Source organism: Ovis aries, chromosome 1 (genome assembly GCF_016772045.2).
Source record: "Ovis aries strain OAR_USU_Benz2616 breed Rambouillet chromosome 1, ARS-UI_Ramb_v3.0, whole genome shotgun sequence".
Classification (NCBI taxonomy): domain Eukaryota; kingdom Metazoa; phylum Chordata; class Mammalia; order Artiodactyla; family Bovidae; genus Ovis; species Ovis aries.
Window position 1 is genome coordinate 215,495,320 of NC_056054.1, and position 144,179 is coordinate 215,639,498.

At 40.3% G+C, this 144,179-nt stretch overlaps 1 protein-coding gene, 1 long non-coding RNA gene and 1 other non-coding gene across 5 annotated transcripts; all 3 read left to right on the plus strand.

Annotated features, from left to right (window-relative positions):
* The first annotated feature begins 5,905 nt into the window (after positions 1-5,905).
* NCEH1 (neutral cholesterol ester hydrolase 1) lies at positions 5,906-75,156 on the plus strand. 3 transcript variants are annotated; one of them, XM_042234357.2, is made up of 5 exons: positions 5,906-5,950; positions 48,818-49,046; positions 51,281-51,350; positions 69,123-69,294; positions 71,219-75,156. In XM_042234357.2, exons 3-5 carry the CDS (start codon positions 51,313-51,315, stop codon positions 71,834-71,836), a joined length of 828 nt encoding a protein of 275 aa, XP_042090291.1. In that variant the 5' UTR covers positions 5,906-5,950; positions 48,818-49,046; positions 51,281-51,312; the 3' UTR covers positions 71,837-75,156. The 3 variants fall into 3 exon arrangements, with proteins under 3 accessions (XP_042090291.1, XP_004003196.1, XP_042090293.1); XM_004003147.6 differs by lacking the exon at positions 5,906-5,950 and adding an exon at positions 6,037-6,254; XM_042234359.2 differs by lacking the exon at positions 5,906-5,950 and adding an exon at positions 20,786-24,464.
* Positions 8,425-8,497, plus strand: TRNAC-ACA (transfer RNA cysteine (anticodon ACA)). Its single transcript has one exon. It is a non-coding gene; the product is annotated as a tRNA-Cys (tRNA).
* A 26,601-nt stretch (positions 75,157-101,757) lies between the features above and the next one.
* LOC121818533 (uncharacterized) lies at positions 101,758-106,509 on the plus strand. Its single transcript, XR_006058502.2, has 4 exons — positions 101,758-102,025; positions 104,165-104,235; positions 105,978-106,088; positions 106,364-106,509. It is a non-coding gene; the product is annotated as an uncharacterized LOC121818533 (long non-coding RNA).
* Positions 106,510-144,179: the final 37,670 nt, after the last annotated feature.

A 144,179-nucleotide genomic window follows, 5' to 3' on the forward strand; every position in this document is an offset into this window, starting at 1 on the left:
ATAAAGTGTAAAAGACAATTCTTAAATAAATACACAATATTAAAAAAGATAAACTGTAACATCAAAAACATAAAAGGGGAGTAAAGGATAGAGTTTTGTATGCAATCAAAGTTAAGCTGTTACCAGCACAAGATAGACTGTAACATTTATATTTTATGTAAGCTTCATGGTAACCATGCAGCAGAAACCTAAAGTGGATTCACAAAAGACAAGAAGAAGACAATCAAAGCATTCCAATACAGTAAACCATTCATTTACAAAGGAAGGCAGCAAGAGCAGAAGAAAGGAACATAGCAACTACAAAACAACCAGGAAACAGTTGATAAGATGGCATATATAAGTTCTTGCATATTAATAATCTCTTTTTCACACTGTCAGCCTTTCAGATCTAAATATTATTACTATTTTATTGTCATTATTATACTTATTTGGGGCTGTGCTGTGCTGTATGTGGGATCTTATCGAACCCCGGCTGGACTGCCAGGGAAGTCCCTCAGATATAAATATTAGACTTTACCAGCTATAAACATCTATTGAACTTCAGCTATGTGCTTAGAACTGAGAAGACACCTGGACATAGGGCTTAGAGCAAGCACTGGAGTAGCTAATAACTTTAATTTGTGGTTCAGATTTTTTAAGAGAATACTTTCTCGAAATATGCTAGTGACCTAACAAAAGTAAATGCCAATAAAACTAACCAATGGTTTATTTTTCTAAGGTAAGTATTTAAAAACTAAGAGGCAGTAGAGAAACCTAACTGAATATATAACTCACTTGATCTATTTTTAACATATTTAGTTGCTAAAATTAAAATGTCATCTTGACTATTTTCCCCAAGAACTTAGCCCAGTAGACATTTTTGCAAGTGAAGAAAAGAGTGGAAGTGTTAGTCACTCAGTTGTGTCCAACTCTTTCAGACCCCATAGACTGTAGCCTGCCAGACTCCTCTGTCCATGGGACTTTCTGGGCAAGAATACTGGAGTGGGTTGCCATTTCCATCTCCATATTCTTTATTTATTTAAATTTATTTATGGCTGAACTGGGACTTCCTTGTGTCACATGGGTTTTCTCTAGTTGTAGTGAGTGGGCTTCTCCTTGCTGTGGCTTCTCTCGTTGTGGAGCACGGGCTCTAGGCCAGCAGGCTCAGTATTTGTGGCACATGGGCTTAGCTGCCCTACAGCATGTAAGATCTTAGTTCCTGAACCAGAGATTGAACGCATGTCCTCTGCATTGGCAGGCTTATTCTTAAGCATTGGACCACCAGGCAGTCCCTAAATCACTTATTCTTGAGAAGTATACACTGATTATCCTGCCATTGATTTACATCAATGCAACTAAGTCAGTGAAATGAATTCTGATTGTAAATCACTGACTCTGGTTCTACCAGTAGTTCAGTTAAGAACAGATTTGTTTACACCATTCACAAATCAACAGAAATTAGTCCTGGAAAGTGTCATGCTCTTCCACCAAACCTTTGACACAATATGATTGCATATGCCTCTCTGCCCTTGTCTGTACTTCTATGCAGACATTCTTTCTGCACCTCTACTATAAAACTTAGCAAGTTTTCTTCCATTCATTTTCCTGTTTATTACTTTTAATTATTTATTATTATATTATTTTTATTTATTATTTTAACTTTACTTATTTAAATTTTGGCTGTGATGGGTCTTCACTGCTGCTCACAGGCTTTCTGTAGTTGCAGTGCTCAGGCTTCTCATTGCGGTGGGTCCTCCTGTTGTAGACCATGGGCTCCAGGGCACGCGAGCTCAGTAGTTGCATCACCTCCACTAGCTTTGTTCGTAGTGATGCTTCCTAAGGCCCACTGGACTTCACATTCCAAGATGTCTGGCTCTAGGTGAGTGATCACACCATCGTGATTGTCTGGGTCATGAAGAGCTTTTTTGTACAGTTCTCGTGTGTATTCTTGCCACCTCTTCTTAATATCTTCTGCTTCTGTTAAGTCCATACTATTTCTGTCCTTTATTGAGTCCATCTTTGCATGAAATGCAAAGGTACCTAACCTTTAAATGAGTAATAACTTTGGGCTTCCCAGGTGGTGCTAGTGGTAAGAATCTGCCTGCCAATGCAGGAGACAAAAAAGATGCGGGATATATCTCTGGGTGGGGAAGATACCCTGGAGGAGGTAATGGCAACTCATTCCAGTATTCTTGCCTGGAAAATTCCATAGACAGAGGAGCCTGGTGGGCTACAGTCCTTGGTGTCTCAGAGTCAGAGTAAGACACGACGGAGCATGCACACACACCTTTGGCCAAAGATATCAGCTTGTGTCTTACTGCAGAGTATCTTTCTCCTTTGGTAGTACCTGAGCTAATGCTGACCACATGCTGGTTTAAAAAAAATGGTCCTTCTCATGTTTTCTACCGACCTGATTTACCTTCAGATTTTAAAATTTCTGTATTGTTTTAGAAGGTAGGTGTGTGTGTGTGCGTGCGTGCATGCACGTGTGTGGATGCACAGGCGTGTGCACACAATAGATTCTTTGAGCAGTGCCATGGTCATTTTTCTGCAAAGTAAACAGCCACTGATACCGGCCATGATCCCTCCCACATATACTCTTCTCCAATCAGCCTGAAATGTGAACAGTACAGTTGAGTTAGGAGATTTTTAAATCACCCTTCACAATCTATGAGTATATCATATCTCTCCCATCTCTAACATGTGTTCTCAATCTGCCCCTTTCTTCTGTCCCACCACAGTGGCCCCTCCAAGTCACCATCCTCTCTGATCTGGATAACTATTCTCGACACCGCAGCTGGAGTAGTTCTTCTCAAATACAGATCCGATTCTGTTGCTCCCCTGCTGCAAGGTCTCCAGTGGTTCTCCACGGCACCTCAATATCATGTCCTACACAGTCCTAGATAACCCACCCTTCTGCACCCGTGCTACCTCTTTACTGGGCCTGCTCCACCACACCCTTTGCAGAAAAAGCTGTCTCGCCATCTGTCTGTTCCTTGACCTGGTGACATTTCAAGGCCACTGCTCTTGTTCCCTACCCTCTAGATTCCTGCATGGCTAACTCTTTATAGGCACTCAGGTCTCAGTTCAAATGACATTTCCTTAGAGAGGGCTTCCCTGATGGCTCAGCAGTAAAGAATCCTCCTGCAATGCAGGAGACCCAGGAGATGTGGGGCTGGAAGATCCCCTGGAGGAGGGCATGGCAACTCACTCCAGTATTCTTGCCTGGAGAATCCCATGGGCAGAGGAGCCTGGTGGGCTACAGTCCAAAGAGTTACAGAGTCAGACACGACTGAAGCGACTTAAAGTACTGAAGCAACTTAAGAACTGAAGTGACTTAAAGAAGCACGCACAATCCTTAAGTCCCCTTCATCAGCCAGTTTAAAGCAGCAACCAGCCACAAGGTGTCACACCACACTGTTCTGTTTTCTTCCCAGTCCTAACCTCTTGGCAGCAGAGTTGAGTGGTAAAGCGCATGAGCACAAGGGCCAGACTCAATGGGCTCAACTCCCCAGTACACCTCTACCACTTGGGTGACTTGGGGACAAGCACTTCATCTTTCAGTGCCTCTGTTTTCGGAATAATAAAAATACATACTTCATGAGAACTGTTGTAAAGACTAAATGAGTTTATACATTCAGAATGTTAACCACAGAACCTGGTTTGTAGTTATATTGTTTATCTGTTGTTTGCCTTTCCTTTCTGTACCTTCCTTACTCTCATTTCACAACCACCATCACCACCAAACACGTAAAAATCAGAAAAAGCCGAGATCTTACTGCCTTGCCCCCAACTCCTTTATTTCCTAGTGTGGACCACTATTTGCTCACTCATATTTGTTGAATGAATGAAGTATTAGAAACAAATGATAAAGGTGTTTAAATTTATCTCAGATTGATTTCATTTTTTTAAGGAATCTCAGATCTACAGAAGAAGCACAGAAGATTATTAAGACAGTGGTTTCTTTTTTTTTTTTCTTCTTCTTCTTAGTTTCTATCTCTTAGTGCACTGTTGAAGAGAAGTTACATAGCATTGGGAGGCAGGAGAAATAAATTTTTTTAAAAAAATGTTTCTGTTTTTATATTCTCAGTTCCAACCAACAGTATTTTAAAAATTTATTACCTCATTTATTTTTGGCTGCATTTGGGTCTTCATTGCATGCATGGGCTTTCTCTAGTTGCAGTGCTCAGGCTTCTCATTGTGGTGACTTCTGGCTTCCCTGGCAGCTCACACAGTAAAGAACCTGCCTTCAGTGCTCTTGTTGCAGACCACAGATTCTACGGCTCTAGTTGCCCTTCAGTATGTGGACTCTTCCTGAGTCAGGGTCAAACCCATGTCCCCTGCACAAGAATCCTGGCAGGAGGATTCTTAACCACTGAACCACTAGGGAAGTCCAGAAAAAATAAATATTGGTCCTATCACTTACAAACTAGAAGAGGCTTCTTGAGGCTGTTCTGGGTCTCAGAAGGCTCATCTGTATATCAAGCTTATTACTACTGGCTGAAGATAGAACAATGGGTCAGGTGTGGGTGGTTTGTTGTTATTTGTTTAGTCATCAGCTCTAAGATCTATGATTTTATGAATACAGTCAAAATTCAGGAGAAAAATATTAAAGTCTATAAGGTAAAACTGAATTATTTTACAGATTATCTGAAAGAAAATTAATGTCATCCTTAATGTTAACATTAATTAAAATGTTAATCAATGCAGTTGTCAACTCTATTGATAGCTCTGGGATTATCTGTAATCACCCACAGAGACTAGCTTCTAACTTTATGTACATACACACACCCACAAATTAATATATCTCTTTCTGTTCAGAGTTATATGTTTAACGAGTAATTACAAAAAGATATAAAATGATTATCTCAAACTTGAATGCTTGAAACATCATTGAACTGTACCTTTCACATAAGTATTTTCTTCCAAACTTTGAATAGGAGGCCAACTTTCTCCCAATAATCTCATTTTCAGCCCCCAATTTATGATTATTTTATTACTTTGGATTAGGTTAAATTTAAATTACTATATTAAGTTGCAAAATTATATGTGCCAGGGGTTTTAAGGCCTTGATCAATAGCTTTGGAGTTATTCTCTAACCACCTCCTTAAAACAGTTCTTCCCAATTTTTCCTTCTGAATCTCTGGTTGTAATTCTGCTGAAGTTCTCTCTGTCTCTCTCTCATTCTATATCCACTCCCCTCCCCCTATCTTTAATAGGAAATCTGGATTCAAATATTTTTTCTGTTACCACTGACCCACAGAAAGAAATTTTTCACAGTTTTTCCCATTTATTTATATTAGTATAGACTCCTAGATATTTATTTTATTTAATGGTTTATAATCCATTATTATTATTTATTTTGATGCTAAAATTATCCCCGTTTTTGACATTGGAAGACCCTTAAAGCTGCCAACTGTGTCCTTTTGACCAAGTTCTCATCATTTTTTAGCACTTCCTCATCTTCTAGATCAGGTCCATCCTGTGCTTTACCTGCCTCAGCCCTACAATCAGTCTTTTCTCCAAGGAGCCATGGCAGAGTCATGGTTCTTTTGACTGGAGAATGAGATCTGGAAACCAAGATTTGTGTGCTTGATGTATTATACTACTGGCTGATCGTTTGCTTGAGCTATAAGAATTTGTTATCTTCTCTCACTACATATCAGATAGGCTTTACGTTCCGTTGCAAATCTGGCTGTAGAAGTCAGTGAATTTTTACTACCGTTTTATTATCTTTCTCACATCTGACTCCATTTTGAGTCAGATGTGCTTTAGACAGAGGGAAACTTAGTGCACTTAAACTATTCGGGGACTGTTTCCGTTTGGAAACCTGCAGAAGGGAAGCCCTTGGTCACTGGTGTGCAATACACACCTGTGTCCTCCGGAGTCCGCTGTTCTTCGCCCAGCACAGCCCCACAGCTTTCTCAAACCTGGAGTGTCTGCAACACTCTGCAAGGACACAGTGGAGGGGGTAAGTCAGCGCTCCGACTTCCTCCCGACGCCGCCTCTGATTGGCTCTGGGCACACAAGAAACGGGTGAATGAGCGGCTGGCCCTCGCAGAAACTTGCTTGAGGTCTTTGGGTGGTATTGCCCTTTCCTCCTCGTCCGTCCGGCAGGCCAGCCGAGCCGGAGGAGGATGAGGTCGTCCTGTGTCCTGCTTACCGCCCTAGTGGCACTGGCTGCCTATTACATCTACATCCCTCTGCCCAGCTCCGTCTCCGATCCCTGGAAGCTGATGCTGCTGGACGCCACTTTCCGGAGCGCACAGCAAGTGGTGAGACGCAGCCCAGGGCTGATTCTCTGTCCCTTCTCTTAAGCAATATTTTAGGGGGATAGAGAATTTCCGGCCTTTGTCCCGTGAGATGCGTATTTTTGTGGCGCAATAAAGCTATTGCTTTTTAAAGTGTTTCAGGCTGACATTTTCAGGATGTCGCATTCGCTTCTTGGCTAGCAGCGGGTTGGGTCTGTGTCTTCGTCTGTGTTGATACCGGAGAAGGTGAAGTTCTTGAGCAGAATTTGACGACTGTTTACATCCTTCGTCTTTCCTAAATGTCACCTTCTATCTTGGTTTGCAACGTCAAAAATCAAGGTTCCAGCGTTTTATAACCCACCCCTCCCCCCATTTTGTTCTCTCATAGAGGGCGGCAGAGAGCGAGTTAAGTGTTGTAGCAAGGCTCTGGTTCCTGGGAATGCAGCCACGTTAAGAGCAGACTTGGCATGGTGATCTCGCACTGTGTCCGACAGTGGAGCCCTCCATTGCCGCGGGCAGCAGCCTGGGCTCCCACAGTACTTAGGGAATGGCACAGATCTGCACGTCATGGCCGGCCCGCCTCAGCTCAGCCCAACAAAGGAGGCGGAGAGGCCTGGCTGGCTGCGGGCGAGGCTGTGGAGGTAGTGACAGCAGGTGTGTGCATGATGCCCTTGTTTTGCGCCCTGCGGCGTTCCGTTTATGTCCTTAACTGTAGAAGAGCTAACCTTTGCCTGAGTCAGGATATCCAGGCTTAGCCTGGCAGGGTGACAGTTCTCTTTACTGTACCTTGAGTGTATATTTTTTTTTAAACCCCGTAGACAGAAAAATGTAACTTTCTGGTTTATTCTATGTAAGAGGCATTATTTTTAGTGCCAGACCATCTAAACTCTAGACTACAATCAGCTGTCAAGTCTGATTGTGCAAGACTAAACAGGGTTTTCTGAGCATCCTGCTCTATCTAAACTCCTACCCTCCTCCCAAACCGAGACTCCTCCCCTCCTCCAACCTCCGGCTTTAACCTCAGGTTATTTTTGTAAATTCCTTTAAAGAATGACAACTAAGGAGAGAGAGAAAAAACAAACAAACAAATAGGATTTTCCTAGAGGATTGATATTCCTTTTCCCTGTGCATTCCAGCTGTGTGTAGGATTACCTAGTCTCTGAGGCATTGTCCTATCACAAATCCCTTAACTAGGGTATTATAGCACATTTATAGGAAGATTTTGCTATTCTTGAATCCAGCCACGTTTCCACCCTCAAGTCCCCCATTTTCTCTTAGGAAGAGTCTATGAGGCAATAGCCTCTTCCTTCCCTCCTGCTTACTACAATGTTGACAAGACGGAAGAATGACCATCCCCTTCTCTAGCATGGGCTCCAAGAAAGGCAGTCTTGTGCAGGATGCTCTGCAATCACTCTCTTCCTCCAGAAATTTTGTTGCTGGGGAGTAGCACCCTTTAAAGATTCTGGGATACAATGATATTTACCTGGGTGGCTTAAATGGCCTTCTACAGTAAAAAGAATAATGCCTAATGATAAGAAAAACAGAAAGAAAGAAAAAATAAGTCAAACTACTGTGTTGGCCACAGAGATTATTCTTGCCTTTCTGATCCAAGGAAATCTTCCCTATCATAACTAATTTGAAAAAAAGCCATGATTGGAAAAATGTCTTTCTTCCCCAACACAGCAACCAGTCCAGTAAGGCCTTTAGACCTTACGGTCATCTGCAGAGTGTGCCCTTAGCTGGTGTTTGGGAATGATAATGTTTATAGTGCCAGGTCACAGAGACAGATAAGGTAGCAGAGTATCCTCACTGGGCACTGGTTGGAGTTGGGTTAGCACACAAGTGGCTCTTATCATTTGTCTTCAGAACTGTAAAACATCAGAAAGATCATTCAGCCCACAAGAAAGCATATTCTACCCAGGAAAGCAGTTTACCAGTGTCACTTCAAATTGTCCTGGGGAAAAGGCAATGTGCTTGACACTTGGTAGTAAACAGAGCATGACTGTTAGTCATGCCTCCCTGAATCCCTCCTCAGCCAGGCCACTTGCTGGCTGCAAGGCCAGCCCATTAATCAACCTTCTCTGACCCTCAGCTTTCCTTGTATAATAGGGCTGATAGCTATTGATGCTTTGTAAGAGTGCTGTAATGTATTTTAATGGCTGGAATTGGTTGTAGTTATTCTTCTAAGTGAACTTCCCTGGTGGCTCAGATGGTAAAAGCGTCTGCCTACAATGCGGGAGACCCGGGTTCAATCCCCGGGTTGGGAAGATCCCCTGGAGAAGGGAATGGCAACCCACTCCAATATTCTTCTAAGTATTGTCCCAAAGGGCCACTGTGGGTTGTGGGGAAAATCTGTAGTACTGCTCAACTTTGTTGAAACAATAAATGTTGAAACCTGGACTGCTACCACTAAATTGCCTGGCATAAAGTTTGTTGTCCACATCATTTTAGTTTGAATTGATTGGCTCCATTAGAAAAGCTACTTCAGTGGTAAGGCTTGGTCAATTTCCTAATACAGCAGGCACCTGCCTAATATCAAGAAATGTGAAGGCTTGGGACTTCCCTAGCGGTCCAGTGGTTAAGACTCTGCGCCTTTCACTGAAGGGGGCATGGGTTTGATCCCTGGTTGGGGAACTAAGATGCCATGTGATGTGGCCAAAAAGAAAAAAAAGTGAATGCTGCTTTTATTCTGTTGTCATTGGCAAATGCTTCACCACTCCCTGTCCCTTCTCATCTCCTTTATCTTCTGCAGATGAGTCAGAGTATGGAGATTATGTTCATTGTGCTTTTCTTCCTTGGGGTCCTTCAATATTACCTAAGAAGAAGCTATTTAGGATCTTTCTCAAGTCATTTCAAACACAGATGCTACATTAGAGTCAGCTAGGAAGGCTTCAAAAATCCTAATGCCCGATTCACAATGTATACCAAATTTGTGCAGAATCTCTGGGAGAGGAGTCCCAGGAAGCAGTATTTTAAACAGTTCCCAAGGTGATTTCAGTGTGCAACAAAAACTGAGAACCACTACTCTGTAAGTTAAATACACTGCTGATGTAGATTATATTTTTCTTAAACTGTTCAAGTTATATTGCATACATGTTGCTGGAAAGGACCCCTTTACATTAGCATGTTTATCAGATTAGTAATCTGATACTTTGGCTCTAAGGTGATAAAATAGCTAGGCATCTTTCAGTGTGATAGCAAAGCCATCATAAGACTTGAACAGTGGAAAAACACAGACAAAAATAGTCTGGGAAGGGCAATGGAGAGAGATGTAGATGAAGATTAGGGGAACAAAAGGAAGGAGTTTGGTGGACATTCTGAAGACATTTAAAAATGCTGTGCAAGCAAAAATTTTTATAAAATGGAAATCCTGGTACAGGTAGAGATACTGAGAAGTATACACTGCTGGGGAAAATGTAAATTTCAACAACTTTTTTGATAGCAGTTTGGCAGTGTCCATGGGAAGCTGTGGAAGTATTTATTCTTTGACCCAACAATCCCTCTGGATGAATTCACGTAATTATGCATATAGTCAAAGCTATAGCTATCAAGATAGAAATATTTCATAGGTACAATAATCTTTTTAAACTAGTCCAAAATCACTGCCATTTAAGAAATATGAGAGAACATTCAGCAACCTTTCTTTTCTTTTTTTTATTTTCAGTGTTATTTAAAAAAATTTAAGAACTATAAGAGACTATGTAAATACGGTAAACCCATATTTTGGAAACTATGCAGTCAAACAATTAAGTTGTAAAAATAAAGTTTAATTATGTACAAGTGATTTATACTGGGCTTTAAGTGAGAAAATGCTACAAAAAGCATATATGCCATTATACCATTTGAAATATCTGTACATCAAAACAGATAGCTTTATAAATCTATATATAGATTTATAGAAAAAGCAGGACATAATTTAAAATATACTGAATTTATTTCTGGTCCATAAGATTCTATCTTCAGGTTTCCCATCTGTATAGTCTAGTTTTTCTGCAATGATCATGAAATAAGAAATTAATTAAAAACTTTTTTTGTAGTAGATTTTCTACTTCTAAAGTGGAATTGAAATGCACATACTTATCAATGTGATTAGTATTTCAGTAATTGTTCTATGAAGAAAATAATTTTATTTTCTTTTCTATTTTGGCTGTGCCATGTGGCTTGTGGGATCTGACCAAAGATGAAACTCCAGCCATGGCACTGAGGTACTGAAAGCTCTGAGCCCTAACCACTGGACCACTAGAGAATTCCCTAAAATAGATTTCTTTAAAAAAGGCATCTTGGATCCTTTGACCGCTATCATGATAGCAGGTTTCATGTACAGTCACTTAAATGTAACACAGATTGAAAGCTTAGTGTGTGAGTCTGACCCACAGAAATTGCAGCTTAGTATGATGAAGAAGCTATGCTCATGTATAGCTATTAAAAAGGCAAGAGCTGACAAGTATCACAGAAGAGGTACAGTTACAGGAGCTCATAGGAGGGAGTGGTTTTGTACAGTTTAGAGGGGGTGGTAAAGATGATGACTGAAGATAATAAAGGGCCAGAGTGTGACTTCTTACCTCAATCACCTCTTAACTTTCTAGTTCTTATCCTAGGTATCCTTTCAGTGACATAATGTAAAAGAAAGATTATTGAAGCTGATATTTCTGCTGAATGCTTCCCCTGTTTCTTATAAATGACAGTGATTTTGGACTAGTTGAGCAAGATTTTTCATCCTGTAAAATGTCCTCGAACTTGTTGAAATCGAATGTGACCACACCTGAATTCTCTGTGCATGATGTGTCTTTGGGCTGTGTGGGTATGCTTTGAATGACAGCTCAGCTGGATGCCATGCAGAACTCCAGCTTGGTGACCTTCTTCATAAGCATTCATGAACTGGAATGTTTACTCCTAAATTTAACTTTAAAACATTAGTATATAATAAGCTTTGCTTATTGCCTTCTAGACTTGCCTTGACACATATTTCTTCATGTAAATTAGAGATTTCACTCACTAAGCACAGTAATTTTTAGCTGACTTAGTGAAATTTTCTTTAAACACACCTGGCAGCAGAATGGCTTTAAGAATAGTTTGATTAGTATTAGTTCTGACAAGTGAGGAAAATGAGTTGGTCTCGGTAGAAAGAACCTCCTGGTGGATCCAATCAAATATTAAAGTCAGGTTGATTCAAATACAAGTGTGTAAGATAATGCCTAATTTGTAGTTCTCCTTTTAATTCTTTATACTTTTAACTTTTTATTTTGTATTGAGGTTTAGCCAGTTTCCTTTTTACTTTTCCTAAAGCTCTACAAATATGGCTCTGAGCACAGAAATGCCAACCTTATTACTTTATTTTAGTGTGATATCCTATTGCTAACATGTGGCTTGAGCTTGATATGAAAATATTTCTGAGGTGTGAAAGTGTAATAATCATTCTTAACTGTCCTATTAATGCACAATTACTTCTTTTAAATTAGTGAGCATATGTTTACTTTTACTGACAAATGAAACTATACGGTAACTGTCTACCATTTATTTTCTCCTTCATTTATGTTTATAAAGGAAGACGTGTAATTAAATTTCATGGTGACAGGCCTAACTATCTTCCCTACCTAGTCTAAGATGTGTCATAGTATGAAATTTTAACAGTCTTTTAGTGTTTCCAAAATAAAATAGATATCCTAGCCTAATATCCTATCCTTAATAAAGTTAAAATTCCGAAGTCATCATTAATTCAATGAACAACAATGCTAGGAGTTGATGAAACAATAAAACACATGTCTAATCTTTACGAGTTTACAGTCCAGTGAAGGGAGTTCTACTGACAGTTACAGAATGTGGCTTGAATGATAGAAGAATTATGATAGAGGCATTTATGGATTGCTGCCTTAAAAAGGACATCTAATGTTAACCTGTGGAGAAGGAAATGGCAACCCACTCCAGTATTCTTGCCTGGGAAATCCCATGGACAGAGGAGCCTGTCGGGCTACAGTCCATGGGGTCTGAAAGAGTCGGACATGACCGAGCAACTAAACAACAACTACAGTGTTGACCTTAGCATCAGGAGCAGATGTTTCCCTTTCACACTGATATCAGCTCTGAATTATCAAGGCTGAGTGAGCATTTACAGTAAAGACAGAAAGTCGCTCCGTCATGTCCAACTCTTTGCAACCTCATGGACTGTAGCCTGCCAGGCTCCTCTGATCATGGGATTTTCCAGGCAAGAATACTGGAGTGGGTTGTCATTTCCTTCTCCAGGGTATCTTCCTGACCCAGGGATCAAACCTGGGTCTCCCATACTGCAGGCAGACTCTTTACCATCTGAGCCACCAGGAAAGCTCATTTACAGTAAAAAATAACATCTATTAAGCATGTCCTGAGCATTTACTCTGTGCCAGATACTGTGCTGTGTGCTTTACATACAGTTCATTTAGTTTGTGCTATAATTCTATGAGATAGGTGTTCTTATTTTCCTTATTTTATAAAGGAGGAAACTGAACTATAAAGAAAAGTAACTTGCTTTTGATAACAAAGCTTGTAAGAGGTGGAGCCTGTGTTACTGTGAGTTTAAGAGCTCAACCGTTATGCTAGGTTGACTTTCCATAAGAGCCAGCCGAGTGAAAGAGGTGAGGAAGAGAAGAAGGAGAGAAAGGAGGGGCAAAACGGCATCCCAGACAAAGGGAATGTTCCAGTGGGAGAAGATGGTACAAGCTAAGGCCCTAAAAGTAATTCCGAGTGGCTGGAGTGTAAAGCTCAGAAGCCAGAGAGGTGAGGTAGAAAGGAAGCTCAGGCCAGGTAATGAAGTGTTCTATGGGCCAGGAAAGGAGCTGCTGAAAGGATTTTAGCAGGGAAATCACATGGTCAGATCTATATTTGGGAACAGTTTTCTCAGTGGCAGTATAGAGACTAGAGTTTAAGAAAATAAATGAGGGAAAAGACCACTTGAGAAGCAATTATCCAGATGAGAGGGGAGAGCATGAACTAATAAAATGGGATGGGTTTGGAGTGAGGCTGGCCAGAGTTGCTGACTGCAAGAGTGAAGAAGAGAAAGGAGTCAAAGATGACTTCTGGGACAGGCTCTTCAGTAACTGGGTGAATGGTGATGATGCACCTGATTAGGAAAAGGAGCAGGTCTGAGGGTGAAGGTCACAGAGTTTGGTACCTTGCTTTGAAGTCCATGGGACCAATTTAAGGGTAGCTGTTCATAAATAGTTTGCATATATAAGACCAGAATTTGGGGGAGAGAGAGAGAGCTGAGCTTAAGATATGGGCTTGGCAGAGGTCAGTGAATGGGTAATGGTGGGAGCAGTGGGAATGAATGTGTTTAGAGTGAGAGGAGGACTGGGGGATCCTACCAAGAAAACCCCAGGAGCTCACCAGTGAGAGGAAGAGAAGGCCAGCCCTAAGAGAATGAGACCCTGAAGAACATAATTCTTTGGTTATACCTTACATTTTTATAGCACTGCAGGTTTTACAGAGGGTTTCACTTACATGATCTCATTTTATTTTTACAATAAATGACCACCTGATGTTAGTTATTTCCATTTGTCGAGTGAGGAAACAGTTTCTGAAAGGGTCAATGATACTCCCAAGTTCACATGAGTAATAGTGGCAAAACAGGACTGGAATGAAAATCACTAGACTCTTAATTTCGTGTTTTCACTGCTGGGCCAAGTGACCTGAAAACAAAGTCCTGCGTGATGGACTTGCCCGTTTTTGTCTCTGGTGCTGTCTCCCTGACGGGTACTCATAGCTGCAGGTATGCGTGTGGGTATGCGCATGATAACTTTATTACAGGTACATTGTATCCTGACTTTTTTTGATCTCCTGCTATTAAATAAATCTACACTGGTGTTTTCCAGTCTTTTCTCCTGTAAGAGATTTGATGACCTTTGTAAAACACGCCAGGGGAACATAGAGGAAATACTAGGGGAATCTGTAAGGACTTGAATGACAGAATTCACAGGATTCATAAAGAAAATTATACAAAGGGTTCTCAAAGAGAATGCCAACTCTGATAGATTTTGAATAGTTATAAAAAATGCTTTTAAGTTTCTACCTCTATAAAACACCTAACTTTCAGTGTCTTATAGCTCATCTGCAACCCGTTAACAGCCTATCTGTTGGCTGCTAATGGTACAGCATGCAAACTGTAAGGAAGCTCTTTCCTATAGTTTGTATTCTCAGTCACTCAGTCATTCTTTGCTATTACATGGACTGTAGCCTGCCAGGCTCCTCTGTCCATTGAATTTTCCAGGCAAGAATTCTGGAGTGGGTTGCCATGCTCTCCTCCAGGGGATCTTCCCAACCCCAGGGATTGAACTCACATCTTTTGTGTTTCCTGCATTGGCAGGCAGATTCTTTACCATTGCACCACCTGGGAAGCCCTATAGTTTGTAACTATTTAAATACATGTATATTGCTACTAAACACAGAGAGATTGTCCCCATGTTCCGTGTACCTAGGGTAGCCTCAAAATTTATTATTCAAACCATGCCATGTCCGAGAGTAATAGGGGTTGCTATTAATAATCATGGCAGGACAACCATTTGAAACCAGAACTATTCCCAGACGAATTTGGACGTATGCTCAGCCTGCATTTATGTGACATGCATTCATCAGCATAATCAACTCAAAGTTGTGGAATGATTGCTGTGCTCCCTGCTTTGCTCAGATTTTACTGTTAATCCTCCAGGGAACCAGCTTCCACCCCTCACACCGGTGGAATTCCTGTTCTCTAGGATAGTGGCAGAATGAAAGCACTGAGTTCTTTGGCACTTAGGGCCTGCTCCAAACTGGTACCACTCTGCTGAATCTAGCCTCACAGTGTCCCCATGACCATCGTGACACCTCTCCTCCTGTCGTCACCTCTGCCTCACATGCCCTCCCACCCTCTTTCTTTAGCCAACATCCCACACATCTTTCAACACCCACTCAAAGCTAATTTCTTTTGGAAACTTCCCTTCTTTCCCCAGTCAACCTTCATCTCTCTCTCCTTCATACTCTGCTAGCATTTTGTTTTTCTTTTATGGCCCTTGTATGTTTCCTAATGTTGATATTTCTTCCCCACCAAATCATAAGCTTCCTCACCTATCATAGACATAATTTTTCTCTTACTATTTTAGTATTTTTGGTTTTTGGGTTTTTGAGTGGGGAGAGGGCTTTGAAGATAATGCATGTTAGAGGAAGTAAGAATTCATAGTTCTGCTTTCTTTCAGTCCTCCCTGTTTCTTCATTTGCCCCAAACACCAAAACTGGTGCTTTCTTGTGCTTCTGACTCTGAACTTATCCAAAAATGGCTTTTTGTTGTCCTTTGCAAATTTTTTTCTGTTTGTTTTTTGCAAGCCTTGCTGTTTTCTGGGTTTTTTATTTCCTCAGAATGTTTTCGTAGATCTATGGCTGTTTTTGAATTTGTAATGAATCATGTGTTTCTAGCTAAATGTTAGTTATCCTACAGGCCACCTCCTTAAAAGATAACTAGCAAATTCCCACATCCATTTGTTATCATTCTCTTTTTCTCTTTTCTCCAGAATGGATAATTGATGAATGCCCCATGAGAAATTAATTTGGCTGACACTCTTCTGTGCCACCTGTCCTATAATATTGTCCCTGCCCTGGGACACAAATTACCTTTTTCTTGACCATTCTGAAGTCTACTTTCCTAAAACACAAGATGTTTATTTCACTGTTGCTACTTTATGCATCAGTTCTAAAATAGAGTCACTCTATCCCAAGGTTTCAGTCACTTCCATTTCATGGCCGTTGGAGAGAAGCAAGTCCAGAGGAGCCATAATCCCTGCTTCCTTGATTTTCTTCGCAAGACAAATCAATTTTGCTTTTAAAAGATGATTGACTTTTAATAGAATAAGATTACTGGTAGGTGTCTGCATAATAATAGATACATTTATTGAATAATAAACACAGTCACTTTGTGAAATAGTAGTTAATGTCCGCAGTTAAGGGAGATAGAAACTCAGTGAGGTTGAGTGGTTCACAGACATGGGACTGACTGGGAGTCTGGCTGTGAACCTGGTCTGCTGATTTCCATAACCCTTTCTGCTGTCTTCCACAGCTTCCCGTTAGATTGTTCAGTCTCCCTTCTTCCCCTTCTTATTCAAATCTTTTGTGTAAATCCACATTGAAAAAGCATCTCATGGGCAAGGAGCCTGCTATCTACTGTTTACAAATTTTAGTCCTAGAGGGTTTTAGTATATGTTACCCATTGAAAAGTGTTCCATGGTAAGTAAGACTAGGAAATGCCGAGTTAAACAGAGTTAATCAGGATTTCTTTTTTAACAGTGAAACATTTCAGAATCCCTATCATGTATTTTGAATACTGACATGTATTTTGAATTTTAAAGAAAGAATATTTAATTGAGTCCCATATTTAATTGACTTATCAATCCTTATTTGAACTTCATGGTACTGGTGGTATATTTACAGAATTTGGGGTTCCATTTTCATAGTGTTCTAGAGCATGGATTTGGAGGTCAGGGAGACTTATGCTCAAATCCCAACTTGAGCTATACTAGCTGTGTGACTATGACCTTGTATTTAACCTATGAGTGTTTCCTAATCTAGTAACTGGTCATGATACTTAGCTCCTGAAGTTATTTTGAAGGTTGGAAATGATAATGTATACAAAGCTTTATTGTTTGTCATCATCCCACAGTAGTTAATATGTAAAACACTTGGAATAATAACCTGTCACAAAATAAATATGTTTGGTCCTAATCTGATTTTTGGCAGTCGTCTGCAGTATACTCCAATAGTAGTGTGCAGTTTTTTATTTTTTAATTTTCACCTTTATTCTTGTCAGTCTGCTTCTGCTCTTAAATTCGTGGATTTCTATACAACTGTAGATCATTTTTACCTGGCCTGCTGTTGGCTCCTGCTGCTGAGCTTAAATCATAACTTTACCATTTACTAGTCATGAGACTAACTGGGCAAGTTCCTAAAACTCTTAAGTAACTTAAAACTTAAAAGGTTTAGTTTCCTTATCTATAAAAGTGGAATAATGACAGTGCTTCCCTCAAGGCTTGTTGTTTTTATTGTTCAGTTGCTAAGTTGTGTCCAATTCTTTGCAACCCCATCAACTGCAGCATGCCAGGCTTCTCAGTCCTTCACTCTCTCCCAGAGTTTGCTCAAACTATGTCCATTGAGTTGGTGATGCCATCCAATCATTTCATCCTCTTTTTCTCCTTGTGCCCTCAGTCTTTTGTAGCATCAGGGTCTTTTCCAATGAGTCAGCTCTTTGCATCAGGTAGCCAAAGTATTAGAGCTTCAGCTTCAGCATCAGTCCTTCCAATGAATATTCAAGGTTGATATCCTTTAGGATTGACTGGTTTGATCTCCTTGCTGTCCAAGGGACTCTCAGAAGTCTTCTCCATACCACCATTCAAAAGCATCAATTCTTCAGTGCTCACTCTTCTTAATGGACCAACTCTCACATCCATTCATGACTACTGTAAAAACCATAGCTTTGACTATATGGACCTTTGTCAGTAAAGTGATGTCTCTGCTTCTTAATATGCTGTCTAGGTTTGTCATAGCTTTGCTTCTAAGGAGCAAGCGTCTTTTAATTTTGTGGCTGCAATCACCATCTGCAGTGATTTTGGAGCCCAAGAAAATAAAATCTGCCACTGTTTTCACTTTTTCCCCATCTATTTGGCATGAAGTAATGGGACTGGACGCCATGATCTTGGTTTTTTGAATGTTGAGTTTTAAGCTAGGTTTTTGACTCTTCTCTTTCACTGCCATCAAGAGGATCTTTAGTTCTTCTTTGTTTTCTGCCATTAGAGTGATATCATCTGCATATCTGAGGATGTTGATATTTCTCCCGGCAATCTTGATTCCAGCTTGTGATTTATCTAGCCCAGCATTTCACATGATGTACTCTGCATATAAGTTAAATAAGCAGGATGACAATATTCAGCCTTGACATACTTCTTTCCCAATTTTGAACCAGTTCGTTGTTCCATGTCCGGTTCTAACTGTTGCTTCTTGACCTGCATACAGGTTTCTCAGGAGGCAAGTGCTGGGAGCCAGTGTGAGGAATCTCGCTCATGGCAAAGGTCATGAGGAAGGAAGCCAGACATACACAAAGGCGTGATCTGGCTTCAGGGGTTCCCCCAGGGTTTTCTTGAATATCTACCCCGCAAAACCAGAGTCTGCCTGCCTTATTGTACTGTGCTTTCCACTCTTCTAACATAACAGGGGGCCATCCCCAATCACCTTCCTCTAAAAGGAATTAACTTAGGGCTCCAGTTAACTGTCTCCTGCATATGAAAAGAATGTCTTGGCTTAAACCCCTCTGATAGCTTTCTAACTTACCTGACTGGTCTGTCCGGACTTTTACAACTTGTGATTGATTATGGCCCCCCAACCGCGAGAGGCACGAAGCTGAAAGCATCTTAAAGATACAACACCTTTTTTAAAGAGCTAAAAATTATATTGGTGACAGGTTTCACTGTTGAGTCAATGACTGCTGCCAGGCCTCCATATTCTTTATCTTCTAGACACCTGAAGGATATTAATCAATGTAATTGGGATATAGAAAAAGGAATATAGTAGTTTTGATGTTAGCAACACTAGACTTTTGAGTTAATTACTTTTCTCTTTGTTATAAATCACTGTACTTCTTTCATTGTTATAAATTGTTGTGTTCTTGCTATGTAAGAATGTAACTTTATTTAGTGCTTTCTGAGAGTGGCACCAGACTTTGAGAAGAACAACACAAATAAGTTCTCTGGTTGACAGACCCTTATCAGAAAAGGGCCGTAAAATGTTAATTGGCCTTCTGGCCAGAAGATGATGTAAATCACCTAAGACTTGTGTATACAACTAGGTATTCAGAGAGAAAGCCTGGTCTCGATAAGAGTCAGGGCTGCTGACGCTGCATAATTTTGTTTTATCCATTGATCTCTATGTACAATCAAAAGTATAAAAGGCCTTTCCGGACCATAGAGGATGGGCAAGTCACTGGAAAGACTGGTTTCCCCCGTGTCTCTCTCTCTTTCTCCCTCTCCCTCCCTCTCCTTTTCAGGCTGAATTCCCATCTGGGGCATGGAGGCTCACCATGTATACTTACTTGCCCTGGCTTCTAAGACCCATGAGAGAGGGAGCCCAAGGCGGGGCACCCTCCTCTATTCAAAAGGGTGCTGGTGGCCTAATGTAGATGGTGCAAACCTCTTGTCCTGAGGTTTTATTAGTTCTCCATGTAAACCAAGTTATTCAGCCTCTTTTCTCCACTAGATTTTCCTACTATACTATTTTTTCCTAATCTCTCTTATATTTCTAATTAAATAATTCTTTCTAAGATGCCACGCCATCTCCCCTTCGAATTACCCTGGATCCACCAGGGCTGGACCCCGGCAGGCAAGTAAGGTGGTCTGATATTCTCTTTAAGAATTTTCCACAGTTTGTTGTGATCCACACTCTCAAAGGCTTTAGTGTAGTCAATGAAGCAGAAGTAGATGCTTTTTGAAATTCCTCTGCTTTTTCTATGATAAATGTGATTGTGTATGTAACATTCTTAGCATAGCAATTGGTATATAGCAAGAAGGAAAAACCTGTTCCTGTAGTTAAAATTTTGGCATCTATGGGCTTAGTTTGCTGATGTTCTACCTAGATATGTGAGTCATCATCATAGAGGTAACATATACCATCTAACAATTTCACATATATATTAACTCAATCTTTATAACAACCCTGTGATTAAGTACTATTATTCCTATATTAAAAATGTAAAGATTGAGGCACAGAGAGGTTAAGTAACTTGCCCAGATTACACTCCTAGAGCCAGAACGCTAATTTAAGCAGTCTGGCTTTGAAGTTAGTACTCTAAAAACTGAAGAAATTGCAGTCTTTTAGACCATTACTGTCTTATGTCAAAGATCTTTATCAGACTCTGCCAAGATATTCGTTCGTTTTAGCATAATATGTGTCACCTGAAAAGAGTTCCTTAGACTTTAAGAATCTAAGGTACAGTTGGTGACATGACATTTTGTTACATAAATGAAAGTCCTTTACTTGAATTCTGCCCTGTTGGTGAGCCATCTGCCACTTGTGAAGATAGTAAAGAAGCACTTGCAAGCAGGGTTGATACTTTCCTAAACAAAGGGCTTTGAATTTGCTCAAATGATTGCTATCTTTTGGGCTCAGAAATCTGACCTATAAAGTTGGAAAATATAACTTTGACCTTTAAAGTTACTAAAGGCAGTTTGACCACCATAATAAAAGAAATTCACCATGGCCTCTATCATTGGTTTAATTGAGTAATCAGTAAATGTCAGTCTCTGTGGTTATAGCAATTCACAAAACAAACAGCACTTAGCCTTCCTAGAGTTAAAACCCTAAGCCAAAAATATGTGGCAAGTAATATAAAGGAATGGAGAAGGAAATGGCAACCAACTCCAATATACTTGCCTGGGAAATCTCATGGACAGAAGAAACAGTCCATTGGGTTGCAAAAGAGTCAAACATCACTTAGCGACTAAAACAACACCAATATAAAGGAAATATAGGAAATATGGAGAAACTTGTTGGCAGGTCAATGTAATTGAAATTCCCTAAAGACCTGGAATCCCCTAAGGAAACAGGGTTGAATAAGAGAGTGGCTTTAGAGTTGGCAAGAAGAGGTAGAGCCAACAAAGGAGACAGAGCAGTCGTGGAACAAAGGAAAGCTAGGGAAACAGAGTGTCAAAGAAACCAAAACCCACAAAGGCTCCACCAGGAGGGGGTGGTCAACTGTGTCAGAGTTTTCTGAGAAATGAGAAATCTGAGGATGGAATCAAGCCCTTTCCTTAGGCATCCTGGTGGACCTTTTAGTGGATCAGCTACAAAACGTACTTTCAGTTAACAGTGGCTTTTACATTCAGCGTCTCAACCTTTTGCCTCTTTGTTGGAATGACTTCAAGGATGTTTGCCAAAAATAATGTTTTGACTTTGGCTGTGTTATTACTGAGCTATCACTTATGACAGAAGATAGCCAAAAACTCCTTCATAGCTTGTAATTAAAAGAACCTGACATGGAGTTTACCAATGTATATTACTGAGGTGCTAAACAGGTTTATATATAGATATATAAAAATTATCAATATATAACTACTAGTATTACATTAAAGAAGTAAATGTATATTTGAAAATAAAAAATATATTTATAAAACTAAGAAACAAGAGGAAATAAAAAGTCAAGAAGCTCTTCTTCCTCAAATGACTATCTTTAAATTTGGGTTGGTTGATTCAACTATGTGGAAACATATTTTAAAATCTGAACTCTTCTAAGTAGCTTTTCCTGTCTGCTTCCCAATGAGGGTCACACCAGATGAATATTAAACTTGCTCCCTACAGATTGATGCCTATTAATTCTGTAATTAGCAGTGTACAATTTAAATGCCTGTACTGTATGTTCATCAAGGAGAGTGGGCCAGAATTTTACCAGACACAGAGTGTGCCGGATTCAGGGCTTAGTGGCCATAGAAGCGCCTACTGACCAAAACCAATACCTTCTGTCTGATTGCCTCACATAGCCAATCCAAATGGCACCATCTTGCAACTTAAATGAAGATGTATCTTGGATAAAAAGAACATTGTTATTGGTCATGTCTACAGAAGGAACCTGTTTAGAAATGATTTTCAATTACTCTAAAACAGTAACATGATTTCCTGGCTCCCTAAAAGCATGTTTTGGGGAAAACCTTAGAATTTGATTAAAAAGTTGGATTTTCATTTGATTGTTGTCAGTGATTAAATATCCTCTGCCATTATCTTCCCCATCCCCATTTTTTGTTTTTGTTTAATTTTATTTCCATTTTCAGATTTCGGAGAACCTGAAACAGTCCTGGGTAGCATGTTTTAAGTTCCGTATACTTGTGATCCTTAAAGGTGTCTCATTAAAGATTGGTTCCTGTGGTTTTTAGTGCATGTGGGAGAGCTAGGTTTCCTTAAGGTCTTTTGTAACCACTGAAATGATGCTTAATGTATAGTGTTATGCTCTGTTACACTTCTTTCTCTCTCTGTTTATGGAGGAAAATGGTGCATTGTGCTTTCTCTAAAGTGCCATATGCTTTCACCTCCTGATCACCCAGGAGGTGTCACACATTGTAGAGACCTTGAAGTGCTCACATTTCTAGTTTGGAAAAACCAAGGAAACACTTCCAACAAGGCCTACTAAGTGCTATGGTTCGTAGTGGGTGCTGTGGGAGCCCAGCAGAGAAGCCTCTGTGTGTGTGCCAGGGGGGAACTCAGGCAGAGGATCCCAGAGAGAGTGCAAGATCAGCTGAGTCTGGAAGGATGAAAAGAAGTGCTTCACACAGATGTGGAAAGAAGGGCATTCCAGGAAAAGAAAACAGCAGGTGCAAATCCCTGAGATGGGACAGCATGGACACATACCCAGGAGTTCTTTCTTTTGTATTTCAGAGAGCTATGAAACATGTAAAGGAGATCTTTGCATAACTAGGACATAGTTGGAACTAGTCTCAGTCTTGTGTCATTAAGATATATTTCACTGTTTTAATTATGGTAACTTTAAGTAAGCCAATATGATAATGAAAACATAAAACCAGTATATGATTTTTCAGGAATATGTACTACTTGGTGAAATAAGCTTTAAACTACTTATTAAAAATATTCTGTGTTACAGACTAGTAGAATAACATTTAAATTCTAGTGGCCAAATACATAATTTGATTGAAAAACAGTTTGTCTTTCTACTGTTTGGTTTTAGACGCTTTTTGCCTTAGACCAACTTAAAGAAATTTTTGTTTTTCTTGTTGTGTTCCTAAAGTGCTGCTTCAGAAAGTATTTCTTTGCTTAAAGTTTGAAAGAAACACTGCAGTTGTTGGCAGTTGTTGGTGCCTTATGAGACGAGAACTTCTTGTACGTTCATCAAACAGGTTAGGTGTCTGTGATTAGAAACCTCTTGTTTTAACCACCCAGTCTAATTTCTATCTCACCCCTATTTTCCTCTCTTATTCTACCCTGATTTTTCCCTCCATAGAACATATTGCTATTGGCAATTGTTTCTTTTATTCCTTCTAAGTAGTTTCTCTCTCTAAGTAATGGTCTCCCCTGCTAGGTTGGAAGCTCTGTGAGGGGAGGAAGGAAGTCTGTGGGCTTCCCTGCTGTGTACCCAGCTCCTAAAAGTACCTGGCAGAAAATAAACACTCTCATAATTGCTAAGTGAATTGATGATGAGTAATTCAAAGCCCCTGGACAGCTTCCACAATAAAGAGTATTGGTGATAAAAACCAGACAGGAAATTTTCCTCGTACATCCTACTTCTCAAATAAGGCATCATCATCAATAGGACCAACCAGCAAAATGTGCTTGCTTTGGCCCAGGATTCCTATTTCCTGTCTGTGAAGAGCCCAAATAGAAAATGATAAGGAGTAAAGTTTCTGAGAAAGCAGGAATTTGAAGCAACAGTGAAAGAAAGTATAGTCAGCAATATAAGCCATTCATTCAGCAGTTATGTTGTTCAGTTACTAAGTGGTGTCTGACTTTTTATGACCCCGAACTGCAGCATGCCAGGCTTCCCTGTCCTTCACTATCTCCCAGAGTTTGCTCAAATTTATATCCATTGAATAGGTGATGCTATCTAGCCATCTTATCCTCTATCACCCTCTTTCCCTTTGCCTTCAGTCTTTCCCGGTTTCAGGGTCTTTGCATCAGGTGGTCAAACAACTGGAGATTCAGCATGAGTCCTTCCCATGAATATGCAGGGTTGATTTCATTTAGAATTGACTGGTTTGATCTCCTTGCAGTCCAGGGGACTCTCAAGAGTCTTCTGGATGCCATGATCTTAGTTTTTTCAATGTTGAGTTTAAAGTAGTTTTCTCACTCTCCTCTTTCACTCTCATTAAGAGGCTCTTTAGTTACTCTTCACTTTCTGCCGTTAGAGTGGTATCGTCAGCAACTATACTGAGCACTAATCATGTACCAGGCATAATAATAGACCAAGGGGGACAAAGATGGAGACCTTGAAACTCATAATGACAATACAGCAAGTGTCAAAAATAGAAACTTGAACCAGGTCCTAGAGAGCATTGAGGCAGGAGCAACTGTCTGAGAAGTGAGCTGGACAAGGTGTCACAGAGGAGGGGACATTTGAGACGGTCACTGAAGGAGGAACTGGAATTTGGTAAAGCAGGAGAAATTCCGTTAGAAGATGGAGCCCTGCAGTTCAGCTTTCTGTACCTTTGAGGAAAGTAAATACTACGTGGGCAAGACAGGCAAGTTTTACAGGCAGAGGTGTGTACTGGTCAGTGGTGTGTAGGAATATGAGTAGGTAAAAGGTTGTTTGAGCAGTAGGTAGATGTCAGAGGGTAGAGAATGTAATCTCTGACTATCACAGCCACCGAAATTTTTTTCTCCCTAAAAGTATATTTCCTTTAGTAAATAGGAAGACTGAATTATTTTATATAGCATGAGGTACATAATTATGCTATAAAAATTTAGAAAATAGAAAAATTTACGTACAGTCTCACTGTAACACCATAAAGAAACTTTCATTAAAAAAAATACTTGACAAGTAAAATATCTTTGCAAAACTCATACAGCTGGTAAGCGGCTAAGAAGGAATTTAGACTTGTTTGTTTTTATTTCAGTCCTTTGGTCTTTGCAATCTGCTATGCTGCCCTTCAAAGGGAAATATAGGAGCTTGTTAACAAAGTTCCTGTTCCTCCAGGTATCTTCCTCTAAGCTTAAATCTAATGATGATACCTTGCTTGTACTCAGAACTTGTCTAAAATATTTTTTAAGAAATTTCATTTCAAGTCATTTCATAAGGTGCTTGTGAACGTCCATCTCATTACTTTATAGTCTCATCTTGTTTATGAGTGAAATGTGATCCTCAGCTTCATCACACATCTTGTTATCTAGAGGAACTTTGGCTTTACCAGGAATAAAATCCAACTTCAAGGAAAGAGAATTTGCCCCTGTTAAGGGTATAAAGGAGTGAACCAAAGTCTTGTAAAAGTACTTTCACAAGAAAGTAGTTGTAAAAAGTATTTTTGGTCAGTTAGATTACATATGTGAACTCCTTACTTCTTTGCAAGGGTTAGATTTATATGCTATGAAAGCTGCTTTGGTTTTCAGTTTGTGTGAGGACTGTCAGCTTCCACTCCTGTTGGAATTACGGGATCTGCATGTCCAGAGCACCTGTGGGTTATCACCAAATGCTTAACACATCTGTCAACTTCAATAATCCTATCTGACTGAGTGTTCTAAACCTTTTTGATATTTGTTGACAAAGCTTCCTAAATCATTCTAATGAAGAAGATTTCTAGCTAACTTTGGGATGCTTCAGAGGGTCCATGAAACATCCCAAAGAGAGATATTACACTAATTAGATTCATTTTGTATACAGAATTATATGGAGAGTATTGTCAAGTAATAAGTTTCGGGTTATATTGCATGGTGGACTTCCCTTGTGGCTCAGCTGGTAAAGAATCTGCTTGCAGTGTGGGAGACCTGGGTTCGATCTCTGGGTTGGAATGATCCCTGGAGAAGGGAAAGGCTACCGACTCCAGTATTCTGGCCTGGAGAACTCCATGGACTGTATAGTCCATGGGTTTGCAAAGAGTCGGACATGACTGAGTGACTTTCACTTTCACAACTTCAAGGAGAAGGGCCAGTGACCCTTAGCACAGTACTGGGCACCGATCATTGTAACACCCAGTTATGAACAGCTGGATGTCACTTCCTGGCATCCTTGGGATGGGAGGGCCAAGAAGGAGGTAGCATTAAGGCAGTTTGGACCTCCTTTCATTCTCATATGTCATATATTAGAGTCTCTTAAACATAGTTTCCTTTTATCCTCTTACTCTAACCCAATTAATTGTCTCAGAAAAATTAGTCTTTATCCCTCTTTTTTTTTTGTGATCCCTCAAGAATGACCATAATTACTGCTAACAAGACTGTAGTCAAGGACAAGGAAATCTGTATGGTTTTAAGTGAAAAAGATTTTTTTAATTTGAAGGATAGTTGATTTACAGTGTTGTGTTAGTTTCAAGTGTACAGCAAAGTGATTCAGTTATGCATATTTTTTCAGATTATTTTTGATTACAAGTTATTACAAAAAATTAAATAGAGTTCCCTGTGTTATATAATAGACCCTTGTTGCTAACCTATTTTTTGTATAGTAATTTGTGTCTGTTAATCCCATATTCCTATTTTTGTCCTTCCCCAACTCCCTTTCTCCTTTGGTAACCATAAATTTGTTTGCTGTGTCTGTGAGTCTGTTTCTGTTTTGTGTATACATTTATTTGTATTGTTTTTTAGATTCAATATAAGTGATATCATATATTTGTCTTTGTCTGACTTACTTAGTGTGATATTTTTTAGGTCCATCCATATTGCCAGAGATGGCAATATTTCTTTATTTTTATTGTTGAGTAATATTCCACTGTATATATGTACCACATCTTCTTTAAGGGAAAATAATTTTTAAAAAGAGACAGAAGCATCAGCCTGTACAGTCCTTGGGAGGGTCCATAGCTCTCATTCAGTTCAGTTCAGTTCAGTCACTCAGTCACGTCCGACTCTTTGCGACCCCATGAATCCCAGCACGCCAGGCCTCCCTGTCCATCACCAACTCCCGGAGTTCACTCAGATTCATGTCCATGGGGTCAGTGATGCCATCCAGCCATCTCATCCTTGGTCGTCCCCTTCTCCTCCTGCCCCTAATCCCTCCCAGCACCAAAGTCTTTTTCAATGAGTCAACTCTTTGCATGAGGTGGCCAAAGTACTGGAGTTTCACCTTTAGCATCATTCCTTCCAAAGAAATCCCAGGGCTGATCTCCTTCAGAATGGACTGGTTGGATCTCCTTGCAGTCCAAGGGACTCTCAAGAGTCTTCTCCAACACCACAGTTCAAAAGCATCAATTCTTCAGCATTCAGCCTTCTTCACAGTCCAACTCTCACATCCATACATGACTACTGGGAAAACCCTAGCCTTGACTAGATGGACCTTAGTCAGCAAAGTAATGTCTCTGCTTTTGAATATGCGATCTAGGTTGCTCATAACTTTTCTTCCAAGGAGTAAGCGTCATTTAATTTCATGGCTGCAGTCACCATCTGTGGTGATTTTGGAGCCCCAAAAAATAAAGTCTGACACTCTTTCACTGTTTCCCCATCTATTTCCCACGAAGTCATGGGACTGGATGCCATGATCTTCGTTTTCTGAATGTTGAGCTTTAAGCCAACTTTTTCACTCTCCTTTTTCACTTTCATCAAGAGGCTTTTGAGTTCCTCTTCACTTTCTGCCATAAGGGTGGTGTCATCTGCATATCTGAGGTTATTGATATGCTCCATAATTCCCATGTCCATTGTCACTACTTTCTAGTTAAACTACTATGTGTCACTGCAATTTAAAATGTGAAATAAAACCAAAAAAAGTCGAAGATATCTATTTTTATGCCTTAATTTTGTTATTATTGTCCAAGTTTTGGAATAGGACATTGTCAATTATGCACATTGTCTATGAAAAAAAACATTGTCTATGTTTCTGACTTTGAAACAGCAAGCTTGAGAACTACAGATTGACATGCAGATATGTTATTTTTGGCCCATACTGCTTATTAAACATTTAAAATTTCATTGCCAACACCTAAAATTAAAAATATCTCACACAATAATCTGGACTTCCTACTTTCTTGAAAACTCAGATCATCTGATAACACTGGGCCAGAATTGCCACATCATACAGTCACCTGGGAAGGCCCACAGCTTCTTCCTTATTCAGGGCATTTTTTTTTTTCCAGTTTACCACAAAACTCCCCACTCCCTGATGTATTACATCTGTTTTACTTATTTGTGTGCACTATCTTGACCCCTGAAGACATGAGTTCATGACCTATTTTCTACAGTTAACACTCATTTAATGTTTCATGTAGTTAACAAACATTTTTCATTTTGCACAAGTGTTCCAAAAGGTTCCCATGCTTGAATGGTTCAGAATCGATGTCTTGGGGGAACAAGACATAATTTACACAGCCAGTAAAATCATACAGATGCATAAACCTAGAGGTGTCAGGAGGCAATAAGTATACATGGGTAATTTTCAAATGGGCAGTGGAGTTAACAAGGGCTGTAAGCTCAGAGAAGGACTGGATCAACCTTGAGAGGGTTAAGATCAAAGATGTGTCTTGAAGAATGGGTCAGAATAACATTGCAGGCAGCCGAGTGGAAGGGGAAAGAGGAAGAAAAGAATATAAAATATGAACAACAGCAAGTTGGTAAGAATGAACAGTTAGTAGTATGAACTGTAAGTAGGCCTGAGAGTTTGGTTGGATAAAGGAGCTGTTTAGCAGACTTTGGGCTGCCCCTCATGAGTGAATACTATCTGACATCCATTCTTTAATTCTTCCCATCATTGTCTATTGTTCTGGAAATGCCCATACCAAAAGTAGCAAGCAGCTTGTGCAAACACTTGGCCCATCTCTCTTTATGCAAAGCACATTTTCTACTTTTTAAAACTCCTTCTTTGTGTTATTGCTTCTTAGCTCTCCTTCCCTCAAGAAAAAATGGACAGGAGACCTTGATTTTTAGCCTAGTAAGGTCTCTAGAATCAACTAGGAAAACTTGGAGAAAATGAAAAGGAAGTGTGGATAGGAAGGGAGGGTAGTTTGGCAAGCACCAGCAAGTTTTAGGAGAGACCCAGGTTTACCTAACTCTTTCACCTAGAGACTAAAGCCCCTATCTGGAGAGTCACCCTCAAATCGCCTCAAATCATCAAATGCAGGACATTATGTTCTGCACTTGTTCCTCTAATTCCCTGTAACCTCTGGGAAGGATCCTTAGGTTGGCTTTGCAGTGTTCCTGTGTTCCAGTGTTCAGTGTTGCATAAAGTTGTATAACTGAGGAAACCCAGCACAGTCCTATATTGAATGGATGTAGGGATTAAAATGAAATAATATGGGACTTTGCTGTTGGTCCAGTGGTTAAGACTCCACATTCCCAGTGCGGAGGGCCTGGGTTAGATATCAGTTCAGCTTTGATTGTAAAACAAAGGGGTTGAACTAGGCAATTCTTCCCAAATCAGTTTTTAAGGAAATTTAATAGATATGAAAAAATGAAGGTGGCGCTAGTGGTAAGGAATCCACCTGCGCATGCAGGAGACGCAAGAGGTGGGTTCAATCGCTGGATTGCGAAGATGCTTTGGAGTAAGAAACGGCACCCCACTCTAGTATTCTTGCCTGGAGAATTCCATGGACAGAGGATCCTGGCAGGCCACAGTCCATGGGGTTGCAAAAAGTTGGACACGACTGAGCACAGCATGCAACACAGCACAGCAATGTCATAACAAGTTCACACTGTATTTTAATGAAAAACCTGAGGCTTTCTTAAGTCCAGCCATGTTTCTAAATGCTTCAGTTCGGTTTTGTTTTTTCCTTTGGTTTTCTTTCTCTTCAACCTCTGTCCCTTCTTACTTCTCTGAGTCATCAGACACTTCGGAGTGGAGATCCTGGACTCACTGTGTTTGTCTTCCTCGTCCTCCTCCCACCTCTTTGTCCCTGAGTCCTTAGCCTCTAAGGTCCATGCCTGTCCCTCCATTTCACCGGTATTCTCATGGATCTTGACAAGTAAGAATTTACGGACGTCATTATGCTTGTTGCCAGAGATTGAAATTCTTTCAAATTTAGCTTCTATCTGATCTTGTTGCTTCTGCAGCTTTTGAAGGGAATGACTTGGCTTTTCACAGAGTGAGTCAAGCTCTCACTGAAGTCATTTTTAGGCTTTGGTATATTATCTTCCAGGGCCTGAGGCTCCTCTACCAAGTGACCAGCACAGCCTCATCTTCCATGATGCACTGGGCATCACGTCACTACCTCCTTCACCATCTGGCCCAGCTCCGAGGGCCCCTTGTTCCCTGAATCTGTGATGTTAGAGAAGTGGCCAAGGGGAGGGTGGCTCCTGTGGGGGCCCAGCTGCAGGGAAAGAATCTGGTCCAAGCCTGGGAGGGGCTGGAGGACTGGAAGAAGGCAAGCTTGTGACCGGATCTCCTGCACAAAGGAGGCAGGGAAATAGAAGTCTCTCCTGTTCAGCAACTTTGAAGCAGCCCTCAGGCCTGCTCTGCATCCATTCATCTCTGCTCACCAGCTGCTCGAATATGCAGACGTCTTCAAATGGGTTTCTACTCTCAAAAAGTTGATGGGGGAGCAGGATATAAATCAAACCTCACACTGAGAGAGGAGAGGTGCAGAAATGGAGATCCATCTTGACACACAGTGTGACACACAGAGTGCAAAGAAATCAGTTCTGTGCCAAGGGCGGAAGGGGAGCGGACTTCAGAGAGGAAGTGTCTTGAAGGATAGGAAGGGTTCAGGGGAAGGGATCATTCAAGCCTGAGGGAGGCCAGTGTGGGCCAGATGTTCTGCTATGGCTTGTCATTTGCAAGCAGCTCTGTCCCAGGACTTTCACACATTGCAAAGAAAATCAGTCACAACAAAAACGGCCTGATGAGAGACTGTTGCACACTTTGAATGTAGTATGCGTGCATGTTAAATCACTTCAGTTATGTCTGACTCTGCAGCCTTATGGACTGCAGCCTGCTGGGCTCTTCTGTCCATGGGATTCTCCAGGCGAGAATACTGGAGTGGGTTGCCATTTTCTTCTCCAGGGGGTCTTCCCAACCCAGGGATCAAACCCACATCTCTTAAGTCTCCTGCATTGGCAGGCGGGTTCTTACCACTAGCACCACCTGGGAAGCCCTCAAATACATAGTGTCAGTTCAGTTCAGTCACTCAGTCGTGTCCGACTCTTTGTGACCCCATGAATTGCAGCACGCCGGGCCGCCCTGTCCATCACCAACTCCTGGAGTTTACCCAAACTCATGTCCATTGAGTCAGTGATGCCACCTAGCCATCTCATCCTTGGTCGTCCCCTTCTCCTCCTGCCCCCAATCCCTCCCAGCATCAGGGTCTTTTCCAGTGAGTCAACTCTTCACATGAGGTGGCCAAAATATTGGAGTTTCATCAGTCCTACCAATGAACATCCAGGATTGATCTCCTTTAGGATGGACTGGTTGGATCTCCTTGCAGTCCAAGGGACTCTCACGTCTTCTCCAACACCACAATTCAAAAGCATCAATTCTTCAGTGCTGTTTTCTTCACAGTCCAACTCTCACATTCATACATGACCACTGGAAAAAACATAGCCTTGACTAGACAGACCTTTGCTGGCAAAGCAATGTCTCTGCTTTTGAATATGCTATCTAGGTTGGTCATAACTTTTCTTCCAAGGAGTAAGCATCTTTTAATTTCATGGCTCCAGTCACCATCTGCAGTGATTTTGGAGCCCCCAAAAATAAAGTCTGCCACTGTTTCCGCATCTATTTCCCATGAAGTGATGGGACCAGATGTCATGATCTTAGTTTTCTGAATGTTTGAGCTTTAAGCCAACTTCTTCACTCTCCTCTTTCACTTTCATCAAGAGGCTTTTTAGTTCCTCTTCACTTTCTGCCATAAGGGTGGTGTCATCTGCATATCTGAGGTTATTGATATTTCTCCTGGCAATCTTGATTCCAACTTGTGCTTCTCCCAGTCCAGCGTTTCTCATGATGTACTCTGCATATAAGTTAAATAAGCAGGGTGACAATATACAGCCTTGATGTACTCCTTTTCCTATTTGGAACCAATCTCTTGTTCCATGTCCAGTTCTAACTGTTGCTTCCTGACCTGCATACAGGTTTCTCAAGAGGCAGGTCAGGTGGTCTGGTATTTCCATCTCTTTCAGAATTTTCCACAGTTTGTTGTGATCCACACAGTCAAAGGCTTTGGCATAGTCAGTAAAGCAGAAATAGATGTTTTTATGGAACTCTCTTGCTTTTTCCATGATCCAATGGATGTTGGCAATTTGATCTCTGGTTCCTCTGCCTTTTCTAAAACCAGCTTGAACATCTGGAAGTTCACGGTTCACGTATTGCTGAAGCCTGGCTTGGAGAATTTTGAGCATTACTTTACTAGCATGTGAGATGAGTGCAATTGTTTGGTAGTCTGAGCATTCTTTGGCATTGCCTTTCTTTGGGATTGGAATGAAACTGACGTTTTCCAGTCCTGTGGCCACTGCTGAGTTTTCCAACTTTGCTGGCATATTGAGTGCAGCACTTTCACAGCATCGTCTTTCAGGATTTGAAATAGCTCCAGTGGAATTCCATCACCTCCACTAACTTTGTTCGTAGTGATGCTTTCTAAGGCCCACTTGACTTCACATTCCAGGATGTCTGGCTCTATAGGCAATTCTAATGTGCAGAAGAACTACTTGGAGACGTTCCTGGGTTCTCCTCCCAGAGGTAGGCCACAAGAATTTGTGCTCAGATGCTGCCAGTCTAGGGAACACCTTTTGTATAATCTCGGACTAGACAGCTTGCCTGATTCTGTAATGAGGGTAATAGAGATAAGGGACAAAAGAACTAGTTCTCAATGTCCTTCTCTTAAAAATAAGTGTACTCAAAAAAAGTTTTTTCATTATAGTATAGTTGATTTACAATGTTGTGTTAGTTATAGGTGTAAAGCAAAATCAATCAGTTATATATATACTTTTGTATTATTGTTAAAGCTATTGAAGTGTGAGCTGATTAAAATGTCATTTATTCTCAAAGCATTCCAAAGCAGCTGATAGGGAGGACCATCAGCTTTCCAGCTGAGAAAAACTTCTTTAAATTATTTGTTTTTACAAAAAGAATTCTCTTTTTGACGCAAAATATAGAAGGACATACTATAAAATATAAATTAAATATATTGTGACCTTGCTACCTCTAAGGAACAAAGTTGCCTTAAGACATTCTATTGATTATTAAACTTTTTTATGTATTCCAGCTTTGCCCCACTCTATTATAAGTAATAGATACCAGTGTATTTATAGTAAATAATGTAAGGGATCTTCTTTTAGAATTAGCCATCAAAGAATAAGTATAAATTGCTATATTGTATAAGAGTTCTCTGCTCTAGACAGCCATTCCTTCAAATGCAGTTCACAAAGAACCACATTTCCTTGGGGAAAACATAATTTAAACCATAGAGAAGTAACACTCCTTTTCAAGGAAATTGCAGTGCCATCCAAGATATTGGTAGAACTACAGAGCTCCCTAAATATCACTGTTGGACTCAAAGATTTTGTTATGTTCATTAACAAGATATGTAAATTTAAAATGCAGTGTGTTAAATGAGACTATATAGCAAACAGGATATGTCTTATAACTTCTAATGTTTTTATATTATAGTTTGGATTTTGGATCTTTTTTTTTTTTAAGTGTATTTTTAAACCAAACAATTTACTAACCTATTGGTGTGCCAAACTCCTTTTGTCTCTTTATTTGGGCTCTATATCTTTTGTTGGAACCAGACTTTCACTTCCCTAAGATTGAAATGGGGGTGGAGGAGGAGGCTCAAGCAAGAGAGGAGGAATAGATGTTCTTTAAAAATATCATAAAGAGAGATTCAAAGTCATATCATAGATATGGACCATTTTCCTTACGATGGGATATGTAACTTATAAATTCGTGTTAGGACAAAAGTACAGTCAGTCCTTAGTTTCTGCTGTTCCTCACCTGGATCAGTTTTCTATGCTTGAAGCTCTGGTTGTGGAGGGCCTACTGCACTATGCATATAATGGGCTTGAACACCCACAGTTTTTGGTATGTGCTGGGGGTGGTGGTGCTGGAATCAATCCCCTGTGGGTACTGAGGACCACTGTATAGTTATCTCATCTGTTGTACAGATATTTTGACTTAGACTTAATAGGTTATACATTAACCACATTAGATTGTTGCAGCTATGAATCATGAATAAATGTTTGTGAGGAGTAAATTGTTTCAATTTCCTGAATCTGTTAAATTGAGAAGCCTCTCCTGGGGTAAAAGTAAAACCTCCATCAGTAGGGAACCCAGATTCTTTCACAACAGCCCTGCCTTCTGCTGTCCTTCCTGAGCCTGGTGGCTCAGCCTGTCTCCTAATGCCTCAGGCCAACAAGTGACTGAGCTGTATTAACTTGAAACTGCTGGCTGTAGAAATTCCAATTGCTTGTAAAGCCATTGGCTTTTGCACCGATGCCAGTTTTCTTAGGCACTGTTTACCTAGGCAAATTGGTCCTGCTACCCAGCCCAGCAGATCTGCAGGCAAAGAGAACTTGTAGCTGATAGGGTGGGATACATTTCATGACCTTTTTGCACTCTCCAGCCTGATTTTAGGCCTTTTTTATTTGTTTAGGTGTTCAAAACCTGTGTGATGGGAGAAACTCAGCTTTAAACAGTGGTTTAGTTGTTGATTTTCTTCTGAGCTCTAAGTAATAACATTCAGAGGGATAGGGCTGTCAGTTGGGCTTTGGGGTTCTAGTACTTTGTCACTTGGAGTTTTATGATCTTGGGCAAGGCATTTAATGTTTCTAAGCCTGAAACAAACAAAAAAAATAATATCTGCTCTTCTTGTTTCACAGGTTCTTGTGAAATTCAGACAACTGAAAGTTCAAATGATTATAAACTGTAAAGCAATATACAGAATAATTAGTATAAATATTTTACTTTATTGTGTATTTTGTATTTTATATAGTGTCTATTAAATTATTATAATCACATGCTCAATATACACAAAGAGATCTTAGCTTCATCTGAATCTGGCTCTTTTGACGTGTAGTAAATATCTATAAAAATCATTTGCCTTTTATCTTTTAGGTTTATATGCCATTTAATAAACAGTTTTTCAAAGAAATATCAAATTTTCTTCTCTGCACTTTACATAAAGCAAAAAATTAACTCAACTCCTGCAGTATCCTGTGTAACACACTTGTGAAGTCAGGCAGAGGGCATGAGTGGGCAAGCTCTGTACTGCCTATAGCAGAAGGAAGTTTAGGAGGTTTTGTTGAGAAGTTTAATTCTTTTGTGCTGCCTTGAGTCAGCTGCTATTTGGAACACTCAGATGAAAACAGATACTACTTGTCCTGGTAATAAGGGAGGCTTTTTGCAGCTTGTGTAGCCTCGTGAAGGACATTTGTTTATGACCATGGACATGGGACACTGGAAAAAAAATTTGATCTCCAAGTCTCAGATCTTGTTTCAAGTTGCTAAAAATCTTGAGAAAGAAACGTGCTGGTAAGGAAGAGCTCAGAAAAAAGGGGCAGATGGAGAGGCCTTCTCAGCCCAGAGGGTTCATGGCTAGAGCTGCTGATCTTGGGAGAGTCACATATCCATTCCAGGCCTCAGTTTCCCTTTGTGTAATATGGGAAACTAAAGGGTCATTCCAGATGTAAAAATCTCTCAGTTTAATGAAGTAGGTTTGAGAATCAATTGACTAGTGAGTGACAGTAGAGGATGATGGCTGAGGTTTCCAGAGCCAGAGTAGGTTCCAGTCCAGGCCACCACTTCAGGCCTATGTGACACTTTTCATGGACCATCTTGGCCTGAGACTTCACATGAAGAAAAACGATTTGTTGTTGTTTAGTTGCTAAGTCGTGTCGGACTCTTTGTGACTTCATTTGCCTGTGTGCAAATGTCAATATGTATGAGCTATTATCCCCCTCAAATTAAGAGGACTTTTGGAGCTATGCAAGTACTTTGGCAATACCGAAATTGTCTTCTGTGCAATAGTGAAAAATAAACAAAAAAGTTTAGGGACTGGAAAGAGACCATCTTCTCCTTTTTGTGCTTTCCCAGCTTGAACTGCAGTGAGAGAACAAACTGAAGGCTTTAGGGAGGAGCGTTTAGGATGTCAGATCCCTCTAAGAGTTCTTGGCCTTTCTTCTAGGCTACCTAGTGAGTGGTGATGAGGTTTTCATCAGGTTTGTTTTGTAGCTCTATAAGAAAATCTTAGATGAAGGAATGAATAAGTACAAAATGGAATAGAGCAATCTCATCAGAGAACTCTACTGTTATTAATATATAATTATAGTTGTGCTTCACAGGTTGGCTTAATAATTCCCTCCAGTGCTTTGCTAGAACTCTTTTGGTCCATGCCTATTCTCAGAGTGTGGTCCAGAAGGGTTAGTTTATAAATACTAACTAAAGGAAAATGGTTTTTCCAGTAGTCATGTATGGATGTGAGAGTTGGACTGTGAAGAAGGCTGAATGCCGAAGAATTGATGCTTTTGAACAGTAGTGTTGGAGAAGACTCTTGAGAGTCCCTTGGACTGCAAGGAGATCCAACCAGTCCATTCTGAAGGAGATCAGCCCTGGGATTTCTTTGGAAGGAATGATGCTAAAGGTGAAACTCCAGTACTTTGGCCACCTCATGCTAAGAGCTGACTCATTGGAAAAGACTTTGGTGCTGGGAGGGATTAGGGGCAGGAGGAGAAGGGAACAACAGAGGATGAGATGGCTGGATGGCATCACTGACCCCATGGACATGAATCTGAGTGAACTCCAGGAGTTGGTGATGGACAGGGAGGCCTGGTGTGCTTCGATTCATGGGGTCACAAAGAGTTGGACACGGTTGAGTGACTGAACTGAACTGAAAAGGAAAAAAGGGAGAAAAGACAACTATAGGAAGGTTCCTTACCCAGATGAAAGTGAAAGTCGCTCAGTCATGTCCAACTCTTTGAGATCCCATAGACTGTACATTCCATGGAATGCTCTAGGTCAGAATACTGGAGTGGGTAGCCTATGCCTTCTCCAGGGTATCTTCCTGACCCAGGAACCGAGGTCTCCTGAATTACAGGTGGATTCTTTACCAACTGAGCTATCAGGGAAGCCCTCCTTAACCAGATGCTGCTGCTGCTGCTAAGTCGCTTCAGTCGTGTCCAACTCTGTGCAACCCCATAGACGGTAGCCCACCAGGCTCCCCTACCCCTGGGATTCTCCAGGCAAGAACACTGGAGTGGGTTGCCATTTCCTTCTCCAAAGCATGAAAATGAAAGGTGAAAGTGAAGTTGCTCAGTCATGTCCGAATCTTAGCGACCCCATAGACTGCAGCCTACCAGGCTCCTCCATCCATGGGATTTTCCAGGCAAGAGTACTAGATGCCTACTAAAGGCCTGAGCAAGAATCCTGCCAATGCTGGTTTCCAGAGAGAAGGGACAACAAGAGATAATGTGAGTTTACTCATCACGTGCACTCTTTTAATACCTTTTTTTTTTTTTTTTTTCTGAGAAACTTGGGCCCAGACAACTTGGGAAGTTTGCCTAGGTCATGTAGCTAATAAATGATTGAGCCAGGACTTGGCCTTGGGCTCTGTCCAAGTTGTGTGTTCTTGTCTCACTATCATATTTCCTTAAGCCTTTCTGTTCTTGCTCAGAGAATCTCAAGGCAGGATAATGTGAAGTGATTCTTCACAAACTTTTCTTCTGAGGAAACCTTGAGGATGAAGTTTATGTCACTTAAAGGGCTCTTCTACCCTAAAGTCCTTATATAGCTCTCAGTTTAGGAATGTGCAGCTGGTGATTCGAGCTTTCCAGGTGGCGCTAGTGGTAAGGAACTTTCCTGCCAATGCCAGAGACATAGGAGACTTGGATTGGATCCCTGGGTTGGGAAGAACCCCTGGAGGAGGGCATGGCAACCCTGTCCAGTTTTTTTGCCTGGAGAATCCCATGGACAGAGGAGCCTCACAGGCTCCTGGCAGGATCCTACAGTCCATAGGATCACAAAGAGTTGGACTGCTACTGCTAAGTTGCTTCAGTCGTGTCTGACTCTGTGCAACCCCATAGATAGAAGCCCACCAGGCTCCCCCATCCCTGGGATTCTCCAGGAAAGAACACTGGAGTGGGTTGCCATTTCCTTCTCCAATGCATGAAAGTGAAAAGTGAAAGGGAAGTCGCTCAGTCGTGTCCGACTCTTAGCCAGTCGTGTCTGACTCTTAGCGACCCCGTGGACTACAGCCTACCAGGCTCCTCCGACAACTGAAGCGACTTAGCACACTCCCAGCTGGTGATTCAGCCTGGCTTCGAGTTAATGTGAAATTTACTTTGTGAATTACCAGAGCTAACCTAAGGTAGTGAGATTTCCCTATAGGACAAACTGAAGTGCTGTGAAGGCCTGATGTAAGCAAATAAAAAGAGGTAATATTATGAGCACTTATGTACTAAGTTCAATGTCAGATATCTTATGATCACTCCAATTTTACAGGTAAAGAAACTGAGACAAAGAGAATTTTGTAACTTGCCCAGAATTACCCAACTAGCAAGTATTAGAGCCAGGATGGAACCTTGGCTGACTGACTTTACCATCCACACTCCCAAATACTATGCTATGCTCTGGACGACTGGGGATGAGGAAGGGTCAAGCAGAGGCAGTGGAGTGCTCTCTGGGGTTGGGGGTGGGGTGAAAACACTGATTTGGAGCTTTTACTGATTTCCATAATATAAATACCCCCACCATGGCTGCTTTCAAGCTACTGAATTGATGTCAAGTGACTTGTACATTTACACTGGTCTTTTGTGACATGGCAAGAGCTGGCTCCAGCAGAAAATTGAAGGGTATTGCCAAAGAGAATAGCTAGGTACAGAAAAAAAGTAAGTTATGCGAATTATGCCCAAAAAGTACAAAGTGTGGGGCAGTAAGAAAAGGAGATGGAATGAAGAGAGGGACAAGATTGGAATGTCAAGTTTGGCTTTTTGTTTTTGTTTTCCCAGTGAGAAACTAGAAGTCAGTGGAAGTTTTTAAGCAGCCAGGTGTTGTGATCAGTCTTTTTGGATGAGAACTCTGGTTATAGAGAATAAAAGTGCTTCTAGATTCAAGTTAGTTGGCATATAGTGAAAACAATGAGCATCTAATCAAGGCAGCAGTGGGCGTCGGGGTGGAGGCTGTGGGTAGAACTAGATTCAGTAAATGCTGGCAGGTGGAATTGACATGAATTGATTGCTTGGATATCATATGCGAGAAGGAAGGAGCTGAAGAAAATACCAAGATTTCTAGCTTGGAAGCTAGATTTATGGTCAGATCATTAATGGAGAATTTAATGGAGTGAGTTGTTGAGTCAGGACTGGAGAAAAAAAGTATAGAACATATTCATTTTGAAGAGTTTATAGGCTATAATCCTGGAGATGGTTGGAAATGTGGACCTGGAGCTTAAGAAAGATAGACCATGGGTAGGAGATGTGGAAGTCATCAGCACATGGATAGAGATCATAGCCATTTAATTTATTAAGCTGCTAGTTAGCACTTCCTATTTTCCGGACATTTTGGCGCAGTAGTGAGTTGCCTTGCTCAGGGAAAGCAGGAATTATGTAGATGAATAAAATATGTAATCTTGGGGAAAGCCATCATTTACAGGGCCAGTGGACAGGAAAGGAAGAAAAAAATCAATAAAATATCCAAAAGAGGAAAAGGAGGAATTAATTATTAATGTAGCAAGAAACCAGTGAGACATAGAAGGAAGAAAGCTTCAAGAAAGAACACGTTGTTAAATACCTGCAGAAGCCAAATATGTCATCGGTGTGGGCAGCAGGGTCACGATATCATTGGTGAACCTATTGGGTTCTATCCCTGGTTCAGGAAGATCCCCTGGAGGCGGAAATGGCAACCCGCTCTAATATTTTTGCCTGGAAAATCCCAAAGACAGAGGAGCCTGGCAGGCTATTGTCCCTGGGGTTCCAAAGAGTCAGACACAACTGAACAACTGTGCATGCACGCACCATATGGCCTAGAGCCTCCCAACAGAGCCCGTCCTTTCATCAGAGTTGGATTGGATTAGAGATCTCCAACCCTCAGTAAATAAAAGGATGTTTTTACCCTTGTAATCTAGGCGGCAGTAGGAAAGAGGACTTCAATATATTTTCCTTACTGGAGGAGGAGGATGCTGAACATTTGTAAAGCAAAGTAAAGGTGGTGGGCAGAAGGCGCCAGTGTAGAACACGTGCTCCACAACCACAAACATCTGTGTGCCTTTCCCCACCCTTCTCTCCTTATCCAGACTACTGATCATTCACTCAGTTCAGTTAAGTTCAGTCACTCAGTCGTGTCCCACTCTTTGCGACCCCATGAATCACAGCATACCAGGCCTCCCTGTCCACCAACTCCTGGAGTTTACCCAAACTCATGTCCATCAAGTTGGTGATGCCATCCAGCCATCTCATCCTCTGTCATCCCCTTCTCCTCCTGCCCCCAATCCCTCCCAGCATCAGAGTCTTTTCCAATGAGTCAACTCTTCAAATGAGGTGGCCAAAGTACTGGAGTTTCAGCTTCAGCATCATTCCCTCCAAAGAAATCCCAGGGCTGATCTCCTTCAGAATGGACTGGTTGGATCTCCTTGCAGTCCAAGGGACTCTCAAGAGTCTTCTCCAACACCACAGTTCAAAAGCATCAATTCTTCAGTGCTCAGCTTTCTTCACAGTCCAACTCTCACATCCATACGTGACCACTGGAAAAACCATAGCCTTGACTAGATGGATCTTTGTTGGCAAAGTAATGTCTCTATTAAACTCTGTTTAATCAGCTGATACTGCCTCCAGGCAACCAGATGAGACAGATTCTCTTTTCTCAAAGGCTAGTTATGTCGCAGAGTTGGACACCACTGAGCAACTGAACTGAACTGAACTGAACTGAGTTATACATACCTGTGTCTTTTAAGTCATGTATCTCTACTTTTTAAGTTTCTGCATCATATCATAAGCTGATAATGGTGCTGTAATTCTTAGTATCACTTAGCCTGGACTGACACTTTTGCTGCTTGGTTTGAACAGTCATGATCATGGGAATTCTCTGCAGGTTGGAACAGAAGGCATGAGAAGATCTTGAAATACCCAGGAGGTTGGCAATCATTAGATCTCTTAAGGGAGCAGTAGTCAGAGGGCAGAGCTGGCAGTGATGAGACTACTGAAATAATTGGATTATGCCTCCACAGTGTGCCCAAAACTTCTCCTGGCTAGGAGAAAGAATATTTTCCTCCTTGGTCTATTTCCTTGTCACTGTGTTTTATTTCTTTGCTAGATCTCTTGAGTCTTCCTATTGTCTGCGTTATTAACAGATACCTCTGAGCTCTTCCTCCAGGCCTTGCCTCCCTGAATCTCTGACCCTGTCTTTTATACCTGTCTACCTAGATGTTCCATTGACTTTAAATGGAATAATTTTAAAATGGAATTTTCTTGCCTTTCCTGATTGCTCTTCTGCCTGTATTCTGTGTTTCTCGTACCCTAAGTGAAGACTTCCAGGGTCTTTCAGTCCTTTGCCTGTGTCCTACCAGCCTGCTTCCTGATACCATATCTTACTCTGTGTGCAGTTACCGAGGTGCATCAACTCTGCCTCAGTGATACCTCTTGAATATATTCCCTCCCCTATATTCTCCTGGGGCAGACCTTCATTTTCTTCCTGTAGACAGTTGCCAAATGCTACAGCTATGGTCCTCTAGTCTCTCACCAATCTACTGTGTACACCTCAGCTGCATCATTTTGCCCAAAATATAGTCTCATTAAAAAGAGTGTCCAAAATCTTTGCTGTTTAACCATTAACAGCTAAGAGCATTTCATCTGCCACCATCTTTCCAGCTGCACCTTTAGTCAGACTGCATCATCTTCTACATCAGAAGTTGCAGCTGGTGGTTTAGTCCAGATTTGGCCTGCAGGCAAGTTTTATTTGGTCTGCAACTTAAAAAAAAAAATGATCTGAATCAATGATTTAAAATCAGAGGATTTCCCTTAAAAGCTAAAGGCAGAGAAAGTTTAGTTAACTTTGAAAGCTTAAAGACAGATGGAAATTTGCAGCAGTCAGTCAAGATTTGAATTCTTAACTGCTCAAGTTCTGAGTCCATCTTTCACCTATCTTTGTATTGCTGTCACATATAGCAGAATCTTTACATATACTCTGTGCGTGCATGCTCAGTCCTCAGTAGTGTCCAACTCTTTGCGACCTCATGGACTGTAGCCCACCAGTCTCCTTGGTCCATGGAATTTTCCAGGCAAGAATACTGGAGTGGGTTGCCATTTTTTTACTCCAGGGAATCTTTCTGACCCAAGGAAGCAGATTGGCAAGCAGATTCTTTATCACTGCACCACCTGGGAAGTCCTTACACATACTAGTCAGGGCCTCATTAATACTTGTTGAATTATTGTTACCTGACTTTTGATAGTTTCTTGATACAAACATTGAAGTTGTTTGTAGAAAAAAAGTACTGCATTAGTGAGTCACAGGTGATCTGTACAGTGTTAAAAAGTGAATGTCATGTAATTTGCACACCAACAGAAATAAATAAATATGCATTTTAATGTATACTCAAACTTTACAATGTTTAAAAAATGTGACCAGACTATGGCTGATTCTTGTTGATGTATGACAGAAAACCACAAAATTCTGTAAAGCAATTATCCTTCAATCAAAAAATTAAAAAAAAAAATACGACCAGGACTTCCCTGGTGGTCCAGTGGTTAAGAATCCACCTTCAGTGCAGGGGATATGGGTTCTATCCTTGATGGGGTAACTAAGCTCCCACATACCGTGAGACAACTAAACCCATGCACCATAACTGCTGAGCCTGTGGGCCACAACTAGAGAGAAGCCCAGGTGTCCCAGTGAAGAACCCATGTGCCACAACTGAGGATCCCCAAGTGCTGCATCTGACCTGAAGCAGTCAAAAATAAATAAATTTTCTTTTAAATGTAACTTTATGGTCATGCAGATATTTTGTTCTATGAAATTGTTGTCCTATAACAGGCAGGAAAAAGGCAGAATCTGGAGAGGAGAATTAGAAAACTGCCTGACAGGATGAAATGGCCATCACTGGAAAAGGTGGAGAACCACTTGTATGGAATACAAACTTTTGAATGTGAGAAATGAAGCAGGTAGTGAGTTGTAATAGATGCTCCAAGTATCTAATGTGGTTGGTTTATGTTGAAATTTTATTACACACTGAGTTATTGATGTGTGTGGAGTATACTAGGACTTTTCCCCACCTCTCCCTCCCACTTTGACATGAGCATACAAGTGAACTTTTTAGAGATAACAATTTTACATCTTTTTAACCTGTAATAATTTCAGAACTTGGTAATCATTGTGGTCCTAATAACAAATTACGTAATGGGGAAAAAAACGATCATCTCAGTTTCCCTGGAAACATGGGGCTGTCTATCCCTGGGCTCACATTTCATCATGCAGGATTTTCCAGATCAGTGATGTGACAGTAACAATAGAAGGCTTAGTATAAACCAGGTACTATTCTAGTACCTGTTTTCACTTTTGTAAGCATCACAACAATCTTTTTAACCAATTAGCATTATTATTTCTGTTTTATATATGAGAAATTGAAGCACAGAGATTAGTAACTTGCTGGCAGTTGGGGAAGCTGGGCTTTTAACCCAAGCATCACTGTGGAGTCTATGCTACTGACTTTGGTGTTTGACATGACTCTTGTTGTTATTGTTCAGTCTCTAAGTCATGTCTGACTCTGCGACTCCATGGACTGCAACATTCCAGGCTTCCCTGTCCTTTACTATCTCCTGAAGTTTTTTCAAATTCATGTCCATTGAGTGATGCCATCCAACCATTTCACCTTCTGCTGCCTTCTTCTTTTGCCCTCAGTCTCTCCCAGTATCAGGGTCTTTTCTAGTGAGTTGACTGTTTGCATTAGGTGGCCAAAGTATTGGAGCTTCAGCATCAGTCCTTCCAATGAATATTCAGGGTTGATTTCCTTTAGGATTGACTGGTTGGTTTTCCTTGCAGTCCAAGGATCTCAACAGTCTTCTCCAACACCACAATTCAAAAGCATCATTCAGCCTTCTTTATGGTCCAGCTTTCACATCTGTACTTGACTATTGCAAAAGCCAGAGCTCAGACTATATGGACCTTTGTCAGCAAAGTGATGTCTTTGCTTTTTAATATACTGTCTAAGTTTGTCATAGTTTTTCTTCCAAGGAGCAAGCGTCTGTTAATTTCATGGCTGAAGTCACTGTCAGCAGTGATTTTGGACCCCAAGAAAGTAAAACCTGACATTGACATGTCTCTTACATTGAGCCTCAATTGCCATGCTCTGCATACCTCCACTTCCCTTGATTACATTTTCTTCCCATAGGCATTTGTCCAACACTTTGGCATCTTGGTTTCCTATCCTTTTCCATGCTATTCACACTTCATCTTCTGTGTGTGTGTACACTCAATCATGACTGACTCTTTGCTCCCTACGGACTGGGGCCTGCCAGGCTCCTCTGTCCATGGGATTGTCTCAGGCAAGAATGCTTTAGTGGGTTGCCATTTCATTCTCCAGGGGATCTTCCCAACCCAAGGATTAAACCCAAATCTCCTGCATTGGAAGGTGGATTCTTTACCACTGAGCCACCTGGGAAGCCCCTTCATCTTCTGTTAAGGCACAATTCAAAATAGATGCCTTACTGAATTTCATCTCACCAAGAAGAGGCACAAGTAATTCCTTCCTTCTCTGGGCTTGTGCAACCCTTTATCTAGGTTTCTCTTACTAAACTTGTATTACTTAACTAACTAACATCAGCTATTCATTTAGAGTTCTTGGTTCTCTTCTATTTCTCTAAGCTCCAGAAGATTGTCTTTTTCTCCCCCTTAAGTTTCCCTGTCCATTGAATATATTTTCTTATTCAAATGATTAATGAATTAACAGAGAACAATCCCATTCATAATCACAAAAATGAACAGAGTATAATTTAAGCAGAGCATAGTTTTTGCTTGACTTCCTTTCATTTTTGCTTGTCCTCTGACCTTTGGTCATCAGACCCAGGTGGGGAACCAGTGGCCAACCTATTTTGTATATCTGGTTCACTACTAAGGTGTAATGAGTATCCTCAGGCAGAATTCCCTTCTAGATCCTGGAATAGTTAATGGGGCAAGTTTTAAGACCTCTAACATTGCCTTAGGGTACTTAAGCTAGCCGAGACTAGGTCAATTCACAACCCATGAAACTCATAACACTTGGAAAGCTTCTTTGTGCTACTGGCTTCTTTCTGGCTACTTCTAAAAAGGTTTCAGGAAACAACAGCTTGAGAATGTCTCTTGGGTGGATCTGAATCTCATTTCATGAACTCAAGAATGCAAGAAGTATAACTTGATCTATATTTCAAGCCTTTATTCTTTAGGTAGAACTTAATTCCAATGAATTTAGGTATTCCTCCATCATTGTTTTCTTTCAGGTTTTGGGGTGTTTTATACGTTGAGACATAATACTTTGGGTGGTGGGGGGAAGCATCTGGGTACACATCCTCAGCCCCCATTCCTGTTCCACCTGGTCCTTGGTGTTTGGTTCCTACAAGTTGCCCTGGGATATCCTTTGTTCTTGCCTATGAGAGCCTTTTAGATCTATTAGTGCTCTCTTCTATTCCTGTTGGACCCTTGAGAATGTGTCATGGGCCATGGATAATGGAGTTGTCTCAGAAACGTCTGCAAGACATTCATGCAACCTTGCTATTTTTGTGGCTTTTGGGCACATGGAATTCTTCTGCTGCTCCTGCACCAGCTGAAGCCCAAGGAGCTCTCTGAGCTCATTTGAGGCACCACCTTCCTAGACATATCCTGAAGTCAGTCTTCCCAAGAGTCTTGTCTTTTTCCAGGGTTCTGTTTTGGGCATGAGACATATGTCTATTGCTCTCAGATTCCATAGATATATCCGAGGGTTGCTGTGTCCCAAGATTCTTTTTTCATTGAATCTCAGATATCAATCCTTACATTCCTCATTTCATCTCCAATACTTTCTCCTTCTATCTCCCACCACCTAGTTTGGAGATTCACTCTCTATTCAGGCAACTTCTTATTCACCATGCAATCTTCTAAATCAGTGTCTGTTTTTTGTTTTAATTTTCCAAAGGATGTAGGATTTTGAAAATTAAAAGCAGGAAAACACTCCTGTTTCTTTGCTATTTGTTCTCATATCCCTTCCTTGAGGTAACAACTACAGAAAGGCTTGGCTACTGATTTTATTTGCTGGTCAATAGGGATAGGAGCAGAGAAGGCAATGGCACCCCACTCCAGTGCTCTTGCCTGGAAAATCCCATGGATGGAGGAGCCTGGTGGGCTGCGGTCCATGGGGTCGCGAAGAGTCGGACACGACTGAGCGAATTCGCTTTCACTTTTCACTTTCATGCATTGGAGAAGGAAATGGCAACCCACTCCAGTGTTCTTGCCTGGAGAATCCCAGGGACCGGGGAGCCTGGTGGGCTGCCGTCTATGGGGTCGCACAGAGTCGGACACAACTGAAGCGACTTAGCGGCAGCGAAGCAGCAGCAACAGCAGCAGCAGCAGCAGGGATAGGAGGGGAGTAGTGAGAAGAGCTAAGGAAAGCAATAGATATTAGAGGGAAAAGTTGGATACCATTCACAGTTTTAGCATGCCACACAATATCACATACACATGTGAATGTCATCCTATCCTGGATAGTTTTCAGAGCAGCTTCCTGGGCTCACACTGTTCTCAACAAGCATCTCTAGGGTAATTCTGTATGTCCTGCAGCCCTCTCATAGTTCCTGGAATCCAGCTTCTATACTGGTTAATCTCTAAGCTTCTTTTCTCTCTTTCCTCAGAAGGAGGAAAATAATAGAACTGTAGCCAGAATTCAACAACTCACACTGTAGGCACTCAGGCAGTAATAACTATTATTAATAATAGTAATAATAAATTGGTTAATGACAGATTACTGTTTGCTTATCTCTATTTTCAAATTTTGAAACAAACTCACTATTATCTGTAGGATAATGATTTTTCATTCTGAAATTTATCAGTGAATTCCAAATATTAGCACAGTTTTTACACCCATCTAGCCTTTCTTACATGTATCTACTTACCTTTTTCTCCTTCATAAGCAAACTGTCGCTTCTCCAGTGAGCATTTTTGTCCCTTGTCAATGTTGTAAACAATGCAGATAGTTGTTCAGAAACCCCGTTCAAGTCCGTGATCGTAAGCTAATACAGCAGAAGTGCTTTAGGAAAGGTATGGGCAGATTGAGGAAAGTCTGCATGCAATCAGAGCGTGCAATGCAGAAGGGAAACCAGGGGTAGATGCTATGTAAACTGAATAATCTACTGTAATCTGTTTTGTAAAGACAGTTCACTTGTTTTACAGCTTTCCTTTAACTGAAGAAACTCATATACTTTGCTTTAAATATTTAATAAAGTCTTCATTCAGCTAAAAGCAAAAAATGTAGTCCATAAAATAACTGAGTCAAGCCTGCCATTTCTTTCTTCATATTTTATTATTTCATGCCTATTGAGCTACTTTGGCTGTGAGAAATAGAATTGATCTTGTGGGTTCTCTGTTAATTCACAAGGGTTTGTCGTGTTAAGTCTAGAAATCTTAGTGAATACAGAGATTCTCAACTAGGCCCCAGTGAATCTCTGTATTCCCCCATTAGACTGATGTGTTACTACAAAACTCAAATGATGACTGCTGCTGCTGCTGCTGGGGCTAAGTCGCTTCAGTTGTGTCCGATTCTGTGCGACACCGTACCTCTTCCTAATTTGCCAAAGACTTTAAACCTTTAATCTTATGACTAGACACCTCTGTATATGTGTGTGTGCACAAACACATTTGTTTGTTTCATATCAAAAACAGTAAAAGTTATTTTAGCTTTTTCAATAAATTGGTCAATTGATACACACTGAAATTGAGTTATTTTATTAATATTCATTTGCTTTGCTATTGCATATATTGGCAGCTAATAGATATTAATGGAATTGCTGGAAAAACTGTTCATTGTTAGATAAACTGTTTCTGGTTCTTGCTTTTCATGAACACTGGCTAATTGTTCTATAATGCAGTCTTTCCAGCTCTTTTCATGGCAGGGCATATGTGTACAGTAATAATATTTTATATGAGACAGTGGGGTAAACAGCTCAGGAGCTTGGCTGCTCAGGGACAGAGAGGATCAGTGTCATAGCACATCTGTGTCCTCTTCAAGACATAACAGTGTGCTCCATGCATGTGCTGGGAAGCTGTATTATGGTGTATTGCAGACTACATATAGTTCTTAATTCTACTCATGACATTGTCTTCTTGATCTTATGATGGCATTAAATATTTCACTAATCATCAGTGTTCTGTTTAATATTCTACAGAAGCACACTGTTAAATCTTCAGCTGCTCCCCTTCAAGGTTTGAGAGCCACTAGGAGATACAGTTGAGATCTTCCCTGGTAGCTCAGACGGTAAAGCGTCTTCCTACAATGCGGGAGACCTAGGTTCAATCCCTGGGCCAGGAAGATCCCCTGGAGAAGGAAATGGCAAACCACTCCAGTACTTTTGCCTGGGAAATCCCATGGACAGAGGAGCCTGGTAGGCTATAGTTCATGGGGTCGCGAAGAGTCTTTTATGTGTATTCAAATAAAGTACTCTTCCTTCACTCCTAGTATGTTATTAGAAATGTGATGTGCTAATTTAGGGTGAGGAAAGGGACTAAAAACTGGAATTCACAGTTCCCAGGTTTGAGTTGAAGAACTTCCAGTTAACCAGCAAGATGGGCACATTCAGCTAATTCCTAAGCCTGCTTGATAAAACAAGACTAGTGACACATTTCCTGCTCAGAGATTATCTGAAGATCAAAGAAGATCTCATATAAGAAAACACTCTGGAAGCTCAAGGAATGAAAGATAGATACATTGTGTTATCTTATTGAAAGTGGCCAGTGAGTCCTCAAGGGTAGTGGCAATTGCATGTAAGAATTCAAATGCTGAGGGTTGGTGAGTGTGGCTCAGGTGACGACAAAGCTGACGCACACTCTCCTTCATCTTCCCCTCATCCTCCAGAGCAACCTGATACACTACCTGGGCCTCAGCCATCATCTGCTTGCGCTGAACTTCATCATCGTTTCTTTTGGCAAGAAAAGTGCATGGTCGTCTGCTCGGGTGAAGGTGACCGACACTGACTTTGATGGTGTGGAAGTCAGAGTGTTTGAAGGCCCTCCAAAGCCAGAAGAGCCTCTGAAACGCAGCGTTGTTTACATCCATGGAGGAGGCTGGGCCTTGGCAAGCGCAAGTATGTCCTCACCTTTAGGTTGTTTGGGGTTGTGGCCAGCCCTGGCAGAGATATATGACTGGGTTGACTTTCTTACTGGGTGAGGAGAAAGGGACCACTGGACATGGTCCCTTGGCAGTCCCAGTTACCCTACCATCCCAGCAAAGTTATTCATAGCACCCCTTCCTCCCCACTTGTCATTCTTGAAAGGATCCTGGTTTGGATGATTAATTATATAGCTACCCTACACCAAGAGTTTTGCCTGTTTGTTAATTCAGGCAGACTGTTTTGAAAATATTTCCTGTAATCTAAATAATACACTAACTTATTGTGAAGTAGTGAAGTTGCTTTCTATACCCAAACAAGGTAAAGTTGGGCCAGAATATGAGGCAGGTATCTGTAGCTCTAGACTAACTTGTGTTTTGAAGACATCTTTCTATGAAATAGAACAAGGATTTCTGTGTATACGGGTTAATTCATTAACATTTCATCTGCTTATGAAGCCAAAGATGAAAATATAAAATGTATGCCCCAATTAAAGGGAAATGACCTTGAAAATTTCAAGAACATTCTTTTTAGCATTGGATAACTTTCATGAGCAGAATACACATTAAAAATGGCAGGCAGCCAAGTGGAGCAGCCAGTGAAAAGCATACTAAGGAGGAGGGATAAGGGCCTTACCTTTGCTCATAATTATTATGGAGCTACTTTCTTATCTTCAGCCCAGAGATTATTTTCATCCATTAAGTTTAAAGGCAATGGGACTTCCTTGGGACTTCGTGGGACTTCCTTGGTGGTCCAGTAGCTAAGACTCCACACTCCACACTGCCAATACAGGGCGCCTAGCTTCAGGGAACTACATTCCACATGCTGCAACATGCCACAGTTAAAATCCAGTGCAGCCAAATAAATAAATGTTGTTTAGAGTCACTCAGTCATGTCCAACTCTTTGCAACCCCATGAGGTGTGGCCCACCAGGCTTCTGTGTCCATGGAATTCCAGGCCAGAATACTGGAGTGGGTTGTCTTCCCGATCCAAGGATTGAGCCTGGGTCGCCTCCTATGCAGGCAGATTCTTTACTGGCTGAGCCACCAAGGAAATGAAATAAATAAATAACAGTAAAAAAAAAAAAAAAAAAAAAGGCAAAGGCCAAAAAGTGTAAGTTTCTCTAGTAATCTCATTTCACTTAACTCCATATTCATCATTTATTCTTTTGTTCATTGATTTGTTCATATTTCCAACAGATGATTACTGAATATGTAGGTCTGCCCAGAGCTGAGAGGTTTCCTGGGGTATAGGACTTTGGGTATTAAAACCTCAAACAGTTGTGTGCAAAGCTGGACCTTTGGTCACTCTAATGTGTGCTAGATGATGGGAATACAAAAATGAGTAAAACAGAGTCTCTGCCCTAGAAAGGATAGCATCTGTAGCGTTGGATGCTTGCCAGGAGAGATAGTACACCAGAGGCCAGGATGTGGAAGTGCCAGGAATGGTATGGATTATGAGTCAGCCTAGCCTTTTCCACACAATTTTGACTCATCAGTGCCATCAGAGAAAAAAGGCTTAGTCTGGAGGAGATATCAAGTGTTTATGTAGTTATTGAACTTCTGGTTCTAATACTGCCTTGGAAAGTCTATAAATAAGGTATTTTGTGGCTTTCTGTTGAAACAATCTAGCACTTAATGTAAGACTATCCAAAGAACAGCTAAGGGATTAAAGTGTTACATATCAAAATATGTAAAAACCTTTAGATTCTCTTTCTAAGAAGTGCTAAGACTTCCTAAAACTCTATTTGTTATATGTTGGTTTAAATGGAATACCATAGTCTTCAAATTGGTGACTTTTCTGAATCACAGCAAATGAGGGTATTAAAAGAAAAATTTGGGGGTTCTAAGGAGGAACTGCTTATTCACTATGATTTTGGGAAAGGCATACCTCTTTGAAGAATTACAAAATCAGAATGAATCTAATGTACTTTATATAGACAATTATGAAATAAATTTTTAGTTAACAACACATTCGAAGGTAATCTTCTATGGATTTCCTGTTATTTATAGCAATTGCGTTTTATCAGAAACCAGGTTAATTCTTCTGTATTTGTACTTGTAACTCTGTTAATGAGATGTATGTTCATATTTACTTTTTATTGTTCTTACTATTAATAACTTAAGTCTGAGTTAGTTAGCAGAATTTAAGAATGGTCAGTATTAAATAGACTGCATTATAGTGAGTGATTGCTCTCTTGTCTCTTTTAGAAATCAGGTATTATGATGAACTGTGCACAGCCATGGCTGAGGAATTGAATGCTGTCATTGTGTCCATTGAGTAAGTAATTAATAATTGTCATAGAAGAAAATTTAACAAATGATCCTTAGTAACTATCTAGTTACTTTATAAGTGATAAAATGTAAAATTAAAGTCCACAGAGGTAAACTGATCTTCCCGAGGTTAAAAAAAATGATTTCTGATGTAACTTAGAATTTCTTCAACTAGCTTTATAATGCCTCAAATTATCTTTTTTTGCCTTAGTTTTAGAATCTTCTGGAAAAGGAATTAACTGAGATTTTGAGAGAAATATGCAATCAGTTATCTATGCAATCAGTTTGATTACCACCTTTTATATCTAAAAACCAATAAGTGCTTTAAGAGAATCTGTCCTACATCCAAGAGTTGGAAAAGGTATTCTCCTGGAGTCAGGTTCTATAAATCAGACCTTGTAAACAGTGATGTGTTCACTATTCTTAGTATAGCCTATTATTATCGTTGTTAGAATTAATATCAGTGTTTTGAGTTGCTTCTAACAATTCTATATTAGCTGTTTTTCTGGGAAACTAAGAAGAATGTGCCCAAAGAAAAGCAATGCCAAAGAATGATCAAACTACCCCACAACTGGACTCACCTCACGTGCTAGCAAAGTAATGCTGAAACTTCTCCAACAGTACTTCTCAACAGTACATGAACCGTGAACTTCCAGATGTTCAAGCTGGATTTAGAAAAGGCAGAGAAACCCGAGATCAAATTGCCAACATCCACTGGATCATCGAAAAGGGAAGTGAGTTCCAGAAAAATATCTACTTCTGCTTTACTGACGATGCCAAAGCCTTTGACTGTGTGGATCACAACAAACTGTGGAAAATTCTGAAAGAGGTGGGAATACCAGACCACCTGACCTGCCTCTTGAGAAATCTGTATGCAGGTCAGGAGGCAGCAGTTAGAACTGGACATGGAACAACAGCTTGGTTCCAAATTGGGAAAGGAGCATGTCAAGGCTGTATATTGTCACCCTGCTTATTTAACTTATATGCAGAGTACATCATGAGAAATGCTGGACTGAAGCATAAGCTGGAATCAAGACTGTTGGGAGAAATATCAGTAACCTCAGATATGACACCACCCGTATGGCAGAAAGTGAAGAAGAACTAAAGAGCCTCTTGATGAAAGTGAAAAACGAGAGTGAAAAAGTTGGCTTAAAGCTCAACATTCAGAAAATGAAGATCATGGCATCTGGCCCCCGTCACTTCATGGGATATAGATGGGGAAAGAGTGGAAACAAATCACTGCAGATGGTGACTGCAGCCATGAAATTAAAAGACTCTTGTTCCTTGGAAGAAAAGCCATGATCAACCTAGACAGCATATTAAAAAGCAGAGACATTACTTTGCTAAAAACGTTGGTCTAGTCAAAGCTTTGGTTTTTCCAGTAGTCATGTATGGATGTGAGAGTTGGACTGTAAAGATTGCGGCGTGCTGAAGAATTGATGCTTTTGAACTGTGGTGTTGGAGAAGACTCTTGAGAGTCCCTTGGACTGCAAGGAGATCCAACTAGTCCATCCTAAAGGCAATCAGTCCTGAATATTCATTGGAAGGACTGATGCTGAAGCTGAAACTCCAGTACTTTGGCCACTTGATGGGAAGAACTTATTCATTGGAAAAGACCCTCATGCTGGGAAAGATTGAAGGCAGGAGGAGAAGGGGATGACAGAGGATGAGATGACTGGATGACATCACCGACCCAATGGACATGAGTTTGAGTATACTTCGGGAGTTGGTGATGGACAGGGAAGCCTAGTGTGCTGCATTTCATGGGGTCACAAAAAGTTGGACACAACTGAGTGACTGAACTGAACTGAACTGAAGAATGTGAAAAATAGTTTTAACAACTGCAATGATTGTAGTCACACAAAAAATCATGGTGTTCCATGGCAGGCATGGTGCAGGTGCTATGTGTACACTGTTTCTCCTCCTTCAGATCTTTGTCCAAATATTATCCTTTCAACAAGGCCTTCCTTCATACCCCTAAAATTTCAGGCCACTTTTCTTCTGTTTTATTTTTCTCCAAAATTATCAATTATAATTCTCCAAATTTTCAAAACTATCTCCAATTATCAGTGGACTGACAGATCATATATATAACTTATTATGTGTATATTGTATCAGGTAGAAATAGAAGATTTAAATTTTGTGAAGGCAGAGATTTTAGGGATGGTTGTCTGTTTTGCTCATAGCTGATCATTAGTGTCTGGAATTGTCCCTGGCAGATAGAAGACATTTGTGATACTATGAATTGTAAGAAATATATGTTTGGTCATACAGATGACCAAATATATATTTTTCATATTTACTTGTTCTTCATCCAAAGTTCCTGGCTCACAGTTCCCCAGATCCTTGAAATTTCCTGTATTCAGAGTATAAAGATGTTTTTGTTTTGTGAATGAGATGACCCTTGGAAGCACCTAAGGATGGGGATACTGGTTGCCAGGGGAACCAACCATGTGATTAGAGGGCTGGAACTTTCCTATACCCTGGTCTCTGAGGAGGGGAGAGGGGCTGGAGGCTGAATTAATTGCCAGTGGTCAGTGATTTTATCAGTCATACCTATGTAATGAATCTTCCATGAAAACCCAAAGGACAGGGTTCAGAAAGCTTCCACTTGGTGAACATATGTAAATGGGAGAGTGGTACACCTTTGAGAGGACATGGAAGTTCTGAACCCTTCCCATGTACCTTGCCCTTCATATCTCTTCCATCTGGCTGTTCCTGAGTTGTATCCTTTTATAATAAATCAGTAACCTGGAGAGCAAAACGTTTCTCTGAGTTTTGTGAGCTGCTCTAGCAAATTAATTGAGCCTAAAGAGGAAGTTGTGGAACCCTCTGATTTATAGCCAGGTGGAAAGAAGTATAAGTAATAACTTGGACTTGGGATTGGCAGCCTGAGTTGGAGGGGATTGTTGGAACCTCCCATCTATAACTTGCTGAGAAACATAGGTGATTACTTGGGCTTGTGTCCAGTGTCTGAAGTAGGGCGGGTATCTACAGTTTTGTAAGTGGTGGTTTAGTCACTAAGTTGTGTCCAACTCTTTGTGACCCCATGGACTGTAGCTCACCAGCCTTTCCTGTCCATAACATTTTCCAGGAAATAATACTGGAGTAGGTTGCCATTTCCTTCTCCAGGGGATCTTCCCAACCTGACCCAGGCATTGAACCCAGGTCTGCATTTCACGTGGTCTCCTGCATTGCAGGCAGATTCTTTACTGACTGAACCACAGAGAACAAATGTTGATCCTTTAATCTGTGGAATCTGATGCTATCTCCAGGTAGATACTCACAGAATTGAGTTGAACTGAAAGACACCCAACTGATGTCTGGTGCATTGCTTGATGGAGGTATGGGACAAGCCCCTCCCCTACCCCAGCACCCCCCCCCCCCCAACAACAAACAAACACACATTGAAAATTAGTCACAAAACACCAGAAAAACACTTAACACCTATTTATAGAATGAATGAATAAAGAATTTTGCTTAGCTCTCGTAAAAGTCATCCAAAATAAGTATTTTGATAATTTTCCTCATAGATGAGGAATTTGAGGTCCATAAAGTTAAGTAATCTGCATGAAGTCACATAGGTGGAGTGAAGAATTGAATAAGTCAGGTGGAATCACACCCCAGGTTCCTGTGTTTCTTTGAGCCAGAATCAAACTAACATTAAAGGACTTCTGGTTCAAGATGGTGGAGTAGATGGACGTGTGCTCATCTCCTCATGTGAAAGCACCAAAATCGCAAATAACTGTTAAAACAACCACAGATAGGAGGTTGCTGGAACCCACCAAAAAGAGATATGCCACATCCAAAGACAAAGAAGAAGCCACAGTGAGATAGTAGGAGGGGCACAATCAGAATAAGATCAAATCCCATAACCACCAGGTGCGTGGCGTACAAACTGGAGAATAATAATACAAAAAAGTCCTCCCATTGTTGTGAAGGTTCTGAGCCCCATATCAGGCTTCCCAGACTGGGGATCTGACAAAGGGACTGAAAGTCCCCTGGGAATCTGATCCTGAGGGTCAGTGGGATTTGATTACAGGACTTTCACAGGACTAGGGGAAACAAAAACTCCAGTCTTGGAGGGTACAAAAAAAATTTTGTGTGCACCAAGACCCAGAGGAAAGGAGCAATGACCCCACAGGAAACTGAACCAAAACACCTTCTAGTGTTGGAGGGCCTCCTGGGGAGGTTGGATCAGCAGGGGCTTACCACAGGGATGGGGCGCTGGCAGTGGCAGTCCTGGAAGGTCCCTCTTGGCATAAGCCCTCTTTGAGGTCACTATTAACCCTACCAAAGAGCCTGTAGACCCCAGGACTGGGTTGCCTCAGGCACAACTACCAGGGAGGGAGTGTAATCCCAGCCATCAGCATATAGTTGGACTAAAGCTTTACTGAACAAGGTCCTGCCCACCAGAGTAAGACCTAGCTTTTCCCACCCTGTCTCTCCCATCAAGAAGCTTACAGAAATCTCTTAGCCTCATCCACCAGAGGGCAGATAGAAGAAGCAAGAAGAACTACAATCCCACAGCAGCTAGAAAGAAAACTACATTACAGAAAGTTAATCAGGATGAAAAAGCAGAGTTATATCCCAGATGAAAGAACAATAATATAAAACCCCAGAAAAACAACTAAATGAAGTGGAGATAAGCTTCAGAATAATGATAGTAAAGATGATCCAGGATCTCAGAAACAGAATGGAGAAGATGCAAGAAATGTTTACCAAAGACCTAGAAGAACTAAAGAACAAACAAACAGAGATGAAAAATGTTATGCCCGAAGTCTGAGTCCCCAGAACTGAGAGAATAAGATGTCCACAGCAATGCAAAAACATAAAGGGGTTTTATTGCTAGCTCGAGCTAGGGCTCCCATCTCATCCAGCACAGTGGAGTCTCGACGAGAGCCCGGAGCTCTGAATCACAGCTGCTTTTATACAGGCGGTTCTTAGTACAGCTGGTGGGTAATGATTGGCTGAGCCTTACGCACACGTGTGATTTTCAAATCCCGCATCCCTATCCGGATTGGCTCAGGTTTGGCGCCATCAGGGACTTTCCCAGGGTGTGGTTTCCTGGAATCATGACTCAGTTTTTCCAATAATCTGAATCTTTGGCCTAGTATAGCTTGTTGAGCCTGTTAAGGGCTCAGGTCTGGTCCCTTAACAAAAAATAGCCTAAAAAGAATCAGTAGCAGAATAACTAAGGCAGAAGAATGGATAAGTGACTTGGAGGACAGAATGGTAGAAATCACTGCTGCAGAACAGAATATAGAAAAAAGAATGAAAAAAAAAAAAAAAGAAGACAGCCTACAAGACCTCTGGGACAACATTAAACACACCAATATTTTCATTATAGGGGTCCCAGAAGGAGAAGAGAGAGAGAGAGAATCTGAGAAAATATTTGAAGACGTAATAGCTGAAAACTTCCCTAACATGGGAAAGAAATAGTCAACCAAGTCCAGGAAGCACAGAGAATCCCAGGTAGGATAAAGCCAAGGAGAAACACCCCAGTACACATAGTAATCAAACTCAAAAAAATTAAAGACAAAGATAAACTTCTAAAAACATCAAGGGAAAAATGACAAATATCATATAAGGGAACTCCCATCAGGTTATCAGCTGATTTCTCAATAGAAATTCTACAAGCCAGAAGGGAATGGCACAATATATTTAAAGTGATGAAGGGGAAGAACCTATAACCAAGAATACTCTGCCCAGCAAGAAGACTCTCATTCAGATTTGATGGAGAAATCAAAAGCTTTCCAGACAAGCAAAAATTAAGAGAATTCAACACCACCAAACCAGCTTTACGACAAATGTTAAAGAAACTTCTCTAGGCAGGAAAACACAAGAGAAGGAAAAGACCTACAGAAAATAAACCCAAAACTATTAAGAAAATGGTAATAGGATCATACATATTGATAATTACCTTAAATGTAAATGGATTAAATGCACCAACCAAAAGACATAGCTGTATGGGTGGATAAAAACATGTACATGGATGCACTTCCACTTACCACATCACTCTGCTTGACCCCTCAAATTGTATGTAATTATTTTATATTGTTAAGTTAATCATATTCCCACTATGGCTTACAGTTATAATTATCTTTTATTTTTTGTCAGGCTGTTGATTGTGAAAACTGATAAACTTCTTTTATTATTGTGACTATTAACTATTACCCACTTAATACCATTGTATCATGATTGATCAACAGAAAAATAATTCTAAAAAGAATTCTATATCATCCAAACTACCATTTAATAGAAAAACTTGTAATCACTTTTTAAAATCCAGATGCATATCAGAATTACCTTGGAATTTTTTGAAAAATACAAATGCCCAGGTATTGTTTTTATTTCTCCAAAGCTCCAGATATGTTTCTAATGAACAGTCATGTTTAAAAACAACTGGACTGTTTGATGATTTTATACTTTGATCTAGTTTGTTTCACTTTTTATGTTTTATATTCAGGGCTCCCATTTCATATAGTTTATGTTTTCCAATTTTTCCAGCTCTTCTTTTTTTTTTTAATGTTCTTTTTCACGCCTTTTTCAAGAGTAATAGAAAAACTTTTGTGCACATATATATGGGAATTACCTGGTAGCTCAGTGGTAAAAAAAAATCAGCCTGCGATGCAGGAGACACAAGAGACGTGGGTTCAATCCCTGGGTCGAGAAGAGCCCCTGGAGCAGGCAATGGCTACCCACTCTAGTATTCTTGCCTTGAAAATTCCGTGAACAGAGGAGTTTGGTGGGCTCTTTCAGGTCTCAAAGAATCAGACATGACTGAGTGACTTTTAGTTAGTTAGTGTGTGACTGTCCTGTCACATTGATCTAAGTGCAGCAGGAAGTATTAGTTATTGTACAAGGTCTGCCTTGTTCTGCGAGAAGGCAACCAAGGGCCAGACAATTGTCAAGAACCACATTAGCCAAGGAAACAAGAGAGGCCCCAAGTCCCATTAAGACTTTACATAGGAGTCAACCTACTACATCATTTTACTTATCTATTGATCAGATTACTTATCTTTTGAATAAGTGTCTCAGGTCTTTCCCTGACTCACAGGTATATTCCTCTGCTGTGACCTGCAGGGTTTCTGCAAAACAGTCAGACCCAACTGAACAACTAAGCACACAAACACATACATATACATAAATAGTATGTATAATATATATATTTTAGAAAACTAATGAATTTTTGCCTAACTAAAAAATTTATGACATTTTGATTCCACTTGTTTGACTTGGTATGAATAGAATGCTACATTTCTTATTTTTAAAAAGTAGATATGCAACAAGCAACAGAGGTTTACTGTATAGCACAGGGAACTATAGTCAATATCTTATAATAACCTATAACGGAAAATAATCTCAAAAAATAATTGAAAAAAGAAATATAACATTGAAGGAAGCTAATGATGACAAGTGACAGGTTTATGGCAACATTTGCCACGTTCCATGCCCTGACCTTGCCTTACCTTCCCTCTGCCTCTCTCTGCCAGCTGAGATCCCATTCACAGCTTATCTCTTCTTTGCCCCTACTCTAGATCAGGAACCTAAGGGAATCTTTGCCTCTCCAGTCCCTTGGAAGGGCTAGTCTCCAAAGTCACTGAAGCAGCTCTGACCCTATGAACAAGAATCTTAAAACCAGAGTGGTGCTGTGGCAGCCTCCTCAGCAAATTTGACACTAGACAGCCCTAGACAACTTCCAGGCCATCCTGGATACTCATCAGGGCCTCCCAGATCACTCAAGGGGCCCCTGGTGCAATTTTATATTGCAAGAGGTGTCAAGTAAATTTTTATATCATATGGCCTGGGCAGCTGGTCAGAGGAAGACTGCAGCTGTTTAAGCAGATGAAACCCCATTATAGATCAAGGCCCTGAAGCTCAGTGCTAGTGAGCTGGCCTCAGGGTCTCTTCAGTGGTTTCCTGTGTAGCTCCAGCTCCTCAAAAGCCAGAGCAAAGGACAGAAGGTGGTCTTGTTTTACTTGGCACCATGAGGATTCTTCACATGAGCTTTATCTTCCAAGTGTTCTTTTAAGCCTAGGTTTATCATAAAACAAAGAAGGATAGATATGATGTTTTTAAGATTTTTTTAAAAGAAGTTAAATATAGAGCAACAGAATGGGTCTGACTTGTTCAGTTGGGTCTGACAGAAACAGAGTTTCTGCAGGGTTTCTTTTATAGAAACCCTTAGCAGTAGCAGCAGCAGCAGGTCACAGTAGAAGAACAATACACCTGTGAGCCAGTGAAAGACCTGAGACACTTATTCAAAAGACTAGAGAGCTCTTCAAGAAAATTAGAGACACCAAGGGGATGTTTCATGCAGAGATGGGCACAATAAAGGACAAAAATGGTATGGACCTAACAGAAGCAGAAGATATTAAGAAGAGGTGGCAAGAATAGACAGAAGAACTATACAAAAAAGATCTTCATGACCAAGATAATCACTATGGTGTGATCACTCACCTAGAGCTAGACATCCTGGAATGCGAAGTCAAGTGGGCCTTAGGAAGCATCACTATGAACAAAGCTAGTGGAGGCGATGGAATTCCAGTTGATCTATTTCAAATCCTAAAAGATGATGCTGTGAAAGTGCTGCACTCAGTATGCCAGCAAATTTGGAAAACTCAGCAGTGGCCACAGGACTGTTAAAGCTCAGTTTTCATTCCAATCCCAAAGAAAGGCAATGCTAAAGAATGATCAAACTACTGCACAGTTGCATTCATCTCACATACTAGTAAGGTAATGCTCAAAATTCTCCAAGCCAGGCTTCAACAGTACATGCACTGTGAACTTCCAGATGTTCAAGCTGGATTTAGAAAAGGCAGAGGAACCAGAGATCAAATTGCCAACATCTGCTGGATCATGGAAAAAGCAAGAGAATTCCAGAAAAACATCTATTTCTGCTTTATTGACTATGCCAAAGCCTTTGACTGTGTGGATCACAATAAACTGAAAAATTCTGAAAGAGATGGGAATACCAGACCACCTGACCTGCCTCCTGAGAAATCTGTATGCAGGTCAGGAAGCAACAGTTAGAACTGGACATGGAACACATTGGTTCCAAATAGGAAAAGGAGTACGTCAAGGCTATATATTGTCACCCTGCTTATTTAACTTATATGCAGAGTACATCATGAGAAATGCTGGGCTGGATGAAGCACAAACTGGAATCAAGATTACTGGAAGAAATATCAATAACCTCAGATGACACCACCTTTATGGCAGAAAGTGAAGAGGAGCTAAAAAGCCTCTTGATGAAAGTGAAAGAGGAGAGTGAAAAAGTTGGCTTAAAGGTCAACATTCAGAAAACGAAGATCATGGCATCTGGTCCCATCACTTCATGGGAAATAGATGGGGAAACAGTGGAAACAGTGTCAGACTTTATTTTTGGGGCTCCAAAATCACTGCAGATGGTGACTGCAGCCATGAAATTAGAAGACGCTTACTCCTTGGAAGAAATGTTATGACCAACCTCAGTTCAGTTCAGTTCAGTCACTCAGTCGTGTCCAACTCTTTGACCAACCTAGACAGCATATTAAAAAGCAGAGACATTACTTTGTCAACAAGGGTGTGTCTAGTTAAGGCTATCGTTTTTCCAGTAGTCATGTATGGATGTGAGAGTTGCACTGTAAAAACAGCTGAGTGCCGAAGAATTGATGCTTTTGAACTGTAGTGTTGGAGAAGACTCTTGAGAATCCCTTGGACTGCAAGGGGATCCAACCAGTCCATTCTAAAGGAAATTAGTCTTGAATATTCATTCAAAGGACTGATGTTGAAGCTGAACCGCCAATACTTTGGCCACCTGATGTGAAGAGCTGTCTCATTTGAAAAGATTCTGATGCTGGGAAAGATTGAAGGCGGGAGGAGAAAGGGACAACAGAGGATGAGATGGTTGGATGGCATCACTGACTCAAGGGGCATGAGTTTCAGTAAACTCCGGGAGTTCTTGATGGACAAGGAGGCCTGTCCTGCTGCAGTTCATGGTGTCACAAAAAGTCAGACTGACTGAGCGACTGAACTGAATGAATAAATACACTTTGAGTTGGGTTAATGACTTCAGAGAGTTGTTACAAGAATCAGTTTGGACATATGAGATGAAAGGGCCTTGGATGCTCTAAGGCACTAGGGAAGTCTGGAGGCTCAGTGCCCTAGCCCATGTACAGAAAGTTCCAACTTTATTCATCAACATGTTTGGAACTCAAAGAACTTTTCTTTGCAGCAATATTGAGCTAAGGTGATTAGGATCCATCCAGGCCAGCCACCCATGAAGAGCCACATAACCTGTATGTTCTAGTTGAGGTATGGCCAACACCATATGACTGTGATGTTTCTCTTGGAAAGTATGTTCAGAGGTCTGACGTGGGACCATATTTCTTCTCACTGTTCACCTCTTTCTTCCTTCTTCTATTCCATAAATATCTATTGACTTCCTGTAATGTGCCAGCTATTGTGTTAAATTCTGATGCATAACAGTGAGATAAACATAAACTCTGCCCTCAAAGAGTTTACAGTCTAGATAGGAAAGCAAATCTTGAACAAGTAATGTTAATAATGTGATAAGTGGTTTGAAATAGAAAGGGAAGTAGTAATGGAGGCATCTAATAGATAAGATGTTACCTAATTCGAAGGTTTGAATTGTACTCCTAAGGATGAGGAGAACCTAGTTAAAAGAGTGAGTTGGTCATGGAAGTACAAAGTGGGGAAGTGAGAGGAATTGGGAGGAAAGGAGGAGGATGAGAACATTAAGGAAATGAAATATGAGAAGTGACTAATGGAGGGACTCATGCTTCCGGAGATAACTAAGGAAAATAAGAAATATGGTGTATACCTGGAAAGCCTTCAGAAATATGGTGGACTGTTGATTCTCTTGGAATTCCTTCTCCTAGCAGGGAGGCTGTCTGGACACAACTGCTCCTTATCCTTGAGGCTAACAGGAGTGGGCAGTGTTGTCATGGCTTTGTTTCAGTGTGGGGATGGCCTGGAAGGTTATATATAATCTGAGGAAGCTGATAGGCAAGGGTTGAGGATGAAATCACTTCACATGAAGCACAACCATGAGCTGGAACTCCTGAGTTAACATCATTGATATTGGCTCAAGATTCTGGGGACAGATATAACAACTAAGGTAGATAAAGATCTCAAGGCATACAAATAGGTCGTGACTTCTATTCAGTAGCTTCAACAACACTATGCTATTTTTACACATAATTGCACAATAAGTATTTGTGAAGTAAATGAAAGAGTTCACCTTATAATATCAAAAATACATGGATGTGTCCTCATTTACATAACCTGGGAGGGAAGTTCATGTTTATAAGCTTATTTTCATAAACTTCAGTGCAGTTTAACTATAGTTTATATAATGAAACGCAATACTAAAACCATAAAACATCAGGGAGAAGGAATATTTAACTTTTTGAAAGATAAGATGCTAATGTACAGCATGGGGAATATAGTCAGCAATATTGTATTAACTGTGTATGGTGACAAATGGTAACTAGACTTATTGTAGTCATCATGTCATAATATATATAAATGTCAAATCAGTATGTTGTACATGTGTGGTCATTGTACTTCAATTACAAAAAGATGTAAGATAATAACAAAGTATTATTATGCTGGATATTATTAAATTCTAGCTTTTTTGGTTGTGAAAAATGGTTTCAAGTTGTGTTTTGCTTAAGTCTTTGCTACACTCAAACCTTCTATTTTGTGTTGATGGAGACCTTTTCCCATCCACCAAATATCAGGTAGCACTATGCACAGAGAACTTAAAACTTGACAGAGCTGTAAAGAAGAACGTTGCTCAGTAGACAGAAAGGAAGCTGGAGTGTGTATCTTGGTCTGCTGCTAACAGTTATAAGCAATGGGACTTTTATGACTCTGTCTTCCTCATCCATAAGATTAGATGAGTGCAAGCTGACAAAATCACAAACCTTCCAGGAGGCACAATGAGACATACATGTTGATAGTTGTTCAAACAAGATACTGTGAAAGACACGACGTGACAGTCGCCTCACTGTGACTTGCCCTCTGCTCCTTTTCCTGCTCTTCCTCCCTGTCCTGAGTGGAGAAATCCTCACGTATCACCCTGACTCAGGCAGCCCCGGGAGGTGGGCAGACTGAATTTCTTGAGGGTTCCCTCCAAGAAAGGGAATATTTGTCCCAAACTTTCTTTTTACTCAGTCCAGGCCACTGTATTAGCAAACCTAAAGGCCAGTGTTACAAACAGTTTAATGCTACAGAAAGATAATATTGTGGCTTCTTTTTAAAAAGTAGGTTGTTTTAGATCCTTAATAATCATTAACTAATGAATGTCTCCTTTTTAGACATATTAAGGTAAAGTCTTCTTGACTCTGTTTTTGACTAAAAAAATAAAAATTCACTGGTTTCTCTCTTGTGGTTTAGGCCTTTTAGAATTTGTGGGGAGGAGGGTGAAGCTGTACAGAAAGCCTGTGCTGTAAACAAGCAGTGAGCTGGGGAAGCTTAGTTCCACCCACACCTGAGCCCAGAGCTCAGTTTAGCTTCTGAAATCACAGAGAAAGTAGGTCAGAGGGACTTTGCACCAAGCCTACTTGGGCTCCAGTGGCCCCCTGAGGGACTGCTTGGCTCTTTAGCACCCCTTGAAGTTAAAGGTAAGGTTTGTATCTGAATGGGGGAAGGGAGGCTGGGGAGCTCCCAGCTGTGTCCATGGAGAAGCCTTAACTTGCAAACAGCATCAGGGAATCACATTGTTTGAGTGGATCATAATTCTAGGATCAGTCACTCCTAGGATTTTGATGATACATCCTGACATCTGTCAGTTCTTTTGAATGTACTTATTGTCCAATCAACCAAGTTTTTGTTAAGCTCACTCTCCCTTGCTGAATGACTGATAGTCAAAGGTATCTCTGGAGGCAATTTTGAGAGAAGAAACAGAAAGGAAAACCCTTCCTCAACCTTTATGCGCAAACATTATTGCACAAATGAAAAGAAACAATTATATCTATTCACAGTGTTTCATAATTTTATTATAAATTTTATTATATTCTTCTAAAGGAAAGGAAGCTTTACCTATTAGAAGAATAAACAGATTCTTCCTCTGGAGTTGTCTCCCTCAAACAGCACAGTAAGAGTGTAATTGTTGATTTGTTTCAGATAAGCCCAGCTGAACATACAGGTTCCTTAAGACTGAGCAAAATATTAACATTTTTTTTTGTTCTCAAGATGAATCTATTGAGCTCTTCTTGGGAGACAGTAAAAAGGGGGAAAAAAAGGTGGGGGCAGGGGGCAAAAAAGGAATGTGATTTTGTCTCCCTCTTGAATCAAGTAGGAGTAGAATTTCGTTCCAGAATATCATATGTACCTTTCACCCACCTGGCACTACATGAATAGAACTCAGTGTCCTTCCCGACTGCAGAAGGCTGTCCTAGTGTTTCCAGGCCAGGTTATTTTGAGGAAGAATGTACTTTATAACACTCTCAGAACACTAGTGTCACTCAGGGATTCGATTTCCAGAGTCATCCCCCCTCAACTCTGGACTCATGTAATCTACCTTTGACTTAAGGAGGAATTTGTCAGTCTTTCTGAGCATTGCTCCATCTCTCTGCTCACTAATAAAGTAGGTAATGAATTAATAGATTGTGGAAATGGCACTGCTTATACCTGGACCACTTTAGTACATAATTATGACTTTCTGTCTATTCCTAGAAGCTGGCATGTCTGTTATGACTTACTGTAAGAGAGACTTCAAGGGCTCCAAAAAAGGAGAACTGCATTTGGCTGGGCTCTTAGAAGTTTTCATGGAGGAAACTGCATTTGAGATGAGACTTAAAGAATGGGAACGTTTGATATGGAATTGCTGGGTGAAGGGCACATGGGATGGAGAGAGGGATCGATGCTTTGGGAACAGGAACAGGAAGATATGTTCAGAGGATACTGATGGTACGGCTGGGTTCAGTGATATTTCGGAACCCTGGCATCACTTGGAAGACTTTTTCTTCAAATACAGATATGCTGGGCTCCACTTCAGATCAAATAAATGGGAATGTTTTGTAGAGGAGCTCAAACCTCAGTGTTTTGTTTTGTTTTTAATAAATCTCCCAAGATTATCCTAAGGTGCATACAGAGTTGAGAAACTCTGAGCTATGCAGGGCCTACAGACAACCCTTGGAGACGTGCCTGAAGAGTAGGTGATTAGGAAACAATTTCTTTTTTCAATGTCTTTAAAGGTATATGGCTTAATATTTTCCCTACTATAACAGTGCTGCTATAATGACAGATTTTACATATAAAAGGTATACACTAAATACCTTTTATAGTAAAAGGTATACACTAAATATATTAAAGGTATAAAAGTTAAAATTTTGTTTGGGATTAATAAAAATATCATTATTAAATTATTAAATTTATTTAAAGATTTATCATGTACGGATAATTAAAGATGTACCATGGGCCAGATGCTGTCTCAGCTGATTTGTTTTGAGAGTATTGCAAAAACATTGAAATCATGAGAGAAGTTCTGGGATGTGAGAAATCTACAGTTTTGAGAATTTACTGCTTTGACGAGGTAATAAGGACACACATGTACATTTGAAGTCTGCGGGTTTTGAAGAATGAGAATATTTTAAAAGGATGAGGCATGTGGGGTATAAATTTGGATTGTAGCTTTGCCACTTCCTAGCTGTTGTAGGTTGGTTATGCCTCCCCTTTGAGCTGCTTGTTCACACCCTTAAACCCACAGATTTGCTCTGAGATTTGAGTGTAACCTCTGTAGAGCACCTAGTGAAGTGCCTCAGCTAGCAGGAAAAAGTTAATTTTTATAGAGTGTACATATACATTAAATTGAGTAAGCCTCATTCTCGAGTTTACACCAAATTTTGTTCTTCTGGTAGGAGGCACGTGTTGTAATAGGTAGGCAGAAGCTAAACACTGCAGAGTCATCTATCCTTCACTGAGTTAGGCAAATTGAGACTGTATTTGCCACAAATTCATCAGGTGCTTTAACTCAATACAACTAGGGAGGGAAAAGGCGGAATCCTCTTTGAGTACTTTGCAGGGACACAGCCTTGAACAAAAGCAGCAGATGCATGTATCTATGCATGCTTGCTTTGACTATACCACTCATAAATTTCCTCCTGACTCAGTTTTCTGTGTCTGTAATGCTATTACAGAACTATTGTGATGCTTCTCAGGTCAATTCTGAGCTACTTTGAAGGCTCATCTTACACTAGGTGACCTCAGAAATATCTAGTTTCACTGCATTCTTCAGTCTGTGAAAATAGTATCCATTCTTAGTGACTAAAACCGGAGAATGTTTCCAGAATGAACAAAGGTAAGGGGAGGAGCAGTTTAGGAGACTGACCTTCAAGGAAACCAGGAGGACTAGGTTGTTTACTCTGTTACTTGAGCCGGTTATTAATCAACTCTGGAGGAGGAAATGGCAACCCCCTCAAGTACTGGGGAGAGAATCCCATGTACAGAGGAGCCTGGCAGGGTACAGTCTGTGGAGTCACAAAGAGTTGGACGCGACTAAAGCAACTTAGCACCATTAATCAACTCATAAGATTTGAGGCAATAGAATGTTTTTTAGATTATCAGTTCCTCTTGGTTCAAGAGTCACTAAGATCTTTTGTGAAACAACATCTGAACATTTGATTCACATGTATGTTCATAACATAGCAAAATATGTTCTCACCCCTTGGGCCACCAAGAAGACAGCCTCTCATGCTGTCTGGCATCTTTCTGAGACAAAACAGCCTGTATTTTCACACCTTGAATCATAAAATGCATTTATTCTTATTTCATTGAAAGAATTGAGAATTCAATTTGGTAATAATGAAATTTAAAAACTGAAACCTCATCCCAGAACTGATGGTAAATAGACTCGTATGAGATGACTCCACCTATTGGACAAAGTGGGTACTCTTACTCCTATCACCCATTACTAATAAATGAACCAAAGATGTGGGAGCTTCACTAAGGCACTGTGAAAATCAACTGGAGAAAAATAATTTCAGATGATTCCTTGGTCATCACAAATGGAAAAGTAGAAAAGAAATTAAAAAACTTATTTTATCTGTTACAGGACAACCACGAAGGGAATTTCTTATTGCATTCTATGTTTTAAAATGTAGTAATTCCTGAAAGACCAAGATATACATTCACTGTTTATCAAAGCATTTCACAAATATTTGCTGATCTGATTGTGTCTGCACAGAATGTCAAGATTTTTTTGGTGGCTGCACTGTGTAGCTTTGGGGATTTTAGTTCCCTGACCAAGGATTGAACCTGTGCCCCCTGAAATGGAAGCATGGCATTCTAACCAGGAGACTACCAGGGAATTCCCAGAATGTCAAGATATTTAATCAACTATATATCTGGAATTTAGATGGAGGAAATGAATGGCTTGTGTAGAGTAGTATAGAAAAACTAATTTCTGAGAATAAATATGCTAATTATAAATTTGAAATCAAAGGACATGAGTATTAACTGACTATTATTAGATTTTAATTAATTGTTTCCTATCCTATCTTATTTGATTGGCATTTTATTTGACAAGTTAAATAGCTTTCTATGCCTCAGTTTCATTTGCAAAATGAAGATATATTAATACTCAAAAATGGTTTACTAGATGGATGATTGTGTGCTCAGCACATTGATAAATATACACTGGAAACACACAGTCCCTGATACCAGAGAACACACTCTTAAGAGGAAATACAGAAAGAAGTCATGCTAATATGAGGCAATATAAACAGCAATATACCCCAGCACGTAGAATTATCAAGGAATGGTTGCCAGCTCAGCCCCAGAAGTAAGTGGAGTTATACTCAAGGAAGGCTTCTTGGAGGAAGCAAACTCTCAAGTAAAACTTAAAGGATGAGTGAGAAATAATAAACAAGGAAAGGAGGGTGGAGACCTTGGGATGCTCCAAGCTGAAACTACTAATGGATTCATAAGATGACATTACAAGAGGGGCATTTGACAAAACCAAGGTTCTTGGGGCTCTTGGGGAATATCAGTCTTAACTAAGTGTATAGAATAGAATCCCAAAGAGACTCTAATCTTGAAAAGTAAGGTGGTAAAATAAGCCTCAGAAGTGTCCCAGAGGGCCTGCCATGGGCCTTCTGGAAACTTGGTTTCCCTTTTATTGGTTGACAGCTGACATTTTAGTTTCAACCTTCCAAGGAGCAAACACATTTCTTGGGCTTAATGTCAGGAAGACCTGACCTCTTTATTGGAGTATGATTTTATTTATCAAATAAATCATGAAAAATACCATGTGGGCTTAATAAACATGAGACCAATGAAGTGGTTAGTGCTTCCGAGTCACCTTCTAACCCAGAAGTGTAGTGAATGGAACACTGATTTCCAGAAATAGTATTCCAGAATCTGCTGTGGTTCTCTCTGTATTTTAATAATCCGCATCTGCATTTTACTTCAAAGTTTTGTTATCTTCCTTGGTGATAGCTGTAGATTTTTGTTTTGCTTGTTTGGTTTGGTGACTAATAGAAAAAATTACTATTACAAAATCATTGCATTTTTGGTAAACTGTTTATTTTGTATTGGGGTTTAGCTGATTAACAATGTTGTGATGGTTTCAGGTGAACAGTGAAGGAACTCAGCCATACATATATGACAAAATCATTGTATTTTTTAAACTAAGCGTTTGAATTGTATGCAAATGGTTTATTTTTATATTTATTATAATTCCTTGCCTGTTTGTTCATGGATTCAAAAGAACCAGTTTCCCTTTAACCTTTAAAAGGCCTGTAAAGACTTTGTGTTTTCTTCACAGATACAGGCTAGTTCCAAAGGTTTATTTTCCTGAGCAAATTCATGATGTTGTACGTGCCACGAAGTACTTCCTGCAGCCAGAAGTCTTACGCAAGTATTCAGTTGACCCAGGCAGAGTCGGCATTTCTGGTGACAGTGCTGGTGGGAATTTGGCAGCTGCCCTGGGCCAACAGGTAACAGAGATCCCTGAGATGCTGGTGAAAGGCGGGTGCATGTTAATGTTCTATAGACAGCACATGTCCACTAGGCATGGCGAAGGCCTAGCTGAGTAGGCTGGTTACTCAGGGGCCAAGTTACTGAGACGACTGTACTTGGAAACTTCTCAAAGATCTTTCTGAAGTAGGAAAATGGGTCTTTGAAAGAAGGGTCATCTCTGAGTCCTTGGAAAGGCCCTGATTACAATTAATGAGAGAGGAGAGCTAGCATTTTAGCATCCTACCCTTGCCCTTGGGGATATGTGTGGAAATTAAGTCTTCTCTGCTCCTTTTCCATGTTGGACTTGAAAAAACAGTATTTTTGCTTATGTTTCAGTTGCTAAGATTGTTTCCTTAAACTTTGAGCCAAATTAAAAAATTTTAAAGTGTTTTTTAATATAAAAGAAAAAGTTAAATGTTAACTTTTAAGTTAAATGGTTCAGCCACTTTGAATGTTAAAATATATGTTAACCTGAGCTTGACATCAGGGACTTCTCCGATGGCTCAGACGGTAAAGCGTCTGCCTACAATGAGGGAGACCTGAGTTCAGTCCCTGGGTCAGGAAGATCTCCTGGAGAAGGAATTGGCAACCCACTCCAGTATTCTTGCCTGGAAAATCCCATGGAGGGAGGAGCCTGGTAGGCTACAGTCCATGGAGTCACAAAGAGTTGGACACGACTGAGTGACTTTACTCACTCACTGAGTTTTACTTGGTTAAATTTTGTCTAACTCTAATGGCATCCCAGATTTTGGGCAGCTGTGTAAATTCAAAGATGAGTACATTTTTTTCCTCTCATATAGGTTAAATAAGAATAGCATTTCTGTCTTCTTACCTCCAAATTTCTTTTGGCATTCTCAAATAGCATCTGCCTTTTCATTTGTGGAATGTCCTGATTTCTTCTCTTTTGCTGTAATTAAAGAACTTAGTTCTCCACTTGGCACTGGTGGGTTTGCTATCCACATGTCCTGGTGCACTGGGGAGAGAATCATGGGCTTTAGAACCAGACAGAACTGGGTGGAATCCAGGCCCCCCTAGGGAAGTTGTACGGCTTTGGGCAAGTCTCAGGAAAATGAGGATCGTGCCATCTGAATGAAGAGCTGTTGCCAGAACTTAGTGAGATGATGTATGTACAGTTCTTGGCATGTATTAAGAACTGCTTTTACAGAGCAATTACATCTTCCCTCAGGATAGGGTTCTAAAGTCTGTTGCGAAACAAAATTGTTTGGCTGAAGTTATCTTGAAGATTGTTTAGTAGCCTGTGAAACACAGTGACCTAGTTAGCTGCCTTTTAGATGTAAAAAATATATCATTTTAGATACTAGAATTACAAAATGAGGCAATATATTTGCATTTCAGGGAGACCTGGAGGAATGGAGTTCTGCAGTGGTAGGGGTTCAGTCACATTCTCGTCTCAGTTGCACTCTCAGACACACACTCATGAAGTACAATGGAAGGTGCACTGCCAGCATGATTGAAATTCCCTCCCTCTCACCAACAGTGAGGACTCGAGGCTTTTCAGAGGAGAGACCATGAGGTCCTGTTAAAAGACTTTGGAGTCCCATCATCTGTTCATTTAGCTTTTCATACCCATGTCCTCTGGAAGAGTCAGCCTAGTTTTTTCTCCCCAGTAAGGCACTGCCTTTTGGGGCCTTTCTTGGGAATACAAAACTATCCATCCATAACTCCCAGCATGATGAGTATCATGCCAAAGGATAGAAACAAAGACTGTTGATGGGTGTTTAAAGACCTAAGAGATCATGTACTTTCGAAGTGTTCACTCAAAACTATGAGTTGTGAGCATCACACCTTTCTTAGTAAATATCCAGCAGCTTGAAGGGTGGTGGTGATGGTGGTGGCCATTCAAAGTGAAATGAAATAATGTGTTTGCTTTTTCTTCTCCAGTTTAATCAAGATACCAACCTAAAAAATAAGCTCAAAGTGCAAGCTTTAATTTATCCAGTTCTTCAAGCTTTAGATTTTAATACACCCTCTTATCAGCAAAATATGAACACCCCCATTCTGCCCCGGTATGTCATGGTGAAGTACTGGGTGGACTACTTCAACGGCAACTATGACTTTGTCCAGGCAATGATAGTCAACAATCACACGTCACTGGATGTGGATGAGGCTTCTGCCCTCAGGGCCCGTCTAAACTGGACATCCCTTTTGCCCACTTCCATCACAAAGAACTATAAGCCTGTCATGCAGACCACTGGCAACTCCAGGATTGTCCAGGAGATCCCTCAGCTGCTGGATGCCCGCTCGGCCCCCCTCATCGCAGACCAGGAGGTCCTGCAGCACCTCCCAAAGACCTATATTCTGACCTGTGAGCACGATGTCCTAAGAGATGACGGAATCATGTATGCAAAGCGTTTGGAGAGTGCAGGCGTGGAGGTGACCCTGGATCACTTTGAGGATGGCTTCCACGGATGCATGATTTTTACCAGCTGGCCAACTAACTTCTCAGTGGGAATTCGGACTAGGAATAGTTATATCAAGTGGCTGGATCAAAACCTGTGAAGGAGGGAGATTTCTGAAAAGCTTGAGCCCCTCCTGATGACCTGCACCTGCTTTGGAAAGACATTGACTCTTTAGTCGACTAATTTCCTCTCATTACTTATGAATTATGGAATCTCTATTCCCTGCAGACTTCATGTTAATTTAATTTTAAGAAATGCTTTTGAGTAACATAAGTGCAAAAACATCTGAATCTGGTCCTGTAAGTGGGCCAGTCTCTCTGTTCATGTTTTAACCAAATTACTACTAATGCCCACAGCTACAGACAGCAGGGTTAGGAGCTGGAATTAGGCTTGGGTCTTGCCTCCGTCAAGTTCTTTTTAGAAGAAATTCTACCCGCTGCGGATGACCTTTAATGAGTAAAGAAAATGTGGGCTCTTCTTCAACTTGCTAGAGTTTGAGTTCAGAGCAATGTTAAATATGTGTACTTCAAGGTCAGTGCTGGGTACCAAATGCCCTCTGTTCTTTATGGATGGGTGGTTTTGTTTCCTATGGGAATTTTGGCAAAGCTGTTCTAGCAAGGACAAGTTTCTCAAATGACTTTCTTCCTTTACAGTGTTAATTTATATGATAGCTATCTATAAGTCCAGCTGGATTATGATAATACTTGAAAGTTACTTTCTACCACTATTATTAGAAAATAAGAGGTTGCATGCACTGGATATCTGCACACCATTGTTTTTTGGTTATGCCATCTCCCTGGGGGAGATCTTCTGGGAGCAAATTTATTTAGATTTAGAATAAATGTTCTTTTACAAAACAAGTAAAAATAGACAAGTGAACCAACCCAATGTTTTCATAATGGCTACATCTGACATAAGTTACTAAGAATAGTGTGTATATATTTGGCATAGTCAGAGAAGAAGATACGTTTAATATTAAAATTATGAAAAATGCCTTTAGAGGGTCTAGTTTATTCTTGAAAACTCAACCTTTTCACTTGTGTAGCTTTAAAATGGGACTATTTTGGTATATATAATGTATCATTTATTTTTTTAAGTTATTTAATGTTAATATATATAGCTAGACAAGATTTTTCAGGATAAAGTCAGTAAAGAATATTAAAGATAATGATGTTTTTTTTAAAAAAAAAAACTACCTTAAGGTTTAAAAAAGTGACTTTAGAATTATATCCACAAATAATTTTATGGAAAGAGGTAAAATAGCTATTAATATTATTATATATTGAATAAAAAGCCTAAATACTTTGATGTTTATATGTATAACAAGTTAAAATAATTAGACACTATGATTACACCTAGTAAAGTCATCTAAGTTCATAGTTCAGGAACTTAGATGAGATATGCACTGGTCATTTCTGCTGTCTGTGGTTGGAGGAGCTACTTCATACTCTTGCGGTGATACCCTTCATTATCACCTTCCAGCTAGGTCTGAAGTTACAGTAGACCAAGTTTCATTTCATGTGAAGCCTTCACTGCCAGTGGGACATCCTTGGCACAGAAAGAAGCTCCAATTCTGATTCGACTTGACTATGTTTTTGCTCCTTCCTGCCACTCTTCCTACTGCTCCAGTCTGTGCTTCTTTTAGGCACTGAAGAAAGCAGACATACAGCCAAGCCTTGATACAGTCAATTCACCAGAGGAAAGAAAGTAGAACCTTTTTACTCATTTGGAAGATAGGTATTTCCTACTTATGAGGGGGAAATAACAAATGAGAATCTGCATATTTATTGTTCATTTATTATTTAAGTTACGAGCATTTTATGTACGGAAGTAAATGCAACAGTGAGTATATGTGTGTGTGCCTATGTGTGTATGAAAATAATCATACAGACTAACCTGCTAATGGACTCGGGCAAGTCACTTACCATCTCTGGGCCTTTTTGGCCTGTCCTCTAAAATCAGAGAATTGAACAACTTTATGAGGTACCTTCCAATTATACATTCCAACCGTTTTGTCAGACTGGCGAATTGTATTGGCTTCTTCTTCAACAGTGTTTTGTTTTCTAGGTCATTATTCCATATACACAGACATATGCAAGACCAGTTTTGTTTATTTTTTCCTAAAAAACTTGGACTTTAGTTCTTATTCTATGATAGCTAACCTCCTGATTTAATACTATTCTTTTTTACATCATTTGAAGGAACCAATGTTTGGATCTTATTTTGAGGTTATCCATCTCTAGGGAAGCAAGAAAATATAATACATGCACAAAATTCCTTAAAATGGCATTTTTCCCCAAAGTTGTGAGCCAAATTTTGTAGTAACTACAGACAATAAATCTAGCCCTTCTAGATGTCCAAAGGGCTCTCTCAGATGAAAAGAGGGAGTGAAAGAAAAAGGGGGTCAAGCACTGTTTCTGATGAAGCATCTCAAGTTTCATTAAAGCTTATATTGAGAATTCCATGGTGGTCCAGTGGTTACAATTTGGCCCTTTCACTGCCATGGCCTGGTTTTGATCTCTGGTCAGGGAACTAAGATCCTGCAAGCCATGTGGCGAGGTCAAAAATAAATAAAGCCTTTATGTATGTGATAATGACTTACAGTGTATCCCACCTTGCTTGAAGTTTTCCTTGGAATAATAATTGGGAATCATGATACACAAGAACCACTAGATGCAAGAGAGGCTTATTGTTGTTTAGTCGCTAAGTCATGTCCAATTCTTTTTGTGACCCCATGGACTGTAGCCGACCAGGCTCCTCTGTCCATGGGATTTCCTGGGCAACAATACTGGAGTGGGTAACCGTTTCCTCCAGGGAATCTTCCTGACCCAGGGATTGAACCCACGTCTCCTGCAGTGACAGGTGGATTCTTTACCACTGAGTCACCAGGGAAGCCCACAAGAGAGGCTAAACCAACCAAAATCTGAGTGCTAAGAATTCCTTTGGGAAACATACAGAGTTTGTGTTGAAGATACTTTGGTTTGAAATGAGTTTAAGTTTTTTCTTATAAAGAAAGTTTATGCTCTGCAAATTGATTTTTTTAAGTGTTATGGCTTTGTTTTCCCATTTTAAGAAAAGAAGTGAACAGTCTTTTAATAATGTTGTTTGTGAAATGTGAACATAAATATATGATGAAAAAATCTGTACTATAAAATATAGTGAAGTATAAGTTAGTTAATCTTTTATCATTGATTTGTGAAGAAGTTAAAGACTTGTATAATTATATTTGGGAATATAATATTTTGTGCATGATCTTTTAACCTTTGACTTTTTGCTTATTTCTCACTGCAAAGGGGAAGGCAGATTTTATGAAGGATTTTGGTAGCCAATCTATTTTGTAAGACGAAAATCCACTGTGGAGGTAGGAAAGTATAAATCTGTTTGATTCATGTTTGTAAATAAACTGTCTCTGTCTGGGAATGTGCCTCTTTCACTTCCCCTCATTCATTTTCTGGTTCCCATTTCCCTTTCTCTCCATATCCCAGGTCCCTAGCCACAGTGGGAAATTGTGCGCAAATCTTCGCCCCCTGGAGTCCTCCAGCTCCCTTTCAATTACTGAGAAGGGCTCAGTGGCCTCCTTTATGGCATTCATTTTGTGTCTGGATACAGTATGTGCTGCTCATACTGGAAACCTGCCTTGAACTGGCTAGAATATTAATAAAAACGAGGCAGACCCTTCAACAATCTGAGGACTTTCAATACACATTAAGGGTGTATCACAGTGCATATGAATTTATATTTGAACAAGTTCAACCAGAGAAGCATTGACACCACTGAAGGCAAGTTTTCTCACTAACTCTGACATTACAAGCAAAGCTAATAATTTCATGATTGAGTTTGTTATGCTCAGTTTACTTTAATATCATAGGAATTAATAAAAAAATTTTTTTCAAAATAAATTGATTTGGTTCTAAATGGTCACATATGTGTGGATAAATTAGATTTTCCTATTCAATTAGAGTTATTTTCATCTTCTCCAACAAAACCTCTGGTGGGTGGCTATATTTTGCTGGCAGGATCCACTAATGGTTCCTTTGGGGCATTTAAAATGCACTGTAAGTGTTTTAGTATTGCTTTTTCTTGTGATCTTTCTTTTTTAACCCCCCATTTTTAAAAATCTCATATTTTCCAACAGATCCCTTATTTAAACATCTAGAAGATACTGATATCAGCACGACATTCCCATGATTTCAGAGGTTGGAAATGTAAATATGATTTACAGTAGGCATACATGTATTGCTCAGCCCTGTCCACTTAGCACCAGCATTTTGTCACTAGAGAGAGAGGTTGGTGACATTTTGTGTCTTGTTTGGAATGTTCCTCCCAGATATTTCAGATTGAGAGCTCCATCTTCTCACATAGACTTTCTACCCAGACTAGCTATTTGTTGTTGTTTTTCTTTCATAAGAGTAGAGTTTTCCAGTTGCTACTTGACATGCAGTGGTTTAATATATGGACTGTGGAGGCAAATATGAGAATCCAGATTGTTCCTGTTAGGCCAGACATTAAAAAGTTTTGTAAACACATAAAACAATGCTACGCTTCTCACTCGTTTGTGTTTGGAAATTTTAGTAATTTTTTTCCCCCATAGAATATAGCTTAAGGTAACATGTAATAACTAAGTACATTATTAACTATTGAGTTAGCCAGAAATTTTGTTTAAGATGTTATGGAAAATCCCAAATAATTTTTAGCTAATCCAATATGTTTAAAACTTCTCAGTTTTAATTTCTAATACAGTAAACATCAATAAAGTTCATATGAACAACAGTTATTTGGAGTCCTCAGTAGTTTTTATAAATATAAGAAAATTATGAGACCAAAAGAGCTGAGAAATGCTGTCATATAGCATCATTCCTGGGCAAGCCCTGTATATGGTGCTAAGCTGCACTCAGCCAAAACCAACATACAGTTCTGCACGCACACCATGTTTCTCTTAACTAGTACTCTTCTCTACACTTGCCCTTGCCCTTCCTTGTCTTCCTTTGCCAGTCTGCTCCAGGAAGCCTGTCCTAACTCCTCCCTCCTTGGGATTTTTAGAGGTCTCTCCTCTGCCTCATATTGCACTCAACACATAGCAGATGATGGCCAGTTAGTGGGTAGTGGGTCTGACTTCCTCACAAGACTGTGGGATCCTTGATGCGTCATGTCAGCATCAATTTTATAACTTCAGTGCCTGACACAGTGCCTCTCATGGTATAATAACTCAATAAATCTTTGCTGAACAAATGTTTTTATGTTGTCACAATTAAAACACAGTGTTATTTTCAATGACCCACCCTTATGGCAGAAAGTGAAGAACTAAAGAGCCTCTTGATGAAAGTGAAAGAGGAGAGTGAAAAAGTTGGCTTAAAGCTCAACATTCAGAAAACTAAAATCATGACATCTGGTCCCATCACTTCATGGCAAATAGATGGGGAAACAGTGGAAACAGTGGCAAACTTTATTTTTCTGGGCTCCAAAATCACTGCAGATAGTAACTGAAGCCATGAAATTAAAAGACGTTTACTCCTTGGAAGGAAAGTTATGACCAACCTAAACAGCATATTAAAAAGCAGAGACATTACTTTGTCAACAAAGGTCCATCTAGTCAAGGCTATGGTTTTTCCAGTGGTCATGTGTGGATGTGAGAGTTGGACTATAAAGAAAGCTGAGCCCAGAAGAATTGATGCTTTTGAACTGTGATGTTGGAGAAGACTCTTGGGAGTCCCTTGGACTGCAAGGAGATCCAACCAGTCCATCCTAAAGGAGATCAGTCCTGGGTGTTCATTGGAAGGACTGATGATGAAGCTGAAACTCCAATACTTTGGCCACCTGCTGCAAAGAGCTGACTCATTTGAAAAGACCCTGATGCTGGGAAAGATTGAGGGCATGAGGAGAAGGGGATGACAGAGGATGAGATGGCTGGATGGCATCACCGACTCAATGGACATGAGTTTGGGTGGACTCCAGGAGTTGGTGATGGACAGGGAGGCCTGGCGTGCTGCGGTACATGGAGTCGCAAAGAGTTGGACAGGACTGAGCAAATGAACTGAACTGAACTGAACTGACTGAAAATTATGCCTGGTGCCATTACATATATTTGTTTATTTATTCTTTTTCTTTTTTTACTCTTAAGACAAAAATTTGTTTTTGTCCTCCGCGCCTCCCCCCCTCCCCCAAATGTTTTTCTTTCTACTAATTCATTCAAGACATCCGGTCAACAAATGAAATCCTGGTGCCTGCAGAATATATTTTAAAATTCAATGCAACAGCCAGCAGAGGGCGCTCTTGAAAGTAGATGGCATTAGCCATCCATACAGCCGCTTGTTTCACCTGGAGTTTAAAAAGAGATTTCCTAACAGCTGATAAAAGGTAATGACTACCCACTCCAGTGTTCTTGCCTGGAAAATTACATAGACAGAGGAGCCTGGAACACTATAGTCCAAGGGGTTGCAAAGAGACATGACTAAGCAACTAAGAACTTTCTCCACAATGAAAGGTAAGGGGCTGCCCCAAATGGCTTATCGGGCAAAGAATCCGCCTACAATGCAGGAGACACAGAGGATGCAGGTTTGATCCCTGGGTGTGGAAAATTCCCCTGGAAATGCCTACCCACTCCAGTATTCTTGCCTGAAAAAACCCATTGGCAGAGGAGCCTGGCGGGCTACAGTCCAAAGTGTCGCAAAGAGTCGAATATGACTGAGCGACTAAGCACATATAATAGGTAAATAAAAGGGCATGCTGTATTTAATCACAGAATAAGGTAAACTGAGCGTTTTTAAAATAGAGAGACTTTAAAATCCTCAAAAGTACCTAGAGAGGCTTCCCAGGCTCAGTGGGAAGTGGCAAAAAGTCCACCTCGGACACGACTGAGCACCCCACACGTACCTAGAGTAAATGACTGCATTTTCTTTCGTGTATGTGTGTTAACTTTTATTTTTTTACATTCTCTTTTTAAAATTTATTTATTTTAATTGGAGGCTAATTACTTGACAATATTGTATTGGTTTTGCCATTCATCAACATGAATCCGCCAGAAGTGTACACGTGTTCCCCATCCTGAATCCCCCTCCCACCGCCCTCCCCATGACTGCATTTTCAAAGCAAGGCAAAACTAAAAAGCACTCACAGTGATTCTTTGTTAAAGCATGTCTCTACCCACCAAAGTATTTTGTCTTTTTTAAAAAAACATGTTTTTATTCAAGGTAGATATTTGCCATCCATTTGGGAAAAGGCTGACAGAAAAACAGCGTTCTTCATTTTTGTACCACTTAGTATAGCAGGAAATATAGGACCTTCATCTTTTGTTGTGCTTGCTGACCAAACCCAGCAGCCAGTGCTGGATGAATCCTTAGTTGGGAAGAAACTACCTTTGAAAACAATAGGTAAGGCAGAGCTAGGTAGCCTTTAAAAGCTAAAGCACATTTTCAATTCAAACAACATTCAGCAGTGACATTTTCATATTGCTATACTTTAAAAAACAGATATGTTCCATGGGCCTCCCTGGTGGCTCAGGGGGTTAAAAAAAAAAAAATCAGTCTGCCAATGCAGGAGACAAGAGTTTCATTCCTGAGTGGGGAAGATCCCCTGGAGAAGGAAATGGCAACCTACTCCAGTATTCTTGCCTGGAAAGGCCCATGGACAGAGGAGCCTGGCAGTCTGCAGTCTATCGGGCTGCAAAGAGTTGGACACGATGGAGCAACTGAGCGCGCACACACACACACACACGCACAATATGTCCATGGTTAAGGGAAAAAGCTTGTCACCCAGCTCACGATAGAACCGAAGAAACAGCCTGTGCTAGAATTAAGGAAGGAAACCACCATTCCAGTACTAGCTCTACTAGAAATTTCTCAGTGAATTTAGGTAACTCTTCATTGGTGCTTTGGTTTCCCCATTTAAAATTTATATTTACCTAAACTTTCTTGCTGCCTGAAAATACTTGAAACAGCTGATAATGTAAAAATATAATGAAATAGTGATATAGAAATAGGCACTTATAGCCAAAGAAAAGAACAAAAATATGCCAACTAGAAAAATCAGTTGTGGTTAACTTCTGGTTTGGCTCTGAGTCCCCTGACAGTTAAGGAAAATAGTAGAAAACGTGATTAGTGATTTGGTGTTTCTATCAGTGTTTCTGAGGCATTCCAGTTTCTTAGGGTTGGTGTTTCCCAAACTGAATTAAAAAAAAAAATCCCTCCTTGCAACTTAATGAAAAAAATCCTTAATTATTTTAAAGCAAATACAATAGGAACTCATACATAACTATTTACTCAATTTTGATGAAAACTGAGGACATTATTTTAAACCTCAGTGTATCCATATGTTCACTCAATCAAAGTAATAATGCTTACCCTACTGCCCACCTCAAAGGACTATTCAAAGCTAAAGAAGAATACTTTTTTTGAAACTTATGAGTTTGTTGACCTGAAATAAGTAGGCAACCAAATATTTCTCCAGCAAAAAATGAGTTTATTTGGGATCAGCAGAGAATTGCAATTCCTAGCCTGCAGCCAAGATGATCCACATGCAAGTCCCAGCATGGCAGGGAAAGGAGAATGTTTTTACAGAGAGGAAAAGGAAATTGGGAGGACTATGTAGTAAATACCCTGGAGAAGGGAAAGGCTATCCACTCCAATATTCTGGCCTGAAGAATTTCATGGACTGTATGGTTCATGGAGTCACAAAGAGTCAGAGACAAGTGAGCGACTTTGACTTTCATACGGTAAACAAAGAGCTGGTAGCTTTTCGTTAGTTGAATCATTGTGGGGAAGAGAAGGGTCTATTTTCTTGTTGTCCTGTGCTCAGTTGGGTTCAACTCTTTGTAGCCCACCAGGCTCGTCTGTCGAGCTCTTTCAAATCTTAGAAGACGATGCTGTGAAAGTGCTGCACTCAATATGCCAGCAAATTTGGAAAACTCAGCAGTGGCCACAGGACTGGAAAACGTCAGTTTTCATTCCAATCCCAAAGAAAGGCAATGCCAAAGAATGCTCAAACTACCGCAAAATTGCACTCATCTCACAAGCTAGTAAAGTAATGCTCAAAATTTTCCAAGCCAGGCTTCAACAATATGTGAACTGTGAACTTCCAGATGTTCCAGCTGGATTTAGAAAAGGCAGAGGAACCAGAGATCAAATTGCCAACATCCACTGGATCATCGAAAAAACAAGAGTTCCAGAAAAATATCTACTTCTGCTTTACTGACTATGCAAAAGCCTTTGACTGTGTGGATCACAACAAACTTTGGAAAATTCTTAAAGAGATGAGAATACCAGACCACCTGACCTGCCTTTTGAGAAATCTGTATGCAAGTCAAGAAGCAACAGTTAGAACTGGACATGGAACAACATACTGGTTCCAAATCAGAAAAGGAGTACATCAAGGATATATATTGTCACCCTACTTATTTAACTTATATGCAGAGTACATCATGAGAAACGCTGGGCTGGATGAAGCACAAACTGGAATCAAGATTGCTGGGAGAAATATCAATAACCTCAGATATGCAGCTGATACCACCCTTATAGCAAAAAGTGAAGATGAACTAAAAAGCCTCTTGAGGAAAGTGAAAAAGTTAGCTTAAAGCACAACATTCAGAAAACTAAGATCATGGCATCTGGTCCCATCACTTCATGGGAAATAGATGGGAAACAGTGACAGATTTTATTTTGAGGGGCTCCAAAATAACTGCAGATGGTGATTGCAGCCATGAAATTAAAAGATGCTTACTCCTTGGAAGGAAAGTTATGACCAACCTAGACAGCAGTAGGTAAAGAACTCATCTGCCAATGCAGGAGCCAAAACTAAAGTTCTGTGTAGGCATTCAAGCTGCTCTAATTTATCTTCCATCTACAAACTATTTTCTGTTTTGCCTGAAGTACCAGTTCAGTTTCAGTTTAGTCACTTAGTCGTGTCCAACTCTTTGCAACCCCATGAACCACAGCACGCCAGGCCTCCCTGTCCATCACCAACTCCCGGAGTTCACCCAAACCCATGTCCATTGAGTCGGTAATGCCATCCAACCATCTCATCCTCTGTCATCCCCTTCTCCTCATGCCCTCAATCTTTCCCAGCATCAGGGTTTTTTCAAATGAGTCAGCTCTTTGCATCAGGTGGCCAAAGTATTGGAGTTTCAGCTTCAACATCAGTCCTTCCAATGAACACTCAGGACTGATCTCATTTAGGATGGACTGGTTGGATCTCCTTGCAGTCCAAGGGACTCTCAAAAGTCTTCCCCAGCACCACAGTTCAAAAGCATCAATTAATTCTTCAGCCCTCAGCTTTGTTTATAGTCCAACTCTCACATCCATACATGACTACTGGAAAAACCATAGCCTTGACTAGATGGTCCTTTGTTGGCATAGTAATATCTCTGCTTTTTAATATGCTGTTTAGGTTGGTCATAACTTTCCTTCCAAGGAGTAAGCATCTTTTAATTTCATGGCTGCAGTCACCATCTGCAGTGATTTGGGAGCCCAGAAAAATAAAGTCAACCATTGTTGCCACTGTTTCCCCATCTATTTTCCATGAAGTGATGGGACCAGATGCCATGATCTTTGTTTTCTGAATATTGAGCTTTAAGCCAACTTTTTCACTCTCCTCTCTCACTTTCATTAAGATACTCTTTAGTTCTTCACTTTCTACCATAAGGGTGGTGTTATCTGCATATCTGAGGTTATAGATATTTCTCCCAGCAATCTTGATTCCAGTTTGTGCTTCCTCCAGACCAGCATTTCTCATCATGTACTCTTCATATAAGTTAAATAAACAGGGTGACAATATACAGCCTTGACATACTCCTTTCCCGATTTGGAACCAGTGTGTTGTTCCATGTCCAGTTCTAACTGTTGCTTCCTGACCTGCATACAGGTTTCTCAAGAGGCAGGTCAGGTGGCCTAGTATTCCCATCTCTTTCAGAATTTTCCACAGTTTGTTGTGATCCACACAGTCAAAGGCTTTGGCATAGTCAATAAAGCAGAAATAGATGTTTTTCTGGAACTCTCTTGCTTTTTCGATGATCCAGCGGATGTTGGCAATTTGATCTCTGGTTCCTCTGCCTTTTCTAAAACCAGCTGGAACATCTGGAAGTTCACAGTTCATGTATTGCTGAAGCCTGCCTTGGAAAATTTTGAGCTAAAGTACCAAGTGCCCAATAATTATTTTTTGGAACAATACTATATAAATCTTGAGGGAAGCACTAATAATAACAGATATGATGTATTGAATGCTTACATATGTGATAAGCATATTGCAATATTCTCCCCTAACAGTCTATAGTATCTTGCCTACATAATAGGTAAGTAGTCCCAACCCATCATGATTTTTTTTTTTCCAGTTTCCAAATTGGCATGACCTAAAAGGGAAAGAGTTCTGTAAACAAGGGGAAACACTTTGTTGTCCATCAATGGAGATGTGTCCTATTTCCTCTTTGGCTTACCTTGCCAAATCTGGTACATCAGAACCCAGTGAAGATTCAGGATTTATCAAATCAAAGTACATTATGGAGGAACATGGAGCATACTAAGTATTAACATCATGATCTGGTTTGATTTTTAAGACTTTATCAAATGTTTTGGATACACTTAAGTGATTTTAAAAGAACACTGAACATACCTTAAAAAATACTACATTCAAGCTACTCTAATTTATCTTCCATGTACAAACTATTTTCTATTTTACCTAAAGTACCAAGTACCCAGAGATTACTTTTTGGAACAATGCTATATAAATCCTGAGGGAAACACTAATAATAATAGATATGACGTATTGAATGCTTATATATGTGATAAGCATATTGCAATATTTTTCCCTAACAGTCTGCAGTATGTTATGCTTTGGAGATGAGGGAATTGAGAGGTTAATTAGCTTATCCAAGATCACATAGCTGGAAAGTGGCTGAGATAAGGGATTTGAATCCAGGTCAATTTAACTCCAAAGTCTGTGCTCTGTGCTCTTTTATCACATTACTCCAACCCAAAGAAAGTGAGTTTCTGATCCTGACTTTAAAGTCCTAAAAGCTGCATTGATTGTTTTGGGCAGTGGAAGGATATTCTATTAAAAAGCTAGTGATGGTTAATTTTGTGTGTCAAGTTAACTGGACCAGGAAGTCCAGATATTTGGTCCAACATTATTCTGAGTGTTTGTAAGGTGTTTAGGGATGAGATTAACATCTGACTTGGTAGACTGAGTAAAGTAGATTGCCTTCCCTAACATGGGTGAAAGTGAAAGTGAAAGTCGCTTAGTCATGTTTGACTCTTTGCGACCCCATGGACTATACAGTCCATGGAATTCCCCAGGCCAGAATACTGGCGTAGATAGCCTTTTCCTTCTCCAGGGGATCTTCCCAACTCAGGGATAGAACCCAGGTCTCCCACATTACAGGTGGATTCTTTACCAGCTGAGCTACCAGGGAAGCCCCCAATGTGGGTAGGCTTCATCTGAACAACTAAGGCTTCACTAGAGCAAAAAGGCTGACTGACTGCCTGTAAATAGAAAGAGATTTCCTTCTGCCTGACTGTCTTTGAGCTGGGACATTGTTCTTCTCTGCTTCTGAACCCGGACTTGGACTGGAACTTACTCCATTTGCTTTCCTGGTTCTCAGGCCTTTGAAATTGAACTAGAATTATACCACCAACTCTCCTGTTTGTAGATTGTAGACTACAGATCACAGGAGGCTCAGCATCTGTCATGAGCCAGTTCCTTATTATAAATATCTGAAAATACTTGTTTATACATATAAACATATATGTGTATACATATATTACCCTCACATATTATAAATATCTGAATATATACATGTATATACATATATATAATATTCAGTTACCCTTGAACAATTTGAATTATGCAGATCCACATAAATATGTGGATTTTTTTCAATAAATATAGTGCCTGTATTTTCATTTTACAGATCTTTATATTAACAAAGCATGGGGAAAAGTTTGTGTTCCATTAAAGATCACAATATGCAGAATCAGCAGAACTAGGGTTTTAGTCCTGATTTTATTTGAACTGTTTCAGCTTCCTGTCCTTGGGTGAGTCATTAATCAATTCTTTGTTTTTGAAGAAGAGATAGCAGTACACAGATTTTGACTATAGGGGATCAGAGGGTGGGGGTTGGCATTCCTTATTCTCTCACTTGTGCAAGGGTCAACTACATATATTTGTTTGTGTGGGTATATGTATGTTTGAATATATATCTCCTATTTCTTATTGCTTTTCTTTCTTGGGAGGACTCAGACTAATACATAACTCTTCTCATCAAGTGTTCTGAGGTCAGCCAATCTGTTATTTATTTCATCTGGTATTCAGCTGTTGTTTATGTTTCACCTGGTTCACCTCCAAGCCTCTGATGCACTCATCTCTTAACATTCTGGAAATTTCCACTGTACTTCCCTGATGGCAAAATTCATACCCACTTACCTTTGATGTTACTGAGAATTTCAGAAGATAAAAATGACAAAAAAAAGAACTAAAGCCTTTTATCTTTTAAACTTTTAAACATAAAATTTATTTTTTAAAAGCTCAAGTTCTTTGGTTCAAAGTAGAAAGTGATTTTATATTATAGTTTGCATACTTAGTTCAACACTCTTAATAGATAAAATATATTATATAAATTATCTCAAGTCATATGAAACTCATCTTTAGGTCAGAAAAGGGGACATTAAAAAATTGAAGTGCATAAAAATCAAGATGGATAATTCACCCAATTTCTAAGACCACATTTTGCATTAGATAGTATAATCAACTATGCCACACCTAAGAGGGTTTTCCCACCAGTCTCCCTAACTATATGGAGGAGTCTGTGAAGCAAAGCAGTAGAATAGGATGCTGCTGTGGGCAGGAGCATTGTGACCCACCTGGGGAAAGGTTGTCTGCCTACTTGCCACCAATGAGCTCTGGCTTGGCTTTCTGACCCATTTTGACATTCAGGGGATTTTCTGTGACTGCCTTATCTCTGTGGCCTGTAGGAGTAATTATGCCCCCAAAGAGGAGCAAATTAGTTTCCAGTATATTAATGAGATCAGACCCAAGGACAACTGAGCAAGAATCCTGTTTTTAAAAACTCAAAAAATTCTTCATGAATGAAATGCAAGTAGAATCTGCAAGTCATGGGCTGCATTCCAATATCCCAACCAAGGAAAGTATTACTGTGTGTTATGATATATGCCCCCAAGCTCATTTCATAAATGTATATTAAAAATGTGTATCTGTATATCATTAACTCATTCATTTATTCAATACACACCCATTAAGCATCTTTCATTTTTAACCATTATGCTGGGTACTATAAGAGATTTCAAGATAAATAATAGAAGCATAGGTGGAAGACGATTATCCCAAATAATTGAAATGCAAAACAGCTTTATAAGTATAAGTAAGAGGGAGAACAAACAGTTATCAGGATTCAAAACAGGTTAAAGTTTAAACAGAGTACTACATGAAATAAATTAGAAAATACTTTACAAAGGATGAAGAATATGATTTTAGTGTTGAAGTTGGCAGGAAAAGGGCCCTATGAGTACATGTGTATAAGTGGAAAAGTTCACTGACCAGCACAGTTTGATTGATGAAAACAGCATGGGTGATTGGAATAGGGTGACGGACCCAACTCATATCAATGGAGAAACCAGAGAAGCATATAGAAATTAAAGATTAAACTTAACCAGAAAGAAATTGCCCTGTGCATACCATGGCCAGTGTGACATGGTGGAGCAAGTATTGCCAGGTCTGTGAGTCAGAAAACCTTAGCTCTGCTCTGGTCTCTCCTTGTCTTCTGGGGGCTTGTTTCACCAATTTGGGTCTCAGTGTCGATATGTCTGACATAGGAGTACTGCTCTGCCTACTTCAGAGCCTTTGTGAGGATTAGACAATGCAGACGATTACTAATGTCCTGTGTCGATTGGAAGATCAGTTGGTTAGCACCATGCTATTCATTTTTTGAGAGTTTAGAACACTAATTCATTTTTAATGTAAAACCATCCCTCCTTAAACAATGTGACTCCTCGATGTAGAGCAAAACCAATTTAATCATATATCATAATAATGATGATAAAATTTATTTATTTATAACCCTCTTGATATGGATACTATTATCATCCCTTGTTGTTGTTGCTGTTCAGTCACTCAATCTGACTCTTTGTGACCCCGTGGACTGCAGCAACCAGGCTTCCCTGTCCTTCACTATCTGAGTTTACTCAAACTCAAGTCCACTGGGCTTCCTCAGTTGGCAAAGAATCTGCCTGCCAATACAGGAGGCACAAGAGATGTGGATTTGATCCCTGGGTTGGGAAGATTCCCTGGAAAAGGAAATGGCAACCCACTCCAATATTCTTGCCTGGAAAATTCCATGGACAGAGGAGCCTGGCTGGCTACAGTCCATTGAGTCAGTAATGCCATCCGACCATCTCATCCTCTGTCGCCCCCTTCTCTTCTTGCTCTCTTTCTTTCCCAGCATCAGGGTCTTTTCCAGTGAGTCAGCTCTCTGCATCAAATGGCCAAAGTACTGGAGTTTCAGTTTCAGCATCAGTCCTTCCAATGAATATTGAGGGTTGATTTCCTTTAAGATTGACTGGATTGATCTCTTTGCTCTCCAAGGGACTCTCAAGAGTCTTCTCCAGCACCATAGTTCGAAAGTATCGGTCCTTTAGCGCTCAGCTTTCTTTATAGTCCAACTCTCACATCCATTCATGGCTACTGGAAAAACCATACAGACTCTTGACTATACAGACTCTTGTTGGCAAAGTGATGTATTTGCTTTTTAATATTCTGTCTAGGTTTGTCATAACTTTTCTTCCAAGGAACAAGCATCTTTTAATTTCATGGCCTCTGTCACTGTCTGCAGTGAATTTGGAGCCCAAGAAAATGAAATCTGTCACTGTTTCCACCTTTTCCCCATCTATTTGCCATGAAGTGATGGGACCAGATGCCATGATCTTGGTTGTCTGAATGTTGAGTTTAAGCCAGCTTTTTTACTCTCCTCTTTCACCTTCATCAACAGGCTCTTTAGTTTCTCTTCACTTTCTGCCATTAGGGTGGTGTCCTCTGCATATATGAGGTTGTTGATATTTCTCCCAGCAATCTAAATTCTAGTTTGTGCTTCATCCAGTCTGGCATTTCACCTGATGTACTCTGCATATAAGTTAATTAAGCAGAGTGACAATATATAGTCTTATATTCCTTTCCCAATTTTGAACGAGTCAGTCATTCTATGTCCAGTTCTAACTGTTGCTTCTTGACCTGCATACAGGTTTCTCAGAAGGCAAATCAGGTGGTCTGGTATTCCCATCTCTTTAAGAATTTTCTATAGTTTGTTGTGATCCACACAATCAAAGGCTTTAGTGTAGTCAATGAAGCAGAAGTAGATATTTTCCTGAAACTCTCTTGCTTTTTCTATGTTGGCATTGTTGGCAATTTGATCTCTGGCTCCTCTGCCTTTTCTAAATCCAGCTTGAAAATATGGAAGTTATTGGCTCATGTACTGTTGAAAACGCTCTTGGACAATTTTGAGCATTACTTTGATAGCGTGTGAGATGAGTGCAATTGGGCAGTAGTTTGAACATTCTTTGGCATTGCCTTTCTTTAGCATTGGAACAAAAGCACCTTTTCCAGTCCTGTGGCCACTGATGAGTTTTCCCAATTTGCTGGCATGTTGAGTACAGCACTTTAATAGAACCATCTTTTAGAATTTGAAATAGCTCATCACCTGTACTAACTTTGTTTGTAATAATGTTTCCTAAGGCCACTTGACTTCGCACTCCAGGATGTCTGGCTCTAGCTGAGTGACCACACCATTTCAGTTATCCAGGTCATTAAGACCTTTTTTGTACGGTTCTTCTGCGTATTCTTGCCACCTCTTCTCAATCTCTTCTGCTTCTGTTAGGTCCTTGCTGTTTCTGTCCTTTATTGTGCCCATCTTTGCATGAAATATTTCCTTGGTATCTCCAATTTTCTTGAAGAGATCTCTAGTTTTTCCCATTCTATTATCATCCCTTATTCAGAGGAAACTGAAAATTAAAGGGAGTAAACCACTTGCCTACTAGAAATGGACTATAAAAAGGCATAGTTGAGTTTATAAACTCAACCAATCAGTCATGAGTCCATAGCAGGCCACAGTGCTTTCATGTAAAGCAAGAAAGACATAAGCTTGCATATGATTTTAAAGAAAAATCATATTCCTTTAGTGTCTGTTGTCCAAAAAAGTATTAGCCCAAAGTGACTTAATAGTCAGTTCTCTCCTTTATTTAAAAAAAAAGAACACAAAAGGAACCATCTTTAATGTTAATATTATAACTCACTGAATTGAAATTAAATGAGATACTACTTTAGTTAACATTTTAGCAGATACTTTAAGTTATTTGCATATATTTTTCCAATTATAAATTGAGATGCTCACATAGAAAATTGAGAGAATATTGAAAAGCATGAAGAGGACCATAAAAATAACATACAATGCCAGTATTAACATTTTATTTTTTTTTGGCTGTGTGATACAGCTTGCGAGATTTTAGTACCCTGACCTGGGATTGAGCTTGTACTCTCCCCAGCAAAAACATTGGAAAATCCTAACCATTGGGCAGCCAGGGAATTAATTCCCTAACATTTTGTTAAATGTCATTTCAGGTTTTTAATTTAAGGATAATATTTTTAGGTTTTCTGTCCCTAGTGAAATATAGCTATTTTGTTAATTGAAAATGTTTGCATCTGAAGGCATAGGTTTCTCAGCAACACAATTTTCACTCACTGCTAGCTTTTTCCTTTAATATATATAATTATATGTATATGCAAAATATAACGTGTATAATAACATATATATTACATGCATGCTAAATCGCTTCAGTTGTGTCCTACTCTTTGCGATACTATGGACTGTAACCTGCCAGGTTCCTCTGTCCATGGGATTCTCCAGGCAAGAATACTGGAGTGGGTTGCTGATGTATATCTAACTTACATACAAAGTGTACACATCTTGAGAGTTCAACTCAGTTAATTGTTACATACATCCATGTAACCACCACCATGTCAAAATATAAAACATTCCAGGAGGCTCACTGTGTCACCTCCCTGTCAATACTGCCCCCCAACCCAGGGTAACTATTGTTCTCATCTCTCAAACAACCTTCCAAGCTTGGCTTAAATGACTTGATCAACCAATCAAAATTTTTATAGTTTGTCTCTTATCGATTGTGGGATATTTTATATATATATCCCACAGTGCAAGAATGTAGGTGACAAAATGAAATTGCAATTCTTGCAAAATGTGCAGAATTCTATGACTTGATAAAAGTGATGTTAGAGAACTGTTTCCGTCTCACGTATATTTATGTATCAAAAGACTAGCTAGGGCTTCTCTGGTGACTCAGTGGTAAAGAATCCACCTGCCAACGCAGGAGACATGGGTTTGACCCCCGGTCCAGGAAGATTCCACATGCCACTGAACAACTAAGCCTGTGAGCCACAACTATTGAGCCTGTGCTCTAGAGCCCAGGAGCCCCAGCTACTGAGCCCTTGAGCTGCAATTAATGAAGCCCACATGCTAGAACCCATGCTCCGCAACAAGAGAAGCCGCCTCAATGGGAAGCCCACACCACAGCTAAAGAGTAGCCCCTGCTCAACGCAGCTAGAGAAAAGCCCTTGCAGCAACAAAGACCTAACATGCCAAAAATAAATAAATATGTATTTTTAAAAGGCTAGGTAAAAATGGGGCTTTCCCAGTGGCTCAGATGGTAAAGAATCTGCCTGAAATGCAGGAGACCTGGGTTCAGTCCCTGGATTGGGCAGATCCTCTGAAGAAGGGAATGGCAACCCACTCCAGTATTCTTGCCTGGAGAATCCCGTGGACAGAAGAGCCTGGCAGGCTATAGTCCAGGGGGTCATAAAGAGTCAAACACGACTTTGGCTGTGTGTACTGATAGGTAAAAACTGAAGAATAAAATAAGAGAAAATGGGTAAGGATGATGACACAATAAGTGATTCCAAAAGGTACTGTCTTAAATACCAAAGAGTTTTAAAAATCTCTTTGGAAGATTGATTAAAACCATTGGTTTTAAAAAAATCTTGATTTTTAAATTATTTTGGAATAATGATCCCTTTTGATAGTGTTGCACAGGGTAACATGAACTAAAGGATATTGCATTGTGCCATTCTACAATTTTGTCCAAGAAAATGTGTCCTCTCTCTCTAAGCCACATCAGCCCCCTAACATTCTTTGGACTAACAATTACCACATTGTTGCAAATAATCATATACTCTGTTGACTTTAAGGTAATTATTTTTATTATATACTTTGAAATTTGCTCCTTATTATAAGAGGATTAACTCAGCTTGATCTTTTGCTGCTACCTTTTATCTTTAGATGAGGAGTGTTTCTTGTAACTCTGGTCTCTGTGAAGAAGTTTAGAGGAGATACAATTTATTTACAGTGCTGTAACTGGAATGGACAACTTTAGACTTAGGAAAGTGCAGTATCCTTTTCTCTTTACAGCTGTCTCCAAGGATGAAAAGAGGTGGGGGAAGTTACAAGTTTATTGACCATGTCTAACCTTTCATGCAAAGATGGGCTCAATAAGGACAGAAATGGTATGGACCTAACAGAAGCAGAAGATATTAAGAAGAGGTGGCAAGAATACACAGAAGAACTATACAAAAAAGATCTTCACGACCCAGATAATCATGATGATGTGATCGCTAATCTAGAGCCAGACATCTTGGAATGTGAAGTCAAGTGGGCCTTAGAAAGCATCACTACGAACAAAGCTAGTTGAGGTGATGGCATTCCAGTTGAGCTGTTTCAAATCCTGAAAGATGATGCCGTGAAAGTGCTGCACTCAATATGCCAGCAAATTGGGAAAACTCAGCAGTGGCCACAGGACTGGAAAAGGTCAATTTTCATTCCAATCCCAAAGAAAGGCAATGCAAAAAAATGCTCAAACTGCTGCACAATTGCACTCAACTCACATGCTAGTAAAGTAATGCTCAAAATTCTCCAAGCCAGGCTTCAGCAATACATGAACTGTGAACTCCCTGATGTTCAAGCTGGATTTAGAAAAGGCAGGGGAACCAGAGATCAAATTGCCAACATCCGCTGGATCATGGAAAAAGCAAGCAAGTTCCAGAAAAACATCTATTTCTGCTTTATTGACTATGCCAAAGCTTTTGACTGTGTGGATCACAAGAAACTGGAAAATTCTGAAAGAGATGGGAATACCAGACCACCTAACCTGCCTCTTGAGAAATCTGTATGCAGGTCAGGAGCAACAGTTAGAACTGGACATGGAACAACAGACTGGTTCCAAATAGGAAAAGGAGTACATCAAGGCTGTATGTTGTCACCCTGCTTATTTAACTTCTATGCAGAGTACATCATGAGAAGTGCTGGATTGGAAGAAACACAAGCTAGAATCAAGATTGCTGGGAGAAATATCAATAACCTCAGATATGCAGATGACACCACCCTTATGGCAGAAAGTGAAGAGGAGCTAAAAGCCTCTTGATGAAAGTGAAAGAGGAGAGCGAAAAAGTTGGCCTAAAGGTCAACATTCAGAAAACGAAGATCATGGCATCTGGTCCCATCACTTCATGGGAAATAGATGGGGAAACAGTGGAAACAGTGGCTGACTTTATTTTGGGGGGCTCCAAAATCACTGCAGATGGGGACTGCAGCCATGAAATTAAAAGACGCTTACTCCTTGGAAGAAAAGTTATGACCAACCTAGATAGTATATTCAAAAGCAGACACATTACTTTGCCGACTAAGGTCCCATCTAGTCAAGGCTGTGGTTTTTCTAGTGGTCATGTATGGATGTGAGAGTTGGACTGTGAAGAAGGCTGAGCACCGAAGAATTGATGCTTTTGAACTGTGGTGTTGGAGAAGACTCTTGAGAGTCCCTTGGACTGCAAGGAGATCCAACCAGTCCATTCTGAAGGAGATCAGCCCTGGGATTTCTTTGGAAGGAATAATGCTAAAGCTGAAGCTCCAGTACTTTGGCCACCTCATGCGAAGAGTTGACTCATTGGAAATGACTCTGATGCTGGGAGGGATTGGGGGCAGGAGGAGAAGGGGACGACAGAGGATGAGATGGCTGGATGGCATCACGGACTCGATGGACATGAGTCTGAGTGAACTCTGGGAGTTGGTGATGGACAGGGAGGCCTGGCATGCTGCGATTCATGAGGTCGCAAAGAGTCGGACACAACTGAGCGACTGAACTGAACTGAACCTCTAAGTAACACCTTCACTGAATACATGGCCTTCTATTGTGACATTTTTTTGAAGTCTCCCTCCTAGAAGGGTGCACACTATCTCTGCAAGAGGGAGGTATCAAGGTCACATTTCCACTTCCCCTGCCCCACCCTGAGGCTCAAGAAGGTTCTAGCATTTGAATTCTGTATCAGAAAGAAAACCAGCAAAAGGACATCTCAAAGTTCCTGTCCCACCCAGTGTACTATCCTGGGAAGCCAACAGAGGGCATAGATGCTGTGAAAGTCAACCCCGGAGTTGTTTTATTTCAAATAGCTTTGTCAGTTTTACTTTCTATTTCTTAATCTAAGTTCTCAGTTTCCATTCTTGTCAAGGGAAGGCATACACCAGGATTTATAAACCCTGTTTATCCCTTATTTCTCATAGAACTCTAGGCTCTACAGATCTGTAAGATTTATTCTAATAAGCCTGATCAGTGCACACTTCCTCCCCCTCTCACTATATCTTGTAGTGACACAAAGAAGCATCAGGGTCAAATTTGGTGCCCCCAAATTGCAGGGCGGGGCAAAATCACAAACCAACAGTTTTACACTTCAGCCTGTGAGAGGAAGCAGCAACTTGAAGTAAAAGCAAACTACCAGAAAATTCTAAATACACATTCTGAGCTCACCTACTTCTAAAACTAGTTTTTAAAAGTTATTATTCCTTTTCCCTTCTCTGTCATGTTTATAAGGATTTTCTCTCCATCCAGGGAAAGATTTTTTTTTTTAAGTTGAAAAGAAATGTGCAGTCTCATAAAATCTTGGACTCAGTTCAAAACTTATCTAAGAACTCCACCCTGTCCTTGGCAAAGTCCAGATTAACTTTCCAACAGTAGCCCACCAAGCTCCTCTGTCCATGGACTCCTCCAGGCAAGAACACTGGAGTGTGGGTAGCCATTTCTCTTTCCAGGGGATCTTCCCAACCCAGGGATCAAACCAGGGTCTCCTGCTCTGCAGGTGGATTACCATCTGAGTCACCAGGAAGTGGTTAATCAGGCAAGTAGTGTGTTAGCCACCAAGGGAGCAGTTTCTAGACGACTGTACCAGCTTAGCTGAATTTATGACCCACATGTTCTCTTTACCTGAGGAATAAAGTGTAAAGGGAAAATACTGTTCTCATCTAAAAGAACCATAAAATAGACAACCTATTTCTACAGCTTTCAGGATACATACATGTAAACTATATATATGTATATATATATATATATTCATTTACTATATACATGAATATATACCCTATGTAATATCTATCTATATCTTGATAACTAATTGCTAAAGTAATAATATTTATTTACCTCTGGAGAACTCAAAGTATAATTACTGCTCTTATTTTCCTGCCTGCATTGTCTTTGGTGGAGAAGGCAATGGCACCCCACTCCAGTACTCTTGCCTGGAAAATCACATGGACGAGGGAGCCTGATAGGCTGCAGTCCATGGGGTCGCTAGAGTCGGACACGACTGAGCGACTTCACTTTCACTTCTCACTTTCATGCATTGGAGAAGGAAATGGCAACCCATTCCAGTGTTCTTGCCTGGAGAATCCCAGGGACAGGGGAGCCTGGTGGGCTGCCATCCATGGGGTCACACAGAATCGAACACGACTGAAGTGACTTAGCAGCACTGTCTTTGGGAGGGAGGGAAGGCAGGACAAAGGGAGGGAAGAAGGGAGGAGAAATCAAAACTGAGATTTCTTAAAGGTCACTCAGGGAATTTGGCTGAGTTTGAACAGACAGGAACACCTGCCTGTTAGACTGACACTTGAGGGGAAACTTCCAACACACAGACTCATAAGTTGATTGCCTTAGGTGACTTAGTGTGGATTTGTCTGGGTTGAATTCTAGAATTTTCATAATTTTAAGGAGAAACAATGGATTATTTCTTGGTCTCTGCTGTGTTTATAACAAAATCAGCATGACAATCACGTCCTCAGGGACGTGGGGAGAAAGTTTTCTCGGGACTGAAACTCTGCTTCGGTGCACATCAGCATACGCACATTTTATAGCTCAGAACTGTGTTCCCATGGTGCCTAGATTTGGTGGACAGAAAAGGGAACCAAACAACCTATCTCTGGCCTCTGGACCCCTGCCCATCTTTCTACCAGGCGTCTTTACCTAGGAAAGGCAAAAGTTTTAAGAAAAGTTATTCGGTAGAGATTCCAGTGCTAAAGAAAAATCCACTGGGATATTTTGGACTGAAGCTTACTTTCCTTTCATACTATTGTGTGGCAAGAAGTTCATGAGTGAGACTGAGAAGCCTTACCAAAGGTGAATGAGAGAGAGGCAGCTGGACCTAGGAAAGGAATTGATTGACTAATTCTTCCCTCATTCTACCCTAGCAAGTGCAAAACAAAAGAAACAAACAAAACCAAATCCTTTTAACTGAATGCTTTGCCTGTCAAGATTTAGCTCATCCTGGGGCTTCCATGGTGGTCTAGTGGTTAAGAATCTGCCTGCCAATGCAGGGGCCATGGGTTTGTTCCCGGGTCAGGGACGCTCCCACATGCTGCAGAGCATCTAAGCCTGTGTGTCACAACTACTGAGCCTGGGTGCTGCAGCTACTGTAGCCCACATGCCTAGAGCCCGTGCTCCTCAACAAGAGAAGCCATCATGATGAGACACCTGCACACCACAGCTAGAGCGTAGCCCCTGCTCACTGCAACTAGGGGAAAGCCCAAGCACCGTCAAAGACTCAGCACAGTCCATAAAGAAATAAAATTGTTTTAAAAAAGAAAGAAAAGATGAAAAGACTTAAAAGAGATTTACTGTATCCTGCTTCATGAAAGAAAAAAAAGTCATAATAATAAGGAATTGACTCTGCATAGAAGCTGATGTTCTTAAACCCCCAGGGTCTTTCCAAAGAATTATCATTATTTCAAAGAAAAAAATGCATTGGAGAGAATAAATATCCATGCTTATATATTTAACTTGTAAAGATGAGGAATGTTTTCTTTAGAAAATGGCCCTACTGATTCTTTATAATGTTTTCATCTTATAGTAAACGCATTAAAGAGATATATCTCTTATGCTCAGACCTAAATCCTTTTCCCATATTTTCTCTTTTCTCTCTTCTTCCTTTTTCTGCTCTCCTTTTCTGATCTCTAGTCTCTCTAATTTTCTTTGGTTTTTGAAGATAGAATCAGGAAAAGAAGAGAAGGAAAAAAATTAGGTGTGTATTTACCACACTGCAAGACTTTACAAATGTATTTTTACCAGAGTAAACAAATAAGGAAAGAGATGAACCTAAGTGTACCCAGGTTAATTTGCCTTAAATATTCTCAGTTTAGTCTGAGAAGGATCAGTGTACTATAGATCCATATCCCAGAAGTAAATAAATGCCTGTAGCACTATCTCATGAATTCACTCACACTTCTTTTGAGTTTAAATAAAATAAGGTGCTTTCATGAGATGGCTTTTCCTTGCGTGTGTCTGGGTGTTTGGGTGGAGGAGTGACTGTAGGGATTTGTTTGAATGTGTACTTGTTTTTCCAGTTTTTGAGCTGATTTCCTAGAATTGTTTAGCTTTTCACTTTTGCTGTCTCTTACCTCAAATGACCTAAAGAGGCCTTTGGTTACTTGGGAAATAAACTTGCAGTTTCTCTTCTGGTAGCCTTTGTTGATCTTTATCTGTTCACTTCCACAGATCTTGATGACTTATGGTTCTGGAGTCAAAAGCTAAATCTGAGGGGTTCTGTCATATAGCAACAGGTTCTAGAGCTCCATCCTTTCTGTAAGTTTTCAGCATTAAACTTGGCAGTGGAAAACTATAGCCTGGTTTGGGGAAGACTGGTTCATCTCTTCCCCTTACACCATGTTCTGCATCATGGAATGGTTTCTACAGTGGGGTAATTGTCATCTCTGTCAATAAAAAGAGCCCCAAAAGTTGTGTTAGTAGCTGAGGAATCAGGCTCCTCCAGGTCTCAAACTTATATCCAACCCCTTTCCCCTTTCTTTGCTTCCTCTGACTTTAGTTTAATACAAAGAATCCAGCTTTTTAAATCTGCAAAGCTCAAGTCTGTCATTCAACCATATTGGATTTATAGTCATAGGAAAACGTTTCTTAGATAAGCTGTATTTCCTCCTTCTCTGCCTTTTAGACAGGCCACACTTGGTAGAAGCTTCTCACTCATATGATTTTACTTAAGTTTCCAGGTCATAGTCAACATACCCTAACATCCTGATGTCCCATCAAGCCACCTCCCCCCAAAATCAAAGCTTAGTACCAGGTTGTATACTATGACTTTATTTAAAAAAAAAAAATGGAGAAAATATTTGCAAAGGTGTATCTGGTAAAAGACTGTTACCCAAATTTTGCAAAGAATTCTTAAAACCAACATATGAAAACAAACAACCTGTTTGGGAAATGGGCAAAAGATCTGAACAGAAAACTCACCAAAGATACACAGATAGCAAATAAGCATATGAAAAGATGTTTAACAGCACGTCATTAGCAAATTGAAAATTTTAAATAACAAAGAGATATCACCACACACTACGACCAAAACCCAAAATACTGAAAGCACCACCTATTGAGGAGGATGTATAGCAAGAGGAACTCTCATTCATTGCTAGAGGGAATGCAAAATGCTACAGCCTCTTTGAAAGTCAGCTTGGTAATTCCTTACAAAGCTAAGCATACTCTTACTATGTGATATAGCAGTCCCACTTCTTATTTATTTACCCAAGTGAATTGAAAATGTATGTCCACAAAAATCCTTTACATGATTGTTCATAGCAACTTTATTCATAATTGCCAAAAGTTGAAAGCTACCAAGATGTCCTTCAGTAGGTGAATGAATAAATAAACTGGTACATTCAGACAATGGAATATTATTCAGCTCTAAAAGGAATGAACTATCAAACCATGAAAAGACATAGAGGAAACTTAAATGCATAATACCAAGTGAAAGAAGCCAATCTGAAAAGGCTACATAATGTATGATTCCAAATATCATGACTTTCTGGAAGAACAAGAGCTCTGGAGACAGTAAAAAGTCCATTCAGTGGTTGCCAGAGGTTGGAGAGGAGGGAGGGGTGAAGAGGAAGAGCACAGAGAATTTTTAGGGCTGTGAAAGTACTTTGGGGCTATAACGGTGGGCACACACCATTACATATTTGTCAAAACCCATATGATGTCCAACATCAAGAGTTACGTATACCCTAATGTAAACTATGGACTTTGGGTGATAAGGATGTGTCAGTGTAGGTTAATCAGTTGTAGCAAGTATACTACTTTGGTGTGGGATATTGATAGTGGTGGAATTTGTGCATGTATGGGAGTAGGGAGTATATGGGAACTCCTTCCACTTTCTTTCTTTTTTTTTTTTTTTTTGGTCTTGCCATGTGGCATATGGATCTTAGTTCCCCAATCAGGGTTCAAACCTGTGTCTGCTACATTGGAAGTGCAGAGTTTTAACCATTGGACCACCAGGGAAATCCCTCACTCCATTTTTTGCTAGATTTTGTATGGAGTCTATAAATGCTTAAAAAAATAAAGTATGTTTTTTAAAAAGGTGACCATTTAGCCAGATGCTTTGCTTTCACCTATCGAGAATTGTGCTAAGTCACTTCAGTCCTGTCTGACTCTTTGCGACCCTATGGACTATAGCCCGTTAGGCTCATCTGTCCCTGGGATTCTCCAGGCAAGAATACTGGGTTGCTGAGCCCTTCTCCAAGGGATCTTCCAGACCCAGGGACTAAAACCTGGGTCTCTTAGGTCTCCTGCATTGGCAGGTGGGTTCCTTACCGCTAGCACCACCTGGGCCACCTGATATCAAGAATTGTCTCTTCTCAATACTTTTGTGAATATGAAACCCAGTCAAAATATCAATCTTGTATAACCCAGGAGAGTTTGAATTAATGAGGTATGTAGACCCATAAGTGAAAATTTTTGCCCCACTCGAGAAGAAATAGTTTCATTTTAGCAAAAGTAAAATTAATTATATGACTGACTCATCAACAGTTAAGTTCCTTATTAACCAACATTACATAACTGACTTTTTTTTTTTTTTTTACTTATTTGTAACAGTTTGATTCCCAAGATGAAGGAAGCTTCCTTTCTAAGTTTAATTTGAATTCTGTCTCAGGAACAAACATAAGCTGTTTCTTTTTGTATTCTCTTTTAAGGTACTGCTTTTGTTCCTCTGTTGTTTCCCTATGAGAAGTGACCCAAAGAGGAACAAGGCTGTTACATGTTTGTATTTCCATACTTGAGTGAATTCTTAAAAATTCCTTCATGCGAGTAGACTATGTGATTATAATGTAATTTTCATGTATTTGCAATAATAAGCATGTATAAGGATTCATCTACCATAAAAATACAAAGTAAGCTTTCATTGCTCTATATGAACGATTATTCTACATGATGACCAATATACCAAACCTAAATTGTCTATATCCTTCTTATTGTTTCTTTTTATTCATTTAGTCAGGAAAGACCTCACTAAACTCGTACCCACAAATAGGGGAAAGCGAAACTGAGGATACACCTAAACAATGGTCAAAACAGAAACAGGAAAGCAGTCAAAATTTAAAATAAGCACATATAAACTAACAAAAGAAAGGAAACAGGTTCTTTACTACGTGGAGTATCGCTTCTGTATACACACACACACAAACATTTTTTAAGAGGCTAGATAATTTCCCCCAGTTCAAGCCAGCTTATCAGTGGTATTTTGTTTTATTCCAAAAAATATCACTTCATCACGCAACCTCAGGAGGAACATCTCACAGGCAAAACTAATCTAACTTATTTTAAACTCTTTGGAATAACTTTTGTGCATTCTAATATTTTTTGCTGCATTAGAAGTTGGCTTCTCTAGTATAATAGATACGGCAGGCAGAAAAACCACTGTTTGGCTAACCTGCTTCTTGAACAGATGAAGACTGAGAGGTCTTGCTCAATAGTAAGAGAGGCAGACACCTGAGAGCCTTAAGGATCACGCAAAGAATGGGGGAAGGGACTTCCCTGGAGGTCCACATTCCCAATGCAGGCTGCCCAGCTTTGATTCTGGTCAGGAAAGTGGATCCCACATGCCACAGCTAAAGGACCCATGGGCTACAACTAAGACATGGTGCAGTCAAGTAAATATTTTTTAATTAAGAAAAGAATATTCCATTAAAAAAAATGGGGAAGCAGCTCAGAAAACTGTAAAGGCCTTGTAAATACCATTATCTACGCATAATTTGCTCTTGCCCAAGCACCCTCTAAACAACAAGTAGTGAAATTCCATATTTCCAGTGGGTTGGGTAGAGGGGACTATCTTTGCGGCCTCTGTCTTTAAGAGGAGAGTAAAAAGCAACTACCACCTGCAGTGTTATAGTGGAGCCAGGGCCACAGGGACAGGCCATGGTAACAAGGAGTAGCCAGTGAACCAGGAAACAAAGAGGGACTATTTAAAACCGAGATGTGGCCTTATTGACACTAACAGGAGCCATGTGGACACCATGCTTTGCTGTTGTGATAATAACAATAATAGTAATATTAGTAATACTCTATCATAAGTGCTTTAGATATAGTCTTATGCTCAAAACAACACTGCAAGGTTAGTACCAGCATTTTGCCATAAGGTACAATGAAATTCAGAAATGCAAATCCACCCAGCAGGGCTGGAGCTGGACTCCTCTCAGGTCCTAGGCTACTTGATTTCTCCAAGTCCCTGCTTGTTACACAGTCATACCAAGCGGAACACATGTGTTATGTGTACCGTTTCACTTAGCATGTACTAGAACACTCAATACATTTTAGCGCCCTTCTTCCTGCCTGCGAATTGCCTGCTGGAAAGATAGTTCTTGGGTCTGATTGTCAGCTGTCTTTATTAGCATCCTTTTGCTGCCACACATTTCATGTCTTTAAACAGCACAAATTTATTATCTCGCATTTCTGGAGGTCAGAAGTTCAAAGTCAATCTCACTGACCTAAAATCAAGATGGTGGCAGGACCAGTTCTTCCTTGAGACTGTAGGAGGGAATGTGTAGCTTTTTCTAGCAGCCAGAGTCTATCTGCCTTTTTTGACTTGTGGCCTCTCATCACATCTCTTTTCCTCCCTCTGTCTGTCATCACATCTTCACAACTCTCACCCTTTTTTGCCTCTCTTGTTAAACCCTGTGATTGCATTGGCCCACCTGGATAATCCACAGGCATTTCCTTAACTCAAGATCCTTAATTTAATACCATTGCAAAGTCACTCTTACCATTTAAAGTAAGATACTCACAGTTTCTGAGGATTAGGGTGTGAACATCTTTGAGGGGCCATTATTCAGGTTATCATAGCACCTGGGTGACCACTGGGTGCTCAGGCTTTGCTGCAGGTTAGTGTATAACATGAGTGGGGCCAAGGCTAAAGGGCAGTCATGTCACCCAGAGAAGAAACCAGTGCGTGATTTGAAGTCACTGAGAACAGACAACGCACACACCAAGCTCAAGTGACACAGCATTTATTCATAGCAAGAGGAGAGAAAACATGCATAAGATCCACCTCCTAGCAATGTGGCAGGCCCCAGGGCCAGCTGATCCACTTAGCAACCAACTCAGGGAGCGTGGCTACACGCCCTCTATTTTGTGCTGCAGTAGAAGGACCCAGACTCTAACCCCACACAGGTGGGCTCTGACTTACAGAAAGCTGAGAGTGTGCTGAGGGCACCGACACAGGCACTTAAGAAAAACAAAGGAGCACATGGAGGGTCTGAAACAGGGAGCTCTATTCCCATGCAAGATGATAAACGCAGCACAGGTGTATGGGCTCTTAGGAGAGCCCATCCGTACGTGGCTGAAAGACCACATGCTCGAGGTTGCCTTTCCCAGTGCATTTTTGATCCCCTTCACCAGGAGCTGGTTTGGGAGCTGCAACTAGGAAGGACAGGAAGAGGGAAATTGCCAAGATGGTGGAGTAGGAAGACTCTGAGCTCACCTCCCATGGGCACACCAGAATTACAACTATTTACAGAGCAACTGTGGATGAGAACAACCTGAAGACTAACAGAAAAGATCTACAACTGAAGATATAAAAGAGGATCCACAATAAGAGGCCAGGAGCAGCAAAGGCATGGTGTAGTTAAGACCCACACTTCCAGGTAAGCAACCCACAAACAGGAAGATAATCACAATTGGAAGGATTCTCATGAAGGACTGAAGGGTCCAAGCCCCACATTGTGTTCCTTAGCCCCATCCTGCGTGGAGAAGATGAACCCCCTAGAATTCCTGGCTTTGAAGGCCAGCAGGGCTAACTTTCAGGAAGGCCAGAGTGCTACAGAAAACAGACTCTGCTCTAAAAGGGAGCTTGCACACTCCAAGATCCAGGGCAGAAGCAGTCCTTTAAAGGGAGCCTGGGCTAGACCCACCCACTGATCTTGGAGAGGTGCTGGAAGCAACCAAAACTCCTGGCAACATAGATGTTGGCAGCAACCTTTTGCGGAGTTCTTTCTACCGTGAGGACAAAGGTGCTGACTGGCACAATTTTAGAGTCCTTCCTCTAAATTTTTTAGCAGCTGGGACCCAGCCCCCCCACCAGCCCATCTGCCCCAGTCCTGGGAACCCCCGAGGCAAGCAGCCAGCAGGCTGCAGTTGCCCTAGGCCGCTGTCAGTCCCCTAGTTATGTCAGGACTCTGCCTTGCCCACCACCAGGCCAACACTAGCCCCATATCAGCCTCACAGGCAGACAATAGCCCCAGGACACAGCTGGGGTCCTGTCTACCTGGGGGTGCCAGTCATAGAGCACACATTTTGGATTTATTTATTATACAATTTTCCCACAGATAGAAGTGTCTTGAGAAAAGGTTTCTTGCACAATGAAAGTGCTGGCAAGCACTGGCCCTGTTCTGCCCTGAGAAGGAACAAAAGCTCCTGGGGGTGGAGGGAGGAAAAAGAAGCCTTATCACACAGAAAGTTAGTTCCCATAAAGAGTCCCTTAACAAGCAGCTCAAGGAACTTGGCTTCAGTTCAGTTTAGTCGCTCAGTTGTGACCCCATGGATCGCAGCACCCCAGGCCTCCCTGTCCATCACTAACTCCCTGTTTACCCAAACTCATGTCCTTTGAGTCAGTGATGCCATCCAACCATTTCATCCTCTGTCGTCCCCTTCTCCTCCTGCCCTCAATCTTTCCCAGCATCAGGATCTTTTCAAATGAGTTAGCTCTTTGCAGCAGGTGGCCAAAGTATTGGAGTTTCAGCTTCAACATCAGTCCTTCCAATGAACACCCAGGACTGATCTCCTTTAGGATGGACTAGTTGGATCTCCTGGCAGTCCAAGGGACTCTCAAGAGTCTTCTCTAAAACCACAATTCAAAAGCATCAATTCTTCAGCCCTCCGCTTTCTTCACAGTCCAACTCTTGCATCCATACATGACCACTGGAAAAACAATAGCTTTGACTAGATGGACCTTTGTTGACAAAGTGATGTCTCTGCTTTTCAATATGCTATCTAGGTTGGTCATAACTTTCCTTCCAAGGAGTAAGCGTCTTTTAATTTCATGGCTGCAGTCACCATCTGCAGTGATTTTGGACCCCCAAAATTAAAGTCAGCCACTGTTTCCACTGTTTCCCCATCTTTTTGCCATGAAGTGATGGGACCGGATGCCATTATCTTCGTTTCCTGAATGTTGAGCCAACTTTTTCACTCTCCTCTTTCACTTTCATCAAGAGGCTCTTTAGTTCTTCTTCACTTTCTGCCATAAGGGTGGTGTCATCTGCATATCTGAGGTTATAGATATTTCTCCCGGCAATCTTGATTGCAGCCTGTGCTTCTTCCAGCCCAGCATTTCTCATGATGTACTCTGCATATAAGTTAAATAAGTAGGGTGACAATATACAGCCTTGGCATACTCCTTTTCCTATTTGGAACCAGTCTGTTGTTCCATGTCCAGTTTTAACTGTTGCTTCCTGACCTGCATACAGACTTCTCAAGAGGCAGGTCAGGTGGTCTGGTATTTCCATCTCTTTCAGATAATTTTCCACAGTTTATTATGATCCACCCAGTCAAAAGCTTTGGCATAGTCAATAAAGCAGAAATAGATGTTTTTCTGGAACTCTCTTCCTTTTGTGATGATCCAGCGGATGTTAGCAATTTGATCTCTGGCTCCTCTGCCTTTTCTAAAACCAGCTTGAATGTTAAAATAACAGTTACCATTTGAAGATACCAAGTAGGCTAGCAAGTCACTCCCTTATTCTGAAATTTTGGCTTGATGGTTTAATTTTCACATTTAAAATTTGTTTCAGTCTTGGGAGACTTGGAGCAATCCCTATCAAGATCTAGCTGAAGAAATTGCCGGATGAGAAACAGTGGCAAGGTAAAGTCTTGTTTCTGTTTTCCGCTACCTTCCCACTCTCCAGGGCTGCCTTCAGTTCAGTTCAGTTGCTCAGTCATGTCTGACTCTTTGCAGTCCCATGGACTGCAGCATGCCAGGCTTTCCTATCCATCACCAACCCCTGGAGCTTGCTCAAACTCAAGTGTCCGTTGAGCGGGTGATGCCATCCAACCGTCTCACCCTCTGGGCTGCCTTAACTGGGCTCTAATCGTGCACCAGGGCTTCCCTGGTGGCATAGCAGTAAAGAGTCTGCCTGCAATGCAGGAGACGCGGGTTTGATCCCTGGGTCGGAAAGATCCCCTGGAAAAGGAAATGGCAACTCGCTCCAATAGTCTTGCCTGGAGAATTCCATGGACAGAGGAGCCTGGTGGGCTATATAGTCCATGGGGTTGCAAACAGTCAGACACGACTGAGTGATTAAACAACAGCAACAATCCTGCACCACATTCATGTCAAAAAGCTTTGTCCTCTAAAGGAGGGGGAAAAATGGCTTCTCCCTTTTCCCACACCCAGATAACCTCTGTGTTACTCCACCTCATGTATATTCTGTGAAATCTGTAAAAAGAATGGTTTCTGGCTTGCATCACTGAAGCCAAACTACTTACTATGGACATACCCAGTGCACAAATTACACGGGGAACTATACTCAATATCTTGTAATAATCTGTAATGGAAAAAAAGCTGAAAATGAATATATGTGTCACTTTGCTGTACACTTGAAACCAGCACAGCATTATAAGTCAACTATACTGCAATAAAGATTGTAAAAGGGAGTCCTACCTGTGCTTATCCATGCTGGATGATAATGGTCACCAAATGTGAAATATTTTAAAATTTGGAATAGATAAACAGAAGTCTCAGAAATCTTCAACAGATCTTGAAACATCTAAGGAAAATCATGGAAAATGCTTTTCTTGCCTAGATGGATTGATGGGGTGTGTGTGTATGTAGTTGGGGGAGATGAAGCTTACTACCCAAGACCTCACTGAGAAACTCAAGGAAAAAGTCTAAGTGGACAACTCAAGTACCTTTAAAATTCTGGAAAATGGCCCCCAAGACTATCCTCTGGTCTCCACCCTACCCTACACTTGACTAGAGCATAAATCAGGGCAGTTAGGCTTCTCTCCTTCTCTGCTCCCCAAATCCCCTATATCCTCCCTGTTCTGAACCCTTAGGAGCCTCTAGTTAACTATCCCCTGAGACTCCAAGATCCCGTACATCAGGTTGCCTCATAATAAGTTTGAGCCTTCAAGGCATTATCTCTAAAGTCTCAAAACATTTTGGAAGAACCACTCTGGAAATAATGGACTCAATACCTGGAAGATTTGATCTTCATAGCTGGAAACTAGAAATAGCCAACATGAAGCAGCTTCATCCTCAGGCTAAGCCTAGGATAGAGGATAGAGCAACTGCTTTATCAAATAATTTGAGTCTAACAAGTTGCAATGATTCTGAGACTTAAGTAAGTGTAACTCGGAGCAACTTGGCCTTTACATGTGAAGTAATTTTTGTTTTTACAGATTTAATTCCACAGGAACTTAAATATAATAACATATTAATACTTTATAGAATATTAAAGGCAGAATTGGTTTGCCCTGCTGGGACTTATGCATTTGAATCTTAAACATATCATCATTTGGTTACTGGTGATGGTGGCTTGAATGAAATTTATACACAGAACTTTACAGATTCAGTAGCTGACTTTTCCCCTCCTGTCTCTTAAGGGACTTTTGTTCTTCTCTGAAATAAAGCTAAAATTCTTCTAAAACCTGAGAATGTCACCAAAGGAATATGAACAACCTCAAATTGAAAAGGAACAAAAAATCACACATTAGGTAAGTGTTTTATAACATGTTAAGAAATGAGTGATTGTGAATGATTGTAGGCCAAAACAAGCTGGCAATGTATTCATAGTGAGATGTATAATAACAAGTGAAAGAAAATTGTGAACTTCATCCTATCATCTCTTTTAAATATATATATATATTATTTATTCTCAGCTATGCTGGGTTTTTGTTGCTGCACTCAGGCTTTCTCTAGTTGTGAAGAGCTGGGCTACTCTTTGCTGTGGTTCATGGGCTTCTCAGCACGGTTTTTCCTCTTGTTGCAGAGCATGGGATCTAGGGCACTTGGGCTTCAGTAGTTGTGGCACACAAGCTTAGTTGCCCTGTGGGGTATGGGACATGTGGAATTATCCTGGATCATAGGCTGGACCTGTGTCCCCTGCACTGGCAGGCGGATTCTTAACCACGTACAACCAGGCAAGTCCCTATCATCTTACCGTTTGTATTAATGGTATTATTGTTTCAGAATCACTTTCTTTTTATAGTTAGGTAAAAACTATTAGCAATAATATTTATTTTGTTAAAAATCAAGATTTTGTTTCAGCATAAAAGAAATGGAAATAATTATAGAAAATAATTTAAGAAATAACACAATAGTGTTAGAACTGAATTTGAAAGATCAGTATAAACACATGCCTTAAAAGGAAGCAAAATGTATCTTTTCTAGGATAATCCACTAAAATTGTTTTCTAAAACTGGCATCCAAGATGGACTGCACTAGTATGTACATTTAGTATACACGTTATAGTTTATAATGCCATCTTTCCACCAAAACAAACCAGGGCATCTTGGAAAAATAACCAATTCCATGCCTGGGCCTAGAAAGGTGTAAGAGGCAGAAGACAGGGAAACTTCCCAAGATAAACCTGCATAGGTGCTTTAAATTTTTTTTGGTTTTTTTTTTTTTTCATTTTGACAGAATTTCTGTCTTACAGAGAAGTTGCAAGATTATTACAAAGAATTCCTGAATGCTCTTCATCCCAATTTCCCAAATGTTAATATTTTAGTGCATTTGCTTCACATTTCTCTCTCAATATCCATTCTGAAATATTTGAAAATAAATTTGAGGCATGATACCTATTACCACTAAATACCTTTGTACATTCTTTTGTATAATCACACAATAATGAAAACCAGGAAATTAACACTGATACAATTTTGTTATCTAATATACAGATCTTATTCTGATGTGGCAAGTTATTCTGATAATGTCTTTTATAACAAATGAAAATCTTGGATCATGCATTGCATACAATTAATATGTCATTTATGTCTCCATTAATCTGAAACGGTTCCTCAGATCTCCTGTGTTTTAGGACATAAACATTTCTGATGTGTGCAGGCCAGTTATTTTGTGGAATGTCCCTCAGCATGGGTTTGTCTGACTGCCTAACCATGGATTACTTGTCTTTGTGAGGAATGTCACTCAAGTGTTGCTGTCTTCTCTGTGCCTCATACCAGGAAGTCCATGATGTTGCTTTATCCCTTTACTGATGATGTTGACTTTGGCCAGTTGTTTAAAGTGGTGTGGTAAAAGTTATTTTCTGTATGTTTCTTCTTTATATTTCAGTTTGCTTTGTTGGCGGTTATAAAGGAGACAACTAAGTCATATTTTTTAGTAACTAAAAGTAAAAAAAAATCAGAAAATTTTCTAGCAGAAATTATATTTGAGAAATTAGTATATAAACTGGGAAAGCACTTAAATAAATGTAAAGGATTAAAAAATCTAAAAAATTTTTTAAAGAAACTAAAAGAAAACAAAAATAAATAAAGGTAAAGGATTGTTATTAGTTTAGATAATTACTCTTTTAACATTTCCCAAGAAAAAGTTATTTAATGTGTGAAAGAGTAAACCACTCAGCTTTTTCACCTGGATTTTGTCAAGTAAAACAATCATGTGAAAGTAGCATCAGTCCAAAGTCAAATGCCCTAGAACTCCTGATGAAGGATAATTTCTATTTTTCTCAAAGTCTTCTGTTTCATGACTCATTCACTTATACCTTGGACAAATTCCCTAGAGTCTCTGAGTTTTAATTTCTTTTTCTATAAAACAGAGAAAGAGGAGGGGGAGAGAGAGAAAAAAAAGAGGGGGAGGGAGAGAGAGAAAAAGGGAGAGGCCCTCAGGTTCCAGAATAGTTGGGAAGAACAAATAAAAAGTACAAGGCACTGAGTGTGATGCATAATATTTGAGTTGTCACTGTGAAAAAGAAAACAAGTTATTGTGGAAGTGGTTCCTATTCTTAGGTTCTGTGGGTCCCTATAAGATAGGTAGGATAAGCATTTGTTACTATCTCCATTTTAGAAGTGATAACTGTCTCCAAGATGACCTAAATCAAACTAGACGTGGGGCTCATGCCTGCTTTGGGGTTACTGTTTTATTGTTGTTTCTTTTACATTATGGCCATGAACTTTTGTGTTTAAGGAATTCATTTCACATTTGATACATATATGGTTTTGTTTATGTTTTTTCATAGATTTCACTCAGATTAAAGTGTGATCATCCAGGGGATTCTCTGGTGGTCCAGTGGTTAGAACTCGATGCTTTTATGGTCATCACCCAGTTTCAATTTCTGGTTAGGGAACTAAGATCTGCAAGCCATGAGGGATGGGCAAAGAAAAAGAGAAGTGATCTTGCAAAAGATAATAATAGCCTCTACTTCTCTATTTAATATAAATTAAATTTTGTTCACTTATCTGCTTTATTGACTAAGCCAAAGCCATTGACTGTGTGGATCCCAATAAACTGTGGAAAATTCTGAAAGAGATGGGAATACCAGACCACCTGACCAGCCTCTTGAGAAGTCTGTATGCAGGTCAGGAAGCAACAGTTAGAACTGGACATGGAACAACAGACTGGTTCCAAATAGGAAAAGGAGTACGTCAAGGCTGTATATTGTCACCCTACTTATTTAACTCATATGCAAAGTACATCATGAGAAACACTGGGCTGGAAGAAGCACAAGCTGGAATCAAGATTGCCGGGAGAAATATCAATAACCTCAGATATGCAGATGACACCACCCTTATTGCAGAAAGTGAAGAAGAACTAAAAAGCCTCTTGATGAAAGTGAAAGAGGAAAGTGAAAAAGTTGGCTTAAAGCTCAACATTCAGGAAACGAAGATAATGGCATCCGGTCCCATCACTTCATGGCAAAAAGATGGGGAAACAGTGGAAACAGTGGCTGACTTTATCTTTGGGGGGTCCAAATCACTGCAGATGGTGACTGCAGCCATGAAATTAAAAGACGCTTACTCCTTGGAAGGAAAGTTATGACCAACCTAGATAGCATATTCAAAAGCAGAGACATTACTTTGCCAACAAAGGTCCGTCTAGTCAAGGCTATGGTTTTTCCAGTAGTCATGTATGGATGTGAGAGTTGGACTATAAAGAAAGCTGAGCCCAGAAGAATTGATGCTTTTGAACTGCGGTATTGGAGAAGACTCTTGAGAGTCCCTTGGACTGCCAGGAGATCCAACCAGTCCATCCTAAAGGAGATCAGTCCTGGGTGTTCATTGGAAGGACTGATGTTGAAGCTGAAACTCCAATACTTTGGCCACCTGCTGCAAAGAGCTGACTCATTTTAAAAGACCCTGATGCCAGGAAAGAATGAAGGCAGGAGAAGGGGATGACAGAGGATGAGATGGTTGGGTGGCATCACTGACACAATGGACGTGGGTTTGGGTGAACTCCAGGAATTGTTGATGGACAGGGAGGACTGGTGTGCTGCAGTTCATGGGGTCGCTAAGATTCAGACATGAGTGAGCAACTGAACTGAACTGTTCGCTTATCATCTGCATTGAAAAGAAAGTTCTTAATACCATGAGCAGTGACCTGAATATGACTGCAAAACAAAGTCATATATCAGTATTGGAGGTAACAGCAGTAAATAATCCTCTGATCTGAATTCAGGGGCATTCTCACCAATTATGCTGGCCGAAAGTACAGCAACATTTCTGTTACCCAGAGCAATCTCCACTTGACTAGTAACCATGAAGATATGTGATTCATTCTGCTGAAAATATATTAACTTGAAATCTCACCCAGGAGAGACCAGTAAGTATGTTTCTGTGGCATTCCATTTTCTAATTGCAGCTTCACTTTTATCAAACTCTTTCTCATATCTAGATCTTTAACTTATAAATACAGTTGCCAAAACATGAAGAAAAATTTATTAGTTTTCTTTGGTTGGCCATTTTCTTTGGCTTGGTGTTACATAATCCAGAAGTGAAAGAGAATTAGAACATGGATAAATAGTTAAACTTCAATTGTTTAACAATTTGAAAAAGGCCCAATTAGTACGAAAGAATTCTCATAGAAGGCTCTCAAGTCAGTGTCTATTCCTGGAACTTTCCCTACCTCAGGGAACCCAGGAGCAGGATAGCAAACCCACCCAATCATGCCACTTCATTCCCATCCCCCATGTCACACTCTCCCCCTTACCCCCTCCCCCCACCTCTCTCTCTCTCCCTTTGGTTCTGCTTTCTGTTTCCTGACTAATTCCTCCTTTTGTGAAAACAATCTAGCTGCAACTTTAAAAGAAAGGTTAGATGCTGACAACCTTAAAACAACTTCTGAGAGAAAACTTGTGTGTAAAAAAGTATATGTAAACGTTTTTCTTCTTTTATGTAAATGCAGATGTTTCTTTCTTCTTTAGCAACATAAGACTGTTATTATTAGGATTCCTGATTAATTTATACCAACTTGCTTTTCATCACCAAGGCTAGCCTGTAATCAAAGTGTAAAATGGGTGGTTTTGTTTCATTTCCTCCCTTTCAAGAATATGTTTTCTGTTTGACTCTGATAATTATTCACAGGTATTATTCAGGTATTCAGATTCTGTAGATTTTTTTAGTCAATGGCAAAAGCACTTAGACAAACTCATTCCAGGTCCAGGAACCCTAGAGAGCTTTAAATAAGGTGAACACGATGAATCCAAAGAGACCATACTGAAATACATTATAATTAAATTGTCAAAGTTTAGAGACAAGGAAAGAATCTTAAAAGCATCGAGAGAGACAACCTGTATATATAACGGAAAGAAAGTGAAGTCGCTCAGTCATGTCTGACTGCGACCCCATGGACTGTAGCCTACCAGGCTCCTCTGTCCATGGGATTTTCCAGGCAATAGTACTGGAGTGGATTACCATTTCCTTCTCCAGGGGATCTTCCCGACCCAGGGATCGAACCCAGGTCTCCCACATTGTAGAGAGACGCTTTACCGTCTGAGCCACCAGGAAAGTATAAGGGAATCTCCATATAACTATCAGCAAACTTTTTAGCAGAAAATTTTCAGGCCAGAGGAGAGTGGCAAGATATATTCAGAGTTTTTGAAATAAAAGAAACTGCCAACAAAAAATACTATATTCAGCAAAACTGTTTTTCAAAAATGAATAAGAGATAGACTTTTCCAGATTAACAAAAGCTGAGGAAGTTCATCACCATTAAACCCACCTTACAAGAAATACTAAAAGGAGTTCTTCAATTTGAAATAAAAAGATGTTAAACAGCAACAATATGGTAGCATAAGAAAGAGTGCAAAACTTGTTGATAAATATATGGATAAATACAGAATATTATTGTAATGATGGTAGATATTAAGAATAACTATAACTTTAAAGATGTTAATGGGCACACAGTACAAACAGATATAAATTGTGGCATTAATAACCAAGTACATGTGGTACAGGAAACTGTTCTGGTGGATCAGATGGTAAAGTGTCTGCCTGCAATGTGGGAGACCTGGGTTCAATCCCTAGGTTGGGAAGATCCCCTGGAGAAGAAAATGGCAACCCACTCCAGTACGCTTGCCTCCTGGAAAATCCCATGGATGGAGGAGCCTGGTAGGCTACAGTCCATGGGACTGCAAAGAGTCGGAGACGACTGAGTGAAATCACTTTCACTTTCACTGTGGTACGGAGAGAAGTAAACATGTAGAGTTTTTATATGTGATTGAAAGTAAGTTCTCATCAACTTAAACTTTATAAGACTATGGTAAGCTCTATGTGAAAAAAGCTGAGCGCCAAAGAATTGATGGTTTTGAACTGTGGTGTAGAGGAAGACTCTTGAGAGTCCCTTGGACTGCAAGGAGGTCCAACCAGTCCATCCTAAAGGAGTTCAGTCTTGGGTGTTCATTGGAAGGACTGATGCTGAAGCTGAAACTCCAATACTTTGGCCACCTCATGCAAAGATTCGATTCATTGGAAAAGACCCTGATGCTGGGAGGGATTGGGGGCAGGAGGAGAAGGGGACGATAGAGGATGAGATGGCTGGATGGCATCACTGACTCAATGGACATAAGTTTGGGTGAACTCTGGCAGTTGGTAATGGACAGGGAGGCCTGGCGTGCTGCGATTCATGGGGTCACAAAGAGGACACAATTGAGTGACTGAACTGAACTGAACTGATGGTAACTATAAAGAAAATATCTATAGAAGCTACACAAAAGAAAAAGAGAAAGAAATCAAAGCATATCAATATAGAAAATAAATATGAGAAAAGCAAGGGAAAAAAGATGAAAGAGCTACAAAAGCAAACAAAACAACAAAATCGCAATAATAAATCCTTTTACAATAATTACATTAAATGTACATGAATTAAATTCCCTAATCAAAAGACACAGAATGGATGAATGGATATAAGAATAAGGTATAACAAAGTTGATAAACTATCAACAAGGAACTCACTTTAGGTCTAAAGACACACGTAGACTGAAAGTGAAGATATGGAAAAAGATATTCCATGCAAATTATAACCAGAAAACAGCATGAGTGGCTATACTTTTGTCAGACAACATAGGCATTGAGTCAAAAACTGTCCCAAAAAATAACCTGTAACAAGAGACTAAGAAAGATGTTATATAATGATAAAAGATCAGTTCAACAGGAAGATACAATCTCCTTTCAATATCAGAGCCCTCAATATATGAAGCAAACATTGACAGAACTAGAGAAGAAATAGACAGCAATACTCTAATATTATAGTATATAGAGGTTCAATATCTCACTTTTAATAGTGGCTAGAGTAGCCAGACAGAAAAATCAACAAAGAAACAGTGGACTTTAAGAACACTATAGACCAAATAGACCTCACAGATAGATATAGAACATCCCACCCACAGCAGCAGCATATATATTCTTCTCAAGTGTTCACAGAACATTTTCAAGGATAGATCACGTATTAATCACAAAACAAGCAGACAACTTATCTGATTCCACAGGTTCATAGCTGGAAAGGAATTTTGGTTCAGGATGAATCATACTTGATTTAGATATTTAGATGAGATTTGGGATTTAGAGTTGATGTTCAGAGTCAAGACTTTGGGGCTGTTGGAATTGGAGGGTGAATGTATTTTGCATGTGAAAGGACATGAATTGGGGGAAGCAGAATATTATGGGCTGGATCGCATGCCCCCAAAATTCATACGTTGAAGCCCTAACCCTTAGTGCTTCAGAATGTGTATGTGGAGATCGGACTTTTAAAGATTAAGTTAAAATGAGGCGTCACGCTATGCCCTAATCCAATCTGACTGGTATCTCTATAAGAAGAGAAAATTTAGACTCACACCAGATATGCGCCTGCACAGAGGAAAGATCATGTAGAGACATAGCAAAAGGCAGTCATCTGCAAGCCTAGGAGAGAAGTTTCAGAAAAAAACAAACCTGCTGACATCTCAGCCTTTGAGTTCTAGTCTCCAGAACGGTGAGAAGATTCATTTCTGTTGTTTAAGCCATGCAGTCCCTGGTGTTTTGTTATGGTAGCCCTAGTGGACTAGTACAGGAGTCTACTGTGGACCTCTGTCTCACCATGTGACCTTATCAGGACCCTCCTGCTCTCCAGGCTGTGGTTTCCAGTTTGGATTCAGTGGAATATGAAGCCATCGCCTTCCCTGGTGGCTCAGGCAGTAAAGACTGCCTGCAATGCAAGAGCCCGAAGTGCGATCCCTGGGTCAGGAAGATCCCCTGGAGAAGGGAATGGCAACCCACTCCAGTATTCATGCCTGGAGAATTTCATGGACAGAGGTACTGTCCATGGGGTCACAAAGAGTTGGATATGACTAACACTTTCACTTTCAGAATTATCATTGATTTTGGTCTGATAAATGTTACTGTGAGAGGATAATCACTAAACAGGTGTGCTTCTGTTTTTTAATTTGACTTCCCATTGTTTCTCATCTCTAAAAGCAGAGAGGTTATAATTAGGTGCTTGTGTCTAAAATCCTTCAGCATCTGTACTTATTTGCCAGGCCTACTATAACAGTATCACAAAGTTGATAGCTTAAACAACAGAAATTTGTTGTCTCATAGCTCTGGAGGCTGCACGTCTGACGTGTTAACAGGATTGGCTCCTTCTGAGGGCTGTGAGAAAGAATCTGTTACTGCCTCTCCCCTAGCTTCTGGAGTTTTGCTGACAGTTTTTGGCATTCCTTGGTATATAGAAGCATCACCCTGATCTCCGTTTCTGCCTTCAGCTTCAGGCGGCATTCTTCTGTATGCATGTCTGTGCCAAATGCCCTCAGCACCAATCATTGGATTAACTTGTGTGTTAGTCTCTCAATTGTGTCTGATCCTTTGCAACTTATGGACTGTAGACCACCAGGCTCCACCGTCCATGGGATTTTCCAGGCAAGAATATTGGAGTGGGTTGCCATTTCCTCCTCCAGGGGATCTTCCCAACCCATGGATCAAACCCACGTCTCCTGTGTCTCCTGCATTGCAGACGTATTCTTTACCCGCTGAGCCATCGAGGGTCTACTCTAATGACCTCATATTAACTTAATTACCTCTGTAGCGACCCTGTCTCCAAATCAGGTCACATTCTGAGATACTAGGTATTAGGAGTCCCCCATAAGAACTTGGGAGTGAATACAATTCAACCCATAAAAAACAGCATCCCTAATGGTTCACCTCCCATCTACCAAAGAAATGATCGCAGAGAATCTTCCCGGTCAGCTTCCTGCCATGGTTCATCTCACGTCCACATGTCCATCCTGGGTTCTCTTGCCTGCTGCTTTGTGTCTATTACCTGATTCTTTCTCTCTGAAAGCTCCAGAGCCAGCAACAACTCAATCCATTTGATAATCATCCTCACCTTCCATTGGAGGTTATGACAGTGCAGGTGCATATTTTCCCCCAGCCTCCCTTAGATCCATATTCTTAAGCCCATGGACATGCCCATTTTAAAAAACCCATGCGGGCCCAAAACTCCCCACCTGAGTCAAAACTCTAGATCCCTCCATCCCAACCCCATGCTCATCTGAGAGGAGGGTGTGAACCAGAAAATTCACAGATCCTGTGAAGGTAGATTTAAAAATGACCTCTAAACAATAGGCAGATATAGGCCAAGGAGAAACACCTCAGTTTGTAAAAACATTTATTTTGCCATGCCCTATCTCCTTCCTGTTGTTGCACCACTAAGTCCTGTCTGACTCTTTGCAGCCCCATGGACTACAGCATGTCCACCTTCTTTATCCTTCACTATCTCCCTGAGTTTGCTCAGATACATGTCCATTGAGTTGGTGATGCTATCTAACCATCTCATTCTCTGTCGCTGTCTTTTCTCTTTGCCTTCAATCTTTCCCAGCATCAGGGTCTTTTCCAATGAGTCATCTCTTTGCATCAGATGGCCAAAGTATTGGAGCTACAGCTTTAGCATCAGGCCTTCCAATGAATATTCAGGGTTGATTTCCTTTAGGATAGACTAGTTTGATCTCCTTGATGTCCAAGAGACTCTCAAGAGTATTTCCCAGCACCACAGTTTGAAAGCATCAATTCTTCAGTGCTCAACCTTCTTTATGGTCCAGTTCTCACATCTGTATATGGCTATTGGAAAAATCATAGCTCTGACTAGACAGACCTTTGTCGGCAAAGGGATGTCTCTGCTTTTTAATACACTATCTAGATTTGTCACAGTTTTTCTTCCAAAGAGCAAGTGTCTTTTAATTTCATGGCTGCAATCAACATCCACAGTGATTTTGGAGCCTAAGAAAATAAAATGTCACTGCTTCCACTTTTTCTTATCTATTTGCCATGAAGTGATGGAATAAGATGCCATGATCTTAATTTTTTAAAATATTAAGTTTTAAGCCAATTTTTTCAGTCTCCTCTTCCACCTTCATCAAGAGACTCTCTGTTTCTCCTCACTTTCTGCCATTAGAGTGGTATCATCTGCAAATCTGAGGTTGCTGATAATTCTCCCAGCAATCTTGATTCCAGCTTATGCTTCATCCAACCTGGCATTTCACATGATGTACTCTGCATATAAGTTAAATAAGCAGAGTGACAATATATATCCTTGACGTACTCCTTTCCCAATTTTGAACCAGGCCGTTGTTCCATGTACAGTTCTAACTGCTTCTTGACCTGCATACAGGTTTCTCAGGAGACAAGTAAGATGGTCTGGTATTCCCATCTCTTTAAGAATTTTCCAGTTTGTTGTGATCCACACTGTCAAAGGCTTTAGTGTAGTCAATGAAGCATAAGTAGATGTTTTCTGGAACTCCCTTGCTTTCTCTGTGACCCAAGGGATGTTGGCAGTTGGCAATTTGATCTCTGGGTCCTCTGCCTTTTCTAAATCCAGCTTGAACATCTGGAAGTTTTTGTTTCACATACTGCTGAAGCCTAGTTTGAAGAATTTTGAGCATAACCTTACTAGCATGCAAAATGAACACAATTGTATGGTGATTTGTACATTCTTTGGTATTGCCATCTTTGGGGAATTGAATGAAAACTGATCTTTTCCAGTCTTGTGGCCACTGCTGAGTTTTCCAAACTTGCTGCTATACTGAATGCAGCACTTAAAGAGCATCATCTTTCAGGATTTGAAATAGCTCAGCTGGAATTCCATCACCTCCACTGGCTTTGCTTGTAGTAATGCTTCCTAATGCCCACTTGATTTCACATTCCAGGATGTCTGGCTCTAGGTTGAGTGACCACATCATCATGCTTATCCAGGTCATTAAGACCTTTTTTGTATAGTTCTTCTGTATATTCTTGCCACCTCTTTTAATCTGTTTTGCTTCGTTAGGTCCTTGCCACTTCTGTCCTTTATTGTGCCCATCCTTGAATGAAATGCTCCCTTGATATCTCCAATTTTCTTGAAGAGATCTCTAGCCTTTCCCATTCTATTTTTCCCTCTACTTCTTTGCACTGTTCATTTAAGAAGGCCTTCTTACACCCTCCTTGCTATTCTCTGGAACTCTGCATTCAGTTGGGTATATGTTTCCCTTTATCCCTTGAATGTAGCTTCTCTTCTTTTCTCAGCTATATGTAAAGCCTCCTCAGACAACCATTTTTCCTACTTGCATTTATACTTTTCTTCTGGATGGTTTTGGTCACTGCCCCCTGTACAGGGTTATGAACTTCTCTTTTTTTTTAGGGTTATGAACTTCAGGCCATAGTTCTTCAGGCACTCTATCAGATCTACTCCCTGGCATCTATTCATCACTTCCGCTGTATGAGCATAAGGGATTTGATTTAGGTCATACCTGGATGGCCTAGTGGTTTTCCCTACTTTTTTCAGTGTAAGCCTAAATTTTGTAATAAGGAGGTCATGATTTGAGCTACAGTCATTTCCAGGTCTTTTTTTGGTTGCTGACTGTATGGAGCTTCTCCATCTTTGGCCACAAAGAATACAATCAATCTGATTTTGGTATTGACAATTTGGTGATCTCCATGTGTAGAGTTGTTTCTTGTGTTGTTGAAAGAGAATGTTTCCTATGACCAGTGTGTTCTCTTGGCAAAACTCAGTTAGCCTTTGCCCTGCTTCATTTTGTACTCCAAGGCCAAACTTGCCTGTTACTCCAGGTATCACTCGACTTCTTACTTTTGCTTTCCAGTTCCCTATGATGAAAAGGACACCTTTATTTGGTGTTAGTTCTAGAAGGTCTTGTAGGTCTTCATAGAACCATTCAAGTTCAGCTTCTTTGGCATCAGTGCTTGGGGCATAGACTTGGATTACTATGATGTTGAATGGCTTTGTCTTGGAAATGAACTGAGTTCATTCTATTGGTTTTGAGATTGCACCCAAGTACTATATTTCAGACATTTTTTGTTGACTATGAGGGCTACTTCATTTATTCTAAGGGATTCTTGCCCACGGTGGTAGATATAATGTTCATCTGAATTAAATTCACCCATCCTGGTCCATTGTAGTTCACTGATTCCTAAAGATGTTGATGTTCACTCTTGCCATCTCCTGCTTGACCATGTCATATTTACTTTGATTCACCTACCTAACATTCCATGTTTCTATGCAATCTTGTTTTTTACAGATTCAGACTTTACTTTCACCACCAGGCACAACTACAGCTGAGCATCATTTCTGCTTTGGCCCAGTCACTTCATTCTTTCTGAAGCACTTCATAATTGTCCTTCATTCTTCCCCAGTAGCATACTGGGCACGTTCTGACCTGGGGAACTCATCTTCCAGTATCATATTTTTGCCTTATCATATTGTTCATGGGGTTCTCGCAGCAAAAATACTGGAGTGGGTTGCCATTTCCTCTTCCAGTGAACCACGTTTTGTTAGAACTCTCCACTATGATCTTGGGTGACCTGAACGACATGGCTCAGAACTTTCCTGACTTATGTAAACCCCTTTGCCATGACAAGGCAGTGATCCATGAAGGGCATCTCCTTCCTGGCAAGCTGTTTTTTTCAATTGGAGGACAATTGCTTTATACAATGTTGTGTTGGTTTCTGCTGTACATCACCATGAATCAGATATAAGTATACATATATCCCCTACCTCTTGAGCCTCCCTCTCACCCCACCACCACTCCACCTCTCTAGGTTATCACAGAGCACTGAACTGAGTTCCCTGTGTTATACAGCAGCTTCCTACTAGGTATCTATTTTACACATGGGCTGCTGTCTATGGGGTCGCACAGAGTCGGACACGACTGAAGCGACTTAGCAGCAGCATTGTATATATATATCAATGCTACCCTCCCAATTCGTCCCACCCTTTCCTTCCCCCACTGTGTCCACAAGTCCATTCTCTGCATCTAGCAAGCTGCTTTTCATGTTCTCAGAGGCTTGGATGTGGAGATTTCTGCAAGTCAACAGCAGCCTCCTTATTTCATAAACAAGGAGAAATGTTACTCAGGACCAGGCAAGAAAACCAATTCATATTCTCTCAGCCCTTTGGAAGCTCTGGTTTAAGAATTCATTCTCTCCACTGGGAAACACAGTTTCCACTTTTCACTTAAGGATGTTGGTGCACTGAAGGAAGGGAATTCAGTAACATATGTAAAAAAAGATAATTCCTTCAAAGAAAACTGATCCCTACATAAATGTTCCTTGATACTCAGTATGCCAAGGCACAATTAGAAATGACATTTTCCAGAGCCAACATTGAGGTTGCCAGAGTAAGAGCAGTTTTTTTAATGCTACCTAGAGTAAAAAAAGTATTGGAAACATGTACAGTTTGTTATGTTCTAAACACTAGCATAGAGATGTTTTTCTTTTTCTACAAAGGAGAATTTAATGGAAAACAAAACTTCCTATCCTAAACCACTATTCCCCACAAAATTTCTCATTTCAAGGAGAACTGCAAATGTACTGAAGAGTGGGGTGGGATGCTGCACTGTATGACATGTCAGTGAGGGAGCAGCAGGGTTCCTTGAGTTTGGCCTGAGGTACTGGAGAAAACCTCACCTCCCTGCCAGGGCTGTTGCAGGCCCATGCAGTCAGCAGCTCTCTTTTTCCTCTGGTCCTTACATCTGTTATATGTTATCTCTGTTTCATGCTGGGTCAAGCTGGTTTCACAGTTTAATGTCAGTCAACTCTGAAATTGCTAAAGAGAATTCTGTTGCACAAAAGTATGTAAACTTGCCAAAAATATCAAAGAGGAAATGAACAAGATGAGTTTGCATTGCACAACTCCTCTCACTCCTCATTTTTTTTTTTAAAAATCTCTATTAGGTATTTCTTTCTTCAATGTTCCTTCTGTAGCTGTTTTAGCCACCAAAAACTTGACCCATGGACTCTCTGCTCCCTGGCCCAGGTGTACTGGCCACTCTTTCTGTTTCTCCCAAATCCCTTCTCACCATTTTCCCACCTCCCTTCTATTTATATTTGGTGGAGGAATTCAGCACTGTCTTTACTCTTACACCCAAAGTTGCATAATCCAAACTGTCATGAGATTCAGGAAAAGTCCTCTGTTACATAAAGGGTAGAAACACCCTGTGTTATTTACTCCCTAGCCCCTGGTAGGCCCTCAAGAGACTAGGGTTAGTAGCCTCCTAAGGCATCACCTTCCTAGGGTCACCACTGAAGGCCCAGAGGCTACAGATGTCCTTTCATTCAGAGTAGCTGGGAACATCTTCCAGCTCTCCGAATCTCTAATAGTTGTTCAGCTCGCAGCTCCCTGGTGGTTTTTCTTTCCTCAGCAGTAGTTCTACTTTGTCTAGCCTCATGAAACTGCATCCAGGGAATGAGCGGGCTAGGACACAGAGACCAAGGGACCAATGTGTAGGTTTGTTCATGTAGCTCCCTTCTCCCTGGTGGTACTCAGCTCTGGAGAGGGGCATGCTGTACTTGGGTTTCCCGTTTGTGCAGCAGTCTCAAAAGTGCCTCCAGGCACAGAGCTGGGTGATCCCTGAGTTCCCCTTGTTTGTTTCCTTCTTTCAGGGATCACTACAACTCCCTGCTGTTCAACATCTGAAAATAGCCATTCATGCATGCATCCAGTTGTTTAATGGTAGAAAGATGGGTCGAGGACAAGTTACCCCATTGTGGTTGGAATACAAAGTTTTATTAATTTAAATCTACATTCTATCTGAATTGAGCATATACTCCCGAGATTTATAGTAACCTTTAAAAACCTACAAGTGTTTCTGCTGTGTTTTTCTTAGAACAAAAAAAGGGACCTGGTTAAGTAGAGTAATTAACTTGTAGAAATAAATTTTTCTTCAGTGCAATGAGTGGTAGTCAAGGTGTTCAGGCTCTCTGGGGATTTTGTACCTGTATTTCTGTGCCAGCCTGAACAAGGTCAAAGTATTTAATGAGACCAGTAGTCCACACCCTTTGTCATGACCCCTTAGATTTAGGATCCCAATGTACTCCTTGCCCAGTAGATTTCCCTGAGTATTACTGTTCATTGACTCTCCCTAGGAAGTGAGGCTGAATTCTGCCATTAGAATTTATTGAGTTTACCTGAAGTAAACTGTTTATGAAAGATGCGGGTTGAGCCCATTTTTGATAGAACAGAGTTTGGACTTCGTCAAGCTAACGAAGGCAGCTGCAATAACCATTGCTGGTGTTTGTTTGTGTAGCAGGATGCTAACTGATCCTTGATGTCATTGTTACCTGGAAGGCAGGTTATGAGAAGAGGAGAGTTCTAGCCCTGAACTAAATATTAGAGGTTCCCCAAAAGAATCTGATATCTGTAATCAGCCAAACATGCTTAAGTCAGTTCACAACTCTCATTAGCGCATAGAACAGTTAGAAGTTTTCATTTTTGCTTACCCTGGGGTCCATGAATCACAGATGCATTAACGTGGCAGCAGCATTATTTTCTTCTGACAATTCTATCATGGATGGAGTCGAGAGGATATGTGGGAGTTGTGGATATCTCTGACTAATTTCCAGACAGGTGCCCTGGACAAGTCCTCTACAGACTCATTTTCTCTAGCCATTGTCTTCTGCCTGAGGTAATGCAATCAGAGGAACTAATACATAATCATTTGTAGACTCTGGGGAAGTCACGCTTTTATCTTCACCTTATTTGGAATTCTTGCCTCAGATATCACCCTTCACTTATTCATCTGTACTCTCCAATCCATAACACCTGTTTTGTTGTTGTTGTTGTTTTTTAAATACTGTTTTGCAAAGAAAATTTGGGAATGCCTGACTCTTTCAGTTTTTTCAGTAGATAATAGTCGTCACTGAAAAAGGTTGCAGTGAGCGAGGGTCATTAACTCCATGCAACTTTGCTGCCAGGTTATAATGAAAGCCAAGTATCAGATTGTAGCCAATTTACGTATCCTAAAAACCTTCATTTCACCAGTGAAAATTCATTTCTATCATTTGTTAGGCTAGTTAACCAGCCATTATTTTCATCAAAAAATTTCTAATGTTTACTATACCAAAATTGGTTTTTTGGGGTTTTTTGGCCGTGCCATGCAGCATGTGGGATGTGAGTTTTCTGATCCCATGCCTGCTGCAGTGGAAGTGCAGTCTTAACCACTGGACCTCCCGGTAAGTGCCAAGAGAAGTGTTTGAAATAATCACTTCTGGCATTTAAAATGTTGGCTGATCAGCAATGTTGGCTGTGGCCCATTCTTTTAGGGCCACCGTTTGAGTCCACGCTGAAGTTAAAGTGCAGATATCATTACGTATTTTCAGACCCAATTACAAGTATTTCTTGCCGGGGTCCAGCCCCGGTGGATCCAGGGAATTCGAAGGGTGGACGGCGTTGGCGTGGAAAGACTTGTTTATTTATTAATATAAGATTAGATTAAGAAACTATAGTGTAGTAAGAAGATTAAGTGGAGGAAGAGGGCTGAATAGCTTGGTTTACACGGAAGGCCAATAAAATTCCAGACAAGGAATTTGCACCATCTACATTGGGCCACCGGCGCCCGCTTGAATATCTAAGGGTGCCTCGCCTTAAGCTCCCTTTCGTGTGAGTCTTAACAGCCAGGGCAAGTAAGTAGACCTGGCGAGCCTCCGCGCCCCAGGTGGAGATTCAGCCTGAAGTTAAAGTAAAGAGCAGAGAGAGGGAAAGGAGAGAAGAAGAGAGAGAAAAAGACACGGGGGGGGGGGAGCCAGAGTCCCAAGAAACCAGTCTGAGAGACTAGTTCCAGAAACTGGTCCGAGAAGCTGGCCCCCTCCTTTATTGTTCAGAAGGCCTTTTATACTTTTGATAAAACATGGAGATCAATGGGTAACACAAAATTATGTAGCGTTCGCAACCCAGATTCTTTCCTTTCGTATACAAAAGGTCTCAGGTGATTTACATTATCTTCTGGCCAAGAGGCTTGTTAACACTTTTGGCTCTCTTCCTTAATGAATGTTAATTTTGTTTCCCCTGAAGTGTTTTTCTTTAATCTGCATCTCCTTAAAGCATTAAAGTTACATCTCTATAGAACAAAGGTGCAGTGGGATATAACAAAGAAGGTACTTAACTCAAAGATCTAATGTTGCTAATACAAGATCTACTACTTGCATTTCTATATACCAACTATATCTAAAAATAAAGGATATGAAAATTTGGCAGCAAGCATTGACTCAACAAATGAAACCTTTAATCAGTCCTATTCTAAATATTTTGACTCCTCGGAAGCCCCTACATTCCTAGGATGTTTTAAGCTTCCTGTGCCTCCTGCGGTCAGGAGGCCTCAAACAATCACACGCGCAGCTGTACGAGTCCTGCAGGCAGGCTAGAAAGCCATCAGAGGGGTATTTGGATTGAAACACTCTTTCAAATGCAGAAGACTAAAGCCCTGAATTGACTTTTTCCAGAAAATGTCAGAAGAGTGGAAAAGCAGAGCACAAAAGCCAGCAGATTTTTGTTGGGGTACATGCTTAGGAATTTCCAGAGGGGTCCCTGAAGTCTGAGCACGCCTTGCGTATGTCAGCTTCCTTCCTCATGACCTTGTCACAGGCGGGATTCCTCACACTGGCTCCCGGCAATTTCTATTGTAAAAAGCTGTGCTAAATAAAACTCAAACTTTAAGAGTTTTTAAAACTCTTAAAACCTATACAATGCTATCTCTGCACAGCGTAAATTTCCAAAAGGATAATCAGGAGGGTGGTGGTGGATCCAATATGCAGGGTTTCCTAAACTTGGCTGACCATGGAAACCTTTTTGATAGTGTGGCTTGTGAAATTAGTGTTCCTTAGAAACCATGAGAGTTGGGCCACAAAGAATTGCACTGAAGAATTGATGCTTTTGAATTGTGATGTTGGAGAAGACTCTTGAGAGTTCCGTGGACTGCAAAGAGATCCAACCAGTCAGTCCTAAAGAAAATCAGTCCTGAATACATTGGAAGGACTGAGGCTGAAGTTCCAATACTTTGGCCACCTGATGCAAAGAACTAACTCCTTGGAAAAGACCCTGATGCTGGGAAAGATTGAAGGGAGGAAGAGAAGAGGACGACAGAGGGTGAGATGGTTGGATGGCATCACTGACTTGATGGACATGAGTTTGAGCAAGCTCTGGGAGTTGGTGAAGAATAGGAAAGTCTGGTGTGCTGGAGTCCATGGGGTTGCAAAGAGTTGGACACAACTGAGCAACTGAACTGAACTGAGAAACATTTTGGAAAATGCCAGTCCAGCTGAGTTTTGTAAATAGATGTCAAGAAAAAAAACCCTGAGGACTGGCAGACTGGATATAGTGCCATAGCAGATACGACATAATAACTTAACTCAGAGTGGGGAAGTGATACATCTTAAAAAATCCAATTAGAAACTTAAAAGAGAGAAATGAAATAACTTGGCATATTAGCATAACTCTGTGACTGTAGAGACACAAGTTTAGAGTTATGCAAACTGACATGCAATGTTATCTAAGTATTTATAAGTATTGTGATCCATCTATACAGGGATAACATAAAAACAATTCAATATAGAATCCAGAAGTTACCATATGAGATGGATTCAATCAAGTGGTAAAGCCTGGTGAAGCAAGCTCTGTGTGTGTGTGTGTGTGTGTGTGTGTGAGTATGCTTAAGATGAGATGTGAAGCAGATTTAAATTTGTTCCCCTTCACAACAAACTCCTCAATAGAACTATTTCTTCTTACCATCTATTTATTTTCCTCCCATCCACTGTTGCACTGAAATCAGTCTTGTCAAGGTCATCAACTATCTAACTGCCAACTCAAGTGGGTGATTGTCAGTCATTCTGAGTCCATTCAGTATATTATTTGTTTTCAGAAGTTCATCTACTTCATTTAAATTTTTACTTCTATTGGCATAAAATATTTCACAGTGTCCTTTTATTGTCTTTTAAACCTCTACAAAAATCCCAAATTAGTTGTTGATCTCCACCTAGGTCTAGCTTCTGTGCCTGTGTGCTAAGTCACATCACTCATGTCTGACTTGCTGCAACCCCATGGACTGTAGCCCTCCAGGATCTTCTGTCCATAGAATTCTCCAGGCAAGAATACTGGAGTGGGTTGCCATTTCCTCCTCCAGAGGTCTAGCTTCTAGACTCCTTAAAATATGCATATTATCATTCACCATGGTACCTTTCCTTTAGTTCTTTGCATCATTTTCAGCAGTATTACTTATACAACTTTAGTGAACCATTAATGGTTTTAAGTATTTTACAAAATACCAAATAAATGGCAGAAAAAGAAGTTACAATGAAGTAAATTACATGTGTTACAGAAATCAGAACTCAGACTAGCATGCCAAAGTGTTCACTGGTTAATAGTCTTTGCATTTTCAAATAAAGCTCAATGGCCAAGAGTGTACACAACATCTGTTATCCCTGTTTTTGTTTCCTGAAAATATACATAGCACTCAAAAGAACATATAAATGTTAATATACAAATAAATATGCTACATTTGCATGAATATACACATATATTTAAATAACTTATTTCTGAGATAAATAGTATTATAACCAGTCAGTGCTACTTCAACATATAATGAGGTATGCTTATATATATGAAAGGACAAGAATGTCTGAAAGACAAAATTTTTAAAAAGCCCTGAAGACCTCATATGTACAGAATTCTTATGATAGTGCCCAGACACTGAATTCCCTTCATGGATCACAGCCTTGTTGTGGAGAAGGGGTTTGCACAACTCAATAAAGCTATGAGCGGTGCTGTTCAGAGCCACCCAAGAAGGACGAGTCCTAGTGAAGAGTTCTGATAAAACGTAGTCCACTGGAGGAGGAAATGGCAAATCACTCCCGAATCCTTGCTGTGAGAACCCCATGAAGAGTGCAAAGGACCACTGCAGTCCAAGAGTCAGACATGACTTAGCATCTGAAAAAACAAAAGACACTGAGTAGGGCCTGGTTACTTTAGGTGACTAGTTTTGCCCTTTGCATTTTCAGCCCATCCAATTCAACTAACAATCCATGCATATTTAGTGTAAGGCACTGGCATTTGTAGTATACCTTGCAGGTTTCGATAACAATCGTTCCTTCAGCATAAAAGGCAATAGTATCTGCTCCCGGGTGTAGGATACTAACATACCCCAATCTCGACTTATCGAGTTACCCCTCCTAGGTTTTGCCATGGAGTTAGTGCAGCCATGGTGAAAGCTGGGAATAATGATAAGGCTCTTCTGTGCTGGGCCCCAGGCAAGTGTGTGGCCAAAGCCAACTTGTCATTAGGCACAATGAGCGCCATAACTCAGGTCCACTGTGCTTTTACATTTTACAGGCCCATTGACAGGGAAATTAACTTCTTTTAAAATCAGAAAAAAAAAAAAAAGCTTAAACTTTTAGGTTAAATTAAAAAGTTTAATATGTAATATTGATATATTCTTCTTTGTATCAACATAGTCATAAAATGTAACAATATTTTGATGAAGGAAGGGCCCATCAAGCCAAAGTGCCCTGAGCCCAAGAGAGTCATTGTGTAGTTCTGGCTGTGGCCTGAGGGGAAGGTGATTCTTTGACCTGCAGTCTTTTGTAGTAGAAGACAGGGAAACGTGCAGAGAGATGGCCTTTGGAGGTTTTCCTACAGCAAAAGGAAGAAGTAATGCTTTAACAACATCCCCATATATTGGCTTTTTCTGCCCCAAATCACAGGGTTAATCCATAACATGTTGCCAAAGCATAGAGTATACAGAGTTGTTTCCTACTTACAGAGGTGGCATGACTCAATGAGGGATAAAGAGTGGATTGGCTAGTGAATGGAGTGTGCAGTGGCAAAAAGAACACCCATGACAGGTGTGGTATAAGCATCGTCATCAAGTTTTTACACAAAGAGAATCAAATATATGATATTAATAATTTGAAATGGTATGTGAGTTGTGGGGGTGGGGGTGGTATCCAAGAACTATTCTGTCCAGGACTAAAGCCATCCAAAAAATAGTTAGGTTAGAGTGGAAGAGAGGACTACAGTGCAGAACAGTGTCGCTGGATGAGCTGTTCTACCCTATCACTCTCCTGGAAGTAAGAATCATCAGAATCATCTAGAGAGCTTTTAAAAAGTGAGGGGACTCCTCCTCCCACATGGGAAGTCTTATACCCTCCTTTTAAAAATCACTGCCATAATAAGCAACCATTACTGACGAGCATACTGTATTTCTCACTGTGATGAGAAAAATTAATGACTGATATAGAAGACAAAGGAATACTGAGATACTGAGAGTCAATACTCCCCTTTTGTTTGCTATGCCCAGCTATTACAGTGCTTTACATATTTCAACTCATTTAGTTTTCACAATAATCCAACAAGGGGGTCATTTATTATAACTACTGCCATTTTATAAATAGAAAAACTGAGACACAGCGAGGGTATGGTCACACAGCCAATGAATGGCTATGCTGGTATGCAAACCCAGGCAGTCTGGCTCTGGAGTTAGTTCTGTTACTAGTCCGTGACTAAAGAAATCAGTAGTTAAAATGATACTCATTTATGTTAAAATAGCTGTCCATATGAATTACTTAGTAAATCACTGTGTTTTTCTCAACTCTTTGTTTTATTAAACCATAGGAAAGAAACTTACTTTACTATCACTGAAAGAAGAATTCTGAAATTCCAGGTGGAACCAGCAGTTTATCTGCAGGCCCTAGCAGAGAACTATCTTGTTTCAGTCTTGCCAAATGATGAAACAACTAAATTCATGCTTTGAGATGTCACACGTATTGAAACAAGAATAGAATTATTCATATTTGTGATCATTTACCCTAATGTTTTGACATGTTTTTATGGTCTCCAGTGAATTTTGGAATTTAGTCCAAATAGATTTCACAACAACTGGATCTAAACCTAAGTATTCATAGGGACTCCAAGATCTTTCTCTAATATCCCAACTTGAAGAGGTATTAGAAGCTCATTGCTCTTGTTCCTTTTATTTTCTTATTTTTTCTGTTGCTTTACTGGGACCTCGAGTAGGTCTGCAGTGGCACCAACCTGCTCTTTCTCAGCTTTTCCTGCCCTGCCCCTTATACTGCTCTTGTATTGGCTTCTGATCAGTCTTTATGCACGAGCCCCATGCCCTTCCCCCAATCTAATGAGAATTTTACCTCTCAGAGAAGAAGCCTGTCCTGTTGAAAGCTTCTCCTCTTTTAAAGATATTTCAACCATCTGAGAAGCATAGAGAATGTTCTTTCTGAAGGCACATCACCCCTCACCTAATTCTGTCTAAACTAAAAGCCAACTTTGATTTAAGGGTGGACAAGGAGATCCAACTAGTCAGTCTTAAAGGAAATCTATCAATCAATCAAGCCAAAGCTCCAGTATTTTGGTCACCTGATGCGAATAGCCGACTCATTGGAAAAGCCTCATGCTAGGAAAGATTGAGGGCAGAAGGAGAAGAGAGTGTCAGAGGATGAGATGACTGGATGGCATCCCCACTTCAATGGATATGATCTTGAGCAAACTTTGGGAGATAGTGAGGGACAGGGAGGCTTGGCAAGCTGCAGTCCATGGGGTCACAAAGAGTTGGACATGACTGGGCAACTGAACAACAACAGCAACAACAATAAATTATTTTATGTCCATGACAATCTGCCTACTTGCAAATGAAAATGGCCCCATGACAAGAGTTGTGGAAAGCTGTGCGGGAAAGCAAAGTGCAAATACACTCCCATGTCTTTTTACTGAGTTGTATGTACATATTGTTATTGTTGTTTTTAGTTGCTAAGTCAAATCCGACTCTTTTGCGACCTCATGGACTGTAGACCACCAGGCTCCTCTGTCCATGAGATTTTTTAGGCAAGAATACTGGTGTGGGTGGCCAGTTCCTTCTCCAGGGGATCTTCCTGACCCAGGGATCAAACTTGGATCTCCTGCTTTGGCAGGTGGATTCTTTACCACTGAGCCACCAGGGAAGCCCAACGTTTACAAAAATTATACATGATTACCAGGAAGACAAAGTCATAAAGATGAATATAAAATAATCCATAGGTCCACAGCCAGAGATAATACATGTTAAGTCATAGATGTATATCTATCCAGTCACTAAAAAAAACATGTCCTATTCACTGTTTTGTTATGATGTTTTTCTCTAATCAGTATGTTGTGATGTTTTTTCACATCATTAAGTGTTTTTTAAGTACATGATTCTTTATTGAAGTATCTTTATTGAAGTATCTGGTCTAAAATCAGATCTAACACAATATATTTAATATATATTTAAGTTGAACTACATAAAATTGCCATTTTGCAGGTCAAAATAGTTGAATAAGGGAAGATCCCTTGGAGAAGGAAATAGCTCCAGTATTCTTGTCTGGAGAATCCCATGGACAGAGGAGCCTGGCAGGCTACAGTCCACTGGGTTGCAAAGAGTCAGACATGACTGAAGCAACTTAGCACAAGTTGAATAGCATCAACTTTATGTGTTTCAACCCAATATTTCCCTCTTCCTGGATTCCTAGGTTATTTCCAGTTTTTTATTTGATAAATAATGATGCAGTGGGAATTTTGCAAATAAATCTCTTTGAAGACTCTTTGTTTTCTTAGGATAAATTCCTAGTAGTGAGATTGCTAGATTAAGAAAGATGGATGTTTTGGGCCTGTATTATGGCCTGTGATAAGTGTTTCCAGTTCTTCCTCTAGATAATGCTGATTTATTTAGCATTCTCACTATTTTTTAAAAAGTTATTATGTTATTGAGTTCAACTAGGAACCCTCTGCAGTGTTCTTGCCTGGAGAGTTCCATGGACGGAGGGGTCTGGTGGCTACAGTCCATGGGGCTGCAAAGAGTTGGACATGACTGAGCAATTAAAAATTAGTCAGTCAGTCCTCATACTAATACCATGAAATCATGCAACTATTAGTCACCTTCCCAGCATAGGCTTCCAGTTTAAATTTTAGGAAACAGTATTTTTGTGTGTCCAGAACCTTTCTAAATCCTTAGTTAATGTAGATCTGAGGATGAAACTTGCTCATATACAGTCATGCAGCTATTTAGTTCTTGAGAGCCTCTTTAAAGAACTGGAAAAATTGCCTTATCTTCAAATCACTTCCTCTAGACATGCCCTCTAGACCAGATATGATTCTAAGCATAGTGTCCAGTGCTTAATTTATGGTTATCAAGTTAATCTGCCCTGGAAGATGCAGAAGCCACACTTTTGGCTTGCTTCTTAGATGCCTTAAATGGAGACTGGTGAAGGAAGGCTGAGGGGGATGTGGTATGGTAAATGTGTGTGCATAAATATGTGTATGAGTGTATATTAGGGAATCCTGAAGTTCATTCTTCTACAGGTAACAAATGACTGGGTATAAAGGAAAGCTGTTATTCTCTGTAAAGTATCAAGTACAAAAAAAATTCTTTTGAAGTGTGAACCAGCCATGAAAGGTCAAAAGCTTAGGAGAAAACCTGTCTGAAATTTCACATGGAGTTACCCAGTCACACAAAGAAATTAGTCAACAGAGTATTTCTCCTTTCCTACAGTAGGTTAACTCACACTAGATATTTTTCTGATAAAGAATGTTTTTAAAATCATCGGTTCTCTTTCAACAAGCTGTGCATTTGTAAATCTGAAATAAAAGATGAGTGACAGCTTTAATCATCAAAGCAGAGATAGAATTTATATCTTAAAGCTGGGTAAATCATCATTGAGATAAACTATCAAGTCAGTAAAGGTTTTTAAAAAATACAATATTGAGATTGGTATTCTTATGCAGTGCTAGTGAGAATGTGAATTAGTATAATCTTTCTGAAAATAACTTCACAGTATGCATCAATAAACTTAAAATTTTTGTATCTCTCAACCTACTAGTTCTGCTACAAGGTAATTTGGTATGTGGGGAAGGAAATATTCATGAATAAATAAAATATTCACAATATTATTTTAGTTGTACTATTTGGAAGCAATCCAAATTTTATCAGAGAAATGGATAAAAAGTTAAGTCTCATGATAGCATATTATATAATAAAAATGATATCTTCAAATAGCTTTATAAAATGGAAAATTAAAATATTAAGTGGGTAAAGCAAAATGTATGATATACATATTATACATATATTGTATGTATGTAAATATTTCCCTTCATTGTCAATTTCTTATCACAATTTTGTTACTACAGACTTAAATGAACAGGAAAAAATCTTGAAGGAAATATATCAAAGAAACAAAAAGAAAGACCTATGGCAAGTACAATTACTGATTATTGCTTTCTTTTACATTTTTGTCCATTCTAATCCCTTAAATATATATATATATATATTAAATTTTATCAAATAAAAGTTGTAAAAGACAAAGAATGAAAGAAAAGAAGGAAGTGTGGTAAGGAGGGAAGGATGGAGGACAGATTTTCATCTAATGGAAGATGGAAGGAAATATTGATTTCAGAGTGGTTTGGAAGTAAGTAAAAATCTTTTAAAATTTTGTTTGTTTGTTTTTGACTGTGCTCGGTCTTCATTGCTGCAAGGGAGTTTCTCTAGTTGTGGCAAGTGGGGGCTTCTCTCTAACCATGTTACACAAGCTTTTTATTACAGTAACTTCCCTTGTTGTGGAGCATGGGCTCTAGGGCATGCAGTCGTCCGTAGCTGTGGCACATGAGCTGAGTAGTTGCGTTTCCTGGGCTCTAGAGCACAGGCTCAGTAGTTGTGGCACACGGGCTTAGTTGCTTCAAGGCATGTGGGATCTTCCCAGACCAGGGATTGAACATGTGTCCCCTGCTTTGGCAGGCAGGTTCTTTATCAGCAGGGAACTCTACATCTTTTTTAAAATAATTTTTTATATTCTGGGAAAGAAAACATGAAAATTTTGGTTGAACTGCTAAATGTGGCAATATGGATAAGAGTATTTCTCCTTTTCAAAGTATTTCGTGGCATGAGGAGGAAAGGCACATGAATTTAAATGAAATGGAGAGCCAGTAGGTGGACTTTGGTCCCTGAAGTTTATAAGCAAAAGATGATGGGGAAAATATGGTGTTACTGTTTGTTTGTAACTTCAATAACAAGATATCAGCTATCTTGAAACAGCCAAATCTCTTCCCTTTAATGAGGTTCTTCCCAACCTGGCCAGGTTATATGAATGCCTGTCACATGGATTCATTTCCTTACACTATCTTGGCTTGGTAATTCTCTTTCTAAAGGTCATTCTGCATCTGTTATCTAGCACTACCTACCTTTCCAGTTTTCATTGATATTCACAAAATAATGGGTTTGTCATGATTCTTGCAAAACCAGAAACTGATTCTAGATAACTTAGTAAGAAAAGGAAATCACTGAAAGAGTCTTGGGTTGCTAACAGCATTGGAGAGAAGGCCAAACAGCCAGATCCCAGCAAAACCAAGGGAGGAAAGCACAGCCACGACCTTTTCACAGGAACTGCCTTTTAGGACAGAAAAGAGGTATCTTTTTCTTAGATGTAGAAAAACATTCTACTTCTGCTTTATTGACTATGCCAAAGCCGTTGACCATGTGGGTTGCAACAAACATGTGGAATTTTCCATGTGGAAAATTCTTAAAGAGATAGGAATACCAGACCACCTTACCTGCCTTCTGAGAAGTCTGTAGGCAGGTCTGTATACAGGTCTGTATGCAGAAGCAACAGTAAGAACTGGACATGAACAACAGACTGGTTCCAAATCAGGAAAGGTGTACATCAAGGCTGTATATTGTAACCCTGCTTATTTACTTTTATGTAGAGAACATCATGCGAAATGTTGGGCTGGAGGAACACAAGCTGGAATCAAGATTTCTGGGAGAAATATCAATAACCTCAGATATGCAGATGACACCACCCTTATGGCAGAAAGTGAAGAAGAACTAAAGAGCCTCTTGATGAAAGTGAAATAGGAAAGTGAAAAAGTTGGCTTAAAGCTCGACATTGAGAAAATGAAGATCATGGCATCTGGTCCCATCACTTCATGGCAAAAAGATGGGGAAACAATGGAAACAGTGAGAGACTTTATTTCTTTGGGCTCCAAAATCACTGCAGATGGTGACTGCAGCCATGAAATTAACAGACACTTACTCCTTGAAAGAAAAGCTATGACCAACCTAGACAGCATATTAAAAAGCAGAGACATTACTTTGCCAACAAAGGTCCATCTAATCAAACTATGGTTTTTACAGTAGTCATGTATGGATGTGAGAGTTGGACTATAAAGAAAGCTAAGACCAAAGAATTGATGCTTTTGAACTGTGGTGTTGGAGAAGACTCTTGAGAGTCCCTTGGACTGCAAGGAGATCCAACCAGTCCATCCCAAAGGAAATCAGTCCTGAATATTCGTTGGAAGGACTGATGTTGAAGCCGAAACTCCAATGCTTTGGCCACCTGATGCGAAAAAGTGACTCATTTGAAAAGACTCTGATGCTGGGAAAGATTGAAGGTGGGAGGAGAAGGGGACGACAGAGGATGAGATGGTTGGATGGCATCACCGACTCCATGGACATGAGTTTGAGCAAGCTCCAGGAGTCGGTGATGGACAGGGAAGCTTGGCATACTGCAATCCATGGGGTCACAGAGTCAGACACAACTGAGCAACTGAACTGACTGAACTGCCTCTTGGGACATCATTTGTTGTTGCCGATGCTGCTGGCTGACTGATCTCTGCTTTCTGTGCTGCAGGACTCTTCCACCCCCAGGCCCTGGAATCTAGACTTTGTAGCTGTAGCTGCAGTAACTGAGAGCTATCTGAGTCTATTTTGAGAGCCAAGAACTGGTAGAGGCATCTGCTTGGACAGTCCAGCTGCTGGGGCTAGGGGAAGTGTCATGTCTTTTTCCCCTGGCTTCGGTAGCAGCTATTGAAGCCTGATCTCTCACTATCATTGATAGTCTCCATTAGTGTCCACCAAAAAGCATCCATCACCAAAGAAGCACTAAATAAACAAGTGGACAGGATAACTTAGAAAGCAAATGTCAGCCAGCAACTGTCTCAACCACCCCAACTGTGCAATGGGCTCATGATAGCAGAAAGGGAGTTACACATGTATCCAACTGTGCAGACACTTTCATCAAAATGCATGACTGCTGAAATCCACCCTGTTGGTACAGATATAAATGCAGAGCCCCTGACCTGAAACCATTCCTTGAAGGGGGTCACCAGTCACTTGGTACAAGTGGATTACATTTTTGCTTTTGATATTTCAATCAGCACCACCACTCAAGGCCTAATCTACCAACATGGGATCCCACATAATATCACCTCAGCCCAAAGGAGTCTCTTTATAGTATAGGGAGTAAGCTGGCAGGAAAATGGCAATGAGACCCACTGACCCTACCACATAACATTCCATCTGGAAGATGCTGGCCATTAAGAGTTCTAGGATGGCTTTTTGAAGCTAAGACACCAGTTTGGAGGTAACTACACACACACACACACACACACACACACACACACACACACGATGGTGAGGCACTAAACTTCAAGGTGCAATATATACCCTAAACCAATGGTCAGTATGTGATGCTGAACTCAGTAAGTAGAATACATGAGCCTGGGAAACAAGATGTAGCAATCAGAAGGGCCCCACTTGACATCATTTCCAAACATTTGGGAAATTTATACTTGCTATCCCTATAGCTTTAGTCTCTGTGGGTCTGAATATCCTGGTTTCCCAATGGTCAATTACACTATTCACATAGTAAGAGTACCACTAAGTTTGAAGCTTTAGCTGCACCCTGATCATTTTAGGGTGCTTGCACAAATGGAGCAATAGCTACAAAAAGAGCACACCAGCAAGAGTTCAGTTCAGTCTCTCAGTCGTGTCCGACTCTTTGCAACCCCATGAACTACAGCACGCCAGGCCTCCCTGTCCATCACCAACTCCCGGAGTCCACCCAAACCCATGTCCATTGAGTCAGTGATGCCATCCAACCATCTTATCCTCTGTCATCCCCTTCTCCTCCTGCCCTCAATCTTTCCCAGCATCAGGGTCTTTTCAAATGAGTCAGCTCTTCGCATCAGGTGGCCTAAGTACTGGAGTTTCAGCTTCAGCATCAGTCCTTCCAATGAATATTCAGGACTGATTTCCTTTAGGATGGACTGGTTGTATCTCCTTGCAGTCCAAGGGACCCTCAAGATCTTCTCCAACACCACAGTTCAAAAGCATCAATTCTTCGGTGCTCAGTTTTCTTTAATTGACAGATATTCCCTAAGATGGAGAGCTTATACTACACAATGGGAATATATTTGGTTCTCGTGTGTTCTACTGGGGCATATATTAGCACTCTGTGCTGAATTTTAGCTGTATGTGGGCAAGGGAAGCAACCACAACCTGTTTTGGCCACAGTCACCAGTGACTCAGATCACTCCAGAGATGATGGTCTGGGACACTTAACCAGACCAGCCTAAGTATTAATAGACAGGAATGGCAACTAATATCAGTGGGGGAAGAAGATAATTGAGCATTATTTACTGTCCCAGGACCAACTGCAACAGTGGACAGTGTAGTTCATCCCATCAAATCTTTTTGTAAACTTTCCCAGGAATTGTGATCAATGAGGACCCTAAAGAATCTATACCTAGACAGAGTGAAATTAATACAAGGAGCAAGTGGATTTGACCAGTACATAGAGAGGACAGAGTGGGTGCTGTTGATATCTCAGATCTCCTCTAGGGAGCTGGTGACTCAGTCAACATCCCTCTGCCTTATTGGCTGTTCAGTCTCCAAAGAATTTTCTTTAGCCAATAGGAGCTGCCTCAAGAAGATATTCCCTCCCATCTCTCCTCCCCGTAGGAGCAATGTGAAACAAATCGCTGACTGATATGGTACAAAAAGACAGTCCCCTTGTCTTTGTGGGCTTCCCTGGTAGCTCAGCTGTTAAAGAATCTACCTGCAATGCAGGAGACCTGGGTTTGATCCCTGGGTTGGGAAGAGCCCCTGGAGAAGGGAATCACAATCCTCTCCAGTATTCTTGCCTGGAGAATCCCATGGACAGAGGAGCCTGGCAGGCTACAGTCCATGGGGTCACAAACAATCAGACATGACTGAGTGACTAACACTTTTCACTTGTCCTGCTGTGGGATAAATGATGTGGTGAAATTCATGCTCCAGAGCATCTCAGGATCAGCTCAAAGCTAAGCCTGTGCTGAGGCTTCATCCATGCCTAACTTCTTCCCTTGTTCTGTTCTGCATGCTCAGGGAACCCTTTCCCTCTCCTAAGAACACTCTTTTATCATATCCCTTGCATAAGAACCCCCATCTCAAGTTCCACTTCTAGGGTGACCCCAAACAGTCACCATTCACGTTACTTAAAAAGACTTTCTGATTAATTACATTTTAATTCAGTTCAGTTCAGTTACTTAGTCATGTCCGACTCTTTGTGACCCCATGAACACCAGACCTCCCTGTCCATCAACAACTGCCGGAGTTTACCCAAACTCATGTCCATTGTATCGGTGATGCCATCCAACCATCTCATCCTCTGTTGTCCCCTTCTCCTCCTGACGTCTATCTTTCTTGGCATCAGGGTCTTTTCAAGTAAGTCAGCTCTTCGCATCAGGTGGCCAAAGTATTGGAGTTTCAGCATCAACATCAGTCCTTCCAATGAACACCCAGGACTGATCTCCTTTAGGATGGACTGGTTGGATCTCCTTACAGTCCAAGGGACTCTCAAGAGTCTTCTCCAACACCAGGGTTTAAAAGCATCAATTCTTCTGGGCTCGGCTTTCTTTATAGTCCAACTCTCACATCCATACATGACTACTGGAAAAACCATAGCCTTGACTAGACAGATCTTTGTTGACGAAGTTATATCTCTGCTTTTGAATATGCTGTCTAGGTTGGTCATAACTTTCCTTCCAAGGAGTAAGCATCTTTTAATTTCATGGCTGCAATTACCATCTGCAGTGATTTTGGAGCCCAGAAAAAAAAGTCAGCCACTGTTTCCCCATCTATTTGCCAAGAAGTGATGGGACCAGATGCCATGATCTTCGTTTTCTGAATGTTGAGTTTTAAGTCAACTTTTTCACTCTCCTCTCTCACTTTCCCCAAGAAGCTCTTTAGTTCTTCTTCACTTTCTGCCATAAGGGTGGTGTCATCTGCATATCTGAGGTTATTGATATTTCTCCCGGTAATCTTGATTCCAGCTTGTGCTTCTTCCAGTCCAGCATTTCTCATGATGTACTCTGCATATAAGTTAAATAAGCAGGGTGACAATATACAGCCTTGACGTACTCCTTTTCCTATTTGGAACCAGTCTGTTGTTCCATGTCCGGTTTTAACTGTTGCTTCCTGACTTGCATACAGGTTTCTCAAGAGGCAGAGGAAATAGAGATCAAATTGCCAACATTTTAATTAGTGGCGTTTTAATTGTGCTTCTATTAAAAGATACTTGTCACCCATTGAAACTGGTATATTTGCATCATTTTTTTTCTCCAGTTTTTAAATTTCTCTAGGGTATGCTTTGTGGAAAACATTTCTCAGGATGATTTGACACTCAAGAAAGAAAAGAAAATTGGTAAAATATTTTGTGTTAAGCGGCAGATTTGTGTTCAAATCCTAACTCAGCCATGAATCATTAGTTAGGATCATCATTTCACTTTTCTGATCCCAGGTTTCTTACATATAAAATTTATTAACACATGACTGATAAATACACTGCAAGAATTAAATGATAGAATGCATGAAAGGCACTTAGCACAGTGTCAGGCACAAAGTCAATCAGGACAAGTAAATAAATAAAAGTAAGTGCCTTGGGTTACAGGGGCAAGAGAGGACTTTCTACTATTCTTAAGCAATAGAAACCTTTCTCTTTTTAAATACAACACAGAGAAACTCCACGAGTTACATTTTACAAAATACTGACTCAGTAAAATTGAACCATGCTTACTCATCACAAAGTGGAGAGTAGTATTTGAAGAATTTGAACTGGGTAAACAATTAAGCAAGATAACTTTGGACAGATATCCCTACTGACAATTCAGAGATCTCTGCATTTGAAAAAAGAATTATTATTTTAATTCTAGGAAAATTAGCATCCACCTTGCTAGTGTTCTCCAAATCAACATCAACATCCCACCTTGGCCGCATAATATTCTGGCAAAAATACTCTTGACTTTTGTTTACTTAATAACATATGTGTTGATGTGAAAAACTGCAGTCCTCCTGCATCTCAGGTCTGAGTGACCCTACCTTTACAGTATCCCCTGAACTCCTGAGAGGAAACCCAGGGGACATGGAGGCCAGAGTAAGAGGCTCCACTCTCAGATAGGAGAGTTTGGCCCAAGGTACATACATCAGGAAAAGCAATTAGCCAGAGCCCAAGACAGCCCGGTGAAGGTTCTTATACTTTGTTTAATAGAGAAAGGAGACTTCAGACAGAATATATTTTATAGAATTAAGACAATAAAATACTTAGAGGAATAATGAGTAATTTTTAGATAAGGAGATTCAATAGATATTGTATTCATTTCTTAGGGCTGCCATAATAAAACATCCCAGACTGGGTGGCTTAAATAACAGAAATTTACATTTCTATATAAATTTGCATTCTCATAGTTCTGGAGGCCAAACATCTAAGATATGAGCAGACTTAGTTTCTCCTGAGGCCTCTCTCCTTGGCTTATAGGTGGGCGCCTTCTCACTGTGTCTTCCCATGGCCTTTTCCCTGTGTGTGCCCATCCCTGGGGTTTATTCTTTTTCCTATGAGGACATCAGACATATTAGATTAGTGCTCCATTCTTATAACCTTCATTAATTACCTCCATAAAGCTTCCATTTTCATTTCTAAGGTACTGGAGATTAGGTTTCAACATATCACTTTGGAAGGAACACAATCAGGCCCGCAACAGATATTAATATAGATCAAACTATTTTTTGATGTACTGCCAAAAATTCTATCTCCTGAAAAATATTTATTAACCTTGAACTCAGACTATAAATATTTACTTCTGTGGTGTATGGCATACATGATTTCCCTCTCTGCACTCCTAGGAAAATGCTATCGCTATCTGCACTTGAAATACTTGTTTTAATAAAATTTAGGAGAGAGTGCATTTCCTGTCTCACACAGGCTTCCCCCAAAGACTATATGGATCAGATTTATTTATTTCTATGTGGAGAAAGGGGGCTTCCCTGATGGCTCAGTGGTAAAGGACCCACATTCCAAAATAGGAGATGTGGGTTCAATCCCTGAGACAGAAATATCCCCTAGAGAAGTAAATGGCAACCCACTCCGGTGTTCTTGCCAAGGAAATCTCAAGGACAGAGGAACCTGGAGGTTTTCCATGGGGGCGGTGGGAAATAGCTGGATATGACTTAGTAACTAAACAACAATAACAGTATGGAGGAAGAGCCAATCAGGAGTCTGGGAATCAGAATTCTAGTCATGGTTTTACCTCTGTCTAGTTGGATAATCTAAGGAAAATCACCCTGCCTCTTTAGGGCAAGGCAAAGTCACCCTGCAGCATTCACTTGGGAAGGAGGCTCCCTTTCAGCATCTTTTACTTAGGTTCAACATATTTCAAAGATCACTGATGCATTACTGTTTTCATGCAGTTCCTTTGTCATCATACCTAACGTTTGGATGGCATACAAAGCAGCAAAGCAGATTACTATGGCAAGAGTCCAGGCTCCTTCCTAAACAAACAACTTAATTGAGACTCCTGATTTCAACAGAGAGAAGAGAATACAAAGGGTTTTTTTTTTTTTTAATCGGCACAGATGTGGTGGGTTATTTTTCTGTTTCCTAACTGTTTCTTTAAAGGAGAGACTATCTCTTCCAAGGTTTTCTTTTTTCTTCCCTAGACGAATCACCTTGCAGGTTATCTGTTTTTGTTTGTGTGAGGTTTTTGTTGGTGTTGGTGGTGGTTTTGGCTTTTGTCTTTAAAATGAACATTTATTTCTCTCAGTTCTGGAGGCTGGGAAGTCCAAGATGAAGGTTTTGGCTGACTTGGTGTCTGGTAAGCGTGTCCTTGGTTGGCAGACAAACATCCTCTTGCTGTGTCCTCACATAGTACAGAGAAAGGTCATCTTTCTCAACACTGTGTTTCAGATGTACAACAAAGTGATTCAGTTATACATATATTTTTTCTGATTCTTTTTCACTATACATTATTATAAGATACTGAATATAGTTCCCTGTGCTCTGCAGTAAAACCTTCTTGTTTATCTATTTTTTTATAGAGAGTTGTATATTTGTTAATCCCATATTCCTAATTTATCCTCTTTCCCCTTTGGTAACCACAAGTTTGTTTTCTATGTCTGTGGGTCTGTTTTGTGTATTCACTTGTAAAATAGCTTAGATTTCACATATCAGTGGGCTTCCATTGTGGCTCAGCTGGTAAAGAATCTTCCTGCAATGCGGGAGACCTGGGTTTGATCCTTGGGTTGGGAAGATCCCCTGGAGAAGGGAAAGGCTACCTGCTCCAGTATTCTGGCCTGGAGAATGCCATGGACTGTATGGCATGGGGTAGCAAAGAGTCGAACACGACTGAGCAACTTTCACTTTCACATATAAGTGCTATTGTACAATATTTGTATGATACACTACATATCATATTTGTCTTTCTCTAACTTCACATGATAATCTCTAGGTCCATTCATATCGCTGACAGTGGCATTACTTCATTCCTTTTTATGGCTGAGTAGTATTCTATTGTATATATGTACCTCATCTTGTTTATCCACTCTTCCATTGACAGACACTTGGGTTGCTTCCATGTCCTCCATGTCTTATGTGCTGCAATGAACATTGGGGTGCATGTATCTTTTCAAGTTAGATTGTTATCTTTTCCGGATATATGCTGAGGAATGAGACTGCTGAATCATATGGTAACTCTTTTTAGTTTCGGAAAACTCTATCCTGTTCTCTATGGTGGTTACACAAATTTAGTTTCCCACCAACAGTGTAGGGGTGTACCTGTTTCTCCACACCCTCTCCAGGATTTGTTATTCGTGCACTTTGTAATGATAGTCATTCTGATCAGTGTGAGATGGCACTTCATTATAGTTTTGATTTGCATTTATTTAATAGTTATGTTCAGTATCTTTTCATGTGCCTGTTGGCCATCTTTATGTCTTCTTTGGAGAAATGTCTGTTTAGGTCTTCCATCCATATTTTGATTGGGTCATTTGTTTTTCTGAAATTGGGCTGAATAAGCTGTTTGTAAATTTTGGAGACTAATTCTTTGTCAGTTGCTTTGTTTGTAAATATTTACTCCCATTCTGTAGATTTTCCTTTCATTTTGTTTATGGTTTCATTTGCTCTTCATTTAAAATTTTTCTTGTGTTTTGAGGAAGGCCTGGGGCTTCCCAGGTGGTGCTAGTGGTAAAGAAACCACCTGCCAATGCAGGAGATGCAAGAGACACAGGTTTGATCCCTAGACTGAGAAAGTCCCCTGGAGCAGGAAGTGTTACCCACTCCGGTATTCTTGCCTGGAAAGTTCCACTGACAGAGGAGCCTGGTGGATTATGGTCCATAGGGCCTCAAAGAATCAGACACAGTTGAGCATGAAGTCCTGCTATAAACACCCATCTTAAAGCTGCTTTTGCTGCACCCTATGGACTTTTTATGGTGGTGTTTTCAATGTCGTTTCTCCCAAGCTACCGTCTGATTTCCACATTGACCCATTAGTATTTTAGCAGCATGTTGTTTAGTCCCCATGTAATCTTTTCTTTTCTCATTTTTCTTTCTGTGGTGGATATCTAGTTGCACGCTGTTGTGGTCTCTTCCTGGAATCCCTATTATGTGTAGGTTGGCTTGCCTTTTAGAAAAATGGAGTCATCGTTGGCATACAATACCATATAAGTTTCAGGAGGTTATCTGTGTTTTGACAGCCTTCTGATGGGCAGGGTATAGAGAGAGCTGTTGTATGTCAATTCATCAAATATGAGGGCCTAAAAGGGGCATTTTTTCAAATAAGGAACAAAAACACAAAAACCTGAGGTCCTGAAGATTTGTTGATCAAATCCAGATATAGTCAAAGGTAGCACTGTGTCATTGCCATGTCTCCCCAGTTAAAGTATGTGTTATTCCCCATCAGACAGTGATGCGTGGTTCTCTGTATTTCCTCTAAACCCCAGGCAACTGCTGGGCACATGTAATACTCTATAACTACCTGTATATCAGCAATGCCACTATTCTAAACTGGTGTTGAGGCTAAGAGCATTAAAATCCTCAAAAAAGGAGAGGTATTAATTTAATAACCACAGAACCATGTAAAATTATTTTAAAAGATTAATGTAGTTTGGCAATAATTGGTATATCCAGTGGTACCATGAAGAAAAGCAACCATGTTATTATACAGCATAATGTGATATAAAATATAATACATCTTTTGGATCTAGAGAGAACCATAGGAATGATCTAGTACTAACTCCTAGTTCTAAAGTTAAGAAAACCAAAGAAAAGACAAGAATATCCAAGACTGTCTTGAAGAAGGTGAGAGGGCTTTCTATCGAAGACAATGTGGCATTCCCATGGCAACAAACAAATCAATGAACAAAACTGGGAACTCAAAAGACTTATGCATATAAATATGCTCAGTATGTGACAGAGTTAGTATTTGAGATAGATAGGCAAAGTGTGGGTTTATCAATAAAAGATTCTGAGACAGTTGGCTATCCATATAAAAGGAACCGAGACATCCTACCACACTCCATACCAAAAAATAATAATGTGTTTGCTTAGTTGCTCAGTTGTGTCTGACTTTTTGCAACCCCATGGATTGTAGCCCACTAGACTCCTCTGTCCATGGGGATTCTCCAGGCAAGAATACTGAGATGGGTTGCCATACCATTCTCCAGGGGATCTTCCCAACCCAGGAATTAATCCTAGGTCTCTGGCATTGCAGGCGGATTCATTATTGTCTGAGCCACCAGGGAAGCCCCAAAATAATAATAATAAATTCCAGGTGATTGAAAGCATAAATATCAAGACCTAAGTAAATGGAGTTTCATACCATAGTCGCAATTTGGAGACAGAGAGGGTTTCTTAAACAAGACATAAAACACAAGCCATAATGGAATAGATTAATAAATTTGACTATATAAAAATTAGGACTATCTGCTTATCAAAAGGCATTATTTGGAGAGTGCAAAGAAAATACAGAAAAGTACCAGATATCTACAACATATGCAAACAACAAAACACATGAATCCCAAACATATGAAGATTTTTCATGAGCCATTAAGAATAAAATAATCCCACAGAAAGAGAAGGTTAAAAAATAAACTTGAATAATCACTGCACAGAAGATGGATCTGTAAATGAATAATAACATGTCAAGAGATACTGAGTGTTATTGTAAGGTAATGCATATTATGTCACAATAGCTTCCCATTATGCATCAAACAGACTGATAAAAAAGACTCCTACAATGTCAAGTATTGGTGAACTTTCAGGAAGTCTTTTACCACAGATGGAATTACCAATTGGTACTAGCATTTGGAAACTTTCCCTGTTAAAGTGACAGGAACATAACCTATAATACAGATAAATGGGCATGGGCATCAGAGCACCTGTGTATAAGAATGTTCATGGCAACACTATCAAAAACAACCCCAAAGCCTTTTAACAATTAAGTGGATAAATCGTCAAATTTTTAAGTAATGGAACATTTTTAAGTGGTGAGAATTTTATCAAACTGCAGCTTCATAGGTCACTATGGATGAACCTTAAACATAATATGATTGAGTAGAAACAACTCACAAAAGAACATTCACTATATGATTCTATGTACATAGAATTCAGGGCTTCCCTGGTAGCTCAGCTGGTAAAGCCTGCAGTACAGGAGACCCTTGTTCGATCCCTGGGTTGGGAAGATCCCCTGGAGAAGGGATAGGCTACCCTCTTCAGTATTCTGGCCTGGAGAATTCCATGGACCGTATAGTCCATGGGGTTGTAGAGATTTTCACTTTCTAGAAATAGAACTAGAAATCAGGCAGTAAAACTACATATTTTTTAAAGCAAGAAACTAAGTATCACGAAAGTCAAGATAGCTATTTTCTTTGGGAGCAGTGAGAGCACACAAGGAGTATCCAAATTACTGGACAAGGTAATAGACCTTTATAGAAAATGTTTAACACCCAGGAGACTTGCTTA

Coding starts and splice junctions, on each gene's coding strand:
- NCEH1 (XM_004003147.6), top strand. CDS start 6,117: ATGAGGTCGTCCTGTGTCCTGCTTACCGCCCTAGTGGCACTGGCTGCC. Junction 6,255..48,817: donor TCCGGAGCGCACAGCAAGTG/GTGAGACGCAGC, acceptor CTCATCCTCCAG/AGCAACCTGATACACTACCT. Junction 49,047..51,280: donor CTGGGCCTTGGCAAGCGCAA/GTATGTCCTCAC, acceptor TGTCTCTTTTAG/AAATCAGGTATTATGATGAA.